The 137,372-nt window shown below is 62.0% G+C and overlaps 5 protein-coding genes and 1 long non-coding RNA gene across 13 annotated transcripts; 4 read left to right on the top strand and 2 right to left on the bottom strand.

Moving 5' to 3' along the window:
- Positions 1 to 7,092: 7,092 nt before the first annotated feature.
- Positions 7,093 to 12,001, top strand: MTHFS (methenyltetrahydrofolate synthetase). Its single transcript, XM_007522066.3, has 3 exons — positions 7,093 to 7,249; positions 10,429 to 10,690; positions 11,212 to 12,001. The coding sequence occupies exons 1-3, from the start codon at positions 7,136 to 7,138 to the stop codon at positions 11,487 to 11,489; spliced, it is 654 nt and encodes a 217-aa protein (XP_007522128.1). The 5' UTR covers positions 7,093 to 7,135; the 3' UTR covers positions 11,490 to 12,001.
- Positions 12,002 to 21,188: 9,187 nt separating this feature from the next.
- MINAR1 (membrane integral NOTCH2 associated receptor 1) lies at positions 21,189 to 26,033 on the bottom strand. Its single transcript, XM_060179564.1, has 3 exons — positions 24,434 to 26,033; positions 23,468 to 23,707; positions 21,189 to 22,294 (listed from the first exon to the last, which is right to left on the bottom strand). Exons 1-3 carry the CDS (start codon positions 25,865 to 25,867, stop codon positions 22,091 to 22,093), a joined length of 1,878 nt encoding a protein of 625 aa, XP_060035547.1. The 5' UTR covers positions 25,868 to 26,033; the 3' UTR covers positions 21,189 to 22,090.
- A 26,273-nt stretch (positions 26,034 to 52,306) lies between these two features.
- RASGRF1 (Ras protein specific guanine nucleotide releasing factor 1) lies at positions 52,307 to 90,594 on the top strand. 5 transcript variants are annotated; one of them, XM_060179560.1, is made up of 27 exons: positions 52,308 to 52,667; positions 63,335 to 63,441; positions 63,623 to 63,770; positions 66,412 to 66,507; positions 67,385 to 67,638; positions 68,877 to 68,956; positions 69,512 to 69,705; positions 69,849 to 69,958; positions 70,816 to 70,934; positions 71,707 to 71,867; positions 72,342 to 72,405; positions 72,656 to 72,792; positions 73,211 to 73,293; positions 75,356 to 75,604; positions 78,523 to 78,773; positions 79,464 to 79,586; positions 80,492 to 80,659; positions 80,759 to 80,865; positions 81,654 to 81,766; positions 81,867 to 81,927; positions 82,447 to 82,550; positions 82,967 to 83,051; positions 84,476 to 84,673; positions 85,475 to 85,554; positions 88,780 to 88,897; positions 89,311 to 89,379; positions 90,324 to 90,594. In XM_060179560.1, the coding sequence occupies exons 1-27, from the start codon at positions 52,395 to 52,397 to the stop codon at positions 90,414 to 90,416; spliced, it is 3,645 nt and encodes a 1,214-aa protein (XP_060035543.1). In that variant the 5' UTR covers positions 52,308 to 52,394; the 3' UTR covers positions 90,417 to 90,594. The 5 variants fall into 5 exon arrangements, with proteins under 5 accessions (XP_060035544.1, XP_060035545.1, XP_060035543.1 ...); XM_060179559.1 differs by having other exon boundaries at positions 78,412 to 78,773; XM_060179561.1 differs by lacking the exons at positions 89,311 to 89,379; positions 90,324 to 90,594 and adding an exon at positions 86,503 to 86,684 and having other exon boundaries at positions 52,307 to 52,667; positions 78,412 to 78,773.
- Positions 90,595 to 97,164: 6,570 nt separating this feature from the next.
- CTSH (cathepsin H) lies at positions 97,165 to 108,162 on the top strand. Its single transcript, XM_007517543.3, has 12 exons — positions 97,165 to 97,301; positions 99,990 to 100,021; positions 101,120 to 101,225; positions 101,507 to 101,577; positions 102,723 to 102,827; positions 103,137 to 103,223; positions 103,439 to 103,494; positions 104,150 to 104,231; positions 106,381 to 106,449; positions 106,674 to 106,780; positions 107,753 to 107,878; positions 107,996 to 108,162. The coding sequence occupies exons 1-12, from the start codon at positions 97,214 to 97,216 to the stop codon at positions 108,069 to 108,071; spliced, it is 1,005 nt and encodes a 334-aa protein (XP_007517605.1). The 5' UTR covers positions 97,165 to 97,213; the 3' UTR covers positions 108,072 to 108,162.
- A 1,443-nt stretch (positions 108,163 to 109,605) lies between these two features.
- On the top strand, positions 109,606 to 110,606 carry LOC132534889 (uncharacterized). Its single transcript, XR_009546653.1, has 2 exons — positions 109,606 to 109,929; positions 110,006 to 110,606. It is a non-coding gene; the product is annotated as an uncharacterized LOC132534889 (long non-coding RNA).
- Positions 110,129 to 131,686, bottom strand: MORF4L1 (mortality factor 4 like 1). Of its 4 annotated transcripts, none has more exons than XM_060179566.1 (13): positions 131,503 to 131,686; positions 130,515 to 130,561; positions 128,311 to 128,378; positions 127,414 to 127,530; positions 126,329 to 126,415; positions 122,871 to 122,951; positions 121,663 to 121,688; positions 121,207 to 121,295; positions 119,301 to 119,402; positions 114,885 to 114,973; positions 112,886 to 113,058; positions 112,514 to 112,598; positions 110,129 to 110,831 (listed from the first exon to the last, which is right to left on the bottom strand). In XM_060179566.1, the coding sequence occupies exons 1-13, from the start codon at positions 131,540 to 131,542 to the stop codon at positions 110,747 to 110,749; spliced, it is 1,089 nt and encodes a 362-aa protein (XP_060035549.1). In that variant the 5' UTR covers positions 131,543 to 131,686; the 3' UTR covers positions 110,129 to 110,746. The 4 variants fall into 4 exon arrangements, with proteins under 4 accessions (XP_060035549.1, XP_060035550.1, XP_060035551.1 ...); XM_060179567.1 differs by having other exon boundaries at positions 127,414 to 127,527; XM_060179568.1 differs by lacking the exon at positions 127,414 to 127,530 and having other exon boundaries at positions 131,503 to 131,683.
- Positions 131,687 to 137,372: the final 5,686 nt, after the last annotated feature.

Here is a 137,372-nt window from a genome sequence, read left to right as displayed (position 1 = left end):
GAGTCCCCATGTGCCTGACCTCCTGCCTGGGCTGTGCTATGGGTGGGGCGTCTTCCCATCACCCCCATGCCCTCTGACCTGTACCTCAGGTGCCTCTTGAGCCAGTGGACCAGCCTGTGGGGCTGCATCCCTGGGGCCTGTTCTCCTTCCTGCCCGCCCAGGGGCTCTGGTGGGGAGTCTGGGGAGCCCCACCCTGCACTGACGGGGCTTTCCTGCGGCCCGTTACCCCCATCCCCCACAATTCACACCCACGTGGGAGCAGTTCCTGGGGGCCAGCCTGGTGTCCACTCTGCTTCTGGAAGCAAACGGGGCCTTCTAGAAGCTGCCCATGCCGCCCTCTACCCCTGTGAAGGCCTGTGAGAGGCCTGGGGTGGAATACACCCCTTTGGGGGCCCACCACGGCTCACCCACACCCCTGCCCTGGGCCCACCCACACCCCTGGCCCCGGCAGGCCCTGAACTGCCTGGGAGGGGCCAACACCCTCAGGAGCCACTGCCCACTGTGGGGCCAGAAGACTCCCACCCTGCACTGACCTGACCTCCCTGCACCTGGGCGGAGCCCTGTGGTCCCAGGCTGGACTGCACTCCTCCCTCACTCAGCCCGGAGCGCGTCGCAGGCCAGGCTACCAGCACAGCCACACGGCTCTGGCCTGAGAGGGACGCGTGTGGGAGAGACACACACGTGCTAGGGACACAACCTCCGGAAGACAGCCCCCAGGGGCACAGCCCCCACCAGGCGCTCAGTCTTTCATCAGTTACACCGTCCACAGCTAGGGGCATGATCCTTGCGGCTGGACACTGTCCTCACGTATTGGAGACTCAGGGGAGGACTCAGCCCCCATCTCTGGACAGTTGCCTCTGCTGGACCAGGCCCGAAGCTCCCCATGAAACCCCAGCGGCAAGAGGAGCCCCGCCCGCCTCCTCGGCCCCCCTGACACCCCAAGTAGACCGAGACAGAGCTGACGACCGGTATGCAAGAGAAGTGGGAGAAGGTTCTAGAAGCCCCGGGCCCGACTTTCTGAAGCTGTTGAGCTGGGGCAGGGCAGAGGGGGAGCCCGGCACAGGGTAGGGGGTCCCGGAAGGCCAGGACTTGAGGGTCTTGCTGGCGTTGTCATCTTGCTCAGGGGCAGGGAGCACCCAGAGCCCCGTCGGCCAGGGGCTTGTCGTGAGGAGCTGAGGGGGAGCCCCGGTCTCCAGCCGCTCGCCGGTGGCAGCTTTCTGGAGGGCACCGGCCCCTCCTCGCCACGTCTGGGCCCCAGACAGACCTCCTCCCTCGGCAGGGAGTGTGGCTCAGCACCTCCTTCCCCAGGAGGAACCGGGTCCCCATGTGGACGCAGGTCTCACCCACTCTGCAAAGGGCGCAAAGGGCAGGGGGAGTCTCTGCGAGCCTTCGGCTTTCCAGGGGCTTTCTCTGACTGGGGTTCCGGCTGGGAGCTCACTCCAACCCCAGCAGGCCTCACCTGCACACTTTCCTCAGGAGGGCGGCTGGGAGCTGAGCGAGGTCCCTAGTTCGAGCCCCAGCACTGGGTGTGCCAGAGCCAGGCTGTGTCTCTCCTGCCTCCCCTTATGTGTGCAGCTGCCTTGTCTCCAGGGCCCCTGGGAGAGGCTGACCCGCCTGCTGGGCTCTGTTTCCCAAAGCACTTAGCCGCACCCCCAGCCCGGCCCCTCTCTGGAGGCTGCCACTTCCATGGAAGACATGGCCCAGAGACAAGCCACAGGGGCAGCTCCCTGCAGAAGCAGTGTGCTGTGTATGTGTGGGGGGCTCACGGTCCACCCTCCTCTCCTCACCAAGCAGGTGCTAAGGCCCACCCTCCCAGTCATGTGTGGGTGGGCGTCCTCTGGGGTGCAGGCTGGACATGGCTGGGGAGCCGCGCACGGCCGCTGACTCACTGGACCCTGTTGAGCCGCACAACACCGATGTCCTCCCAGCAGCCGCCCTGGCTAAGAGCATCCAGCAGAGGGTGGGGGGTACAGAGAGTACTGCTGGGGGGACGCTCTGGTCGCAGAGCCCAGCATTGTGGCTCAGCTGGCTCCCTGGGCTGTGCTCTGCCTGTGGCCAGGCGGCTCAGCAGTGGAGGCCCTGGGCTCAACCCCCAGCCCTGCCTAAGACAGAGGAGAACGGTGCTCTGATCTCTTTTCACTCTTACTCTCATTGAAAGGTTAAAGAAAGATTTCAGGGGATCGGGTGGTAGCACAGTGGGTTAAGCACACGTGGCACAAAGCACAAGGACCGGCGTAAGGATCCCGGTTCGAGCCCCCGGCTTCCCACCTGCAGGGGAGTTGCTTTACAGGTGGTAAAGCAGGTCTGCAGGTGTCTGTCTTTCTCTCCCCATCTTCCCCTCCTCTCTCCATTTCTCTCTGTCCTATCCAACAACGACGACATCAATAACAACAATAACTACTACAACAATAAAACGAGGGCAACAAAAGGGAAAATAAATAAAATTTTCAGTAAGGGGTAGGGATGGATAGATAGCATGATGGTTATGCAAAGAGTCTCTCGTGACTGAGGCTCCAGAGTCCAGGATTCAATCCCCCGCACCATCATAATCCAGAGCTGAGCAGTGCTCTCATAAAAAAAAAAAAAATTAGAAATATTTACTGTTGAATGTAAATTAATCCCCCTAATAAAAAATGTGAAAGTTAAAAATAAATAAAATTTAAAATGTACATATGTATATTAAAAAAATGAAGCCAGAGTGGTCTGAGAGGTGGCACAGTGTATAAGGTATTGGACTCTCAAGCATGAGGTCCTGAGTTCAATCCCTGGTAGCCATGTGCCAGAGAGATGTCGGTTCTTTCTCTGTCTCCTATCATTTCTCATGAATAAATAAATAAAATCTTAAAAAAGAAGAAGAAGAAGAAGGAGGAGGAGGAGGAGGAGGAGGAGAAGGTGGCGGCGGCCAAGGGAGCTATAATAGAAGCAGCCTCCAGCCATTTCCAACAGACTCTGATTCCAGGGCCAGAGCAGAGAGCAGCTAGCTCAGTAGCTACTCTACGTTGAGAACAGGGGCGCTGTCAACTGTTAGATGAATATCCAGACGTCTCCCATTCCTCCTCCTTCCCCGGCGTGCGGCTCTGGGGCAGCAACAGTGAGGAGGGACAGGTGACAACAGTGGCAGTGCAGACAGGACCAGGCTCGCCTCTGCTTTCTACCCCAGCAAACCTGGTTCTGCTGATCTTACCTTCAGGAGCTTGTCAGACCAGTGAAACCACATTGTGTCATGTTACATTGGGACCATCTTTAAAATAAAATGGGTGTCGGGCGGTATCGCAGTGGGTTAAGTGCATGTGCCGCAAAGCGCAAGGTCCGGTGTAAGAATCCCGGTTTGAGTCCCCGGCTCCCCACCTGCAGGGGAGTCGCTTCACAGGCGGTGAAGCAGGTCTGCAGGTGTCTGTCTTTCTCTCCCCATCTCTGTCTTTCCCTCCTCTCTCCATTTCCTCTGTCCTATCTAACAACGACGACAGCAACAACAACAATAATAAAAAAAAAAAAAAAGGGCAACAAAAGGGAAAGTAAATAAATATTTAAAAAATATATTTAAAAAATAATTTATTTATTGGGTAGAGACAGAAAAATCAAGAGGGGAGGGAGAGAGACAGAGAGACACCTGCAGCCCTGCTTCACCACTTGTGAAGCTTTCCCCCTGCAGGTGGGGACCAGGGGCTTGAACCTGGGTCTTTGCGCATGATAACGTGGGCACCCCCCACAGCTCTGCTGCTGTTAAAAGGCTGCCTTTATTCTCTCCCAGGATGCTTTAGTCATGAAGTTCGAATCCAAGCCCAGTGGCCGACTTTCCTGGAAGCTGCAGGAAGGGTGTGTGAGCTCTTCTCCGGGTGAAGAACAGTGTTGACCCTCCGGCCTCTAGCTTCCTGGCTGCCCACTCTAGAGAGTCCGGTGGTGTGGCCAACTCCCACCTCTGACAAAGGGCTGCGTGCTGGTCGTGAGTGAGTGGGGAGGCCAGGCTCAGCCCCCAGATGACCCCCGCTCGCTCTGGCCCCACCTGCCACTTGCCACCTGCATCCTGCCTGGGCGTGGCTGTGGCAGCCGGGTGAGGGCAGGGCCAATTCTGCTGCCCAGGGTTGAGCTGTGTCCACTCCAGCCCGCTCCCTGTGAGCCCAGTGGCACCGGGACCCTGCTGTCCCTCCCTCTTGGCTGCCCGCAAGCCTCGTGGTGCTGAAGCAGGATGCTGGGTCCCATGGACCCCACTGCACACTCCCTTGGGGTTGATGTCAGGACACCGGGGTGCTCTGAGCCCACAGTCAGCTCATCCCCCCACAGCCATGTTGGGGTTCAGCTTCCCATAAAAAAATTCCCTAGGAGTCGGGCAGTAGTGCAGTGGGTTAAGTGCACGTGGCGCAAAGCGCAGAACGGGCATTAAGGATCCTGGTTCGAGCCCCCAGCTCCCCACCTGCAGGGAGTCGCTTCACAGGCGGTGAAGCAGGTCTGCAGGTGTCTGTCTTCCCCTCCTCTCTCCATTTCTCTCTGTCCTTTCTAACAATGACGACATCAATAACAACAACAATAATAACTACAACAATAAAAAACAAGGGCAACAAAAGGGAAAATAAAGATATAAAAAAATTAAAAGGGGGCGGAGAGAGACAAGTTCCCCAATAGGACTGGAGGCAGCACAGGGCTGGGACGGGACCCAGTAAGACCCTCGGCACCACCACGTGCCAGAGCTGAGCACAGTCGTGGGAAACACAGACACAGAACAAAGAGAAAGGAAACAGGAAGCGAAGCAAACGTTCCTGGGGTCACCCTCACGACCGACCGACCGACCGACCGACCGTGTGAGGCCTGGAGGCCAGAGAGTACTGCCCGGCCCGGCCCCTCCCAGCCCCGTGTCCCTCCAGGCCCTGCGGGGCGAGTGGGCTGGCTCAGGAGCGTCTCTTGTCACCCCAGCTTCACACGAGGAGCATCACTCTCACCCCACCCTGGCTGCAGCGCCGTGGGAGGTGAGCAGGTGAGGGTCCGCTGGGGGAGTCCTGGGGGAGGGTGCCTGCTGGCCAGGCATCTCAGCAAAGCAACGCAGGCCCTGCCCTCCCGCAGTTCTGGGTCTCCTTGGGCACACGTGCGCCCATGGGTGCGCCGTGCATGAAGCCCTATCTCACGCCAAGTAGAGCAGACCTTGGGGGCCGGTTTGTCCATTGTATTGGATAGAGACAGACAGAAACTGAGGGCAGGGGAGACAGAGAGGGAAAGCGATACCTGCAGCCCTGCTTAGCCTGGCCCTCGCCCACATCCTTGCTAGTACTGTGGGTGCTTAACTGGGTGCTCCACTGCTCGGCCCCCTGAAGTACGTCTTTATATTTAACCCCCACAGCCAAGTTGGGGTTCAGCGTCCCATAAAAAATTCCCTGGGAGTCAGGTGGTAGCGCAGTGGGTTAAGCGCACGTGGTGCAAAGCACAGGACGGGGGGGGGGGGGGGGTAAGGATCCCGGTTCGAGACCCCGGCTCCCCACCTGCAGGGGAATCGCTTCACAGGCGGTGAAGCAGGTCTGCAGATGTCTGTCTTTCTCTCCCCCTCTCTGTCTTCCCCTCCTCTCTCCATTTCTCTCTGTCCTGTCCAACAATGACAACAACAATAATAACTACAACAATAAAACAACAAGGGCAACAAAAGGGAATAAATAAATAAACAAATAATAATAATAATAACAAAGCCTCCAGGAGCAGTGGATTCCTAGTGCAGGCACTGAGCCCCAGCGACCACCCTGGAGGCAAAAAAAAAAAAAAAGCCCAGCTTCCAGTGGGTTGGGGTGGGTTCCGAGTTCAATCCTTCCTTCAGGTCCTATGTGCCAAGGGGTGCTGTGTCTCTCTTCCCACCCCTCACTAGTAAATACAAACACCACCATCACCCCACACGACCTCCAGACGGAGAGGAGAAGCTTCGTAAACCTGTAGGCAGACCTCTGGGCTGCAGCCACAAAGCCTCGACCGGAAGAGGAAAGGCGCGGACCTGGCCATGCAGAGCTCACCTGGCTTACACACTCGTCTGCAGAAGACAGACGGCCTCTGCCCACGCGCGCACCCCGCCAACAACCCAGGTGCCGCTCTGCGCTGCCCACTGTACGCAGGGCTCCCCAGGCCTAGTCCACCTCCCGGGTCTGCGGGGGTCAGGCCCAGCTCTGTCCCTGCTGCAGACGCTCCCCATCCGGCACCCATGGTGCCCCCGCCCGCACTGGCAGATGAGAGATCTCCTAAGGCTTTTGCGGACTCTGCTGGAGTGCGGGGTTGGCACCGCCCCGAGCAGCCCCGCCCCGTCTCATGCACCACGCCCACCTCCCGGCCCCGCCCCGTCTCACGCACTACGCCCACCTCCCGGCCCCGCCCGTCACATGCACCACGCCCACCTCCCGGCCCCGCCCTGTCTCACGCACCACGCCCACCTCCCGGCCCCGCCCCGTCTCACGCACCACGCCCACCTCCCGGCCCCGCCCATCACATGCACCACGCCCACCTCCCGGCCCCGCCCATCACATGCACCACGCCCACCTCCCGGCCCCGCCCCGTCTCACGCACCACGCCCACCTCCCGGCCCCGCCCCGTCTCATGCACCACGCCCACCGCCCGGCCCCGCCCCGTCTCATGCACCACGCCCACCGCCCGGCCCCGCCCCGTCTCATGCACCACGCCCACCGCCCGGCCCCGCCCCGTCTCATGCACCACGCCCACCGCCCGGCCCCGCCCCGTCTCATGCACCACGCCCACCGCCCGGCCCCGCCCCGTCTCATGCACCACGCCCACCGCCCGGCCCCGCCCCGTCTCACGCACCACGCCCACCGCCCGGCCCCGCCCCGTCTCATGCACCACGCCCACCGCCCGGCCCCGCCCCGTCTCATGCACCACGCCCACCGCCCGGCCCCGCCCCGTCTCATGCACCACGCCCACCGCCCGGCCCCGCCCCGTCTCATGCACCACGCCCACCGCCCGGCCCCGCCCCGTCTCATGCACCACGCCCACCGCCCGGCCCCGCCCCGTCTCATGCACCACGCCCACCGCCCGGCCCCGCCCCGTCTCATGCACCACGCCCACCGCCCGGCCCCGCCCACCCAAAAACCCCACGCCCGGAAGGCCCCGCCCCGCCCGCCCCTCTCCAGGCCCAGCCCTGAACAGCAGGCGCACGGAAATGGCGGCGGCGGTGCGTGGGGCCAAGCGGAGCCTGCGAGCCGAGCTCAAACAGCGGCTGCGGGCATTGAGCGACGAAGAACGCCGGCGCCAGTCCCTCTTCGTGACGCAACAGGTGCGACGGCGGACGGCGCCGCCGGGGACCCTGAGGGAAATGCGCAGGCGCGGGCTGGGCGGGCGTGCCCCGTGTACATGACCCCCGGCGTGCTCCGTGCGTAACCCATCCGCGCACGTGATGCCACGCCCCATGCGTTCGGCCCCCACCGCCGTTCTCGACTCCTTACGTGCCTCGCGTACGTGACGTTACGCCCCTTGCGTGACCACACCGCGTACTTGACCCGGAGTACGTACCCAGGCGTCACCCCGCCGCCCCCCGCCCCCCGCCTACGTGACCCCGGGTCGCGCCCCTGCGTAACTAAGCGTTCCGGAGGGCGCGCGCACGTCCCTGGCGGCGCGCACGTCCCAAACTACTGACGTCAGGCCGCGCTCACGTCGGCGGGGTCGCCGGGGCGGGGCCGCCAGCTGGTCTAGGAGGCGACGCCCGTTGGGGGACTGAGCACCGCGCAGGCCGGTGCTGCACGAGGACCGGGCAGAGATCTGGGCAGCGACGCCGGTGCTCAGTGACCCCAGAGCTCAGTGACCCCGGTGCTCAGTGACCCCAGAGCTCAGTGACCCCGGTGCTCAGTGACCCCAGAGTTCAGTGACCCCAGAGCTCAGTGACCCCGGTGCTCAGTGACCCCAGAGCTCAGTGACCCCAGGACTCAGTGACCCCAGAGCTCAGTGACCCCAGAGCTCAGTGACCCCAGGACTCAGTGACCCCAGAGCTCAGTGACCCCGGTGCTCAGTGACCCCAGTGCTCAGTGACCCCAGAGCTCAGTGACCCCGGTGCTCAGTGACCCCAGAGTTCAGTGACCCCAGAGCTCAGTGACCCCAGAGCTCAGTGACCCCAGGACTCAGTGACCCCAGAGCTCAGTGACCCCGGTGCTCAGTGACCCCAGAGCTCAGTGACCCCAGGACTCAGTGACCCCAGAGCTCAGTGACCCCGGTGCTCAGTGACCCCAGAGCTCAGTGACCCCAGGACTCAGTGACCCCAGAGCTCAGTGACCCCAGAGCTCAGTGACCCCAGGACTCAGTGACCCCAGAGCTCAGTGACCCCGGTGCTCAGTGACCCCAGTGCTCAGTGACCCCAGAGCTCAGTGACCCCAGAGCTCAGTGACCCCGGTGCTCAGTGACCCCAGAGTTCAGTGACCCCAGAGCTCAGTGACCCCAGAGCTCAGTGACCCCAGGACTCAGTGACCCCAGAGCTCAGTGACCCCAGGACTCAGTGACCCCAGAGCTCAGTGACCCCAGAGCTCAGTGACCCCAGGACTCAGTGACCCCAGAGCTCAGTGACCCCGGTGCTCAGTGACCCCAGAGCTCAGTGACCCCAGGACTCAGTGACCCCAGAGCTCAGTGACCCCAGGACTCAGTGACCCCAGAGCTCAGTGACCCCGGTGCTCAGTGACCCCAGTGCTCAGTGACCCCAGAGCTCAGTGACCCCAGAGCTCAGTGACCCCGGTGCTCAGTGACCCCAGAGTTCAGTGACCCCAGAGCTCAGTGACCCCAGAGCTCAGTGACCCCAGGACTCAGTGACCCCAGAGCTCAGTGACCCCAGGACTCAGTGACCCCAGAGCTCAGTGACCCCAGAGCTCAGTGACCCCAGGACTCAGTGACCCCAGAGCTCAGTGACCCCGGTGCTCAGTGACCCCAGAGCTCAGTGACCCCAGGACTCAGTGACCCCAGAGCTCAGTGACCCCAGGACTCAGTGACCCCAGAGCTCAGTGACCCCAGGCCTAGTGACCCCAAGCTCAGTGACCCCAGAGCTCAGTGACCCCAGAGCTCAGTGACCCCAGAGCTCAGTGACCCCAGGACTCAGTTACCCCAGGACTCAGTGACCCCAGAGCTCAGTGACCCCAGAGCTCAGTGACCCCAGAGCTCAGTGACCCCGGTGCTCAGTGACCCCAGAGCTCAGTGACCCCAGGACTCAGTGACCCCAGAGCTCAGTGACCCCAGAGCTCAGTGACCCCAGGACTCAGTGACCCCAGAGCTCAGTGACCCCGGTGCTCAGTGACCCCAGTGCTCAGTGACCCCAGAGCTCAGTGACCCCAGAGCTCAGTGACCCCGGTGCTCAGTGACCCCAGAGTTCAGTGACCCCAGAGCTCAGTGACCCCAGAGCTCAGTGACCCCAGGACTCAGTGACCCCAGAGCTCAGTGACCCCAGGACTCAGTGACCCCAGAGCTCAGTGACCCCAGAGCTCAGTGACCCCAGGACTCAGTGACCCCAGAGCTCAGTGACCCCGGTGCTCAGTGACCCCAGAGCTCAGTGACCCCAGGACTCAGTGACCCCAGAGCTCAGTGACCCCGGTGCTCAGTGACCCCAGAGCTCAGTGACCCCAGGACTCAGTGACCCCAGAGCTCAGTGACCCCAGAGCTCAGTGACCCCAGGACTCAGTGACCCCAGAGCTCAGTGACCCCGGTGCTCAGTGACCCCAGTGCTCAGTGACCCCAGAGCTCAGTGACCCCGGAGCTCAGTGACCCCGGTGCTCAGTGACCCCAGAGTTCAGTGACCCCAGAGCTCAGTGACCCCAGAGCTCAGTGACCCCAGGACTCAGTGACCCCAGAGCTCAGTGACCCCAGGACTCAGTGACCCCAGAGCTCAGTGACCCCAGAGCTCAGTGACCCCAGGACTCAGTGACCCCAGAGCTCAGTGACCCCGGTGCTCAGTGACCCCAGAGCTCAGTGACCCCAGGACTCAGTGACCCCAGAGCTCAGTGACCCCAGGCCTAGTGACCCCAAGCTCAGTGACCCCAGAGCTCAGTGACCCCAGAGCTCAGTGACCCCAGAGCTCAGTGACCCCAGGACTCAGTTACCCCAGGACTCAGTGACCCCAGAGCTCAGTGACCCCAGAGCTCAGTGACCCCAGAGCTCAGTGACCCCGGTGCTCAGTGACCCCAGAGCTCAGTGACCCCAGAGCTCAGTGACCCCAGGCCTAGTGACCCCAAGCTCAGTGACCCCAGTGCTCAGTGACCCCAGAGCTCAGTGACCCCAGTGCTCAGTGACCCCAGTGCTCAGTGACCCCAGTGCTCAGTGACCCCGGAGCTCAGTGACCCCGGTGCTCAGTGACCCCAGAGCTCAGTTACCCCAGGCCTAGTGACCCCAAGTTCAGTGACCCCAGGACTCAGTGACCCCAAGTTCAGTGACCCCAGGCCTAGTGACCCGGGGACAGAGACCCTGCCCTCTCTCTGCCCCCCCCAGGTGCTGGCACACAGTCACTATCAGAAGGCCTCCAGGGTGGCCGTCTTCCTCAGCATGCCGGACGAGGTGCGGACGGAGGACATCGTCCTTGACGTGTTCCGGCGGGGCAAGGCCTGCTTCATCCCGCGCTACCGGCCGGGCAGCCGCCACATGGACATGGTGAGGCTGGCCTCGCCCCAGGAGCTCGCCGGGCTGCCCCGCACGGCCTGGAACATCCCGCAGCCCCCGGAGGACGACCCGCGGGAGGAGGCCTTGGCGGGCGGTGAGTGCTGTGCTCGGTGCCCCCAAGCTGAGTGAGGGAGGGTCACACCCAGCCGGCCCCCAGCCTCCGAGAAGGCCGTCGTCCCGGGGGTGCCCGTGTCACCCCTCCGTCTGCTGGGGAAGGGTGTCCTCTCTGGGCGAGGGGCGAGGGTGAGGGAGGACGCGCCTCGCCAGCCGGGCAGTGGGGGAGCGGGCGAAGTGCCGCCCAGCAGCCCCCCATCACGCACCCTGGCCAGCGGGGGTCGCTGTGGCTGGCCGTCCGCCTCTGCCCGCCCTCACCCCGCGTGGGGCGTGCGTGGGGCGTCCAGGTGCTGCCCTCCTGTAGGGCGGGTCGGGGCTCCTCGTGGGGAGGGGTGTCCCAGGCCCAGCGCCCCGCCCGGCCCGGAGGAAGCCCCCGGAGACCCCACGGCCTGGGCCGGACCCTGCTCTTCTCACGTGGAGGGGGCAGCCGTGCCCCACGACCCCGGTTTTGGGGTGCCGCCCCAGCCGCCCGCCCACCACCGCCGCCCCGTCTCTCCGCAGGAGGCCTGGACCTCATCTTCATGCCGGGGCTGGGCTTTGACGGTAGCGGCCGCCGGCTGGGCCGGGGCGGAGGCTACTACGACGCCTACCTGAGGCGCTGCCGGGAGCAGCAGGCCGCCCGGCCCTACACGCTGGCCCTGGCCTTCCGGGAGCAGCTGTGCCCGCAGGTCCCTGTGGACGAGGACGACGAGCCCGTGGACGAGGTCCTGTACGAAGGGTGCCGGGCGCCAGGCGCGGGGGCCGCCGCAGGGGCCCAGCCTGACACCGCGTCGGAGTGAGGTGGACCGTCCATGTTCCCGGCTCCTGCGAGTGGTCCTGCGAGGCTCGGGGTCTCGGGGTCTTGGGCGGAGTGTCCTGTGTTAGAAAGCGTCTCCCTCCCTCTCCCCCGTCCACCGTCTCCGTCTCCCCCTCTCTGGTCTCTCCCTTCTTCTCAAGTGGAGACAGTGAGAGGATGAAAGAGGCCACAGACCAAAGCCTCTTCCAGTGCAGGGGGCCGGGCTGGACCCGGGTCACGGCAAAGCAATGTCCAGGTGAGCCACCTTGCCGGGCCTGCGGCGGGAGACAGCGCGGTGGTTCTGCAAACAGACGCTCCTGCCTGCGCCTCTGAGGTTCCGGGTTCAGTTCCCAGCACCGCCATCAGCCACAGCTGAGCTGGTCTTTGGGGAAATGATGATGATGATGATGATGATGATGATGGAGCTAGGGAGACAGCATAATGGTTTTGCAAAAAAGACTAATAATACTGGGGCTGGGGAGATAGCATAACAGTTTTGCAAAAAAAAGACAATAATCAGCTGGGGAGACAGCATAGTGGTTCTACAAACAGACTCTCCTGCCTGAGGCTTTGAGATCCCAGGTTCAGTCCCCAGCACCACCATCAGCCAGAGCTGAGCAGGGCTCTGGTCTCTCTCTCTCTCTCTCTCTCTCTCTTCTCCTCCCTCTGTCTCTGATGAAAAGAAATGAATATGTTTAAAGGAAAGAACAGTGTCTGCGTGTGGTATTGGTGTGGTGGGAGCCACCTGAGTGGGCAGCGGGCACTGTGCTGGGAGCAGGGACCTGCGGGGAGCCTGGGAATGGGGCAGCTGCTCACGACCTCCTCACCCGAGTCAGCCCGTCACCGCCCCGAGTGCCTGCTCTCCTGTCCTCGGCTCTGCCCCTGTGGGCCCGGCCGGCTGTCCCTCTAGCGGCCTGTCCCGGCACCCGCCAGGCCCTCCCCCCTCCCGGGGCTGCTCTGCCCTCCGCAACAACACCCTCCCCTGCCTGGGTGCCTCCCAGCTCACCCTTCCGGTCTAGGGCTCCCTCCGTCCCTCCATCCATTGGCTGCTGTGCCTGGTCCTCTTGTCCCCTCTGCTGGCACTGCCCGGGGACGCTCACAGCCCGCTGTCACAGCCCCAGTCCCCCCAGAGTGGGCGCTTCCAGGGAGGTGTCGGGGGCGGCTCAGAAGTGTGCTGCCTGAGCCCAGGGACCCTGCTCCTTGCACAGTGACGTGCCAGTCAGAGCCTTGGCATCGGGCCACAACCGGACTTGGACCCGCCATTTCCCCTGAGCCGGGCCTCAAGTCTACGTGGAGTTCAAGTGGACTTGTGAGAGTCAGAGGGAGAGAACCACACACTCCTGCACACGGCACAGCGCTGGGACTCAGCCTCACGCAGGGGCTCCGCACTGATGGGCCTCCCACCCTCCCTTCAGGCTCCCTTGCTGATGGGGCCACCCACCTGGGGCTTCACGCTGATGGGCTCCCTCGGACTCCCTCCTGCCTGCTGAGGTGCCATGCTGAGGGGGGTTCCAGCCCACCCACCAGGGGCTGCATGCTGACAGTGGCCACCTGGGGTTCCCTGCTGCTTGCTGCCTTCCCCAGTGAGAGGCCTCCAGGGGTCTCTGTGTCACCCACACAGGCTGAGCACACAGCGGGCCCCTTGACTTGTGTGGCTGCTTCTGGGAGAGACAGAGGTTCCATTCAGGTGCAGGTCTGTCTTGTGGTGGCAGACGGGCTCCTTCTCCTGCCAGCACAGCCATACTTGGGGCAAGGAGCAGACAGAAAGGTGAGGTACTTGCCAATGGGTGAGCTTAGTTCTCCCAGGCCTGGTGGACATATGTGACAGCTCAACAGGTCTTGCAGAGGGTCAGGGGAGACGTGGAGGCTGGGGATCATCATTACTTCACCACCATCCACACCACCACTACCACCATCCACACCACCACTATTATCTCCATAATCACCACCACTATTATCACCACCACCATCACATCACCACCGTCACCGTCATCATCACCACCACCGTCACCACCATCATCACTATCACCGTCATCACCACCACCATCACCACCGTCACCATCACCATCATCATCACCACCATCACCATCACTGTCATCATCACCATCACCAACACCACCATTATCTCCATAATCACCATCACTATCATCACCACCATCACCATCATCACCACCACCACCATTATCTCCATAATCACCACCACTATTATCAGCACTACCATCACATCACCACCGTCATCATCACCACCATCACTGTCATCATCACCACCATCACCACCACCACCATTATCTCCATAATCACCATCACTATCATCACCACCACCACCATCACCATTATCACCATCACCATCATCACCACCACTACCACCACCATCACCACCACCATCACCATTATCACCACCACCACCATCACCATCATCACACCATCACCATTATCACCACCACCATTACCATTATCACCACCACCATCATCACCACCACCATCACCATCATCACCATCACCATTATCACCATCACCATCATCACCACCATCATCACCACCACCATCACCATTATCACCACCACCACCATCACCATCATCACACCATCACCATTATCACCACCACCATTACCATTATCACCACCACCATCATCATCATCATCACCACCATCACCACCACCACCACCATCATCACCATCACCACCACCACCACCATCATCACCATCACCATTATCACCATCACCATCATCACCACCATCACCACCACCACCACCACCACCACCACCACCATCACATCACCATCACTATCACTACCATCACCACCACCATCACCATCACCATTATCACCATCACCATCACCATCACTACCATCACCACCACCATCACATGGTTGTTACCGTCACCACCATCTGGCTGTTAGTGTTCTGTGGCTCTTAGTGTGTCCAGGCTGAGTCTGAGGCCAAGCTGAGGGCAGTAGGGCTGAGGGGCAGTCCTAGTGCTGCCAGCACTGAGCAGAGGGAGGCCAGTGTGCCACGGGCTCCGCTGAGCCACACTCATCCGGCTCATCCCAGCTGGGACACCTCAGGGAGCCTCAATGCCTCGCGTGCTCAGTCTGTTCCTCGTGATCTACTTTTCCTGTGCCGGAGCCCTGAAATCCATCTTCATCATGAGCTGATGAAACCGTGCTCATATTTTACAGTGCTGGCAGGTCAGCTGATGTCTGCGGCAGATGCCACCAGCTCCTCCGCTGAGGAACCAGCCTGGGCCGGGCAGGGGTGCCCAGGAGGCTGCGCTGTTCCTGTGCACAAGGCCCCAGCTTCAGGCCCCCGCAGGGGAGCTTCCTCGACTGGAAGCAGAGGCAGCCTGAGGTCACTCAGAGCCTGGCTCCTGGGGACCCAGAGACTTCTGGCATCCTCTGGGTGCTGCTGGAAGCTGGGGAGGAGGACAGGCAGGAGGAGGAGGGTGACAGTCTAGGGAAGAGGAGGATGGGGAGGAGGGAGGACGAGGATGGGGAAGAGAAGCAAGAGGGGGTCTCCCTGGGGTGGGGAAGGAGGGCCTGCTTCCTGAGGTCAAGCTGTACAGCCCATGGGTGTCTCCTTAGCCTGAGCCGTGGCGTCTGCGGGGGGCAGAAACGGAGGGAAAGGGGCCGAGGGCTGTGTCTGTCCCTCCTCATCGCCTGCCGCACCCTGTCACCACAGCTCCCCAGAGTGTGACAGCCCCGGGGCCGTGACCTCCTGCAGACGGGGCAGTGGGGCTGTCCGGGCCTCGGGCAAGGACTCAGCCGCCTCCTGCCGGCTGCTTCTCACGGCTACGCAGCCTGTTCCTCAGGCCAGGCATCCTCAGCCTTCGTGGCCGAGGCTGAGCAGTGCCGCCAAGTGGTCTCCCTCTCTGTCTCTGTTGTCTCTCAGAGAGTCCTGGCTGCTTGCCCTCCTCCGTGCTACCCGTGGAAGCGGCCCGGATTCTGCCTTCTCTTGGTACCCAGGTTCAAGCCCGGCCCCCACCCCGTTGAGGGAAGTCTAGGTGCTAGAGGAAGCGTCAGCACTCTTCTTTCTGTCTCTGTCAGAAAAAGTCGGCTCGGAGAGTGGCGTGGTGAAGTCCCATGATGATCAGGAGGGACTGGTGCACCTGGCTAAGTGCACGTTACCGTTTACAAGGACCCGGGTGTGAGCCCTCACCCCCCACCCGCTGGGGGAAGCATCATGAGCCGTGAAGCAGGTCTGCAGGCGTCTCTGTTTCTCTCCTTCTCCATCTCCCTTTCCCCTCTCAGTTTCTCTCTATCCTGTCAAAGAAAAAAAAAAAAGAGGTTGCCAGGAGCAGTGGGTTCGTCATGCAGGCACCAAACCCCAGTAATAACCTTGGTGGCAAAAATCAAACGAAAAGAAAGGAACAGAAATCTCCACCAAGCGGGTAGGAGTTTGGATAGAAAGCGAAGACACAGGGTGAAACTAGAGATTCTGACGGTATCGTATACGCTCTGCGGAGCTAGTACCCGTGTCTGAGGTCACGTATGGGGCAGGGAGGGGTGGGCTCTGGGGTGTAGCCAAGTGGAGGGGCAGAGCAGATGGGGGCTCAGGGGGGCTCCCCTCGCCTGCAGTCAGTGTTGAAAATAAGCTGCCTCCTCAGCTGCTGGTGCGATGAAGGCGTCAGGTGTGACTAAGAGTCTCGCCTACAATTAATTCAGTGCCGGCAGCTGGCAGCCGACCTCACCTCCCCAGGGTCCTGTAAGCCAGCCTTCCATTCTGCTACTGAGCCAGCCCCTCAGGAGACTGGGGGTGCCACCCTCCTGCCTCCTCACCCGAGATGAGGGTGGGTGGGTGGAGGTCACATGCGCCCTGGCTTCAGCCACCCTCCCCCTGCTTCCAGAACCTTCTGTGCTCCCGGGTGGAGGCCGCTGAGGAGATGGGCTCAGCGCCACTTCCGGCTCCCGGGGGGCACCGAGATGCCCCCTCGTTCATCCTCATCTCTGATTAATGATGGAAAGGCGGGAGGCGGCGGTGCTCCTTGCTGGAAGAGCGCTGGGCCAGGAGGGTGGGGACCTGAAGGAGGGCAGAGCCCGGGTGCCCGCAGAGCTATCTGCCCCTTCCTGGGGGAGGCCGCGGCTTCCTGAGGCTGCGAGTCCCGGGCAGACACATCAGGCAGCATCACCGCCTGGCTCCAGAGCCTGGTGCAGCCCCGTGCAGCCTGGCACAGCCCAGTGCAGCCTGGCACAGCCCAATGTAGCCTGGTGCAGCCCTGTGTAGCCCACTGCAGCCTGGCACAGCCCAGTGCAACCTGGCACAGCCCAGTATAGCCCACTGTAGCCTGGCGCAGCCCAATGCAGCCTGGCACAGCCCAATGCAGCCTGGTGCAGCCCAATGCAGCCTGGCACAGCTCAGTGCAGCCTGGCATAGTCCACTGCAGCCTGGCACAGCCCCCTGGACTCAAGCCGCACTGGCCTTACTCCTGCTCCCACTGCCACTCAGGACCCCTTTGCCCCCTGCCCACCCCGACTCCTGGCTCCGTCTGAGCTCTCTGCCTTCACTGCAGCCACACTCTTGGTTGTTTTATTTACTAGCTTCCTGGATTTCTGTCTGCACATTTCCTAGAGTGGGCGCTCCCAGGGGAGAGGGCTCAGCTTCAGAGCTCAGGACTTCTATGCCCGAGGCCCAGGTTTGAGCCCCTGCACAGCCACATGGCTGAGCCCGTCAGGCTCTGGTTTCTCATAATCAATAAGAAAATATCAAGAATCAACAAAGGCTTTAAAACAACGTGAAGATTCCCGTGCAAAGGGACGGGGACTTCACCGTTTCAGACCTGAGAGTTGCATGTATTCATAATCAACAGAAGTCACTACCCATCAGGTTGGAACTAGGCACTGGGGGTGCAAAAGGAGGAGCCACAGGCCGCCATCAGGTCAGGGTGGCTCACTGAGTGTGCCGTGGCTGGTCTGGGGCAGCGCCATCACTCCAGCCTCCGCCGCGAACCCAGCTTCCAAGAGCAGCGAGGGCCGGCTGAGGCTGGGGGGGGGGGGGGAGCACCCGTGCTGGTCTCTGGTCACCAGTCACTGGAGTCTGGTCCCTGGGGTGGTGTGAGCCAGCAGGGGCTCCGTGGCAGGGCAGGGCAGGGCAGGGCGGAGCAGGACCCGGGGGTCCCCCAGGCTGGCGCGCTGGGCCAGGCACAGTGCAGGCACGAGGTGGCTCCTTGTGGCCCTGGCAGTGCCTGGGCCGTGATTTCTGCAGAGCTCCCGGCAGATGGAGGGCAGCTGGATTTGCAGTCAACCAGGCTTCCACAGCTGGCTGCTCAGTTTATGTCCTGGACACAATCAATCTTTCAGGAATCTTCTGAGAGCCGGAGAGGCAGTCGGCCACGAGATGGGACAGACGGTGGAGCTGCAGTGCGGACACTGCAGGCAGGTGCCACCTCCAGATACAGCCCCCCCTCCACGGGCCCGTGTGCCCCTCCCCTCTCCCAGGGCGCCCTCCTCCTCCCCCTTCCCCCTTCCCCTTCCCCCTCCCCTCCTCCAGGGCTCCCTCCCCTCCCCCAGTCCCTTCCTCTCCCTCCCAGACTCCTTCCCTCCCCCCACCACTCCCCTCCCTCCCAGCCTCCTCCCCTCCCCTAGGACTCTCCCACCCCAGGGCTCCCCTCCCCCACCCTCCCATCCCCCCATCCCCCTCCTCTCCCCAGGGCTCCTCTCCCCAGGGCTCCTCTCCCCCCAGCCTGCTCCCCCACCCCAGCCACCTTCCCTCCCCAGGAATGAGGGAGGAGTTCTGGGTCCCTGAGGTGCAGCCTGGACAAAGCCGGTGGGAACTATGAGCCTGGATGGCTATGGCAGGTCCCTGGGAGGGAGGAAGCCTTCCCCGTGCCTGGGGGCAGAGCTGGGCAGACCCTCAGGAGGCCCCTTGCTGCTGCTGCTGGGCCTGACATCCTGAAGGTCACTCCTGTGCCACCCTGTAAACTCCCTTTTCAGACACGCAGCAGAGCTGAACCCCGGGCTGCACTGCTCTGTGTACAGTGTTGGGGTGTGAGGCAGTGTTTGGGGGCGTGGGCCAGTCTTAGGGGGCGGCGTAAGGAAAGACGCCCTAGAGATATCAGCATCTTCTCCTGCAGCCTGCAGAGCGGCCAAACGCCCCCATGTGTCCCCATCCTGCCTGCAGGTGTGAGTGTCTGGGGGCCCGGGGACGGAGGGCAGAGTGGGTCCCCTCAGCGTCCCGCATCCCTGAGGCCGATATAAAAGTGGAAGATCTGGCCGGGTGGTGGTCCACCGGGTTAAGCACACATGTACCCTGAGCAAGGACCCGGGTTCAAGCCCCTGGTCCCCACCTGCAGAAGGGAAAGCTTCATGAGTGATGAAGCAGGGCTGCAGGTGTCTCTCTGTCTCTCTTCATGTCTCTCTGTCCTATTAAATAAAATATATATATAACAGTTGGAGAGGGGGCCGGGTGGTGGCGCACCTGGTTGAGCGCACGTTACAGTGCACAGGGAACCTGGTTTGAGCCCCTGGTCCCCACCTGCAGAAGAGAAAGCTTCATGAGTGATGAGGGCTGCAGGTGTCTCTCTGTCTCTCTTCCTATATCCCCATTCCTCTCAATTTCTAGCTGTCTCTACCCAATAAAAATAAAGATAATTTTTTTTTTTTAGAAATTGGAAGACCAGGAATCTCGGCCCCACTCCTGTCTCTGTCTCTGGGATCTACACTAAAGCCCATATTTCCCTCTCTTCTGTCCCTGCTCTGTCTCCCTGGCACATGGGTGACTCTGTCTGACTCCTCACAGAGGCGTCCAGCTGGAACCTGCCAGCGTGGCTCAGAGGGGACCCTGTGCCCCTCTCCCTGATAAGCCACGCCTGTCTGCTCACCTCGCCCAAGCCGCACCCTCTCTGCAGGGATGCCCACCACACCCCTGAGCTGCTCTGAACTTGGGCTGAAGCCGCAGGGCTGTGAGGTCCCCATTGGGGGTGAAGGGGGCCGGGCTGAGGTCACTCACTGTTGGTCACCTTGGCAGAGGCAGATGTCACAGCGTGACCGCGACCTGCCCAAGCACCAGACAAACGCCACACCAGCCCCTTGGAGCAGGGCCTGCAGATGTGCTTAGTTATAGGTTTATTGGGCTCGTTCGAGCACTGGGACAGACAGGGTGTGGTCCCCAACACCCCATCACAAGGCATGAATAAGGAGGGTGCTTGCGCTGAGTACCCCTTCCTCGAATTCCACCCTATCAACACAGACTTCCACGGTCTCTGCACCAGTGTAGACTGGGTTGGAATTCACACAGCAGACAGCAGTGTTCTTGCAGGCTGGTTAGAATAAGAAGCAGTGGACGTCCACATTCACAGATGTGTGCCCCACACAGTCACTGGCTGCCGGCAGGGTGGTGTGTTTGTGTCATACGGCGCTGTGACTGCCCTGGCTCTACAAGCTGTCGGCACACGGCCCCGATTCTGAGGAGGGCAGACGACAGACCCTGGGCCTGGGCCCACCCAGCACCTGAGCTACCTAGTATCTCTGTCGGCCAGGGGCCGGGTGGAGCAGGGGTTTGCTGCTGTGTCTGCAGCTCAGGGAAGCTGCCATCAACCACCCACTCTGAGCTGGGGACCCGTCTGATGTTGGGGTTCAGCATTTGGTCAGATGCACCAGAGGGATTCAAAGACAGATGGGGGGCCTGGTAAAGCACACACATTACTGTGCGCAAGGACCCGGGTTCAAGCCCCTGGCCCCCACCTGCCGGGGGGAAGCTTCACGAGTGGTGAAGCAGGGCTGCGTGTGTCTCTCTGTCTCTCTCCCTCTCAGTCTCTCTCTCTATCTAATAAGTAAGTCAGTAAATAAATAAATACAATGAAAGACAGATGGACGGCCTGCTCGACTTTCAGGAACAGGAGGAATGAAGGGACGGGGGAGGGAGACAGCGGCTCAGGGTTCAGGCACAAGAATCCCCACTTGGTGTGCAAATGCCACGGGATGAGAGGGGCGGTGGCAGGAGGCACAGCTAGAGGCAGGTCCCTGGGAGGGTGTGCTCCCCCCAGGCGCAGACAGGCTGGGGGAACGACCACAGAGGCTGTAAGGAGGGTCTCAGCTTGGCGCCTCTGTCCTCCAGAGCCGGCGCCCCCACAGAGGGCCGTGGCCTTCACGCCGGACTCCATGCTCCCTGAACACCCGGCCTGGGTGTCGCTGTGGGGCTCCTGGGAGTCCGGCTGGGTCTGGGGGCTCAGCTTACAGAACGGGGCGTGGGTCCTTCCAAAGCTGTGAGCTGAGGAGTTGCTTGTTTGAGCCTTCAGCGACCTCAGGAGCTGCGCCTCAGAGCTGGATTTAGGGCAAGACCGACTCCCCTCCCCATCAGAGGAAGAGGACGGGCAGACTCCCCCACCCCCACAGCCAGCTCCCGTGAACGCAGGGGTCCCCTGAATCTGACAGGCCCTCTGTCCTCCCGGCTAAGGGCACAGCTGCTGCCCTGTGGACCCTGGAGCAGGCCGCTGGGCACCTTGCTCCCTGCTCCTGTGACGTCAGGGGTCCTCTTACACCGGCTGGACAGCGCCTCCCAAGGGTGACCTGACCACCTGTTCTCCCCTTTGGGGTAAAAGGAGTCTGTTGTGTGCTCAGCCCCAGAGAGTGGCCCCTCCTTCCTCACGGCCTTGGCGAGAGGCAGCTACAGCCAGTGTGGCGCAGGACGCAGCTCAAGGCCTGTGGACGTGATGACGTGTGACACCTGCCCGGCAGTGGCCAGTCCCCATCACCAGGACCCTGGAGGACGGCAGCCACCAGCACCCTCCCTCCCTCCGTCCCGGTGAAATGCACGGAACATTCCAGATCATCGTGCTGGACCCAGAGCCCGGCGGCAGCAGGTGAAGTTCAGACCCTGTTGAGAGGGTCTCGGGCTGGATGCTGGGCTCCCGCTGCTGTGAGGAAGTGGGGTGGGGCCCGGGCCTCACCGGGCCTCACCGTGCCACCCGTGTCCTCACTCCTGTGGGGGCTCCTCGGAGACTGAAGTGGCCGGTGCCCGCCAGCACTTGTCCTCGGCCTGCAGTGGACGGTGGGACCATGCAGAGAAGCCGCTGACCACGGCACCCGTCCCTGGCCGGGCCTCCCCGCCTCCAGTCACCTCACGGAGTAGACATCACGGAGCTGGACGTGTGGACAGACGGACGGCAGGCAGCTGCCCTGGGCTTTGGAGGAGCTGGGCGGTGGCTGTTCTCCAGAGGCTTGTCCTAGCAGCCACGGGGGCTGGGAGGCCGGGGCTTGCTCACCTCTCCTCCCTGGTCAAGGCATAGTCCGGATGGCTGGGGTCTCGGGGGTCGGGGAGTGGGACGCTGACCTGGGCTGGGGTGCGAGGGGCACAGCGAGAGTCTCGGAAGTTTCCGTGCGGGCCCTCGGGAAGGTCCTGACAGTGACATGGGCCTGCTGGCGTGAGGACAGTGGCCCCAGCGGCAGTGGAGACAGGCAGGCAGGCCCTTGCTGTCCCCAGAGGCGGGACCCTGCCTCCATCTGCACCTTGTTCCAGGAGCCTCACCCAAGAGGGACACACCGCTGACTCCCCAGCTTCTGGAGGAAGGGCTGTACATTGAGGGCTCCACCAGTCTGCAGCCAACTCCCTGGCCAGACCCCTCTGTCTCCCCCTGGGCCCCCATCCCCTTCCTGGCCCCCAGGCCCCCAGCAGCTCAGGACTTCATGGTGCAGATGGGGACCACGATGACCAGGACCACGGTGCAGGCGGCAGCGGCCACCAGTGCGGCCATCTTGCAGGCCTTGTGGGGCCGGGGCTTGGCCTCCTTGTGCCTGAGCAGCGAGCCGTAGCCCGGGGTGTAGAGGTCCTCCATCCAGTACTCCACGTTGTTGGGGTTCAGGGAGTCCTGGGTCTGCAGGTGGAGAGTGGGCTCAGACCAGGGTGGGGGCCACAGGGGCCTGGGTTCTGGCTGCCCCCTCCCCCAGTGATGGTCTGGGGGGGCAGCTGCCACAGACCACCCCCCTGCTCTCCATGCCTGCATCCTGGGACCTTCCAGGACCTTCCAGTGGCAAAAGGGTGCCCCCAGACCATGGCTCCTCTGGAGAAACTCCCTGGGACAGCCCAGCCCAGGCACCCGCCGTGCCTGGGGGCTTGTTTGGGAAACAGACACCAAGCTACTCTCTTAGACATCTGGCACTGGAGAGGTGGGGAAGTAGTGTAATAGTTATGCAAGCAGACTCCCATGCCCTAGGCTCTGGGAATGAAAAAGGAAAGAAAGAGAGAAAGAGGCAGCAGGTGGTGGCACACCTGGTTAAACTCTGACATCACAGTGCGCAAGGACCTGGGTTCAAGCCCCCGGTCCCCACCTGCAAGGGGAAAGCTTCATGAGTGGTGAGGCAGGTCTGCAGGCATCTCTGTCTCTCTTCCTCTCTATCATCCCTGGATGCCTCTATCCAATAAAGAAATAAAGATAAAAAAATAAAAATAAAGGAAGAAAGAAAGAAAAAGAGAAAGAGAATAAAAGAAAGTTTTGGGACCGGATGGTGGCGCACCTGGTTGAGCGCACATGTTACAGTGCTCAAAGACCCGGGTTCGAGCCCCCTGTCCCCACCTGCAGGAGGAAAGCTTTGCGAGTGGTGAAGCAGGGCTGCAGGTGTCTCCCTAACTCCCTCTCTATCTCCCCCTCCCCTCTCAATTTCTGACTGTTTCTATCCGATAAATAAAGACAATAATAATGATAATAATAATGATATCTGGCATTGGCAGGGGAGGGGAATCAAGCAGCCTCCTGCCTGAGGCTCTGAAAGCCCGGGTCCCTTCTCTGCACCGCAGTTAAACCAGAGGAGAGCAGGGCTCTGGGAAAGTAAGTGCAGAACAGTAAAGTGAGAAACGAGCCGAGCTTCCCGGTGGCCCAGACCTGCTCACGGAGTCAGTCCAGACCCCCATCATGGGCGCACCCACCACCTTGCACAGGGAGCTCCCGTGTGACCCCCATAGCCGTGCCCCGTGGGGGGCTGTCAGGCTGGGGGCACCCCCAGGTCAGTAGCAGTCCCCTGTCGCAGGGCCACCCCAGACACTCACTCACCTGCAGGTCCAGGGCCGCCAGCTTCATCTTGTCCCCGGAGTGGCGGGAGAGCTCTTCTGGGCTCCAGCAGGGCGGGCCCCGTGGCACCTGGGACAACTCTGTGAGCCGCATGTCTGTGTAGGCGGGGCTGCCCCTCAGCTGCACGGTGAGGGAGCTGGGCCGGGCGTTTGGGCTGAACACCTGCTCCACCAGGAAGGCCTCACGGGGCGGCAGGTGTCGGGGCGGTGTGTCGTACTGCCTGTCGGCCTGGGGCAGGGGGCAGTGGCCCACGGGGTGACCAGGGGCCACCAACATGCGCCTGAGCCCCCCATACCTGTCCTGATCCCAGAGCCCAGAAGCTCTAGGGCTACACCCTGGTCCCCGTCGCCAGCCCTGCAGTGGACAGGGGTCTACACAGTCCCCAGTGTCCCCAGCCCCTGGTGTCCCCGACCCATGGTACCCACTGTCCCCAGTTCCCAGTGTCCAGCTATCCTGGGGCCTTGAGCCCTCAGGTACCCTGGGCCCTGCAGTGACCTTACAGGTCAGTGTGAACGGGAAGCCCTGAAGACGCCCGGAGAGAGCAGAGTCTGAGCCTGTGTGTCACCCAGGACGCTTGGGGACACGTCACCTGGCATGCATTGACCCACAGGGGGGCAGCCAGGCGGCCACCTGAGCAAAAGGGGCCCAGGGGCTGCAAACAGGACTCCCTTTGCCTGCCTGGGGGTGCCCTGCCCAGCTACAGGTCCCCTCCCCTGGTGTCTCTGGGTCTCCTTCCCTGCCCACTTGTGGGTGCTCTGCCCTCTCACGGGTCCCCTGCCCATGGATACCCTGCCCTGCCCACCCGTGGGTCCCCTCCTCTGCCTGGCTGAGCCCAGGGGAGCCGAGCCTTGAGTGCAGGGGTGCAGAACTGACTGAAGCACCTGCTGATGGGAGGGGTGGAGGAGGCCCCTAGGACGCTGCCTGCCACCCCACCCGGGGCCCCATCTGCATTACCTCCTTCACCCTGTGGTGCCAATCCTTGCCGTCGCCGGGGCCCCAGGACTCTCGGGCGGCGTGGCTGGGGCATGTGATGGTGCGCCAGTCGCGGGGCGGGCTGCTCTGGCCGGGCTCGGTGGTCAGCGGGTGCAGGCATGACCTGACCGGCAGGCTCTTCCCGGGGGCGGGAGTGTGGGGCCGCCCGCAGTGGCTCCCGGTGTCAGGGTGGCACGAGGCCCCGCGTTCGACGTGTGCCGTGCAGCGGGGAGCGCCCACGTCGGAGGACAGCCGGCCGGCCTGGGGGCTGAGGGTGGGCGGCGGCCTCGCCACGTGGTCCAGCTGCTGCAGCCGGCCCAGCACCTGTGAGATTTCTCGGCGGACGCCGGCCAGCGCCTCAAGCCGGCGCTCCACCTCCCCGACCCTGCGCACCAGCTGGCCCACGCTGGCCCGCAGCTCATCCTCGGGGGCCTGGGGAGGCGAGGCCGGGCGCTCGGGGGAGCACCAGCCGCTGGAGCCGAGCGGCGGGCCCAGGGAGCCGAGGCTGGCGTGGCAGGAGGCCGGCGGCAGCCCGGTGGAGCCGCTGAGGCTGAGCTCGTCCAGGAAGCGGAAGATGTCACTGATGGCTTCGCTGGCGTCTTCCGAGTCAGCCGAGGGCCGGCGGCCGGGCCCATCGTGCGGTCTGGGGTGGCCTGGCTCCACGCCCCGCGGCGGGGGCTCTGTCTGCGTGCCCACACTGCTGGTGTCGGAGCTGAGCTGCGCGCCCAGGCAGCCGGTGCCCTGGTCCCGGAAAGCCTTCTGAGGCCGGGAGGCCACCTGGGCATCCTGGGGGGCCTCGGGAGGCCCGGGCCGCAGGGGGGCAACCAGGTAGCTGGGGGTCTGGGCACTGGGGCCCGGGCAGCGCGGCGGCTCCTCCTGGGAGGCCCCCCTGCGGCAGGCAGGGCGCTTGTGGTCCGGTGTCTCCTCGGCGTTGAGGCTCCAGCTCTTGGCCGGCCGGGCCGCGTGCCTGGGGGGCTGGCGGGGGCCGCGGGCGTCGGGGGGTCCGAAGTAGGTGGAGGCCTGCAGGTCATCCAGGCTCTCGTGCTTGGTGCGGCTGGGCCCCGGGGCCGGGCTGGGGGCGCAGCAGGGTAGCTCGAAGCTGTGGGTGACCGAGGGCACCCCGCGCAGGAGTAGGTGGCCAGGGGAAGGGGGCACTGGGCCGGGAAAGCCTCCCGAGGAGATGCCCCTCCTCTGCGGGCGGGCGGCCAGAGGGAAAGGCTCTTGGGGTCCTCGGGGCGGCGAGTCAGGGTCCGAGGGCGGCTCGCTGTCGGGGTGGGTGGGGAAGCGGGTGCGCTGCATCTCACAGGCCCGAGCTCCCCCCACGCCGTAGGGTGCCAGCGCCTGCAGCCGGTCCAGGGAGGATGCCCGCAGCTTGGCGCCCGGGCCCGGCAGGAAGTCGGGCTGCGAGGCAGGCATGAAGGCTGGGCCGGTGGACGGCGGGCGCGAGGGGCGGCCTTGGCCCCTGCAGGGCCGGTCTCGGTCCGGGTCCAGCCGCAGCTCTTTACAGCCTTCGGGTGGCCAGTCTCCGGCAGCGACCCGGCCCGGCTTCAGCAGGTTGAAGATGGTGACGACGTCCGCGGCGCCCACGGCCTTCCTGGAGCACTGGCCTGGCTCAGGGGCAGAGAGGCGTGTGGCGGGGAAGTTGGGGTCCGGGCCAGCCGAGTGCAGCAGGGAGCCTCGGAGCTGGGCCGGCTGGGCCACATCCAGCCCTGCGACCAGCCGCTTGCACAGGGCTTGGGGGGACGCCGTGCCCTGCCGGCTGTCCAGCTCCTCCAGAACCTTGGTCAGAAGCAGTGACGGCTCTGGGCCGGCCTCCATGCTCAGGCCTTCCCCGTGGGGACACCTTCAGCCCTAGGAGGAGAGAGGGAGCCAGAGGTGAGATGGAGGAGGGAGGTGAGAACAGGAGAAGGGAGAGGGAGGGGTGAGAGAGGAGGGAGGAGGAGGTGAGAGCAGCCTTGTATGTTAGACCCTCATACGGGGCATGGGCAAGATGTGGTGGGCTTCCCCTGTGCCTGCAGGGCTCTGGGGGTTGGGATCAGGGCCGGCTGCTGGAGGCTGTGTGCAGTGGCCTCCTGAGAGTCTGGAGACTCCAAGCCTGAGATGGAGCTGTGCTGACTCCCTGTGAGAACAGGCTGGACGTGGCCCCGGTGACGGGCCACAGAGTAAAGCGGCCAGTGACAACTCTCCCAGCTGGGCCTGGAACCTGGGTGGGGGGCTGGAGTGGGCATCTGGGGACGCTGAGCTGAGAGCCATGCAGTGTCCTGGGCCCGGTGGTCACCTGGAACTCCTAGGCAACCATGGCGGTGAGGGTGGCGTGTGAGGACAGGCGTGCAGGTAGTCAGCTGTCACACAGGGGCTGCCTCCCCAGGACCCCGTGTGGCCTCACCCACACACACCTGAATCCATGGATCTGCCCTTGCCTGCCTGCTGCGACAGTCTCCATCTCCTGTTCAGCTCAAAAACCTGCATCCCTGGCTGTGCACAGGCCAGGGGGCACCCATCTTCCCATGAAACAACCCCCCACCCTCCACATCCTGATGAGCCCTGCCCCATAGGTGACAGCATAGCCTCAGTCCCTGTCCCATGAGTCATAGCATGGCCTCAGTCCCTGCCCCATGAGTGACAGCATGGCCTCAGTCCCTGTCCCATGAGTCACAGCATGGCCTCAGTCCCTGCCCCATGAGTGACAGCATGGCCTCAGTCCCTGTCCCATGAGTCACAGCATGGCCTCAGTCCCTGCCCCATAGGTGACAGCATGGCCTCAGTCCCTGCCCCAGGAGTGACAGCATGGCCTCAGTCCCTGCCCCAGGAGTGACAGCATGGCCTCAGTCCCTGCCCCATGAGTGACAGCATGGTCTCAGTCCCTGCCCCATGAGTCACAGCATGGCCTCAGTCCCTGTCCCATGAGTGACAGCATGGCCTCAGTCCCTGCCCCATGAGTGACAGCATGGCCTCAGTCCCTGTCCCAGGAGTGACAGCATGGCCTCAGTCCCTGCCCCAGGAGTGACAGCATGGCCTCAGTCCCTGCCCCATGAGTCACAGCATGGCCTCAGTCCCTGCCCCATGAGTGACAGCATGGCCTCAGTCCCTGCCCCATGAGTGACAGCATGGCCTCAGTCCCTGCCCCATGAGTGACAGCATGGCCTCAGTCCCTGCCCCAGGAGTGACAGCATGGCCTCAGTCCCTGTCCCATGAGTGACAGCATGGCCTCAGTCCCTGCCCCATGAGTGACAGCATGGCCTCAGTCCCTGCCCCATGAGTGACAGCATGGCCTCAGTCCCTGCCCCAGGAGTGACAACATGGCCTCAGTCCCTGCCCCAGGAGTGACAGCATGGGCTCAGTCCCTGCCCCATGAGTGACAGCATGGCCTCAGTCCCTGCTCCTTAAGTGACAGAATGGCCTCAGTCACCAGTGCTCGCACACCCTGATGCTTAATTGGGGCAGCAGTGCACCCATTAACCCACTGAACAGACCATGGTTACACTGACAGTACAGACATGGTCACACTGGCAGAACGGGCATGGACACACTGACACACTGTGAGCATGCATGATCGCAGCACATTGTAACAGAACAAGGCAACTAGCAGGTTAGTGGGACAGCCAGCAGGGTGCCGTCATACCCTTCAGACTGTCAAACTGTGTTCCAGGGGCCACCCAGAGTCCCACGGGATGCTTGGGAAATTGAGAGCATCAGGTCCCACTCGGGACCGCTGCATATAAGATTTCTGTTCAGGGGTCTACCTTGGCAGGGCAGGGGCGTCTGGGGCCTGGCTGTCTGCATGTGACCCCACCGGTGTAGCCAGAACCCGGCAGGGCCTGGGCGGCCATCTGCCTGGCTGGCCTGAATGACACTCACATCCTCCCCTGGCTTTCTGCCCCCAGAAAGGTGAGGCCCCAATGTGGGCGGTGGGAGATGGTCACCTGGGCTGGGCGTGTGGCCGCTCTCCCTCTGGGCGTGGGGGTCCCTGTGGGGCATGGGACTGGGTGTAGCCCTGCCTGTGCTCTAGGTGCTGGGGACTCCCGTGGGAGCCCAGAGCAGGTGTGGGACGGGGCTCAGCCCAGCTGCTGTGGGGGCGGGAGCACGGCACAGAGGCTCTGGGGCTGCACACACATCCATGTGACCCTGAGGGTTTAGGGGAAGAGGACCTTGTTCGTGTAAGACTCCGAGGGGACGCACCACCCAGCCAGGAAGTGTTTGTTTCCAGAGGCTGCACACGCTCCCTCCAAGCTCCTCAGAAACTACATGCTTTGTGCTCTGCCCTCCAGGCCCCTGTCCCCGGCCAGGTCTGCACTGTCCCACACAGCAGGGCCAGCCCCACTGCTGTCTGCGGAGTGGGCTCCTGCAGACCTCCGCTCAGCGCCCCTGGCTCTGCCTCGCAGCCCACCCCTGCCCTCTCTCCAGTCAGGGGAGCCCGATCGGGTGGGGCTGAGGACTGGCCCTGTGCCCAGAGGCCTCCCTGTTGGGCAGCTCACTGGTGGCGCCCACATAGCCGGGAGCTAGGGCCCCTGTCCACCGTGTCCAGTCTGCTGGAGGGAGGGGCACAGAACTGACCCCAGAAGCTGCCCAGAAGCTGCGCTCTGCCCGGGGAAGCTGCTCCCTCTGCCCGCACGGCCTGGCTCCCACAGCCCCCACTCCTGTCTGCCCCTCACTTAAGCATGGCCACCCCTGCTGGCCTCACTCTACTCTAAGCCAGGGCAAGCCGTGCACAGAGTCCCCCCTCCCCAGCAGCTGCAGCCTAAACTGACTCGGGGGTGTCAGCAGGCAGTGGGGGCAGTGCCTCCACCTGTCCTGGGCAGGTGCTGCAAACTCCCAGCAGGGGTGGGGGCTGGGCAGCCAAGTGGGTGCTGCCCTCACCCGCCTCCCCCAACCCTGTGCCGGCCAGCCCTCGGCCCGACCCTCCCCCTCCCTCCTGCTGACTTGCACAGGAAACTTGCCCCAAACAACGGCCTGGGCCCTGCTCCCCGCAGGGCCCTCCCCCCCCCACAGCCCCAGCGAGCACCCCCATGGCTGTCAACGCCCCCCGTGTGGACCGCGCCCCCTTGCCTCCCTTCCCAAAGTTACCTGGTGGGTCCTCGGGTGCCAGGCAGGGCAGCACTCCCCCGGAGGGCTGCCCCCTGCCCTCGGCCGCGGGGCACTCAGGGTGCCGTGAACAGCGCCCCCCCGCCCCGCCTCCATGGCTGCCAGCCGGCTTTTGTGTGCGGCCACCATGGGCTGGGGGCACGGGGCAGCGGCCAGCAGGCCTGTCCCCCCGTGAGGGTAGGGGGGCAGGGGGGAGGGGAGCGGGGCCACCGCAGGCAGGTGGGGGCGAGGGTAGGCGCGGGGCCCAAGGTGGGCGGAGGCTGCGCTGAGGCCGCCTCTCCTGAAGGTGACTGCAGGGCCTCCAGCGGCCAGTGGGCTCCTCCTCCTGCTCGCGCCCGCTCCCCCTCCGCACCACCAGCAGCTCAGGACCCCCCCCCCACACCGGCCCACCAACGCATGGTGTCGCCGCCAAGCAGGGCTGGAGGAGGCCACAATGGTTCAGAAGTCCCTCTGGGCACTGACTGGACCCCGTAGCCTGGCCTCTGGCATGTCCTGCTCCTGGCACCCACCCCCGGGGGGACAGGGGATCAGGGTGCAGAGGACATGGCCAGCAGACCCGGAGACCCCCTCCCCCAGGTGGTTGCTCATGTGGATAGGGGATGCAGGAGACTCTGCAGCTGACTGGAGACCCGGGCCCAGGCACACCCCCACCCCCAGGAGGGCACACCCCACCCCCAGACAGGCACACCCCACCCCAGGCGGGCACCCCCACTCCCAGGCGGGCACACCCCACCCCCAGACAGGCACACCCCACCCCAGGCGGGCACACCCCATCCCAGGCGGACACACCCCACCCCAGGAGGGCACCCCCACCCCCAGGCAGGCACACCCCACCCCAGGAGGGCACCCCCACCCCCAGGCAGGCACACCCACCCCCAGGCAGGCACACCCCACCCCAGGAGGGCACCCCCACCCCCAGGCAGGCACACCCCACCCCAGGAGGGCACCCCCACCCCCAGGCAGGCACACCCACCCCCAGGCAGGCACACCCCACCCCAGGAGGGCACCCCCACCCCCAGGCAGGCACACCCCACTCCCAGGCAGGCACACCCACCCCAGGAGGGCACACCCACCCCCAGGCAGGCACACCCCACCCCAGGCAGGCACACCCACCCTCAGGCGGGCACATCCCACCCCCAGGCAGGCACCCCCACCCCTGGCGGGCACATCCCACCCCCAGGCAGGCACACCCCACCCCAGGAGGGCACCCCCACCCCCAGGCAGGCACACCCACCCCCAGGCAGGCACACCCCACCCCAGGAGGGCACCCCCACCCCCAGGCGGGCACATCCCACCCCCAGGCAGGCACCCCCACCCCCAGGCGGGCACCCCCACCCCCAGGCGGGCACATCCCACCCCCAGGCAGGCACACCCCACCCCAGGCGGGCGCACCCCCAAGGGCCTTACGGACCTGAGCGCAGCATCTGCTCTGGGCAGAACCAGCCTGTAGGGGGTGAGGGGGAGCCCTGTTCCCTGTGCAGCCGTCTCTGTGTGTAGAGTGACAGCAGGGACCACACCCCCTCTGTGGAGACCCGCTGCAGCCCGGGGTGCCAGGCTCACAGGCAGTTTGCAAACTCCCTCCAGAGCGTCTGGTAGGGAGCCCCCCACCCATGGGATCGATCCAGTGCTGGTGTCCCCGAGGGCTGTGTCCACGGGTCCCGCTGACAAGGCCCAGCACCTTTCCTCTTTCCATGACACAGGGTGCCGGGCAGAGGGTGATGGCGCCTCATGTGACCTGCCGTGTACACAGAGGGTCATTCATGCCACAGCAGAAGGACACACAGACAGGCTGTGGTGACAGGCCGAGTCCCCAGCGCCAGGTGGTTTCCGTTACGGATCCAGCAGCGTTGCAGTGGGGCTCCTTGTTGTTAAAAATTTTCGGAGGCTCTGGCCGGGCTGGCTTGCTTCACGGCGGGTAACAGAGACGCGGAGACAACGGCTGGGCAGGGAAGCTGTATTTCTTTATTCAGGAACAACGATTCACAAACTAAGACAAACTAATCACCAAACAGAACTCGGCTGTCTCTTTGCGGCGGCACAAGCACTCTCTCTTACTCTGGAACTCAGGAACCCTCTCCCTTACTCTCGAACTCAGGAACTCTCGAACTCTCATACTCGGGAACCCTCTGAAACTCTGGCACACTGGAACTCTCTCTTACTCTCTAACCCTGAAACTCTCTCACTCTCGAACTCAGGAACCCTCTCCCGGGGTTCCTTGGGGCGGGGCCAAGCAGGTTCCTTGGGGCGGGGCCAAACAGGCCCGAGAAATTAACAGGACTCATCCAATTCTCTTGGCGGGGGAGGGCTAGAACAAACCAATGTAAAGCATACGACGGCTCCTGGCTTGGGGGAGCAGTGTGGGGGCCGTCTCACTGTCTCCTGCTCTGTGTAGCTGGGGGTGGGGGCAGGGGAGGACAGGTGACACTGAGGGCCCCCAACTCACGCCACCCAGCCTCCTCCTGTGGCTTCTGGACAGGAGGCCTCTGCAGGGGGGCTGCTTGAGTGGGGTCTGCTGCATGGCCCGAGTCCCCGAGTCCTCCCCCAGATGGACAGGAGGTAGGGCTGGCGGGGCGGGCATGGTCACGGGCTCAGCTTTGTGAGGGTGGGACCCCTGCACCCGGGTCAGGAGGGGCAGTCGCCCACCTCGGGCTGACCATCTGCTTTGTGGAGATGTGAGGGCTGGTCCTGAGGCAGAACTGTGGGTGTGGCCACCTAGCACCAAGCTACGTGCTGCGTCACAGGCTCATAGCCCATAGTGCCCAGGGGTCATCCACATGGCTGCCCGTGCCACAGGGACCCTGTGATGACCTTCTGGAGAGCCCATCAGAACCAGCACAGGCCCTCTGCCCTGGACAGAAAGGTGGATGCTGGTCTCAGAAGCAGGTTGGGAACTAAAGATACTTCTAGAAGCTGGGCCCCTCTCTGCCCCCAGACCACATCTGGGCCCCTCTCTGCCCCCAGACTACACCTGGGACCCTCTCTGCCTCCAGACCACACCTAGGCCCCTCTCTGCCCCCAGACCACACCTGGGACCCTCTCTGCCCCCAGAAAATACTTGGGACCCTCTCTGCCCCCAGACAACACCTGGGCCCCTCTCTGCCCCCCAAACCACACCTGGGACCCTCTCTGCCCCCAGACAACACCTGGGCCCCTCTCTGCCCCCCCAGACCAAACCTGGGACCCTCTCTGCCCCCAGACAATACTTGGGACCCTCTCTACCCCCAGACCACACCTGGGCCTCTCTCTGCCCCCAGACCACACCGGGGACCCTCTCTGCCGCCCCAGACCACACCTGGGCCCCTCTATGCCCCCAGACCACACCTGGGCCCCTCTCTGCCCCCCCCAGACCACACCTGGGACCCTCTCTGCCCCCAGATCACACCTGGGACCCTCTCTGCTCCAGACAATACTTGGGACCCTCCCTGCCCCCACACCACACTTGGGCCCCTCTCTGCCCCCAGACCACACCTGGGACCCTCTCTGCCCCCAGACCACACCTGGGACCCTCTCTGCCCCCAGACCACACCTGGGACCCTCTCTGCCCCCAGACAATACTTGGGACCCTCTCTGCCCCCAGACCACACCGGGGCCCCTCTCTGCCCCCCCAGACCACACCTGGGACCCTCTCTGCCCCCAGACAATACTTGGGACCCTCTCTGCCCCCAGATCACACCTGGGCCCCTCTCTGCCCCCAGACCACACCTGGGCCCCTCTCTGCCCCCCAGACCACACCTGGGACCCTCTCTGCCCCCCCCCCAGACCACACCTGGACCTCTGTCTGCTCCCAGACCACACTTGGCCCTTCTCTGCCCCCAGGCCACACCTGGGACCCTCTCTGCCCCCAGACCACACCTGGGACCCTCTCTGCCCCCAGATCACACCTGGGACCCTCTCTGCCCCCAGATCACACCTGGGCCCCTCTCTGCCCCCCAGACCACACCTGGGACCCTCTCTGCCCCCAGATCACACCTGGGACCCTCTCTGCCCCCCAGACCACACCTGGGACCCTGTCTGCCCCCCAGACCACACCTGGGACCCTCTCTGCCCCCAGACCACACCTGGGACCCACTCTGCCCCCAGGCCACACCTGGGACCCTCTCTGCCCCCAGACCACACCTGGGACCCTCTCTGCCACCCTGACCACACCTGGACCCCTCTCTACCCCCCCCAGACCACACCTGGGACCCTCTCTGCCCCCCCCAGACCACACCTGGGACCCTTTCTGCCCCCAGACCACACCTGGGCCCCTCTCTGCCCCCCCAGAACACACCTGGGACCCTCTCTGCCCCCCCCAGACCACACCTGGGACCCTCTCTGCCCCCAGACCACACCTGGGACCCTCTCTGCCCCCAGGCCACACCTGGGCCCCTTTCTGACCCTAGACCACACCTGAACTCTTCTCTATCCCCCACCAGATGACAACTGGACCCCTCTCTACCCCCAGGCCATAGCGGGTCACAGCGAGGAGAGACCTCCCCCCAGCTGGCCTGGAGCTGCCTGGCCCTGATGCTCAGTGCTGTCCAAGGTGCTGACCCAGCTCGGTGTCCATTGATTCCCATCTGTGAGGTGGGCAGGCGGGGAGGGCCTTTGCCTTAGAGCGCCGGTCTCAGCTCTCTGGCAGCCTGTCCTCTGCCTGCCCCCAGCCCTGAGGGGCAGGCAGGCACCCAGCTGATTCCACCCACTCAGGATGGCTGGTCAACCTCCGTCCACAAACCAGTGGCTGGTTCTATGTGGCCAGCCTTCACTCCTGCTAGGCCCCTCTTCTAGGTGGGGAGCAGAGACCTGGATGCCCTGACCTGGATGGGTAGCAACCCTCCACCTCACCCCCAACCCGGAAGCCGAGGCTGAGCAGTGGAGGGGCTGCCCGTGGGCGCCAGGGGGACATCTTCAAGGAGAACGCAGAGCCCAGAGCTGTCCGTCCACCGTATGGTCTGCAGCGTGTCCCGGGCCAGCCGCTCTCGGGAGGGTCTGGGGATCCCAAGGCCATGGCGGGAAGAGGCCCCTGGGCCCCTGCCTGCCTCTGCCTGCCCCTGGGCTCACTGCCACCCAGCAGGGAGCAGGACTGGCTGTGCACCCATCCTGCTCCTCCTGCCCCTGCTCAGGTACCCCCAATGCAGGGGTGTTTCTCAGCTGGCCCTCAGGAGTCGGCTGCCCCCCCAGGTGGCCCTCACCACTCTGGCCCCCCTTTACGAGATGGTGTGCAGGACTTCAAGCTCAGGCACTGTGTGGGGGGGGGCTCCTCCACCCCTGGCCAGCAAGCTAGCTTACCGGGTCAGTGTGCTGCTTGGCCATGTGCGTGGTCCAGCTTCGAGCCTGGCCCCGCTGCACTTAGGGGCTTGGTGTCGGACCCTCTTTCCTCTGTCTTTCTCTGAAACAAGTCAGCCCTGGGCACTGAAGTCCAGGAGACACACAGAACAGAAGGAGGCCCACAGGCAGAAATGGGGACGCTGCCCTCAGCTCTGGCCCCGAGCCCCCAGGGCTGGCTCCTCCGTCCACACGCGGGATGCCACCCCGTGTCCAGGCCCTGCCCAGAGGCCCTCCCTCGGCTGCCTCGTGCTTAATGGTTGCTCACACCTCCACCCCAAACTCAGCTACTTGGCATAGACACTCGACTCCGCTCTCCCGAGGCCACCGTCCTGTTCGCTCCTAAGACTTGTTTGCTTCCTTCTTGTTTGTTTATTTATTCATTTATTTTCTGATGAACCGGAGAGGACTGTGGAACTCACTGAGCCTTTGCCCACCTGTGGATGACTGGGCCGGCCACCTGGAACCCTCCCTGAAGAGTGACTCGGTGGTCCTGCGGGGACACGTCTTCTCAAGATCCTTAGGGAAGGTCCCCCAGGTCCCCCCAGAGCTCAGGCAGAGCCCCTGGCCGCCCCCCTGTTCACTACCCCAGAGCCCTGGCCAAACCCCTCCACAACCCCAGGTCCTTGCCCCCCCAGCCCAGGCCGTACCCCCAGAGCCCTGGCTGACCCCCCCCAGAGCCCAGGTCAAACCCCTGCCCTCCCCACCTAGAACCCAGGTCCCTTGCCCCCCCCCTCAGCCCAGGCTGTAACCCCAGAGCTTGTGAGTGGATGAGGGGGGTGAAGGGACAGATGGCTGGCTGGATGGACGGACAGGTGGATGGATGGACCGGTGGGGGTGTGGACCAGCCACAGAAGGCCCTGTACCCAGAGCTGGGAGCTGCCCCTGCCATGAGGGGGCTGTGGCCAAGCCAGCAGAGGACCCTCTGAGGTCCAGGGGTGGGGGCCTCCTCTGTGGGCTCCACTCCCCTCCCCCTGGGGAGCAGTCAGAGGCCAGGGCTTGCCCTGAGGCAGCGGCTGTCCACCCAGGGGGAAGGGAATTTCCGGACCGGCTTTCCTGCCCCATGAAGATGACATTCCTCACCTCCCATCCCCCCAGCTGCAGACAGCTCCCCCCCCCAGCCGGCTCCCCTGGAATCCGCTGCCTCAGGCCCTGCGACCAGAAGCCAGCCTGCTTGTTGGGCCTGTCCAGCCCCTGCCTGACTCGAGGGCGGGTCCCAGAGGCTGACGTGCCCCAGACCCCACTGACCCTGGCTCCTGAGAGCCTGGCCTTAAAGGTCCCCCTCCCCCTTAATCAAAGTCTAACCCCTCCCTGCCCATGGCCCTGGGTTCCATTCTGACTGTGTGTAGCTGGTGTATGGAGCCTCCTGGACCCAGGGCTCTGGGCCATCAGCAGAAGAGGGCTCCCCGCAAGTCAGCACACAGCCAAAGGCAGGGCACCCCAGGGAGCTGGCCAGGCCAGCAGGGGTGGGGGTGCAGGGAGTGCTGGGCCTGGGGGACTGACTGCACCCCGCCCCCCTGCCCCCATACCCAGGGGCCCTGTCTGCACATCCAGGAGTCCTCTCAGGAGACACCAGGGTCCTGCCTGCAGCCCAGGGTCCTGCCCACACACCCAGGGGCCCTTGATGACACTAGTGTCCTGCACACAGGCCAGGGGCCCATGGGTGACACCAGGGTCCTGCCCACACACCCAGGGCCCCTTGGGTGACACTAATGTCCTACCCACAGGCCAGGGCCCTTGATGACACGAGTGTCCTGCCCACAGCCCAGGGGCCCTCCAGTGCATGCCTTGGGCAGAGGACGTGTGTGGCAGGTCGAGGAGACAGGACTGGAGGCCACTGTCCTCACATCCCTGAGCCTCCCAGGCGTCCATCACTCCCCTTCAACTGACGGGGAGACAGGAGAGCCGGACAGGGAGACCCCCACCCCGTTCAGGGTGCTCCCGCTGACAGAGAGACAGGAGAGCCGGACAGGGAGACACCCTCAGCCCCCCCCCGCCCCGTCCAGGCTGCTCCCATGGCACTGGGCTGCGAGCACCGGCCGCCCACCCTTATCAGTTCTCCGTCCAGCACTCACAAAGCTGGGCTGGAAAAGTGACAAGGACGGGGGACCGGCGGGTCACCGCGCCTGTGGGTCTCCGTGGGTGGGTGCCGGGGTCACCGTGCTGGCAGGTCTCTGTGGGTGCTGCCCGTCCCTGCGCCTGCCCTCGCCTCCCGGACCCCTCGGCCTCCCGGGCCCTGCCGCAGCTGCCCACGTCTACTCATGGGACAGCTGCCAGGGTGCCAGGTGGGGTGTCAGGGCCAGGCAGTCACCCTCCTCACCTCCTCGCCCTCCTCCTCACCCTGTCACCCTCCTCACTCTCACCCTCCTCACCTCACTCTCCTCACCTCTTTACCCTCCTCACCCATCTCACCTCCTCACCCTCACCCATCTCACCCCCATCACCTCCCTCACACTCCTCACCTCCTCACCCTGACTCTCCTCCTCACCCTCACTCTCCTCTTCACCCCATCACCTCCCTCACACTCCTCACCTCCTCACCCTCCTCACCCTCCTCCCTGCTAGGGGCATCTCTATGGGGTGCAGCTGCCTCTTGTAGGCGCCCCAGGTCCCGCCCCCATGCTGGGATTGGCCCGACCTCCCACGTGGGAGCAGGAGGGGTGCCGACCGTGGGCAGCCCGGCCACCGCCTTCTGTCCACCATCCAGGGTCTGCACCCAGCCGCAGCCCCACCCATCAGTGGCACCCCTGGGCCCCAGCACAGGTGCCTGGCCTGGACTCCGAGGGTCACCTGCCCCAGGGTTACCGTGACCCGGCCACCACGGGGTCTGGGGAGTGAGGGAGATACCCTAGGTGCTCCCCAGGGCCAATCCCACATCAGGGATGGTGGCCACGGCCTGGGGGCTGCAGCCAGGGTCGGCAGGGACGGCCCGGCACTACTGACTGGCTTGGGAGCGGGCAGGGGCTCCTCGGACCCAGACCCAGCCTGTACAGGGGGAGGCGCAGGGCCCAGTCTGTTCTGCCTGTCTGTCCAGAGTGCCTCTGCCTCCAGACACCCTCAGGCACTTGGAAGCCAGAAAGGATCTGGGACATTCCACCTGGGGCCTCCTTGTCCTGAGCTGGTAGGAAGTGCCATCTGGAAGGGCCCCCCCAGCTGGAATAAGCACTCCAAGGCACCTCCCCTCCCCACACTGCCTTCCCTGAGGTGCCTCTCCCCTCGGCCAGAGAGGGCGCACAGGGCAGCCCCCAGACACAGGAGCAGGGGCCTCAGAAGAGGGTGGGTTCTGGGGTCCACGGTAGGGGGTGGGGCCTGAGGTCCACACTGGGGGTAGGGTCTGGGGGTCCACAGCTGGGGTAGGGCCTGGGGGTCCAAGCTGGGGGTAGGGTCTGGGGTCCACGGTAGGGGTGGGGCCTGGGGTCCACACTGGGGGTGGGGTCTGGGGGGTCCACACTGGGGGTGGGGTCTGGGGGGTCCACAGCTGGGGTAGGGCCTGGGGGTCCAAACTGGGGGTAGGATCTGGGGTGTCCACACTGGGGTGGGGTCTGGGGTCCACACTGGGGTGGGTTCTGGGGGTCCACACTGGGGTGGGGTCTGGGGGGTCCACAGCTGGGGTAGGGCCTGGGGGTCCAAACTGGGGGTAGGATCTGGGGTGTCCACACTGGGGTGGGGTCTGGGGTCCACACTGGGGTGGGTTCTGGGGGTCCACACTGGGGTGGGGTCTGGGGTCCACACTGGGGTGGGGTCTGGGGTCCACACTGGGGTGGGGTCTGGGGTCCACTCTGGGGTGGGGTCTGGGGTCCACACTGGGATGGGATCTGGGGTCCACACTGGGGTGGGGTCTGGGGTCCACACTGGGATGGGGTCTGGGGTCCACACTGGGGTGGGATCTGGTGGTCCACACTGGGATGGGGTCTGGGGTCCACACTGGGGTGGGTTCTGGGGGTCCACACTGGGGTGGGGTCTGGGGTCCACACTGGGGTGGGGTCTGGGATCCACACTGGGGTGGGGTCTGGGGTCCACACTGGGGTGAGGTCTGGGGTCCACACTGGAGTGGGGTCTGGGGTCCAGACTGGGGCATGGGATCTGGGGTCCACACTGGGGTGGGTCTCGGATCCACACTGGGGTGGGGTCGGGGATCCACACTGGGGTGGGGTCTGGGGTCCGCACTGGAGTGGGTCTGGGGTCCATACTGGGGTGGGTCTGGGGTCCACCACTAGGGGCTCTGCAGACACTGCTCCCCACCCCTCTGACCAGACTTCTGCCCACAAAGTCCGGTGTCAACTGCTCCCTCATCCCAGAACAAAGCTCTCAGCCCTCCTCTTTGGAGTTTTCTACCCAGACAAGCTCGGAGGGGTCCAGTGTCCTGGCGCTGGACACAGCCCCCTCGCCCTGCTTCTGCCGTCTGTGTCGCCGTGGGTGTCCTGCCCGCCCCAGGGTCCTGCCTTCTGTGGGCCGGGTCAGCCCACTGCGGGTGGCGGCTGGACTCCACGAATGCCCAGCCTTGTGGCCCACGGGGACCACGGCCTCAAGAACCCCTCCTCTGGCCTCTTGCCGGGCTGGCTCACGGTTACGAAATGCCTCCCGCCCGCCCCGGGCGCCGTCACTTCCACTCTGCGTCTGCCTAATCCTGTGAGGCGGCTGACTGCCCCCGCACTGCCCCGCCCCACCGCCGCCCTGCCTTTCTCATGGCCCCCAGCAGGTGTGGACGTCCGGGTGCCCAGCTGGGTCTTGATGTGCAGTGGTGGGGGTGGGGGTGGGGGTGGGTGGGGAGGAGGCGGGGGACAGAGGCCTGTTTGCCCCGGGGCAGCCTGGACCATCTCCTGTCCTCGCCTCCTCGGCTCTGAGCTCAGGAATGTGCTGGGCTGAGATGCCGTATTTGCCTTGGCGCTCGGTAGCCCCACAGTCTCATAGTGCCCCGGACCAGGCACGCCATCTGGAGTCGGGGAACCTGGATCTCCTCTCAGAGCCCCATACCTGGCCGGCCCTGCTCCCTCTGATGCCCGCGGGCTGTGGGGGCTACTGGTCCCTGGGGACAAACAGCTGGCACGACGGGGCTGAGCCCACGGTGGGCACTTGCTCGCTCAACTACAGAGACCCCGGGGTAGCGGTTCAAGCAGCCCTGAAGGGGACGCCCTGTCCATTAACAGCCTCAGGCACAGGGCCTGTCCTGTCTGGGCCTGAGCTCCAGGGGGGCAGAGAGAGGACGAGGCGCAGGACAACACAGCCCGTTTAGCCCCGCGAGGGAGTGGAGGGGGGCCAGGCAGGGTCAGGCTGCTGGCCGGCAGGCAGGGAGGGAGGGGCGGCCGGGCGTGGGATAGGGCAGGCGTGAGCTTCTGCCTGGGTGACCCCAGAGCCTGCAGGGCAGGGCAGGGCGGGGCGGGCCTTCCCTCTTCTGACAGCTGGGATCCAAATGGCGGTCAGTGAGCAATGTCCTCCGGATGGGCTGGCAGGAAGGCTGCCAGGGACGGTGGTGCCTGCTCTTGCCAGGCCTGTCAGGGAGCCTGCTGCACATCTGGGAGCCGAAGCCTGACTGAGCTGGCGGAGGGCATGGCGCCACACACCGGGGTCAGGGCTGTAGCCCCACCTGAGACAGCCAGCCCGGGGTGGACAGCCCCACTGCCCGCCAGCCCGTGGCTCAGAGGAGCACTGAGTTGTGCTCCCACAGGCAGGTGCCAGGGCTCCCCGACTGCCAGTGGGAGAGGCCCACCGGGAAGGACCATCCAAGGGCGTCGGTCCCCAGCTGCAGGCCGGGAGGCCCCGTGCTGGCTGGGTCCTCGGAACCCAGGACTTCTCACTAGACAGGCGCATCTGCTACGTGGGTCTACTGGGTCCCGAAGCCCCCCCACACCCCTGCCAGTCCAGGGGCCCCGCATCTAACCCCCAGGGTTCCTAGCCCCTGCCCCGGCTCTCAGTGTCTCAGGCTCCGGGGCTCCAATACCCCGAGGGCGGAGGCGGCTCTGGAGTCTCCCCCACGATGCCCGGCAGTGCCCACCCCGCAGTCAGCCCTGGGCCGCTCGGCCTGACCTGGGCAGCCGCCATGCCCTTTCTCACCACCAGGTGGCGCCCACACTATTGGTTCTACTGCTCCCCAGACAAATTGGGTGGGGGTCGGGTCGGGGTGGGTGGGTCTTGGCCTGGGGAAACACACCTGGAGGTGTCCTGCTCCCCAGGCCTGACTGAGGCTCCCAGACACACGGCTGCAGGCTTGGGTCTCCTCCAGGTGCAGGTGGGCTCAGCTTCTCCCCAGGGGCTCTCCCACCAGGCAGGGCCCCAGTGGCCCTGGGAGACGGGGTGCCCATCACCAGGGCCCACCACCCAAAGAGGCAGTGGTCAGAGCAGCTGGGGCAGCGGGTGTGGCCAGGTGAGCTGGTCAGCCAGTGTGACCAGGTCAGCCAGTGTGGCCGGCCAGCCAGTGTGGCCAGGTCAGCCAGTGTGACCAGGTCAGCCAGTGTGGCCAGGTCAGCCAGTGTGGCCGGTCAGCCAGTGTGGCCAGGTCAGCCAGTGTGGCCAGGTCAGCCAGTGTGACCAGGTCAGCCAGTGTGGCCAGGTCAGCCAGTGTGACCAGGTCAGCCAGTGTGACCAGGTCAGCCAGTGTGGCCAGGTCAGCCAGTGTGGCCAGGTCAGCCAGTGTGGATGGGGAGGGCGTTGTGGCTGGGTCAGCCTGTGTGGATGGGGTGGCCAGTGTGGACGGGGTGGGCAGTGTGGCTGGGCTGGGCAGTGTGGCCGGGGTGGGTCAGCCCGAGCGACCGTGCCTCTGCAGGCGCTGACACCCGCCATGCCGAGCCCAGGCGGCCACGCCGTCCACTCTTGTCAGACACAGAAGACACAGAAGACACGACACGCGAGAGCCAATCCAGACCTCGCCTCTGCCGTCTCAGAGCGGCCACTGCACCAAGCTTCCTCGTCCTTCCTTGCAGCCTGACCCTTCCTGCGGCCCCTGCACCCCTGCCCCCTGCACAGCCCAGCCTGAGCCTCATTGCAGCCGCTCCCCAGCCCCACACCCTGCCCGCCGGCCGCCCCGCAGGAATCTGCGTGTGCGCACAGTGACCTGCTGCATCTCCCCCAGATCCCCCGCAGCCAGCAGCCTCTGTGGCGAGGCTCCCGTGTGGGTACCACAAGGACCTCCTCACCAACCAAGTCACGCTCCTGTCCACAGCTGGGACGGCCACAGGTGGGACTGGAGCACAGAGAAGCGTCTCCCGAATCAGCAGCCTGGCAGGCTCTGCTCTGCTCACTGAGCCGTCTGCGCCCACCTGCGTGTGGACTGGGCAGGGGACCTCGGAGCAAGCCCCTAGGGCACCGCACCAGCTCCCGGGAACTGGCGGCTCAGTGCCTGCCGGCTGATGAGTTCCGTCCTGCACCGCCAGCAGTGACCACCTAGTTCTCGAGAACGAGATGAGACGGTCGGGCCCTTCCTTCCTCCCTCCCCTCTCTTCGTTCTTCAAGTGCTGTGATTCCCTGTGACGCACAAAAGAGCCGAAGCAGCTGCTACTTGTCTCTGCCTCTTTAGTTCTCTGAGCAGCATCTACGCAGCTCCAGCATTTTGTCCTGAAGGACACAGTCTCTTCTTTCTCCTTCCTTCCTTCCTTCCTTCCTCCCTTCCTTCCTTCCTTCCTCCCTTCCTTTCTTTCTTTCTTCCTTCCTTTCTTTCTTTCCTTACCATCTGATACTTTGTTAATACTTCTTTATTTATTCCTTTTTGTGCCCTTGTTGTAGTTATTATTGTTGTCATCATTGTTGGCTAGGACAGAGAGACATGGAGAGAGGAGGGGAAGACAGAGAGGGGAGAGAAAGACAGACACCTGCAGACCTGCTTCACCACCTGTGAAGAGACTCCCCTGCAGGTGGGGAGCCTGGGGCTCGAACCGGGATCCTTACGCCGGTCCTCGCACCTTGCACCACGTGCGCTTAACCCGCTGTGCCACCGCCTGACCCCCTGTCTTTGCTTTTAAAAATATGTATATATAGTTTTTTAAATTTATTTATTTTTGGAGAGTGACGGACAAGGAGACCCCAGGCTCCTCCGCCCTCACCCAGCCAGGGACATGGACCTCCCCTGCACGGCCCGGCTGACCTCAGAGCATGTGGGGACGGGGCGGCCTGAGCTGTGGCACTCAACAGCCAGACACCAGAAGCCAGGCGGTCAGGCAGGTGGGCCCTGCCCAGACCACACCTCAGGGCCGGGGACTGGGTGTCAGGGGGATGCGTCAGGGGCTGGCTGCCAGGGAGGGTGTCAGGGGGTGAGGACTGGGTGACACAGGGAGGGTGTCAGGGGCTGGGTGTCAGGGGGTGACAGTGGGAGGGTGTCAGGGGCTGGGTGTCAGGGTGGGTGTCAGAGGGAGGGTGTCAGGGGCTGGGTGTCAGGGGGTGTCACAAAGAGGGTGTCAGGGGCTGGGTGTCAGTGTGGGTGACAGAGGGATGGTGTCAGGGGCTGGGTGTCAGGGTGAATGACAGAGGGAGGGTGATGGGGGCTGTGCTGGGGGCTGTGCTGGGGGCTGTGATGGGGGCTGTGATGGGGACTGTGATGGGGGCTGTGATGGGGGCTGTGATGGGGGCTGTGATGGAGGCTGTGATGGAGGCTGTGCTGGGGGCTGTGATGGGGGCTGTGATGGGGACTGTGATGGGGACTGTGATGGGGGCTGTGATGGGGGCTGTGATGGGGGCTGTGATGGGGGCTGTGATGGGGGCTGTGTTGGAGGCTGTGATGGGGGCTGTGATGGGGGCTGTGATGGGGGCTGTGATGGGGGCTGTGATGGGGGCTGTGATGGGGGCTGTGATGGAGGCTGTGATGGGGGCTGTGATGGAGGCTGTGATGGAGGCTGTGATGGGGCTGTGATGGGGGCTGTGATGGGGCTGTGATGGGGCTGTGATGGGGACTGTGATGGGGGCTGTGATGGGGGCTGTGATGGGGGCTGTGATGGCGGCTGTGATGGAGGCTGTGATGGGGGCTGTGATGGGGGCTGTGATGGAGGCTGTGCTGGGGGCTGTGATGGGGGCTGTGATGGGGACTGTGATGGGGACTGTGATGGGGGCTGTGATGGGGGCTGTGATGGGGGCTGTGATGGGGGCTGTGATGGAGGCTGTGATGGGGGCTGTGATGGGGGCTGTGATGGGGCTGTGATGGGGGCTGTGATGGGGGCTGTGATGGGGGCTGTGATGGGGGCTGTGATGGGGGCTGTGATGGGGCAGTGATGGGGACTGTGATGGGGACTGTGATGGGGGCTGTGATGGGGGCTGTGATGGGGGCTGTGATGGGGGCTCTGATGGGGGCTGTGATGGAGGCTGTGATGGGGCTGTGATGGGGGCTGTGATGGGGGCTGTGATGGAGGCTGTGATGAGGCTGTGATGGGGGCTGTGATGGGGACTGTGATGGGGGCTGTGATGGAGGCTGTGATGGGGGCTGTGATGGGGGCTGTGATGGAGGCTGTGATGGGGGCTGTGATGGAGGCTGTGATGGAGGCTGTGATGGGGCTGTGATGGGGGCTGTGATGGGACTGTGATGGGGGCTGTGATGGAGGCTGTGATGGAGGCTGTGATGGGGCTGTGATGGGGGCTGTGATGGAGGCTGTGATGGAGGCTCTGATGGGGCTGTGATGGAGGCTGTGATGGGGGCTGTGATGGAGGCTGTGATGGGGGCTGTGATGGGGACTGGGGTCTATGCTGGGGGCTGTGATGGGGGCTGTGATGGGGGCTGTGATGGAGGCTGTGATGGAGGCTGTGATGGAGGCTGTGATGGGGGCTGTGATGGGGGCTGTGATGGAGGCTGTGATGGGGCTGTGATGGAGGCTGTGATGGGGCAGTGATGGGGGCTGTGATGGGGGCTGTGATGGAGGCTGTGATGGGGGCTGTGATGGGGGCTGTGATGGGGGCTGTGATGGAGGCTGTGATGGAGGCTGTGATGGGGCTGTGATGGAGGCTGTGATGGGGGCTGTGATGGAGGCTGTGATGGGGGCTGTGATGGGGGCTATGATGGGGGCTGTGATGGGGACTGGGGTCTATGCTGGGGGCTGTTCTGGGGTCTGTGCTGGGGGCTGATGGTGGCGGGGTCTGTGCTGGGGGCTGGAGCCTGACTCCTGATCCATGAGCAGGATTTCCCTCTACACCACCACAGGGCTGTCTCCTCTGATGCACAATCAATCCCCTTCCTCTCATCCACTGAAAACAGACATTTTTTAAAATCTACAGGAGACAGGGGCCAACAATCTGATCTTGAGCCTTTGGAGAAGTCTGGTGGCTTCTGCGAGGTGGGAGCGTAGGGCCACACAGTCTGCTGGTGGCTGTCTGTGGAACTGGACCCTGAAATCCCACAATCTTGTAACAAAGTGCCAGTATCCAAGGCAAATTTTTAAAAAATTAATTAATTGGGTCACCTGGTTGAGCGCACATGTTACAGTGCGCAAGGACCGAGGTTTGAGCCCCCGGTCTCCATCTGCAGGGGGGAAAGCTTTGGAGTGGTGAAGCAGGGCTGCAGGTGTCTCTCTGTCTCTCTCCCTCTCTATCAGCCCCTTCCCTCTCAATTTCTGACTGTCTCTATCCAGCAAATAAATAAAGATAAAATTGTTTTAAAAAGTGGTAAAAAGTCAATTCATTAAACTGTTTTAGAGAGTTGGAGGAGTAGCTCAGTGGTTACGCAGTAAGACTTCCATGCCCAGGTTCCCAAGCCCCAGTTCAAACCCCCGCGCCAGCAGCAGCCACCGCCAGGCAGGGCTGTGCTCAGAGTGGTCGTGACCTGCAATTGAATTTGCATTTGAGATGTGAAGTAAAGTGCTGAAAGGCACAAGTGAAGTGCTCAGGACACAAGGAGCCTCCTTCTGAGCCCTGTGGACCAAGCACAGGTGCTGAGCGGAAGCCGGGTTCCAGCAGTCTCGCTCTGCATGGGGGCGTGGGGGTCCCGGCCCGGCTGGATGCCGCGAGGGCCAGGGCGAGGGCGGCTGGGCTGTGCCCAGAGGCAGGGTGCTCCGTTTGAGCTGAGGGTTTGCATGCCGCCAATACCATACTTGGCGGAGCAAGTCCGCGTGGAGGTGGTACATTGGGCAGCGAGGGTCCCGGCGGGTCAGCGGCTGGCGGCCTCCCCAAGGTGCCCTCTGGTGGACGCGCTGGGAGCTGCAGCGCCGCACTCACTATTGCCTCCCCGGTATCAATTTCTTGTCCCTTTTTCCTTCCCTTCCTTTTTCTTTTATTTTTTGCCTCCAGGGTTATCACTGGGGCTCAGTGCCAGCGCTACAAATCTACTGCTCCTGGCAACCATTTCCCCCATTATATTTGACAGGACAGAGGGAAATGGAGAGAGGAGGGGGAGATAGAGAGGGAGAGAGACAGACAGACACCTGCAGACCTGCTTCACCGCCTGTGAAGCGACCCCCTGCAGGTGGGGAGTGGGAGCTCGAGCCTGGACCCTTGAGCTTAGTACTGTGTGCGCTTAACCCGGTGCACCACCGCCCCATCCTGTCAATGTAATTTTTCTCAGAGCAGAGGACAAAATGTTTTTCTTTTTCTTTTTTTCTTTTTTTTGCCAACAGGGTATTGCCAGGGCTCGGTGCCGGCACCACGAATCCACTGCTCCTGGAGACCATTTTTTCCCCTGTTGTTGCCCTGTTGTCCTTGTTGTTTTATCATTGTTGTGGTTATTAATATTGTTGTTGTTGCTGTTGTTGGATAGGACAGAGAGAATTCGAGAGAGGAGGGGAGACAGAGAGGAGAGAAAGACAGACACCTGCAGACCTGCTTCACCGCCTGTGAAGCGACATCCCTGCAGGTGGGGATCCAGGGGCTCGAACCGGGATCTTTATGCCGGTCCTTGTGCTTTGCACCACATGCACTTAACCCGCTGCACTACCGCTGGACTCCCAGGACAAAACAGACTCACTCCTCCTTTACAAAAAGGTGAGTTGGGTGGGGGTAGACAGCATAATGGTTCTGCAAAGAGGCCTTCATGCCTGAAGCCCCAAAGTCCCAGGTTCAATCCCCCACACCACCATAAGCCAGAGCTGAACAGGAGTCTGGGAAAGAAAGAAAGGAAAGGAAACATAGATAAATGATAGGAAGAAAGAAAGAAAGAAAGAAAGAATAAAGAGTATTACGTATCAAAATATGGGGGGGCAGGTGGGGGGGCGCCTACTTGAGTACTCACTTTACAGTGCCCAAGGACCCTGGTTCAAGCCCCCAGCCCCTACTTGCTGGGGGAAAGCTTCAAAAGTGATGAAGCAGGGCTGCCAGTGTCTCTCTGTCTCTCTCCCCCTCCCTTCTCAATTTCTTTCTGTTTCTATCCACAATAAATAAACTAGTTAAAAATATTTAGTTAATTTTTAGTTAATTAAATTTTTTAGTTAAATTTTAGTTAATTTTTAAAAAGGTATCAGATTGCGGGTTCAAACAGTGCGTGCCGTAGGCTTTTATTCCAGCAGGCGTGGAAGCAAAGGCATCAGCAGGAATCCCTGGCTCGGTCAGTGACCACAGCCAACACCAACACCCCGTGCCCACGGGGCTGCCCGGCACCCGCAGGCAAGGCCCCTCCGAGGCCTACAGCTGGTCTCAGTGCCCGGCCGCCCCGGGGCCCCTCCAGCCACTGGCCCAGAGGAGGGCGCTGACACCATCAACCATTCCCTCTCTGTCACACCCCCACAAGCACCAGAATCCTTAGAACACGGCCCGAGACCGTCCCTAACTCAGGTGACGCGTGTGCCCCTGACTCAGGCTCTGGGCAAAGGAGACGCCGACGGGAACACGGGCTGCAGCCAGCAGGGTACACGCACACGCACACGCCAGCAGCCGCTGCGGGGGCAAAGCGACTGTGTGTGAGCTGTGGGCTGCCAAGTCATCAGATGATGGGCACTCTGTGCGCTGCTGCCCGGCCCTGGCTGCCGAGGGCTGGGGCTTGGCCTCGTGCCCCGGCACACACAGGAGCCGGCGTCTGGGCCCTGCTGGGGGGGGGGGGCACTGTGCAGACACACGTGTCCCTCGCCCGGCTGCTCACATGCAGCACCGTGGCCTCTCAGCCCGTCAGTCACGAGTGACACGAGGGCAGAGTGGGAGGCCCAGAGGGACTCAGCTCTGAGTCACGTCCCCATGCTGGGCACAGTGGACGCCAGCCTGATGGATAAAGACACAGTTCCGGGAAGAGCTAGTGACACCAGGCCCTAACTTGGTAGGTACTGTGTGGGGCTGAGTGTCAGGGCTGGTGTGAGGGGACTGAGTGGGGACTGGGTGTCAAGGGCTGGGTGTCAGGGGGCTGGGTGTCAGGGCTGGTATAAGGGGACTGAGACACTTCACAGAGGGATCCAGGAATCACCGGGACCACACAGACACACAGAGGGATCCAGGAGTCACCGGGGCCACACAGACACACAGAGGGATCCAGGAGTCACCGGGGCCACACAGACACACAGACACATAGAGGGATCCAGGGATCACTGGGGCCACACAGACACACAGAGGGATCCAGGAGTCACCGGGGCCACACAGACACACAGAGGGATCCAGGAGTCACCGGGGCCACACAGACACACAGACACATAGAGGGATCCAGGGATCACTGGGGCCACACAGACACACAGAGGGATCCAGGAGTCACCCAGGGGCCACACAGACACACAGAGGGATCCAGGGGTCACTGGGACCACACAGACACACAGACACACAGAGGGATCCAGGGGTCACCGGGACCACACAGACACACAGGGGGATTCAGGGGTCACTGGGACCACACAGACACACAGAGGGATCCAGGGGTCACCCAGGGGCCACACAGACACACAGTCACACAGAGGGATCCAGGGGTCACCGGGACCACACAGACACACAGAGGGATCCAGGGGTCACCGGGACCACACAGACACACAGACACACAGAGGGATCCAGGAGTCACCGGGACCACACAGACACACAGACACACAGAGGGATCCAGGGGTCACTGGGACCACACAGACACACAGACACACAGAGGGATCCAGGGGTCACTGGGACCACACAGACACACAAACACACAGAGGGATCCAGGAGTCACCCAGGGGCCACACAGACACACAGAGGGATCCAGGGGTCACCGGGACCACACAGACACACAGAGGGATCCAGGGGTCACTGGGACCACACAGACACACAGACACACAGAGGGATCCAGGGGTCACTGGGACCACACAGACACACAGACACACAGAGGGATCCAGGGGTCACTGGGACCACACAGACACACAGAGGGATCCAGGGGTCACCGGGACCACACAGACACACAGACACACAGTCACACAGAGGGATCCAGGGGTCACCCAGGGACCACACAGACACACAGAGGGATCCAGGGGTCACCCGGGGTCACACAGACACACAGACACACAGAGGGATCCAGGGGTCACCCGGGGTCACACAGACACACAGACACACAGAGGGATCCAGGGGTCACCGGGGCCACACAGACACACAGAGGGATCCAGGGGTCACCGGGGCCACACAGACACACAGACACACAGAGGGATCCAGGGGTCACCCGGGGTCACACAGACACAATCTACAGCAATATAAAGTAATATAATTATAAAATATACATACAAAGTAGCATAAAGTGTCCTGTATGTGGCGACGAGAAGATGCTGAAATCATAAAATAGCACACACTCCAGAATTCCAATTTGTAAATATATTGGCAGAAGAACACAACAAAAAGCAGCAAGAAACAACAACAATGGCAACAAAATGAAAAACAGCCTCCGGGAGCAGTGGAGGCGAGCTAGCGCCGAGCCCAGAGAGAACCCAGGTGGCAGAAAAAGGCAGCTAGCACCTGAAGGAGGCCGGCAGTGTTTTCCCGCCACCCTGACCGCTGGCAGCGGCCGGCAGTGCGTCGCGGTGCAGTAACACAGCACGTGCTCTGGCCGGAGACTCCCGGTGGAAACTCCAGCGCTGGGATGTTAAGCCACACTGCCCAAGGCTCTCTGCCCACTTAGGGGTTCCTTTCTAAGGCCAGGAGGGTGACAGTTCCTGTGTGCAGTGTGTGGACAGGACAGCAGAGGCTGCAGAGTGTGTGCACACGCCTGTCACACACAGCACACTGCTCAGACACACACACACACACACACACACACCACCCAGCAGGCTTTGCCCACGTCTGAATGCCGCTGGGCCCAGGCAGTAACCACGCTCCAGGCTGTGCTGACTGCTGGGCCCTGCGGAGTCGCAGGTCGGGGGAGGGCAGCCCCCATCACTGTGCTCTGTGGGGGCCTGGCCAGGAAGGAGGCTACTGTCTGCACACCTTCCCTCCAGGACGGGGCCAGCAGCTACTTCCAGGCATCAACCGGGCAGCCTGGTGATGGGGGTCTCCTCTGGCCGGCCTGGGGCCCTGACCAGGAGCACAAAGGCTCTTGGGGCTCCCAGCCAGAGTGTCGCAGGTGCCCAAGGCCAGGCAGGTAGGCAAGCCCAGAGCTGCCCCAACCCCACGGGGCCACCAGGTCTGCCCTGGGCCCCGGAACCGGCCAGAGTTCTGTGGCTCAACCAGGGGAAGGAGGGCCTGCCCGGCCTCAGGCTGAACCTGAGACCACGTTCTCTATCCTGGATCCCCAGAAGTAGCCCAGACGAGCCAGGGTGCAGCTGGGAGCACAGAAGTCTCCTCAACGGGAGCCTGAGGGGGGCAGAGCTGCTCCCCGCGGCCCAGGCCTGTAGGTCGACCTGGTGGGGAGGGGTGGGTGAGCCACCCAAATTAAGAGTGGGCCCCATCCCTCCCACCTACCAGGACCCCAGTCCTCCAGAGGGTTGTCTGCAGCCCCAGGTCCTCAGCACTGGAAGCTGGCGGAATGCAGATGCCTGGGCCCTGTCTCATGTTACCATCATGTCCTGCACACACACTCACCCTGAGAATGCCCGCACCCCAGGGCTCTTCATGTGGCTTAACCCAGGCCAGGGTGCAGCCACTGAGTCTCCCGCTCAGCTCCAGGGTGGCCCCGGCCCAGGGGTTGCCACCTTGCTCAGACAGTGCGGTGGGAAGCCCAGCCCTGCCTCAGTCCCCCCATCGGTGCAATGGCGGAGACCCTCAGGATCACAGTCATGAAGGAGCCCTCCTGGGATGAAGGGTCAGCCTCCAGCATCCCGGTCCAGGTGTCCAGGAGAGGGGAAGGGGGAGCGAGTTTCCAGCCAATGTGGGGTCCCCAGGGCTCCAGAACACTAGGGTGTCCGAAGGCTGACCCTGGCAGGCAGAATCTCTTCCCCACAGTGCCTGCAGAACCCTGGGCTCCAGCCCCACAATGACAAGCCCCCAGCCAGAAACCAAAGCCGGGGAGCCACTACCCCGTGCAGCACCCTATGAAGCCCCCACCCCGTGCAGCCCACCCCGTGCAGCCCCAACCCAATGACACCACCAACTGCACCACCACCCCGTGTGCACACCCATCCTGTGCAGCCCTCCACCCGGCACCTCACCCCAGGCAGCCCCAACACATGCAGCCCCCCATCCCGAGCAACCCCACCCCGTGCAGCCCGACTCCGTGCAACCCCCACCCCGTGCAGCCCCCCATCCCGTGCAGCCCCCACCCCATGCAGCCCCCACCCCATGCAGCCCCCACCCCATGCAGCCCCCACCCCATGCAGCCCCCACCCCAGTGCAGCCCCCCACCCAGTGCAGACCCGCACCCCGTGCAGCCCCCCACCCCGTGCAGCCCCCCACCCAGTGCAGACCCGCACCCCGTGCAGCCCCCCACCCCGTGCAGCCCCCCACCCATGCAGCCCCCCATCCTCGGGCGGCTGACCTCCGGTCTCGGGCCTGGGGATCATGAGGTCACCACCGGCCCCCCCCACCCCCCCACCCCCCAACCCCTCCCCACCCCCCGCCTGAGGCCTGAAGGTTCTCTGCAGAGGGGCGGCTGGGCAGGAGGGGGGGGGCTCCGGGCTGCCCCCTCCCCGCGACGACCCCAGGGTCCCCTGCACAGGCCGGGCTGCCCCCTCCCCGGGACACCTGTCGCTGCAGACAGCCCCCAGATCCCTGTCGCTGCAGGAGGGGTCTCCCTATCCCGACCCGCATGGCCCCCCGCCCCGTCCCGCAGGCTCCCCCCGCCCCGTCCCGCAGGCCCCCCCCGCCCCGTCCCGCAGGTCCCCCCCCCGCCCCGTCCCGCAGGTCCCCCCGCCCCGTCCCGCAGGCCCCCCCGCCCCGTCCCGCATGGCCCCCCCGCCCCGTCCCGCAGGTCCCCCCCCGCCCCGTCCCGCAGGTCCCCCCCGCCCCGTCCCGCAGGGCCTCCCCGCCCCGTCCCGCAGGCTCCCCCCCGCCCCGTCCCGCAGGTCCCCCCCCCGCCCCGTCCCGCAGGTCCCCCCCCCGCCCCGTCCCGCAGGTCCCCCCCGCCCCGTCCCGCAGGTCCCCCCCGCCCCGTCCCGCATGCCCCCCCCCGCCCCGTCCCGCAGGTCCCCCCCGCCCCGTCCCGCAGCCCCGGCTCCGCCTCCTGGTGCGCTGCGCGGCGCAGCGTTGCGCGGGGCGGGCAGGCGGGCTGCGTGCGCGGCGCCGGGAGTCTGTGCGGCTCCGCCCCGCTCGGTCCCCGGCCTGTCCCCGGCCTGTCCCCGGCCCCGCTCCATCGCCGCCCCGGCCCCGCCATGCAGAAGGGCATCCGGCTCAACGACGGCCACGCCGCGGCGCTGGGGCTGCTGGCCCGCAGGGACGGCACCCGGCGCGGGTACCTGGGCCGGCGCGGCGCGGACGCCAAGTGGCAGACCAAGTGGTTCGCGCTGCTGCAGAACCTTCTCTTCTACTTCGACAGCGACGCCAGCCCGCGGCCCGCCGGCCTCTACCTGCTGGAGGGCTGCGAGTGCGGACGCGCGCCCTCGCCCAAGCCCGCAACCTCGGCCCGAGAGCCGCCCGACAAGCAGGTGCGGGGGCAGGTGCTGGGGGCAGGTGCAGGGAGCAGGTGCAGGGGGCAGGTGTGGGGAGGGCAGGTGCAGGGGGCAGGTGTGGGGAGGGCAGGTGCGGGGGCAGGTGCTGGGGGCAGGTGCAGGGGGCAGGTGTGGATGGCAGGTGTGGGGAGGTCAGGTGCAGGGGGCAGGTGCGGGGGGGGCAGGTGCAGGGGACAGGTGTGGATGGCAGGTGTGGGGAGGTCAGGTGCGGGGGGCAGGTGCGGGGGGGCGGGTGTGGGGAGGGCAGGTGCGGGGGGGCAGGTGCAGGGGGCAGGTGCAGGGGGCAGGTGTGGGGAGGGCAGGTGCGGGGGGCTGGTGCAGGGGCAGGTGTGGATGGCAGGTGTGGGGGGGCAGGTGGGGGGCAGGTGCGGGGGGGCAGGTGCGGGGGCAGGTGGGGGGGGCAGGTGCGGGGGGGGGCAGGTGCGGAGGGGCAGGTGCGGGGGACAAGCAAGTGCGGGGAGGGCAGGTGCGGGGGGGACAGGTGCAGGGGCAGGTGCGGAGACAGGTGCTGGAGGACGAGCAGGGGCGGGGGCAGGCGTGTGGGGGACAGGTGCAGAGGGGGAGGTCGACAAGCAGGTGCGGGGAGGACAGGCCGGGGACGAGTAGGTGCAGGGGGCGGGGCCGACAAGCAGGTGTGGGGGGGGCGGGGGGCACCAGACTGGCAGATGCGGGGGGGGGGGGGGGGAAGGCGGGGGATGCGGTGCCAGGCCTGCCCTGCGGGGGGCGCCGGACAAGCAGGTGCGGAGGTGGGGCGCGGGTCCGGGGACCAGAGGGGCGGCTGGCACTCCGCCGACCCACCTACCGGCCCCCACCCCGCGGTCCTGGCCGGGCGCGTCAAGGGCTGGAAGCGGGGCGGGGGCGGCTAGTTTGGGGGCCGCGGGGGCGCAGGGAACCCTGGGCGCATGGTGCGGAGGCCGCAGGACCAGATGCCCCCCAAGCCGCAGTGGGCGCAGCGGGAGGAGGCAGGGCGGGGGCGGGGGCCTTTCGGGGGCCGGCAAGCAGGATTTGGGCACCTGCGAGGGCCTTTCTTGAGCTCTGTAGCTCTGCAGAACAGGGTGCCCTACCAGAGGTGGCATCACAGCTAGTGGCACCCAGAATGTCACCAGAGGGGGGTGCGAGAACCACAGGCCCGGTCACTTCCTAGAGGAAACGGCCTTTTTCCTAAGGCGGAGACAGTCCTGCTGCGCCTGTGACCAGGGAACAAAGGGCTGAGGGGAGGCCGAAAGCTGACTGCAGCTCTGTTGACTGCAAACAGGCTGGTGGTCCAGGGGGCGGGGACCAGGCCTGCAGCCCAGACCCCCTGCTCCCTCCAGCCCCCCAGGACCTGCAGCCCCCTCCCTCCAGCCCCACCGGCAGGCCCCAGCGAGCTCCAGGCAGCAGGAAGAGGACAGAGTGGAGCTGGAGCTGGGCTGACAGGCCTTGGAGCAGCCTGCACAGAGCTGGGTACCGGCTGCTGGGAGCTTCCTCACAGGACTCTGCTGCTTCAGGCTCCGGGTGCAGGGGGAAAAAAGCCCCGATGGCTCCGGGTTCTGAGAAGACAGGCAGTGCTGGGGAAAGTCTGCACAGCACCCTGAGGTGCATCTGGGCAGATCCAGGTGGCATCGCACCCACACCTGGCCAGGGAGGGCAGGGTCCAGAGCCTGACATGCCACGTTAGAGGTGAGGGGCCCTGAGAGCTGGCACGGCCTGCCCCCGCCCCACTCCCAGATGGAGAGAGCCAGGTGTCTTACAGCACGCAGGGGCAGGCTCAGACCCAGGGCTCGTGGCCAGGAGGAACCTCCGCCCCCAGCCCCGGGGCGTACGCGGCCGAGTGGGGCTAGGGCAGCCACGCAGAGCCCTCGTACCCCCAGCCAGGTGCTCTGGCCCCCCAGAGCAAGAGGCAGGCCCAGGCAGGGCAGCAGGTCTGGCTGCTGTGATCTCTCTCTGGAAGGGGTGGGCAAACCGGAGGTGCCATGGCCTCCACAGTGGAGCCCCAGTGGGGGCAGGGGGAGCCCGGCCCCAGCCCAGGGACTCCAGTGGTGTTTCCGGAGCCCATTTCTTACCAAGGTGGCCCCGCCCAGAAGGCAGGCTGGCCAGGACCCCACCAGCAGGGGCAGGGTGAGTAGGGCAGGTGCACCGCTGTGGACTCTGGGTTCCCTGACCCAGGTCTGCCAGCAGGGGGCGGCGTGTGTGTCTGCACCCTCCACCCGTGGGTGTCACGAGCACACGGTTCTGGCAGGGTCTCCCAGTGATCCCGGCAACTAAGCCCTTCCCACCGTGGGACCAGAAGGGCTCCACATTGCCACACCCTGTGCCCCCAAAGGGGGCTCTCTGGAACAGGCTCTCAGAGGCTGGGGGAACACCTTCAGGAGACAGGCAGCTCCAGACTGGTCCTAGAAGGAGCTCATGGTCTGCGGAGAGCCAGCGCCCCTCTCTGGGGGCCCGGCGTCCATCCCTGGATGGGACTGTGGCTAGAGAAATGGATCGGTGTCTGCAGGGCCCCTGCTGCCTGCTTGGTGCTGTGTGTGGTGAGTCCTAAACACACCTGGGCCGTCTAGCTCCCCGTTCTATCCCCCACACTGGCGTCTGCCCACAGGACGGTTTGGCCCAGTGGTTCAGGGGGGCATCCAGCACCATGGTGGCCATAGTGTATTTGAGAACACCTGTCCTGTGATCACTGGGCCCACTGGAGCTGCTGAGGAGCTGAGGGCCATGTCTGACTGTCCCTGGGAGCTGAGGGCAGTGTTTGACTGTCCCTGGGAGCTGAGGGCCGTGTCTGACTGTCCCTGGGAGCTGAGGGCCGTGTCTGACTGTCCCTGGGAGCTGAGGGCCGTGTCTGACTGTCCCTGGGAGCTGAGGGCCGTGTCTGACTGTCCCTGGGAGCTGAGGGCCGTGTCTGACTTTCCCTGGGATCCCTGGAAGCTGAGGGCAGTGTATGACTGTCTCTGGGAACTGAGGGCTGTGTGCAACTGTCCTTGGGAGCCCTGGAAGCTGAGGGCAGTGTCCGACTGTCCCTGGGAGCTGAAGGCCGTGTCTGACTGTCTCTGGGAGCTGAGGGCCGTGTCTGACTGTCCCTGGGAGCTGAGGGCTATGTCTGACTTTCCCTGGTATCTGAGGGCTGCGTCTGACTGTCCCTGGCAGCTGAGGGCCGTGTCTGACTGTTCCTGGGAGCTGAGGGCCGTGTCTGACTGTCCCTGGGAGCTGAGGGCCATGTCTGACTGTCCCTGGGAGCTGAGGGCCGTGTCTGACTGTCCCTGGGAGCTGAGGGCCGTGTCTGACTGTCCCTGGGAGCTGAGGGCCATGTCTGACTGTCCCTGGGAGCCCTGGAAGCTGAGGGCAGTGTATGACTATCTCTGGGAACTGAGGGCTGTGTGCAACTGTCCTTGGGAGCCCTGGAAGCTGAGGGCAGTGTCCGACTGTCCTTGGGAGCTGAGGGCCGTGTCTGACTGTCCCTGGGAGCCCTGGAAGCTGAGGGCAGTGTATGACTGTCTCTGGGAGCTGAGGGCCGTGTCTGACTGTCCCTGGGAGCTGAGGGCCGTGTCTGACTGTCCCTGGGAGCTGAGGGCAGTGTCTGACTGTCCCTGGGAGTTGAGGGCCGTGTCTGACTGTCCCTGATAGCTGAGGGCTGTGTCTGACTGTTCCTGGGAGCTGAGGGCCGTGTCTGACTGTCTCTGGGAGCTGAGGGCCGTGTCTGACTGTCCCTGGGAGCTGAGGGCCATGTCTGACTGTCCCTGGGAGCTGAGGGCCGTGTCTGACTGTCCCTGGGAGCTGAGGGCTGTGTCTGACTGTCCCTGGGAGCTGAGGGCCGTGTCTGACTGTCTCTGGGAGCTGAGGGCCGTGTCTGACTTTCCCTGGGAGCCCTGGAAGCTGAGGGCAGTGTATGACTGTCTCTGGGAGCTGAGGGCCGTGTCTGACTGTCCCTGGGAGCTGAGGGCCGTGTCTGACTGTCCCTGATAGCTGAGGGCTGTGTCTGACTGTCTCTGGGAACTGAGGGCAGTGTATGACTGTCCCTGGGAGCTGAGGGCCGTGTCTGACTGTCCCTGGGAGCTGAGGGCCGTGTCTGACTGTCCCTGGGAGTTGAGGGCTCTGTCTGGCTCTGCGTAGGATATGGGCATTTGGCTTTCGGGCTTTGAGCAAATACTCAGGATTACAGAAAAGAACTTGATCGGGGACCATGTTGTTTCCTGCTTGATGCCGCACACATGGTGGCGGGGCCCCAGTCACTGCCCACCTGCCCCATGGCCTCCTGCCTGTGGTGTCCCAGGACCCCATTCTGTGGTTGGCTGGACCGGTGAGCTCTCAGCCCAGGGTCTCAGGCTGTGCGGAGGCAGAGGGCTGCAGAGAACCCAGACAGACACAGGAATCTTTTCTCTTTTCTGTCGCTGCTGCTGCTTCTCTCTTCTCAGTTGTGTCCTCTGTCGTAAGAACAGCACCCTTCATGTTTCTCTGAACCTGCTAAGCTTGAGGAGCCTGGCTTTTCCACAGTAGATGTGGACAAGCCCTCCCATGGGCCAGGCCACCACTGTTTCACAGGGGCAGCTCCACAGAGGAAATCAAGCCCCCACCCCCACCCCCAGCTACAAATTTCAAGGGACGCTCTATGGGTAGAGAGAGGGGCCAGGCAGTGCTGAGAAACCAGCCCTCCCCCCGCCAGCCAGATTCACTCACGCCGCAGCCAGGGAACCCCCCCGGAAGAGGCTCGGTGACGTGCTCGTGCCCACGGTCAGTCCGGAATTCTGGGCCTGACCTTGGCATCTGGGGCTTTGGCAACAGCCGTTCAAGTGCTCGGAAACCCTCCCTCTGTGGCCGTCACCCTGTGCGGCGGGCCACCAACTGCGACAAGACATGTGCGCCCACAGTCTGGCTCCGGTGTGTGAAAGCGACTGTGAGCTCAGTGCTGCCGGGCCGGGCCGGGCCGGGAAGCCCTGCCGCACGCTGCCAGCACCTCTCGTGAGGCGGCACCAGCGGCCAGCCAGGGCCGCACAGCTATCCCCAGCCTGGCAGGGCAGGCCACAGAGCACACCCACTCTTCTGGTGGGAGGAGGGTGCTGGCAGTCAGGGGGAGGCAGGGCCAAGAAATGGAGACAGTGCAGGGGCACCTCGGAGAGGCCAGCGTGTCGGCAGACAAGCCACCGACTGGCAGGGCGATCGTTTCCTCCACGGAAACAGACAGACACATGGTGGCAGCCTTGGTGACAGAGATGTGGGCTGCCGTCCACGTGTCCACCAGCAGAGGACAAGCCCGAGATACAGGGTGTAGCAGGGAGAGAATAGTTTGCAGGCATGGAGAGCGTTAGAGGGCGTGACAGCGTCGTGTCCTTGGCGGTGGAGGTTTAAAAATAAAAGTAGGGAGTCGGGTGGCATTGCAGCGGGTTAAGCGCAGGTGGTGCAAAGCCCAAGGACCGGCGTAAGGATCCCGGTTCGAGCCCCCGGCTCCCCACCTGTAGGGGAGTCGCTTCACAGGCGGTGAAGCAGGTCTGCAGGTGTCTGTCTTTCTCTCCCCCTCTCTGTCTTCCCCTCCTCTCTCCATTTCTCTCTGTCCTATCCAACAACAATGACATCTGTAACAACAACAATAATAACCACAACAACAACACACACACACAAAAAAAAAAAAAAAAAAAACAGGGCAAAAAAAGGGAAAAAATAAATAAACGTGGTGTGACTGTGGTTTTAGAAGTTTATTAGAGGGGGCTAGAGGTAGCGCAGTGGGTTAAGCACACATGGCACAAAGCACAAGGATCCCATTTCGAGACCCCGGCTCCCCACCTGCAGGGGAGTCACTTCACAAGTGGTGAAGCAGGTCTGCAGGTGTCTGTCTTTCTCTTCCCCCATGTGTCTTTCCCTCCTCTCTCAATTTCTCTCTGTCCTATCCAGCAACAACAGCAATAACAACAATGACAATAAGGGCAACAAAAATGGGAAGAAAAAAAAGTTTACTACATCCCCACCTGCAGAGGGAAGCTTCATGAGTATGAAGCAGGGCTGCAGGTGTCTCTCTGTCTCTCTTCCTCTCTGTCTCCCCCTTCCCTCTTGATTTCTGGCTATCTCTACCCATAAGTAAAGATAATTTTAAAGACTTTTAAAAGGTTTTTTAAAAAAGAAAACACGCACACGGGGGGTAGCTGGGCAGTGGCACTGCGGGTTAAGCACATATAGTACTAAGCACAAGGATCCAGGTTCAAGTCCCCAGCTCCCCACATTCAGGAGGGAAGCTTCATGCATGGTGAAGCGGGTCTGTAGGTGTCTCTCTCCCTCTCTCTCTCTCTCTCTCTCTCTCTCCCTCTCTAGCTTCCCCTCCTCCTCTCTCAATTTCTCTCTGTGCTGTCTAATAACTTGGAAAAAATGGCCTCTAGGAGCAGCGGATTCATAGTACTGGCACTGAGCCCCAGAGAAAACCCTGGAGGAAAAACTAAAGGAGGGGCTGGGCGGTAGTGCAGAGGGTTAAGCGCACGTGGCACAAGCACAAGGACCCACACAAGGATCCCGGTTCGAACCCCCGGCTCCCCACCTGCAGGGGCGTCACTTCACAGGTGGTGAAGCAGGTCTGCAGGTGTCTGTCTTTCTCTCCCCCTCTCTGTCTTCCCCTCCTCTCTCCATTTCTCTCTGTCCTAACATCAACACCAATAGCAATAATAACAATGACAACAACAACAATAAACAACATGGGCAACAAAAGGGAAAAAAATAGCGTTCAGGAGCAGTGGATTCATAGTGCAGGCACTGAGCCCAGTGATAAAACCCTGGAGGCAAAAAAAAAGAAAAAAGAAAGGTGAAGGAGGACGTCACCACATAACAATCACTTGTTCCTGTGTGCAAACGATTCCCGTGTTAAAACGTACCCTCTCTCCTCTAGAGACTTGCTCCTGGGGCCTCGCCAGCCCCGCACTCCGGCCTGGGGGAGGCCTCCCTCACCCTGCGGCTCTCTGGCAGGTGGGAGCTGGCTGCAACGCTGCCTCCTACCTGAACCCAGAGGGAGAGGGAGAGCTTGGTCCTCACTCACCCGACGCCAGGCTCCCAGGGCTTCCCTACACGCTGCGGCACATGAGGCAGCGGCCACTCTGAGCACTGGTGCTAAGCGCAGAGCTCCCACAGCACAGCCCAGCACCCCGGGTGTCACACCTGCACGTTTCTGGCAACGTCTCGGGTCTGCGGGGGATCCGGGCTGTTGAGGTGCCTGCCGCCATCAGGGGCTTCTGGGGTGGTCAGGGCTGCAGGGCACGTGGACAGCGGACACGCCTGTCCCTGGGGCTGTGAGCCCCGCTGCTTGAGGGGCCACGTGGAGAACTGCAGTTGCTGTCCCCAAAGCTGGGGACACAAGTGCTGCTGGCAGGGCCCGGGTGAGAGACCCCTGTGTGCACCCCACTTCCAGAGACCCCTGTGTGCACCCCACTTCGAGACCCCTGTGTGCACCCCACTTCCAGAGACCCCTGTGTGCACCCCACTTCCAGAGACCCCTGTGTGCACCCCACTTCCAGAGACCCCTGTGTGCACCCCACTTCGAGACCCCTGTGTGCACTCCACTTCCAGAGACCCCTGTGTGCACCACACTTCCAGAGACTCCTGTGTGCACCCCACTTCCAGAGACCCCTGTGTGCACCCCACTTCGAGACCCCTGTGTGCACCCCACTTCCAGAGACCCCTGTGTGCACCCCACTTCCAGAGACCCCTGTGTGCACCCCACTTCCAGAGACCCCTGTGTGCACCCCACTTCCAGAGACCCCTGTGTGCACCCCACTTCGAGACCCCTGTGTGCACTCCACTTCCAGAGACCCCTGTGTGCACCACACTTCCAGAGACTCCTGTGTGCACCCCACTTCCAGAGACCCCTGTGTGCACCCCACTTCGAGACCCCTGTGTGCACCCCACTTCCAGAGACCCCTGTGTGCACCCCACTTCCAGAGACCCCTGTGTGCACCCCACTTCCAGAGACCCCTGTGTGCACCCCACTTCCAGAGACCCCTGTGTGCACCCCACTTCCAGAGACCCCTGTGTGCACCCCACTTCGAGACCCCTGTGTGCACTCCACTTCCAGAGACCCCTGTGTGCACCACACTTCCAGAGACTCCTGTGTGCACCCCACTTCCAGAGACCCCTGTGTGCACCCCACTTCGAGACCCCTGTGTGCACCCCACTTCGAGACCCGTGTGCACCCCACTTCCAGAGACCCCTGTGTGCACCCCACTTCCAGAGACCCCTGTGTGCACCCCACTTCCAGAGACCCCTGTGTGCACCCCACTTCCAGAGACCCCTGTGTGCACCCCACTTCCAGAGACCCCTGTGTGCACCCCACTTCCAGAGACCCGTGTGTACCCCACTTCGAGACCCCTGTGTGCACCCCACTTCAAGAGACCCCTGTGTGCACCCCACATCCAGAGACCCCTGTGTGCACCCCACTTCGAGACCCCTGTGTGCACCCCACTTCCAGAGACCCGTGTGTACCCCACTTCAAGACCCCTGTGTGCACCCCACTTCCAGAGACCCCTGTGTGCACCCCACTTCGAGACCCCTGTGTGCACCCCACTTCCAGAGACCCTGTGTGTACCCCTCACTTCCAGATGCTCCCTGGTGAGCAGCTGCGGGGTGAAGGGGGAAGGCACGTGGGAGGGGCTCTGTGCCTGTGCAGGGAGGACGGCTGTCTGTGGGTGCAGGGGTGCCCCTCACCTGCCATGAGGTTCCCGGGGGTGGTTGCTGAGATGGAACAGCCTGTGCCCCTCAGCCTGCACAGTGCCAGGTGGGGTCACTCATGGCTCTGAGGAGGCCCCACCCAGCCAGCAGGGGTCAGGGCCACTCCACCTGGGAGCTCAGCCACCTCACCGGTGGCCCACGAGTACAGGACACCTCTGGGTGCCAGCACCCCGAGAGCCCTTCTGAGTCTGAGCCTGCCTCCCCACCTGTGAGCTTCCAGGAGGGGTCCTGCCTGCATCATCGCCCCGCCTCAGGCACCCAGCCAGGCCTCACGAGGTGTCCGAGGTGCCCGTGCGGGTGGCCCTGGGCTGGCAGCAGTGTCCCCGGTCCTGGCAAGGGGGGCAGGAGAGGGGATCCATCCTCCTGAGACGGGCAGTGTCCACTGCCCCTCCTTACTGCTTCCCTCTCTGGGGCTGCATCCAGGATCCAGGGGCTGAGGCTTGGCTGACATTCCTGCTAGAGCCCAGCTCTCTGTCTCCTTGGAAACAGGAGACATGGACCCCGCACAGATGCGTGCACGCACACGCATGTGCGGATGGGTACACAGACACAGGCCTGCTGGGGCACGTCGGTTGAGGGGCACAGGGTAGCACAGGGCACACGAGCCTGTGTGAGCACACGCCCTGCCGGCAGCCACCAGGGCACGCGGGGCTCAAACTCTTCCCAGCCGCTCCTGGAGTGGGGAGGCACCCTGGGGAACAGGGCCAGCGGAGGAGAGAGCCTGCACACCCCAGCACCCCAGCTCCAGCAGTGCCTCACCAGGAGGCAGGAGGCCGCTCCGCAGCCCCTCAACCTGCATGAGGCCCAGGCCCTCCCAGCCAGAGCCCCAACTCACCCCCGTCACAAACAGAAGAGCTCTCTCTCTCCATCCCCCAGGCCTGCACACCACCCCTCTGAGCCGAGCAGCTTGCAAGTCCAGTGCTCTGGACACACACACACACACACACACACACACACACACACACACACTCTCACATACACTCACACACACACACTCACACATACACTCACTCTCACACACACACTCACACATACACACACACTCTCACACACACACACTCACACACACTCACACATACACACACTCACACACACATACACACTCACACACATTCATACACACTCACATACACACACTCACACACACACACACACATACACACTCTCACTCACACACACACACACTCACACACATTCATACACACACACACTCACATACACACACTCACACACACACACACATACACTCACACACACACACTCACTCACATACACACACACTCACACACACACTCACATACACACTTTCACACACATACACTCACACACACATACACTCACACACACACTCACTCACACACACACACTCACATACACTCACACACACACTCACATACACACACACTCACACACACACTCACTCACACACACACTCACTCACTCTCACTCACACACACACACACACTCACACACACATACACTCACACACACTCACACATACACACACACACTCACACACTCACTCACACTCACACACACACTCACACACACACACACACACACACACACCGTCCAGCTGAGTACAGCCTGGCCCAGTGCCCCCTCCTTCTGTCTGTCCAGAGCAGAGCCAGGGGCACCTCCTCCCCGTGCTCTGGGCACCTCCTCCCCGTGCAGGGCGGCACGGATCTCACCCTGCAGACAGCCCCGCAGGGCTCTGGGCACAGAGCTTCCCAAGGGCCCCTCCTTGAGCCATGGCTTGAGGCATCCCGGGGGGGGCTGTGCCCTGCTCCCACCTTGACTCTCAGTAGTGGGAGTCAGGTACTGGGCCCAGCTTCCAGGGGCCGCTGCCGGTGCCCCACTCCCTCCCTCCCGGGACTGTGTGCACAGGTGGGAGCGAGTGGCCCCAGCAGACACATGCCCCCCACATACCCCACCCCACCCCCGCCACCCTCCGCAGCACTGCCTCTCCCCTGCAGCACTACTTCACAGTCAACTTCAGCCATGAGAACCAGAAGGCCTTGGAACTGAGGACGGAAGACGCCAAGGACTGTGACGAGTGGGTGGCGGCCATTGCCCACGCCAGGTGGGGCGCCCGGGGGCCCACACGCCTGAGTGGGGCCCGACCCGGGGAGGGGGGTCGGGGAGGACACCGGCCCCCGGGGCCTGGGGCAGGGGCAGCTGCCGCGGTGGGTGCGACCGGCGCCCCCTCCCCCGTCCGCGTGGCCCCGTGACCCCTCACGGCCGCGTCCATCCGTCCGTCCCAGCTACCGGACGCTGGCCACGGAGCACGAGGCGCTGATGCAGAAGTACCTGCACCTGCTGCAGATTGTAGAGACGGAGAAGACGGTGGCCAAGCAGCTGCGGCAGCAGATTGAGGACGGTGAGACCGAGATCGAGCGGCTGAAGGCCGAGGTGAGCGGACCACACGGGCACGGGCCACAGTGACACGGGGCCCACGGGTGACATGGGGTCACACGGGCACGGGCCACGGGCGACACGGGGCCACACGGACACGGGGCCCACGCGTGACACCTGGCCCCACTTGTGCCACCTAGACTCTATGTGACACCCACTCTGTAGGGTCAGAGGGCAGCTGGGACGTGGAGGCAGGGGCCCAACACCTTTCACTCTGTCAGAAACTCCCTTCCTCCCTCACTGGGCACCTCAGGACCCACCCACACGCCCTCCTGACTACACATACAGACATGGTGTGGGGGGTCATCTGCACTCGGGGGGCAGCTTTGTCAGGCCCTGGCAGCCCGCCGGGGACCGTGAGGGGCTCACAGCACGTGCGTGCTGACCTCCTGGGGGCTGGGAGCAGAGGCCCCGTGGTGCTGGGGGGCTGGAAGGGTCAGTGGTGAGGGTGTGTGGGGTGCGTGTGTCACAGTGACAGCCTGCCAGCACTGAGAGCACCCCCTCGTGGAGAAATTTCACGTGGGATAGACAGTACATTCATTCTGCAAAGAGACTCTCATGCTACTTGAGGCTGCAAAGTCCCAGGTTCAATCCCCACACCACCAGAAGCCAGACCTGATCAGTGCTCTGGAACAGGAAAGAAGTTTCTAAAGACGGAAAAGGTTGCTGGGCAGCCCCCACAGGAGGGCTCAGGAAGGCAGCCAGCGGGGGGGTGAGGGGTGTCCATCTCCTCACAGCCATGGCAGCCCTCACTCGGCACTCTCCCTAGGGTGACTGTCTTTCTGGCTCCCTGTTCGTGGGGAGAGGACGCTGCCATGACAGGGCCTGAGTCTGGGCAGCTGGTCCACAGAGGCAGGTCCCTCCACCACAGCACCCAGAACTGGGGACGCAGGTCAGCAAAGGACACGCGGAAACCACGTGGCAGCTGCCCACCCTCTGTGAGGGAGTGTAGGCCTGTGGCCACATGGCCTCAGCAGACAGGAAGTGCATCAGCTGCATCCCAGGAGGCAGGAAATGCACCAGCTGTGTTCCAGAGGACAGGAAGTGCATCAGCTGTGTCCCAGGGAACAGGAAGTGCATCAGCTGTGTCCCAGGGGACAGGAAGTGCATCAGCTGTGTCCCAGGGGACAGGAAGTGCATCAGCTGTGTCCCAGGGGACAGGAAGTGCATCAGCTGTGTCCCAGGGAACAGGAAGTGCATCAGCTGTGTCCCAGGGGACAGGAAGTGCATCAGCTGTGTCCCAGAGGACAGGAAGTGCATCAGCTATGTCTCAGGGGACAGGAAATGCATACACCTTGCCCCAGGGGACAGAAGCTATGTCCAGATGTCCCAGGAAGACAGTGTCCAGAAGGGTCCTGGCAGTGAACTCCACACGCAGGCCCCTCTGAGAGCCCACCTTCCCCAAAGTGCCGAGTCCACCGGAGCCCAGCTGTGGGACTCCTGTGTCCTGGAAAGCCCTCCCACTGAAGTCTCCTGTGCCTGAGACCCACCTCAGCTGCGGTCCCGAGGGGCCGATCTGACTCCACCCGTCAGCTCTGTCCAGGGCCAGCATGGCACCTGCAGGGGCCCAGGAGGACATAGGGTGGCTGTCTAGTGAAGACTGAGGCGGGCCCTGCGAGCTAGGAGGGGCTGGCGGGATGGAGCAGGAAGAGAGAGTGGACCAGGTGGCATTGCTGGAGACATTCGAGGACATTAGAGTTTTCCCCAAACTTGGAAGCTCTGAGGAGGCCGGACTAGTCCCCTCACTTACACCCCTCATGGTTCTGCTTTCAAGAGTCTCTCCGTGGAAGGCAGAGTGCCCCACCCCACCACGGGATGCCCACAGGTTTGCCTCCTGTGACACGGCCAGTCTGCAGGGCCAGGGACAGCTGCCCAGGCATAGAGCCAGGCTGAGCAGAGTGGACTCTCCTGCCAGTTGGGGGGTTCTGGATGGTGCTGGGTGTCAGCCGGGGCCCAGGGCAGGAGTGTCCAGTCGGACCTGCCAAGCAGCAGGGGACCACAGCCCCAGGCCTCAGGGAGCAGCTCAGAGTTCTCCAGCCCTAAGTGAAAACCCCAGTCTTCAGGGCGCCGGCCCAGTGACGCCTGGTTCCCACCGTCTCCGCTGACGGCCACGTCTCCCTGGGACCCGCACCTTCAGTCCTGAAACACACCCACACACAGCCAGGTTCACACACCTGACCCCTGAGGGAGGGTACCGTGTGCCTGACCCCCCAAAAGGCCAGCAGACTGGCCCGAGGAACGTGGCAGGCTGGGACCCTGCAGCTAAGAAAGGCAGCCTTGCTTTCAAAGTGCAGGTGTTCTGAGGATCAAACGGGGGCTGGGGGGGAGCACAGCCAGCCTGGCTTTCCTCAGATATTTTCAGCCGGGTAATTTTAGCAGCCAGGAGCGGGGAGCAGGAGCGCCGTGTTCATCTTGCCATGCTTGTCTGAGAGCCCCATTCATTCCTGTTCAGCAAGTGGCCGTGAGGGCCTGCCTGCCTGCCTGCCTGCCTGCCAGGGCTGCTATCTTTACCCGAGGCTCCATTATTCACAGGGCGGGGTGCCCCTGCGCACACGGGGGCTGCAGATGGAGAAAGCCTCCCCAGACCCAGCCAGAGGGTGAGGGGCGTGCGCTCCGCTTAGAGCCCTGCCTCTTGCAGATTGCAGCCCTACTCAAGGACAATGAGCGTATCCAGGCCACGCAGACCCCAGCTACGGCCAGCGACGAGGACAGTGACATCAAGAAGATCAAGAAGGTCTGTGCTCCCTGCTGCCTCCTGCAGGGGCCCAGCCTCACACTGGGGAACTGACCCTGCAGGGACTCAGACTCAGCACTGGGAACTGACCCTGCAGGGACTAAGACTCAGCACTGGGAACTGACCCTGCAGGGGCCCTGCCTCACACTGGGGAACTGACCCTGCAGGGACTCAGACTAAGCACTGGGGAACTGACCCTGCAGGGACTCAGCCTCACAGTGGGAACTGACCCTGCAGGGACTAAGACTCAGCACTGGGGAACTGACCCTGCAGGGACTCAGCCTCAGTACTGGGGGGAACTGACCCTGCAGGGACTCAGATTCAGCACTGGGGAACTGACCCTGCAGGGACTCAGCCTCAGTACTGGGGGGAACTGACCCTGCAGGGACTCAGCCTCAGCACTGGGGAACTGACCCTGCAGGGACTCAGCCTCAGCACTGGGGAACTGACCCTGCAGGGACTCAGACTCAGCACCAGGGACCCCCACACCCTCTGAGCAGGGGCAGAAACCTGGAGGCATCTGGAGGGAACAGAGCTCAGTCCCTGGGCCAGGCAGGCTGTTGCTGGCAGCCAGCCCCGTGCCCCCCCCCTCACACCATTCCCTCCCCCTCACGCCCCTCCCTCCCCCTCAAACCCTCCCCTCCCCATAACTCCCCTCCCCTCCCCCTCATGCCCCATCCCCCTCACACCCCTCCCCTTCCCCTCACAACCCTCCCTCCCCCACACCCCTTCCCCTCACACCCCTTCCTTCCCTCTTCCTCACGCCCCTCCCCTCCCCTCAACCCCTCCCTCCTCTCCTCCTCACACCCCCCTCCCCCTCACGCCCCTCCCTCCCCCTCACACCCCTCCCCCTCACGCCCCTCCCCTCCCCCTGCAGGTGCAGAGCTTCCTGCGGGGCTGGCTGTGCCGCCGCAGGTGGAAAAGCATCATCCAGGACTACGTCCGCTCCCCGCATGCGGACAGCATGCGCAAGCGCAACCAGGTGGTGTTCAGCATGCTGGAGGCCGAGGCCGAGTACGTGCAGCAGCTGCACGTCCTGGTCCACAACTTCCTGCGGCCCCTGCGCATGGCCGCCAGCTCCAAGAAGCCGCCCGTCACCCACGACGACGTCAGCAGCATCTTCCTCAACAGGTGCCCGGCTGCCGCAGGACCCCGACCCCGGCAGGGACCCCAGACCCCGGCAGGGACCCCAGACTCCAGCAGGGACCCCAGACTCCGGCAGGGACCCCAGACCTGCAACAGGGACCCCAGACTCCGGGCAGGGACCCCAGACTCCGGGCAGGGACCCCAGACTCCGGCAGGGACCCCAGACCAGCGGCAGGGACCCCAGACCAGCAACAGGGACCCCAGACCCCCAGCAGGGACCCCAGACTCCGGGCAGGGACACCAGACCAGCAACAGGGACCCCAGACCCCCAGCAGGGACTCCAGACTCCGGCAGGGACCCCAGACCTGCAACAGGGACCCCAGACCCCCAGTAGGGACCCCAGACTCCGGGCAGGGACACCAGACCAGCAACAGGGACCCCAGACTCCGGGCAGGGACACCAGAGCCCCAGCAGGGACCCCAGACCCCCAGCAGGGACCCCAGACCCCCAGCAGGGACCCCAGACTCCGGCAGGGACCCCAGACTCTGGCAGGGACCCCAGACCCCCGGCAGGGATCCCAGACCAGCAACAGGGACCCCAGACTCCGGCAGGGACCCCAGACTCCGGCAGGGACCCCAGACCAGCAACAGGGACCCCAGACTCCGGCAGGGACCCCAGACCAGCAACAGGGACCCCAGACTCCGGGCAGGGACCCCAGACTCCGGCAGGGACCCCAGACCTGCAACAGGGACCCCAGACTCCGGGCAGGGACCCCAGACTCCAGCAGGGACCCCAGACCTGCAACAGGGACCCCAGACCCCCAGCAGGGACCCCAGACTCCGGACAGGGACACCAGACCAGCAACAGGGACCCCAGACACCCGGCAGGGACCCCAGACCCCCAGCAGGGACCCCAGACCCCCGTCAGGGACCCCAGACCCCCAGCAGGGACCCCAGACCCCCGGCAGGGACCCCAGACCCCCAGAGCAGGTCAGACCTGGCAGGGACCCCAGATGCCTGGGTGGGGACCCCAGACTGACTGGCAGGGTGACTGGAGCATCCTGAGCCCCCAAGTTTGGATGGAGAAGGAGCCATGGCCCAGGAGTCTGGGTGCCGCCACCCTGGAGGGCTGCAGCCCCTGGGGCACTTGGAGTTGTGGCTTTCAGGGTGGCCCTGCGCCAGGCCGGGGGTGGTGACTGTGGAGGGTGGGCCCCGCCACCCTGTGGAGGGTGGGCCCCGCCCCCCGCCCTCCCACCGCCTCAGCAGCGACCTCTCCCCTGCCAGTGAGACCATCATGTTCCTGCACCAGATCTTCTACCAGGGCCTAAAGGCCCGCATCTCCAGCTGGCCCACGCTGGTGCTGGGTGAGTGGGCGGCCCGGGCGCCCTGCCCGAGAGCCCAAAGCCCCCCGAGGTGGTGTCGGGCGGGGGGCGGACGCCAGGCTGCAGGGAGGAAGAGCAGATGCATGTCGACCTGGAGAGTCGAGGCTGAGCGGGGAGCCCTGGGGGCCGCGCCGTGCCCACCCTCCTCAGTGCACCGTGCGCCGGGGCTGCCCGCTCAGAGCTCCGGGCAGTGCCCAGGCCGTGACTGGGGAGGCGGGGTTCCAGCTCTGAGGTCCTCCCCGCTGCCCTGCATGCCCCTGGTGCTGCCCCCCAGCACCCAGGCCCACCGGCCCGCTGACCCCGATGGCCTCACTGACACCGCTGACCCCACTGACCCTGCTGACCCCGTTGACCCCACTGACCCCGCCTGCTGGCTGACCACACTGACCCCGCTGACCCCGCAGACCCCACTGACCCTGCTGACCCCAATGGCCCCACTGACACCGCTGACCCCGATGGCCCCACTGACCCCGATGGCCCCACTGACCCCGATGGCCCCGCTGACCCCGCTTACCCCGCTGACCCCCGTCCCTGCAGCCGACCTGTTCGACATCCTGCTGCCCATGCTCAACATCTACCAGGAGTTTGTGCGCAATCACCAGTACAGCCTGCAGATCCTGGCACACTGCAAGCAGAACCGCGACTTCGACAAGCTGCTCAAGCACTACGAGGCCAAGCCCGACTGCGAGGAGCGCACGCTGGAGACCTTCCTCACCTACCCCATGTTCCAGGTGCGGCTTCTGCCCCTGCAGCTCCCGTGTTCCCGGAGGGCCGGCGGGCAGTGGCGGGGCCTCGGCGGTGGGGGCCCATGAGGACCGGGGTGCGAGGGTCTCCCACCGCGTCCCCGTCCGCCGCCCGCCTGACGCCCCTCCAGATCCCCAGGTACATCCTGACGCTGCACGAGCTGCTGGCCCACACGCCTCACGAGCACGTCGAGCGCAACAGCCTGGACTATGCCAAGTCCAAGCTGGAGGAACTGTCCAGGTACGTGGGGGCCCGGGCGACCCCACGGTGCGCCCACCCCGGGGAGCAGGGAGGGGACCTGGGGACGGGCCTGCTGGTCTTTCCCTGGGCAGCACGTCCATGGCACTCGCTGGCTGTGGCACTGAGTCCTGGCAGGCCCTCAGCCCCAGACTCCAGCCCCCTCCAAGAAGGTGGCCAGGGAGCACCTGCTAAGACCACTCCACACAGTGCGGGTGGGTGGGAGCAAGCGGGATGGTCCCCGTGCCCACCGCCCGCCCCTGAGGTCAGCCCCGAGGCCAGTGCCCGTGCCCACCGCCCGCCCCTGAGATCAGCCCCGAGGACAGTCCCCGTGCCCACCGCCCACCCCGAGATCAACCCCGAGGCCAGTCCCCGTGCCCACCGCCCGCCCCCGAGATCAGCCCCGAGGCCAGTCCCCGTGCCCACCGCCCGCCCCCGAGATCAGCCCCGAGGCCAGTCCCCGTGCCCACCGCCCGCCCCCGAGATCAGCCCCGAGGCCAGTCCCCGTGCCCACCGCCCGCCCCCGAGATCAGCCCCGAGGACAGTCCCCGTGCCCACCGCCCGCCCCCGAGATCAGCCCCGAGGCCAGTCCCCGTGCCCACCGCCCGCCCCCGAGATCAGCCCCGAGGACAGTCCCCGTGCCCACTGCCCGCCCCCGAGATCAACCCTGAGGCCAGTCCCCGTGCCCACCGCCCGCCCCTGAGGTCAGCCCCGAGGACAGTCCCCGTGCCCACCGCCCCCAGGTCAGCCCTAGACGGAGGCCTGCCCACCATCCCACGCCCCTGCGAGGTCCTGCCCAGGCACCGGCCCCTGGCCCCCCCCCCGGGGGGAGTAGCAGCTGGTGCCCTTGGTACCCGCAGGGTGATGCACGATGAGGTGAGCGAGACGGAGAACATCCGCAAGAACCTGGCCATTGAGCGCATGATCACTGAGGGATGCGAGATCCTGCTGGACACCAGCCAGACCTTCGTGAGGCAGGGTGCGGGGGCAGGATGGGGGCGCGGGGGCAGGACGACAGGGGTGCGGGGCAGGACGGGGGTGCGGGTCCGGACCAGGACAGGGGGGGGTGCAGGGGCAGGACGGGGTGCGGGGCAGGACGGGGGGGTGCGGGGGCAGGACGGGGGGGCGCGGGGCAGGACAGGGGTGTGGGTCAGGACGGGGGGTGTGGGGGCAGGACGGGCAGGATGGGGGTGCGGGGCAGGACGACAGGGGTGCGGGGGCAGGACGGGGGGGTGCGGGGGCAGGACAGGGGTGCGGGGCAGGACGGGGGTGCGGGGCAGGACAGAGGTGCGGGGCAGGACAGGTGTGGGGCAGGCAGGGGGTGCAGGGGCAGGACGACTGCTGGGGGCAGGACGACAGGGGTGCGGAGCAGGACGGGGGTGCGGGGGCAGGACAGGGAGCCCCCGGAGGCAGAGTACATAGGACCCCAGACCAAGCCACGTGCCCGCGGGCCTGAGGAAAGTACACGGGGGTCCCACACTGCTCAGGTTGTCTCCCAGGCCTTGATCCCCCCACCCCCACTGTCCCGCTCACACACGGCCTCAGCTGCCCAGGCACCCCGTCCCCAGGTGCCCCGAGCCCCCAGGTGTGCCCCGTGTTCTGCGGGCAACCCTCCTCCTCTCCCGAGCCCCCAGCTGCGCCTCTCCCACCCAGAACCACCCACCGTGCCGCAGTGAGGCCACGCACCCCGGGGCTCTGGGGGGCAGGAAGACCCCGCCTAACCCCCGAATCCCGGCCGACCCGCCCGCCAGGCTCGCTGATCCAGGTGCCCATGTCCGAGAAGGGCAGGATCCCACGGGGCCGGCTGGGCTCACTGTCCCTGCGGAAGGAGGGGGAGCGCCAGTGTTTCCTGTTCTCCAAGCACCTCATCATCTGTACCAGGGGCTCAGGCGGCAAACTGCACCTCACCAAGGTAGCCGGCCTGTGGGGCGGGGCAGGAGGGGAGGGAGGGAAGGGGCAGGGCGGGAAGGGAGGGGAAGACAGGACAGGATGAGAGGATGAGAGGAGGGGGATGGGAGGGAAGGGACAGTTGGAACGGGATGTGATGGGAGGGACGGGAGGGACAAGAGGGGAGGAGAGGGACTAGAGGGAGGGACAGCCAGCGAGGGGTGTGTCCCAGCTGTGGAGAGTGAGGGCCCGGGGCCGGAGACTTCTGGAAGAAGCCAGGCAGGCGATGCCAGGCTGTTCCACAGCCAGGCTCCCCGACACCTGAGGCTGGAGGAGCCCTGGGGGCAGGTCCCTGAGTGTCAGCGCTGGCAGGGTGACAGACAGCTGCCCGGCAGGAAGGCCCAGGGCTCCCTGAACAGACTCACACACACACTGGATTCGGGAGAAAGCCGCCCATCCTGCAAACAGCGCACCCGGTGTGCGCCCGTCTCTCTTCTAGAACGGGGTCATCTCTCTCATTGACTGTACCCTGCTGGAGGAGCCGGAGAACGCCGAGGAGGAAGGTAGGGCAAGGGGCCGCCCACACCTGCACCCACTCCCGCTTCAACCCCTAGGGGTCTGGGGCCCACCGCCGGCTCCCCAGCCCTGCTCAGACCCCCTGGTGCTGGTCCTCAGCACCCAGACCCCGTCTCCCGCCTGCACGCGGGCGGCTCCTTTCTCGCCAACGGCTGGACAGGACGGGGCTGGCCGACCCCCGGGGTGTGGCCGAGGGGCCGGGGGGCCAGTGCTGACTGCACGTCTCCCGTCTGGAAGCCAAGAGCTGTGGCCAGGACGTGGACCACCTGGACTTCAAGATTGGGGTGGAGCCCAAGGACGCCCTGCCCTTCACCGTCATCCTCGTGGCCTCGTCCAGACAGGAGAAGGCGGCCTGGACCAGTGACATCAGCCAGGTGGGTGGCCCTACTCCTGGGGTGGCCTTGGCCCTACTCCCCAGCCTCCGACCCCAGGGTGGGTCTCAGCCTTTCCACAGCACCAGCTGCAGCAGACGTGGGCGGGGAGCTCACCAGCAGCCGGGGGAGGGGGTGGAGGGCAGCCCGACACCCACGGCTGGGCGTCCTCTTGCTGGCAGCAGGCAGAGGGGGTGTGGGGACTCTCAGGGGCGCCCTGGGGCACGTGGGGTGGCAGCCCTGCTGGTCCGGCCTCCGGGAGCCCACGAGGGCAGTGGGCACGGCCGGCGAGAGCCCCCACCCCTCGCCGGGAAGGACACTGATACCCATGCACGCCCAGCAGTCCCTGGCCGCCCCCCACCCAGGCAGCACCCCCGAGCGTGGGACGGGGGGCGGGCACTGACGGGCGCTCTGGCCTCAGTGTGTGGACAACATTCGCTGCAACGGGCTCATGATGAACGCATTCGAGGAGAACTCCAAGGTCACCGTGCCGCAGATGATCAAGTGAGAGCCCCTGACCACTGGACAGCAGGGCGGGCCTCGGGGGGCATGTGCTGGGGGCTCCCCAGACAGGAGGGGCCTGGGGGCTGTGGGCCGGGGGCTCCCCAGACAGCAGGGGCTCAGGAGTGTGGGCTGGGGGTTCCCCAGACAGGAGGGGCTTAGGGGGAGTGGGCCAGGGGCTCCCCAGACAGCGGGGGCTCAGGGGGTGTGGGCCTGGAGCTCCCCAAACAGTAGGGTTCAGGGGTGTGGGTTGGAGGCTTCCCAGACAGCGGGGGCTCGGGCTGGGGGTACCCTGGACTGTGGGACTCAGGGTGTGTGTGCAGGGGCCAGGCCCCCTGTGGGCCCACCATGTACAGACCCTGCCCTGAAGGGGAGGGGGCCAGTTACTGAGAGCAGAAAGTCCCTTCTGGGGTGTTGGGGTGATGAGGCCCTGGGTGCCTACCCCCTCCCCGTCCATGGACCCACCCTGTGCAGCCCAGGTGCAGGGTAGGCGAGGCTGGCTCGGCGCAGGGCCAGGATGCGGCAGGGAGGACTTTCTGTGGCGGTGGGGCTCCCCCTGGCGGCCACACTCCTGGCTAAACCAGGGCAGTGTGGACACAGGTCCCCACGTCAGGCGCGTGTTGGCCGCACACAGGCATCCATTCGAAGGTTGGTCGACCTCACCGGGCGGGTCTCCGAGGTGAAGAGTGGCCACTGGGTGGTCCTGGAGCCGAGGCCGTGCCCCCCCACATGGGCAGGGAAGGAGCTGGGCCCCCCCCACCCCGCCCCGCGGCCAGGTCCCCCTGTGACATGTCGGCAGGGCTGGGCAGAGACCACATCTCCGGAGCTCACCCTGCTCCCACATGGGGCCAGCACCCCCAGGCTCACCCTCAGGGCCCTGAGCGGGGGCCCACCTGTGTCTCCAGCCCCCAACTCAACCCTAGATGGACCCCAGCCCCCAGCTCCAACCTCAAACCCAGCTGCCCCTCAGCACTACTCCCAGCCCAACTGCCCCCTCCCCAGTTGCCCCTCCCCAGCTGCCCCCTCCCCAGCTGCCCCCTCCCCAGCTGACCCTCCCCAGCTGCCCCCTCCCCAGCTGCCCCCTCCCCAGCTGACCCTCCCCAGCTGACCCTCCCCAGCTGACCCTCCCCAGCTGACCCTCCCCAGCTGCCCCCTCCCCAGCTGCCCCTCCCCAGCTGACCCCTCCCCAGCTGACCCTCCACAGCTGCCCCCTCCCCAGCTGACCCTCCCCAGCTGCCCCCTCCCCAGCTGACCCTCCCCAGCTGCCCCCTCCCCAGCTGCCCCTCCACAGCTGGCCCCTCCACAGCTGCCCCTCCCCAGCTGTCCCCTCCCCAGCTGCCCCCTCCCCAGCTGCCCCCTCCCCAGCTGCCCCTCCCCAGCTGCACCCTCCCCAGCTGCCCCTCCCCAGCTGACCTCCCCAGCTACCCCCTCCCCAGTTGCCCCCTCCCCAGCTGCCCCTCCACAGCTGACCCTCCCCTGCTGCCCCCTCCCCAGCTGCCCCTCCACAGCTGGCGCCTCCACAGCTGCCCCCTCCCCAGCTGCCCCCTCCACAGCTGACCTCACCAGCTGACCTCCCCAGCTGTCCCCTCCCCAGCTGCCCCCTCCCCAGCTGCCCCTCCCCAGCTGCCCCCTCCCCAGCTGCCCCTCCCCAGCTGACCTCCCCAGCTGCCCCTCCCCAGCTGACCCTCCCCAGCTACCCCCTCCCCAGTTGCCCCCTCCCCAGCTGACCTCCCCAGCTGTCCCCTCCCCAGCTGCCCCCTCCCCAGCTGCCCCCTCCCCAGCTGCCCCCTCCCCAGCTGCCCCCTCCCCAGCTGCCCCTCCCCAGCTGCACCCTCCCCAGCTGACCTCCCCAGCTGCCCCTCCCCAGCTGCCCCTCCCCAGCTGACCTCCCCAGCTACCCCCTCCCCAGTTGCCCCCTCCCCAGCTGATCTCCCCAGCTGCCCCCTCCCCAGCTGACCTCCCCAGCTGCCCCCTCCCCAGCTACCCCCTCCCCAGCTGCCCCTCCCCAGCTGACCTCCCCAGCTGGCCACAGCAGCCCCAGCTGCTCCCTCGGCGCTGCCCCCAGGTCGGACGCCTCCCTGTACTGTGACGACGTGGACATCCGCTTCAGCAAGACCATGAACTCCTGCAAGGTTCTGCAGATCCGCTACGCCAGCGTGGGCCGGCTGCTGGAGCGCCTGACGGACCTGCGCTTCCTGAGCATTGACTTCCTCAACACCTTCCTGCACTCCTACCGCGTCTTCACCTCCGCCCTCGTGGTGCTGGACAAGCTCGTGGCCATCTACCGCCGGCCCCTCAGCGCCATCCCCGCCAGGTGGGGGCCCGCAACTGGGGTGGGAACCCGCTGGGCAGGGCCCTGCTGACAGTGACCCGTGTCCCCACGCAACCGAGGTCACCCCCGTCCGGTGTCCCCCGTCCAGCTTCCTCTCATCCAGTGTCCCCCATCCAGTGTCCCCCGTCCGGTGTCCTCCGTCCAGCTTCCTCTCATCCAGTGTCGTGTCCCCCGTCCAGCTTCCTCTCATCCAGTGTCTAGTGTCCCCCATCCAGCTTCCTCTCATCCAGTGTCCCCTGTCCAGTGTCCCCCGTCCAGCTTCCTCTCATCCAGTGTCCCCTGTCCAGTGTCCCCGTCCAGCTTCCTCTCATCCAGTGTCCCCTACCCAGTGTCCCCGTCCAGCTTCCTCTCATCCAGTGTCCCCCATCCAATGTCCCCCGTCCAATGTCCCCGTCCAGCTTCCTCTCATCCAGTGTCCCCCGTCCAGCTTCCTCTCATCCAGTGTCGTGTCCCCCGTCCAGCTTCCTCTCATCCAGTGTCTAGTGTCCCCCGTCCAGCTTCCTCTCATCCAGTGTCCCCTGTCCAGTGTCCCCCGTCCAGCTTCCTCTCATCCAGTGTCCCCTGTCCAGTGTCCCCCGTCCAGCTTCCTCTCATCCAGTGTCCCCTGTCCAGTGTCCCCCGTCCAGCTTCCTCTCATCCAGTGTCCCCTGTCCAGTGTCCCCGTCCAGCTTCCTCTCATCCAGTGTCCCCCATCCAGTGCCCCCCGTCCAATGTCCCCGTCCAGCTTCCTCTCATCCAGTGTCCCCCGTCCAGCTTCCTCTCATCCAGTGTCGTGTCCCCCGTCCAGCTTCCTCTCATCCAGTGTCTAGTGTCCCCCGTCCAGCTTCCTCTCATCCAGTGTCCCCTGTCCAGTGTCCCCCGTCCAGCTTCCTCTCATCCAGTGTCCCCTGCCCAGTGTCCCCGTCCAGCTTCCTCTCATCCAGTGTCCCCCATCCAGTGTCCCCCGTCCAATGTCCCCGTCCAGCTTCCTCTCATCCAGTGTCCCCCGTCCAGCTTCCTCTCATCCAGTGTCGTGTCCCCCGTCCAGCTTCCTCTCATCCAGTGTCCCCTGTCCAGTGTCCCCCGTCCAGCTTCCTCTCATCCAGTGTCCCCTGTCCAGTGTCCCCCGTCCAGCTTCCTCTCATCCAGTGTCCCCTGTCCAGTGTCCCCGTCCAGCTTCCTCTCATCCAGTGTCCCCTACCCAGTGTCCCCGTCCAGCTTCCTCTCATCCAGTGTCCCCCATCCAATGTCCCCCGTCCAATGTCCCCGTCCAGCTTCCTCTCATCCAGTGTCCCCCGTCCAGCTTCCTCTCATCCAGTGTCGTGTCCCCCGTCCAGCTTCCTCTCATCCAGTGTCTAGTGTCCCCCGTCCAGCTTCCTCTCATCCAGTGTCCCCTGTCCAGTGTCCCCCGTCCAGCTTCCTCTCATCCAGTGTCCCCTGTCCAGTGTCCCCCGTCCAGCTTCCTCTCATCCAGTGTCCCCTGTCCAGTGTCCCCCGTCCAGCTTCCTCTCATCCAGTGTCCCCTGTCCAGTGTCCCCGTCCAGCTTCCTCTCATCCAGTGTCCCCCATCCAGTGCCCCCCGTCCAATGTCCCCGTCCAGCTTCCTCTCATCCAGTGTCCCCCGTCCAGCTTCCTCTCATCCAGTGTCGTGTCCCCCGTCCAGCTTCCTCTCATCCAGTGTCTAGTGTCCCCCGTCCAGCTTCCTCTCATCCAGTGTCCCCTGTCCAGTGTCCCCCGTCCAGCTTCCTCTCATCCAGTGTCCCCTGCCCAGTGTCCCCGTCCAGCTTCCTCTCATCCAGTGTCCCCCATCCAGTGTCCCCCGTCCAATGTCCCCGTCCAGCTTCCTCTCATCCAGTGTCCCCCGTCCAGCTTCCTCTCATCCAGTGTCGTGTCCCCCGTCCAGCTTCCTCTCATCCAGTGTCCCCTGTCCAGTGTCCCCCGTCCAGCTTCCTCTCATCCAGTGTCCCCTGTCCAGTGTCCCCCGTCCAGCTTCCTCTCATCCAGTGTCCCCTGTCCAGTGTCCCCGTCCAGCTTCCTCTCATCCAGTGTCCCCTACCCAGTGTCCCCGTCCAGCTTCCTCTCATCCAGTGTCCCCCATCCAATGTCCCCCGTCCAATGTCCCCGTCCAGCTTCCTCTCATCCAGTGTCCCCCGTCCAGCTTCCTCTCATCCAGTGTCGTGTCCCCCGTCCAGCTTCCTCTCATCCAGTGTCTAGTGTCCCCCGTCCAGCTTCCTCTCATCCAGTGTCCCCTGCCCAGTGTCCCCGTCCAGCTTCCTCTCATCCAGTGTCCCCCATCCAGTGCCCCCCGTCCAATGTCCCCGTCCAGCTTCCTCTCATCCAGTGTCCCCCGTCCAGCTTCCTCTCATCCAGTGTCGTGTCCCCCGTCCAGCTTCCTCTCATCCAGTGTCTAGTGTCCCCCGTCCAGCTTCCTCTCATCCAGTGTCCCCTGTCCAGTGTCCCCCGTCCAGCTTCCTCTCATCCAGTGTCCCCTGTCCAGTGTCCCCGTCCAGCTTCCTCTCATCCAGTGTCCCCCATCCAGTGTCCCCCGTCCAATGTCCCCGTCCAGCTTCCTCTCATCCAGTGTCCCCCGTCCAGCATCCCCCATCCAGTGTCCCTCACCCAGCACCCCCATCCAGTGCCCCTAACCCAGTACCCCCCACCCATTCAGCAACCCCATCCAGTACCCCTGTCCAGCGTCCCCTGTCCAGTGCCCTCATCCAGTGCCCCCTGTCCAGTGCCCTCATCCAGTACCCCCATCCGGTACCCCCAATGCAGCGTCCCCCTGACCGGTGCCCCCACGTGCCCCCCAGGTCGCTGGAGCTCCTGTTTGCCAGCGGCCAGAACAAGCTGATATACGGTGAACCCCCCAAGTCCCCGCGCGCCACCCGCAAGTTCTCCTCACCACCGCCTCTGTCCCTCAGCAAGACGTCCTCTCCCAGCCGGCGCCGCAAGCTGTCCCTCAACGTCCCCATCATCACGGGCGGCAAGGCGCTGGACCTGGCAGCCCTGGGCTGCGGCCCCAACTCCAATGGCGGCAGCTACCCGGCCGCGCCCTTCAGCAAGGCCGCGCTCGACCCTGCCAAGCTCTACGTGGCCTGCGGCCTCGGCAAGCTGCCCGACGGGGTCGACCTGCCCGCAGACAGGCCCGAGGACACGGGCGCCAGCAGGCAGGGTGAGTGAGGGGCCTGTGGGAGCAAGCATCTGGGGGCCCAGGCCCCAGGTGACCCCTCCTGCACTGGGTCCACTCTCCGTGGATGTGCTCCGGGCAGTGGGGGGACAGGGGTCCTCTTGTCCGGCTGGGGGGCAGCTGGTACATCTCAGGGCAGGGGCGGGGGGCTGGCAGGAGAGTCGGGGTCCTACAGGCCTGCTGGTCTCGGCTGGGCAGAGGGGTGCAGGGAACAGGGGAGACTTTGCACAGCTGGAGCCCCTGCGCTCAGAGCCCTAGGCAGCTCGGGGCCAGAGCTGCGCTGACCGCTGACCATCCCAGAGCAGAGCCTTCTAGAAGGATCGTGCTTGGCTGGGCAAGGCCGTAGCCCACGCGCCAGCACACGCACCCTGAGGCACCCCAGGGTGCACGGGCAGCAGGGCGGCACAGTCCACAGAGACCTCTCCGGCCACTTCCCGAGCCCTCTGCCGCCGAGCAGGCGTGCACATGTGTGCAGGCGAGCGGGGACTTTGCTCAGTCATCCCAGGGCGCCTCTGGGTCCTTACCGCGGCAGACTTAACCCCACCCGCTCCAGCCGGGCACACTGAGGCCCAGGCGGGGTGGGCTTGCGCCAGACCTCGCCGGGGGCCGTCCGCACCATCCCCTCTCCCCGGTGGGGTGGGTCCCAGGGTCTGAGCCCCAGAGTGCCGCCCCCAGGCTCCGAGGTCTCCGTGCGGGAGGAGTCGGACGGAGAGCAGGACCAGAGTGACGACCCAGAAACTGACGGCTCGCCCACCAGGTCCCCCTCCAGCCCCAAGTCTGTCCGCAGCAAAACCTCAGGTACACCTCAACCCACAGCACACCTGGGCACTGGGGACCCACAGCCGCCCAGACCCCAACTCCAGCCCTAACCACTGAGTCCAACCCTGACCCCCAAGTCCAGACCTGACCTCAACCCAGCCTAGACCTCCAAGTCCAGCCTGGACCCCCGATCCAGCCCTGACCCCCGAGTCCAGCACTGACCCCCGAGTCCAGCCCTGACCCTCAAGTCCAGCACTGACCCCAGCAAGCCCTGACCCCCGACTCCTGCCCGGATCCCCGGTCCAACTCCCGACCCTAGAATCTGACTCTGACCCCCCCGAGTCCAGACCTGACCCAGAATCTGACCCCAACCCCCAAGCCCAGCACTGACCACAGCCTGCCCTGACCCCCAACTCCAGCCTGGACCCCCGGGTCCATCCCTGACCCCAGAATCTGACCCTGACTCCCAAATCCAGCCCTGACCCACAATCTGACCCTGACCCCCAAGTCCAGCCCTGACCCCAGCCAGCCCTGACTCCTGCCCAGACCCCCGGGGTCCAACCATGACCCCAGGATCTGACCCTGCCCCCAACTCCAGCCCTGACCCCCAATTTTGGCCCTTACCCCAGAATCGGACCCTGACCCCCAAGTCTAGCACTGACCCCAGCTAGCCCTAACCCCCGACTCTGGCCCTGACCCGAGTCCAGCGCTGGCCCAGCCTGCCCTGACCCCCAAGCACAGGCCTGACCAGCCCCTGCCCAGACCCCCGAGCCCAGCCCTGACCAGCCCCTGCCCAGACCCCCGAGCCCAGCCCTGACCAGCCCCTGCCCAGACCCCCGAGCCCAGCCCTGACCAGCCCCTGCCCTGACCCCCGAGCCCAGCCCTGACCAGCCCCTGCCCTGACCCCCGAGCCCAGCCCTGACCAGCCCCTGCCCCGCCCGCAGAATTCCCACTCTTCTCCTTCAATGGCGTGGTCATGCCCTCGTGCCGGGAGCTGGACGGCGCCCGCAGCGCCCTGTCCGCCACCTCAGCTTTCGCTATCGCCACTGCGGGCGCCAACGAGGGCGCCCCCGGCAAGGAGAAGTTCCGCAGGCTGTCCCTGGCCAGCGCAGGTGCGGGCCCAGCCCCGGAGGGAAGGCGCGTGGGGGGAGACCCCAGGAGCCATGCCGGGGCTGGGGTCCAGGCTGGAGACGTCCTGTTCTCATCCCCAGGGTTCCCCCCCGACCAGAGGAACGGGGACAAGGAGTTTGTGATCCGCAGGGCGGCCACCAACCGCGTGCTGAACGTGCTGCGGCACTGGGTGTCCAAGCACTCGCAGGTGGGGGCCGGGGACGCTGGGGGACAGTCAGGGTCACTCGGAGGCTTGGGTTTGGGTTACCTGGGGGCTGGGCACACACAGGAGTTGGGATCACTTGGGGGCCAAGGTCCACTGAGGGCAGAGTCCAGCACATGCAGGTAGACTGGGTGCCTGTCCCCTGTGCACACAGGTGGGGCCCCAACACCCACCCCCAGAGGACAGCTTGGAGCCACAAGAGCCCAGGCTCAGATGCTCAGCCCCGGGCAGGCAGTTGGGCACTGCAGGCGCTGGCCAGGGCTGTGGGTGCAGGGACAGGGTGCTCAGGCAGGCAGTGGGTGTAGGAACCGGGTGCCCGGGCAGGCAGGTGGGCACTGCAGGCGCCGGCCAGGGCTGTGGGTGCAGGGACAGGGTGCTCAGGCAGGCAGTGGGTGCAGGGACCGGGTGCCCAGGCAGGCAGGTGGGCACTGCAGGCGCCGGCCAGGGCTGTGGGTGCAGGGACAGGGTGCTCAGGCAGGCAGTGGGTGCAGGGACCGGGTGCCCAGGCAGGCAGGTGGGCACTGCAGGCGCTGGCCAGGGCTGTGGGTGCAGGGACAGGGTGCTCAGGCAGGCAGTGGGTGCAAGGACCGGGTGCCCGGGCAGGCAGGTGGGCACTGCAGGCGCTGGCCCTGGGCTTGGGCAGAGGCCCCACCCCGGCTCTTCCCAGGTTTCAGCCCCACTAGCCCGGGGCAGCCTCTGCACCCCCATGTTTGTGGCCGGAGGGCCAGGAGGCCGGGCAGCGTGGGCAGGGGAAGGCTACTCCATCCCTGCAGGACTTCGAGGCAAACGCGGAGCTGCGGAGCAAAGTGACCGGCTTCCTGGAGGAGGTGATGCGGGACCCAGAGCTGCTGACCCAGGAGCGCAAGGCAGCCGCCAACATCGTCAGGTGCTGCTAGGGGCCAGCGGGCAGGCGGCGGGGGAGGGGGAGGGGCGAGCGGCCCTGGAGGGGGCAGGAGCGGGCGCGGCTCACCGGCCTTCTGCCCCAGGACCCTGACCCAGGAGGACCCAGGTGACAACCAGATCACGCTGGAGGAGATCACGCAGATGGTGAGCCGAGCCGCCCGCCCTCATGGGCCCCGGCCTGGCAGGCTCCCCACGTGGTGCCCCGGGGCCCTGCACCAGGAGAGAGGGCAGGGCTCAGCCCCCGACCCCCACGGCTGCTTCAGGGTGTCTCTCTGGGGCCAAGGCTCAGGGGTCCTGAGAGACGGTCCCCTGTGGGGCGGGGGCCTGGCGCACTCCAGGACACCTCAGAGGAGGGGAGGGTGCCGTTCCTTCTGGCCCACTCTCTCCTCCTGGGCCTCTGGTGCTGATCCGCCGCCGCCGGCCCAGCTCACCCCAAGGCCAGGACCCCAGGGAGCACATGACCCCGCGGCCCACCTGGCTAGCGGAAACGGGCACCATAGCCTGCCCATGCCCCTGCCTTGAGGCGTGTGAAGCCCCCACCCACACTTCTCCTTCAGTGCATGGGGCGGGGGCTCCCTCACAGGGACGCAAATGGAAGAGGGGTCTGTGGGGCCGGGGCCACCCACCCTTCCCCCTCTGGAACCCTGACCACCGTCCCGACAGGCCGAGGGCGTGAAGGCCGAGCCCTTTGAGAACCACTCGGCCCTGGAGATCGCGGAGCAGCTGACCCTGCTGGACCACCTGGTGTTCCGCAAGATTCCCTACGAGTGAGCCGGGGCCTCTGGAGCTGGGGGAGGGGGACCGGGACTGACCCCGGCTTGGGAGGTCACGCAGAAAGACCACAAGTCCGGCCGAAGCTGCTCCCAAGGCCACGGGCCGGGCAGGACTGTGTCCTCTGGTCCTGAAGGCCCCACCTGGGAACGCTGCCAGCCTCAGTGAGGACCCTGGGTTTCTCTAGGCCTCCTGCGGGGAGCAGGGCCCAGCGGTCACACGTCACTGCCCACAACCACCCACACCCGCAGTCACCCTCCCTCGGCCCTGGTCACCCTCCTCGCCCCCCACACCCACAAGCCCTCTGCAGTGTGCCCACCGCCCCAGTGGTGGGGACACTGCAGGCCCAGTGGCCTGGGCTGGTGTCCCTGCCCCTGCCCCTGCCCAGCCAGCCACCCCCCCCCCCCCGCAGGGAATTCTTCGGGCAGGGCTGGATGAAAGTGGAGAAGAACGAGCGGACCCCCTATATCATGAAGACCACCAAGCACTTCAATGATGTGAGTGGGCTGGGGGCAGGGTGCCCATCTCCCCAGGACAGGCTGAGCTAGCCCAGGCTCCCTGCCCACAGCCACAGGGGCCGGCCTGGAGGCAACCCGGGGCGTCACCTCTGGCGGGGTCGGCACAAGGAGAGAAAGGAGGTGTCCTCGTCCCCTGGGCCTGGCCGGGGCCCCACTGCAGACACCCCAGCAGCCCCCCTGCCGACGGGCGCACAGCCCTGCTCTCACGGCCTCTCAGAAGCACCCTGGCTGCAGGCCCTAAAGCTGACGGCCACTTGCACTGTCCTCTTAGCAGTGTGACTTTTATAAGAAGTCACCACCAGGTGATCATCCTGGGGCTTGGTGCCAGCAACCACTCTCCACTCCCCCCTTTTTTTCTCTATTATTTGACAGGACAGAAAGAAATTGAAAGGGGAGGGGAGATAGGGAGAGAGGGGCCGGGCGGTGGTACACCTGGTTAAATGCACATAATATGAAGTACACAGATCCGGGTTCAAGCCCCCATCCCCACCTGCAGGGGGAAGGCTTCACAAGTGGTGAAGCAGGGCTGCAGGTGTGTCTCTCCCTCTCTGTCTCCCCTCCCCTCTCAATTTCTCTCTGTCCTAGCAAATAAAATAGAAAAAATAGCCTCTGGGAGCAGTGGATTCATGGTGCTGGCAAATAATAAATAATAATAATAATAATAGTGAAATTTAAAAAATAAAGGTGGGGGGTAAATAGCATAATGGTTATGCAAAGAGACTGTCATGCTTGAGGCTCTGAAGTCCCAGGTTCAGTCCCCCACAGCACCATAAGCCAGAGCTGAGCAGTGCTCTGGTAAAAAATAAATAAATAAATGGAAAAATAAAATAAATTTAAAATGACTCTCTGTCTCTCCCTGTCGCCCTCTGACTCTCCCTTCCTCCCTCTGACTCTCCCTGTCTCTCCGTCTCCCCTGACTCTCCCTGCCTCTCCCTGTCTCCCCCACTCTCCATATCTCTCCTTGTCTCCCCCACTCCATCTCCCCCGACTCTCCCTGCCTCTCCCCGACTCTCCCCAACTCTCCCTGTCTCTCTGTCTCCCCCGACTCTCCCTGCCTCTCCCCAACTCTCCCTGTCTCTCCCTGTCTCCCCCACTCCGTCTCCCCCAACTCTCCCTGTCTCCCCCACTCCGTCTCCCCCAACTCTCCCTGTCTCCCCCGACTCTCCCTGTCTCTCCCGACTCTCCATGTCTCTCCCTGTCTCTCCGTCTCTCCCCACTCTCCCTGTCTCTCCGTCTCTCCTGACTCTCCATGTCTCTCCTTGTCTCCCCCACTCCGTCTCCCGACTCTCCATGTCTCTCCCGACTCTCCCTGTCTCTCTGTCTCTCCTGACTCTCCCTGTCTCTCCCTGTCTCCCCCACTCCCTGTCTCCCCCCGACTCTCCCTGTCTCCCCCGGGGCTGCAGATCAGCAACCTGATCGCCTCCGAGATCATCCGCAACGAGGACGTGGTGGCGCGGGCCAGCACCATCGAGAAGTGGGTGGCGGTGGCGGACATCTGCCGCTGCCTGCACAACTACAACGCGGTGCTGGAGATCACGTCCTCCATGAACCGCAGCGCCATCTTCCGCCTCAAGAAGACCTGGCTCAAAGTCTCCAAGCAGGTGCGGCGGGTGGGCGGGGCCTTAGGTGCTGTGGGTGTGGCTTCAGGTCGTGTGGGCGGGGCTTCAGAGCAGCGGCCAGGCCTGAGGATTGGGTGAGTGTGGGCGGGGCTGGTGGCGGTGTGGGCGTGTCTGTGAGGCATGTGGGTGGGCGGGGCTGAGTGTGTGGGCGGGGTTTAGGGCGCTGTGGGCGGGGCAGCAGGCAGCCTAGCCATCCTGGTAGTTCTGCGCCCAGGGACCGGCCCTGGGAAAGTGGGCTGTCTGCATCCTCTGCGTACCTCATTCCCTGGGTGGGGGCTGAGCCACCTTGGTGGACACGTCTCCCGCAGCTGCAGGGACTGTGGCCCTGTGGGGTTGGCCCAGCTCTGCAGAGGCAGGGTGGCCGGCAGATGGCCTCACGGGCCCTCCCAGCACCAGCTCTCCCCACTGGACAGCTTGCTCTTGGCTCAGCACATGACTCTGGCTGGGGCCCACATCCCAGATGAGGGCTCCCCTGCCCTGCAGGAAAAGGGGCGCAGCAGCCCCGAGTTGGCTCCCAGCTCTGGGCTCCCATGGGGCCCATGGCCGGCCCCAGGCCAGCATCCTTGCCGGCCTCTCCTAGTCTGTGTGGGGGGAGAGCGCCTGTGGGCACAGGGCACAGCCAAGGCACAGCAGAGACGTGTCAGCCCCACTGCGTGTGGTGGGGGGACAGAGACCCTGACCACTGGCCTCCGGGCCTCGGCAGCCATCCAGGCCCCACCCACCTGCCTGCCCTGCCCGGCTGTGAGCGTGGGGGCTGAGTCCAGCCCATCTGGTTCTTTCCAGACCAAAGCTCTGATCGACAAGCTCCAGAAGCTTGTGTCCTCGGAAGGCAGGTTCAAGAACCTGAGAGAAGCCCTAAAAAAGTAAGTGCGTGCACACTTCTGACGCTCAGCAGCACAGCACGTCGCCCACACCCATCTGTCTGTCCGTCCGTCTGTCCACCCGCAAGGCATCAGAGCTGTCCCCGTCTGTCCAAGCATCTGGGGGGGGGTGTTTCCGGGAGGCGGTGGTGACCATGGTGGTGACGAGACCGGGCGCCACCCTTTTGGCCCCTGGGCGCACGCTGTGGTCACGCCAGGTGTGGGCACCAAACACTTTGCTTTGTGTGTTTCCTGTCTGCCTTTCGTCGCTGTTTTTGTTGTCTTCCGCCAGTGTGCTCACTGGGGCTCAGCGCCTGCATGGCTCCACCGCTCCCAGCTGCCTTTTCTCTTTTCTTGGGTAGAAAGTGAGAGACAGAGTAGAGAGAGTGAAGCAGAGAGGACAGCCCTGCACCACTGCCGGTGAAGCTTCCCGCCGCAGGTGGGGAGCAGGGGCTTGAACCCAAATCCTCACATATGGGAGGGAATGTGTGCGCTCTACTGGGTGTGCCAGCACTGGCGGTTTCTCTCCTCTCTCACTGGAGAACTGGCACCGCAGAGTCAGGGCAGCGGGCGCTCACCCTGGCCACCTACAGTGCCAAGCACACAGCTCCCCGGCTGGAGACAGGACACGGGGCGGGTGACCCTGCACCGTGTCCCCCAGCCACCAGAGGCCTGTCCCCCCCACCTCCTGAAACGTCCCTAGACTGCCAGTGTCCACGGCGGCCTCAGTGCCATCCCAGCATGCCTGCCCCGCCTGAGCTGGGCATGTGCCACAGCTGCTCACGTGGAGGGTGGGTTTGTGACCCTCCCACCTGCCCGCCCCTCCCCTAGGACCCCGTGGCCACAGGACATAAGGGCCGAGCTCCTGCATGCACACCGTCCCGGCTGCCTGTCCCCTCCGGGCCCTCTCTGTGCCATCGCCTGACCATCTGGCTCTGTTTGTGTCCTCAGACCGCTCCACCCATCCGTGCTGTCTGCCTGTCTGTGCCGGGCTCCCGGGCCCTGGACCGTGCTGGTGGGCGGGCCCCGGGCGGCTCCATCCGCTCCTCACACGGCTTCCTCGGCCACCGCACCGCAGCGCCCTGGCCCCCATTCTGTCTGAGTCCCCATCCTTTGGGGTCCCCGGGGGCCGTGTAAGTGCTTCTTCTCCACCCACACCCCGGCCAGAGGGGCGACGGTGGTCAGGCAGGCAGGCTGTGCTGTGACGCCAGGGCTGGAAGCTGGGCAGCTGTGGGCCCCGAGTGGCCCCTGATGGCCGTGGGCACTGCCCAGTGGGCCTGAGTCTGCAGTCACAAGCCCTCTCCCCCGGCCTGACCCTCCATCCTCATCATTGCCTACACAGATGGTCCCTCCTGCTGGCGAGTGTTCACTTAGACAGACAGACAACAGGAGAGGAGCTGGGGGAGCCAGGAGTTTACACAGTCATGGGCTCCAAAGTGGAGAAACAGGGAAGCGGGGCCTGTCCTGGGGTCGGGCCACAAGCGGGACTGACAGACAAATGGCCTCTCGTTTCTGTGGAAGCCCTAACTCTGGGAAAGACGCAGCCTTGAGTCCGCAGGCCTTCAAGTGACCTCGGCTCAAAGAATCCACATGCCCAGAGCCCATCCTCCCCCAAGTCACCCAGGGAGGAGCCCCGGGGCCGGACCCTCCTGTCCCGGCCCAGAGGGCACCCCTACACCCCCAGCCAGGCAGTGGACGCCCCTGGCTCTAAGAGCAGAGCACAGCCGCAGAGCTGCCCCTTGTCACCACTGGAAGGAAGTCCCAGTTCACAGGCCCGAGGAACAGGTAAGGGGCCGCAGTGAAACCGGCCCCTCTGAGCACAGGCCTCACACACCCCCAGATGGAGTGTGAGGGCCACGGTCAGGGCAGCCCAAGGGGCCATCTCATGGCCTCGGGGCAGCAGTGGGGCTCTGGGCCCTCCCCACCCCCACCTTGATGGCACGCCCCCCAAACTGGGCCCCGAGCTTCTCCCCAAGCCCTGCACCAGACACTGAAACTGGCCTCCGGAGGGCCCAGCCACACACCCCCACACAGGACAGCGCGGTCGCCCTGGGCTACAGAGGGTGGGCGGGGAGGATCTGGGAGCCCTGTGGGGTCTGAGGCCACCATCTGTCCTCTCCACATCACCTGGGGACTGCAGACCAGCTGGGTGTGGTCGCCACATCTGGGCGCCACCCAGGAACCAGGGTGACTTAGGACAAGGGGACAGTCAGTCACGTGAGCCCACCAGAGAGAGGGACCCACCCCACCTCCTCCCAGCTGTGAGGGCCAGGCACCCCAGTGCTGGACCCCCAAGAGGAAGGTAGGGCCTGGGGTATTGTGCTCACAGGAGCCTCAGGGCTCATAGGCTACCCCACCACTGCCTCTCGGGCCACAGCTGCCCCCACAGCCACCCACACCTGTGGGCCCTGGATCTGGAGTGTTTGTGGGTAGGTGGCACGCGTGTAACTGAGTGGGGGTGCACCCACGGCTCAGCCCCCACCCACGGTGGGCCCTGGCCCCCTGCGTGCCTGCTCCCAAGCCACATGCTGGCGGGAGGAGCCACCCGATCGCCCCTGCGACAGACACCGCCCCTCCCAGACTCAGGCCACCTCCTTCACAGCTTGGCATCTGCCATCTGGACAATGGCACTGGCATGAATGCCCTTCTTTAAGCTGTCTGCCAGCCCCCCAAAACCAGCCCAGCAGCAACCTAGTGGCCAAGCGGGTGGGGACAGCGGGGGTGCTGAGGCTGTGGCATGGACTGGTCAGCAGTGCCCTGGACGGCCAGGCAGGCGGGGGCAGAGCCCCCAGTGTCACCCGGAAGCACTGCTCCTCCCGGGGGCATAGGGCCCTTTTCAGAGTCCCTTCTCCCCTTGGCTGGCATGAGGACCAGAGGGAGAGCTCTGCCAGGTCCCTGGGGGCAGGACAGGACATCTGTCTGTCAGGGTACACAGTCCCCAAGGGTCCCCGAGCCGTGGATGTAGTTGGCCAGAATAAGGGGCTCTGGACACCAGGATATGCCCGGGGCCCCTCCCCAAAATGTCCCCAGGGGCCACCAACAGGGACGGCCACCACTCAGGTGGCTTCAGGAGGGGGAGTGGGCCGGGCCGGGGCCAGGCCGGGGCACCTGGGAGGCAGAGGCCGGCGGTGGGGGGCCTGCCGGTGGACCAGGCCTAGGATGGCCCCGCCTCGCCCGCTGCTCTGCCAGAGGACCCCCGCCCCTCACACCCTGCTCTTTGGTCCCCAGCTGCGACCCACCCTGCGTCCCCTACCTGGGCATGTACCTCACCGACCTGGCCTTCATCGAGGAGGGGACACCCAACTACACGGAGGACGGCCTGGTGAACTTCTCCAAGATGAGGATGGTGCGTCCCGGGCCGGGCCCCTACCCCCAGGCCTCAGCACCAGCTCCCCTGACCCCTCGGCCCCTGCCGGTCCCCAGCCCCGAGGGCCCAGCCACAGCCTCTGTCCAGGGGAGAGACGGCAAGACAGACTGGTACCCGTTTACTTCTGCTCCCTGACTTTGTGGAACCAGGGCCTCCCACACGAGTAATGTGACTGCCCTGGGTGACACAGCGCCGGGCTGAAGCTTCTCCCAGTACACAGCTCCTCCCTAGTGGTACCCCCCACTCGGGGCAGGATGGGGCGGGGATGGTAACGGCTCAGAGCTAACCTGCAGGGTCCCTGGCCAGGCCCGAGGTCTGGGGAGCCACTGTAGCCCCCCTGGTCCCAGTAGGAGGGCAGGGGCAGCCTGTGCACTAACCACCACCCTCCCCAGATCTCCCACATCATCCGCGAGATCCGCCAGTTCCAGCAAACAGCCTACAAGATCGAGCACCAGGCCAAGGTAGGAAGCTAGGGCCTCTGCTGTGCATCCCCCGAGGCCCAGCTACCCCAGGGGACAGGCCGGCACGGGCACCCGTCCAACCCAGCTGCCCGGACAGACAGGGAGACTCACAGGAGAGGTGTTGTGCCAGGTAGGCTTTCCAACAGACCAACAAGAGACAAGATTGGGTATGCAAGTTCAAAGGAGTTTTATTTCTAGCCGAGGCTAGGGTCGGGCCCCATCACAGACACACACTCAGCTGCTCCAGGTGACACCTAGGACCCCAGACACCCAGGACCCAGACACCCAGGACCCCAGACACCCAGGACCCCAGACACCAGGTGCCCCAGACAGCCAGGACCCCAGACACCTGGTACCCCAGACACCCTGACCCCAGACACCCAGGACCCCAGACACCCAGGACCCCAGACACCCGGTGCCCCAGACACCCAGGACCCCAGACACCTGGTACCCCAGACACCCAGGACCCCAGTCATCCGGTGCCCCAGACACCCAGGACCCCAGACACACAAGATCCCAGACACCAGGTGCCCCCAGGCACCCAGGACCCCAGACATCCGGTGCCCCAGACACCCAGGACCCCAGACACCCGGTGCCCCAGACACCCAGGACCCCAGACATCTGGACCTAGACACCCAGGACCCCAGACACCCAGGATCCCAGACATCCAGGATCCCAGACACCAGGTGCCCCAGACACCCAGCACCCCAGACACCTGGTACCCCAGACACCCTGACCCCAGACAACCGGTGCCCCAGACACACAAGATCCCAGACACCAGGTGCCCCCAGACACCCAGGACCCCAGACACCCAGGACCTAGACACCCAGGACCCCAGACACCCAGGACCCCAGATACCTGGTACCCCAGACACCCAGGACCCCAGACACCTGGGGGCCCCAGACGTGGCACTCCCTGCATCTGCGCCCTGCGCCCGTGTCCAGGTGACGCACTACCTGCTGGACCAGTCCTCTGTGATGGACGAGGAGAGCCTCTATGAGTCCTCGCTGCGCATAGAGCCCAAGCCGCCCACCTGACGGGCCGCCAGCCGCCGGCTGTACATACAGGCCGGGCTCCTCGGGCTCCTCCCTCGCCTCTGCTTCTCCAGTGCCCACTGCCCTCCCGGACCCCACAGCGCCCGCTGTCCTCACCGTCCCCATCTGCAGCCCCGCCCGGGACTCCGCCCACCTGCTCCCCCTCCCCGCATGCTCCACGTGGTCCGTCGTACGGGGGTGGGGGTGGGCATGGGGTGGGGGGAGGCGGGGGGGGGGGAACCGAGCCCTGAAGTCCGTCACCGGCACCCCTGCCCTCTGAGGGCAGTGCCACTCCCAAGCAGCTATTCAGCCCCTGGACCTGGAGGCAGGGCGTGCCCTTGGCGGGCCGATGCCCCAGAGCCACACGTGGCGTGGAGAGTGGCCAGTGGGGCGCCTGATGCCGCTCGCAGGGCCGCAACAGGCGCCTCCAGCGGGAGCTGCTTCTGTGACCCCGTTTCTGTGCCCGGCCCTGGGCGCTGGGTGACCCCAGGCATGGCCACACCGCAGACAGGCCGCCGGGCGGGCAGGGCCCTGCGTCCATGCCGCTTCTAGGATACTCCCACTGCAGCCCGTTTGGAAAAGAAGTCTCCGGTTTTTGTAAAAGTCCGTTTCCTGATTACCTCTTGCTAATAAATCTATCTCAGGGTGAAGGCGGCCTTGCATGGCTGTCATTCTCGGGCGAGGGGAAGCGTGGGGGCGGGCGTGTGCTCCTCAGCCAGGCTCAGGGCTGCCTGGGATGAGGTGACTCCGCTGTCCATGTCCCCGGGAGCAACACAGCCAGAGCATCCCTGGGGGCACGGGCCAGGAGGTCGGGACCTCCCCCTCACCCCCGCCTGTCGGGAGGTCTCACAGGCCAGGCTGCCCCCTCCCCCCAATCCGGCTCTAAGGTCCAGACAGGCCACTGCCCCTCCATGTGGTAAGTGTCTGAGGGCAAAGGGCCAAAGACAGAGGGACGAGAGCTGGGCAAAGGTGGCCTGGGCCCCAGACAGGACAGAGCCCTGCACGCCCCGCCACAGCCAGGAGCTGGCACCCCCAGTCACCCACAGCACTGTGCTCTGAGCCTCAGCACCCAGAGGGGAGGAGACCGACCGAGCGGGTGAGACCCTGCACAGGCCACATCTGGACAGAGCACTGTGCCGCCGCCGGGGGCTGGGAGCCTGCGGAGAGGCACTAATGAACATACTATTTATTCATGTATTTCCTGGATACTCACAGGCATAAATGGAGAAGGAGGGAGGGAGGGAGGGAGGGAGGGAGGGAGGCTTGCAGCACGGCTACGCCACTTTCCAAGCTCTCCCTTCCAGGTGTCTGTCTCCCCTCCCCCCAATTTCTCTCAGTCATATCAAGTCAAGTAAAAAAAAAAAAAAAAGTACAAGAAAGGAAAAATAACAGCCACTGGGAGTGGTGGATTCGTAGTGCCAGCACTGAGCCCTGCTGATAACCCTGGAGGGAATTAAAAAAAAAAAGTAAAGGTTTCTTTACCAGAACCCTGCTCAGCTCTGGCTAATGGTGGTGCTGGGGATTGAACCTGGGACCTGGGAGCCTTAGGCAGGAAAGTTTTTTTGGTATAATCATTATGCTACTCCCTGACCAAGAGTAAAACTTTTAAAAAATCACAGAAACAGGAAGTTGGGCTGTAGCGCAGTGGGTTAAGCATAGGTGGCACAAAGCACAATGACCAGCATAAGGATCCCGGTTTGAGCCCCTGGCCCCCCACTTGTAGGGGAGTCCATTCACGGGTGGTGAAGCAGGTCTGCAGGTGTCTGTCTTTCTCTCCCCCTCTGTCTTCCCCTCCTCTCTGCATTTCTCTCTGTCCTATCCAACAACGACAACATCAGTAACAACAATAATAACTACAACAATAAAACAAGGCAACAAAAGGGAATATTTTTTAATAATATATAAAAAAGGGCCTGGGCGGTGGCGCACCTGGTTGAGTGCACATGTTACAGTGTGCAAGGACCCGGGTTCAAGCCCCCAGTCCCCATCTGCAGGGGGAAAGCTTTGCAAGTGGTGAAGCAGTGCTGCAGGTGTCTCTCTGTCTCTCTCCCATCTCTACCACCCCCTTCCCTCTCAATTTCTGGCTGTCTCTATCCAATAAAGATATTAAAAAATGTAAATATATATATGGTATGAACCATAATTTAACAGAAACGGAGTCGGGTGGTAGCACAGCAGGTTAAGCACAACTGGCGCAAAGCACAAGAACTGGCGTAAGGATCCCAGTTCGAGCCCTGGCTCCCCAGGTGGTGAAGCAGGTCTGCAGGTGTCTGTCTTTCTCTCCCCCTCTGTCTTCCCCTCTTCTCTCCATTTCTCTGTATCCTATCCAACAATGACGATATCAATAACAATAAAAACTACAACAATAAAACAAGGCAACAAAAGGGAATAAATAAATATTTGTTCTTAAATCACAGAAACAAAAATAAAATGAATGTCTTCCCAGGGCGGGGCAGTGGTATATACCCTGCAGCCCTGCTTCACCCCTGCAGGAGAGCAGGGGCGTGCTGGCTCCCCGCACTTAGTAACATGTACAATCAACCAGGCACACCACTGCCCCCCATTCCTTTTTGAAAGACAGTGGGCTCCGGCAGGGATGTGGTCCGGCCCATCTCCTGTGTCCACCGCCCACAGGCCTGCCTTCAGGGGGATGTCTGCAGGTCCCAGCTGTGTCTGGGCATCTGGGCTGGGGCTGCACCCCCAGCTGTGAGGCTCCTCTCCAGGCCTGGCCAGTGGCCGGTGGGAGCCACAGGGAGGCCCCCACACTGGGCTGGGGTCCCAGCCTGGGCACAGGCCAACTGGGGCTGGGGGCGTACAGTACACCCAACACAAATGGGCCAGACTTGGCCCTGAGGGGGACATCTCTGACTCTCCAGTTAGCTAATGTGAAACCCGGGTGAAGCGCCCTCTGGATGGGGGCCCAGCCTAGCAGCGGGGCCTGCCGGGGCCTGGGTGTCGCCCGCCCCATGCCCTGTGGCGGCCCTCTGAGGGCTCCTAGGCCCTGAACCCCGGCTTCCCAGGCAGTGGAGCCCCGCGGAGGGTGTCACCCTGGGGGCCGTCCCCCGGGCAAGAATGCAGCGGAGGCGTTGGCCGGCCCAGAGCAGCTGCTACCTGGTGTGTCCGCACACCTGTCTGCCCGCCCCCAGGCACCGGCCATGCCCCCACCCTGTCCCACCTGGGCCAGCAGGCGAGGGGATGCCCACGACACTGGCTCGGCCTGTGCGTCTGCCCTTTTGGGTCACCGCCGCCCCCACCAGGCGCCCAGCACACGGCACCCGGTTGCGCAAGCCAGACGCTGAGGTCACCGCCTCCCACGCCAGAGCTGATCTGGCCCTCCCCAGCTGGGCCACCGCCCTGCTGCCGCCCCCAGACCAGCACTGCCGACAGCCAACCCCCTCTCCCAACGTGCTAGGGCCCCAGAACCCCCCAGTGGGCTGAGACTGACACTGCTGTTTCTGTCCACTATTAAAAAACAACTTGGAGAAACCGTTAGATGACTATTGATTTATTTAAAAACAGCAAGCAGTCTGGGGGCAGGGGAGGGCAGGTGTCAGTGCACCAGTTAAGTGCACATAGTACAAAGCACAAGCACCCATGAAAGGACCCAGGTTTGAGGCCCCACTCCCCACCTGCAGAGAGGAAGTTTCACAAGCAGTGAAGCAGGTCTGCGGGTGTCTCTCTGTCTCTCTCCTTCTCTATCTTCCCCTCCTCTCTCAATTCCTCTCTGTCCTATCCAATAAAACGGGGGGAAACGTCTGCCAGGAGCAGTGGATTCATAGTGCTGGCACCAAGCCCCAGAGATAACCCTGGGGGCAAAAAAAATGTGTGTGTGTGTGTGTGTGAGAGAGAGAGAGAGAGAGAAGAGAGAGAGAGAAAAAACATCGACCTGGACACAGGACTTGCAAGCCTGAGTCTCCCAAGTGGGCTCCCGGGGCTCACTCCCTCCCCTCTTGCCTTGGCCACGCGGCTTCCGGCAGTGACCCCAGCAGCCCTGTCTGCCTTGCAGTCAGAAAGCAACAGCCCCCAACTCCCCTTGTGGCCTTGGGGTTCAGCCGGGCCCTGTGCAAGGCAGGCACCCCACCCAGTGAGGGGCTCCTCTGGTTCCCCAAATGGGCCTTTCTGTAAGCAGCCTGGAGGCGCTCTGCATCCAGTTTCTCTAAAGGGCCTGAGAGTGGCCAGAGATCAGAGGCCCAGGATGGGGGTGGACCTGGAGGAGCAGCCTTGAGGGACGCGGAGGCGAGTGGGCCTGGTGGGTGGTGCAGGTGGGACCCCAGGTCTGCAGGGAGGGACCCCAGGTGCCCGGAGGGCTGCAGCTGGAACCTACAGAGCCTGACTGCCCTCTTCCTTCTCAGGCGGGGCAGGAATGTGCGAGTGCCCAAGTGTGTACTGAGCAATTAGCACCCTGGCCAGGTGCCCTGTGAGCCATGGGCCTGCCAGGAAGGGGAGGGGGGCAGGCGGCCTCAGCCTTTTCCCCTTCCCCCCCATAGTGGGACTGTCAGCCTCCAGATCTCAGAGGGTGGGCCCCACAGGCCACTGGGACCCTGGAGTCAGGGCCTGGATGGTGAGGCTGGCCCCACTAGCCTAAGCTCCCTCCCCCCATCACCCAACCAGCCTTGGGGTCGGGTCACAGCTCCCTACCCCCGTCAAGGACTGCCAGCCCCCTGGCCCAGGTCAGGGCTTTTGGAGGGCTCAGCACTGTTGCTTGCTGGAGTCACCCTCAGACCCCACAGGTCCCCCCACTGTGCCTGGTCCTGAGTCAGGCCCCCTGGCTCCCTCCTGCTCCCCAACCTCATCCTGACTCTGCCATGAAGGGTCCACTGGGCCTGGGGGGACAGCCTGTTGACCCTACATGAGACCCCACCCTCTCTGTAAGGGCCCTGCACCTCGAAGGTGACTGACATCAAGATGGGTCCCCAAGAGTCCAACAGGTCAAGAGTCCAGACAGGCCCCCAGTGTCCAGACAGGCCTCCAGTGTCCAGACAGGCTTCCAGTGTCCAGACAGGCCCTAATGTCCAGACAGGCCCCCAGTATCCAGACAGGCCCCCAATGTCCAGACAGGCCTCCAGTGTCCAGACAGGCCCCCAGTATCCAGACAGGCCCCCAATGTCCACACAGGCCCCCAGTGTCCCGACAGGCCCCCAGTGTCCAGACAGGCCCCCAATGTCCAGACAGGCCTCCAGTGTCCAGACAGGCCTACAGTGTCCCGACAGGCCCCCAGTAACCAGACAGGCCCCCAATGTCCAGACAGGCCCCCAGTGTCCAGACAGGCCTCCAGTGTCCAGACAGGCCTCCAGTGTCCAGACAGGCCTCCAGTGTCCAGACAGGCTTCCAGTGTCCAGACAGGCCTCCAGTGTCCAGACAGGCCTCCAGTGTCCAGACAGGCTTCCAGTGTCCAGACAGGCCCTAATGTCCAGACAGGCCCCCAGTGTCCCGACAGGCCCCCAGTGTCCAGACAGGCCTCCAGTGTCCAGACAGGCCTCCAGTGTCCAGACAGGCCCCCAGTGTCCAGACAGGCCTCCAGTGTCCAGACAGGCCTCCAGTGTCCAGACAGGCCCCCAGTATCCAGACAGGCCCCCAATGTCCAGACAGGCCTCCAGTGTCCCGACAGGCCCCCAGTATCCAGACAGGCCCCCAATGTCCAGACAGGCCTCCAGTGTCCAGACAGGCCCCCTATGTCCAGACAGGCCTCCAGTGTCCAGACAGGCCTCCAGTGTCCAGACAGGCCCCCAGTGTCCAGACAGGCCCCTATGTCCAGACAGACCCCCAGGATGCCAGGCCCCCTCCCCCAGATCAAGCATGTGAATTATTTCCGAGGGACTCTGGGGACACTGACCACCTGCAGAGTGGGGGGGCCTTCATCAGAATCTCCACAGAAACAGCCCCCAAGGACACCCCCCCAGCAGGGAGACACTGTCACCAGCGCCCTCCTCATCCATCCTGGGGACCCAGGCCCTGTCCCATCCTCAGCTCAGGATCCGAGCCTCAGTTTCCCTTTCTGTACTCGGACCCTGAGTCTGCCAGGAAAATGACAGCATCTGGGAGGCCCAGTCCAGGGCGCCATGTCCACAGGCGGCACCCTCAGCTCCCCCTCCCAAGGCCTGAAGCACCCCACTTCATTTTAATAAGATTCCTGATAGACTCACACATGATTAATTGATCAAGTTCACTTTTCTATATTTATTTACTTATTCCCTTTTGTTGCCCTTGTTGTTTTATTGCTGTAGTTATTATTGTTGTTATTGATGTCGTTGTTGGATAGGACAGAGAGAAAAGGAGAGAGGAGGGGAAGACAGAGAGGGGGAGGAGAGAAAGACAGACACCTGCAGACCTGCTTCAACGCCTGTGAAGTGACTCCCCTGCAGGTGGGGAGCCGGGGGCTCGAACCGGGATCCTTACGCCGGTCCTTGTGCTTTGCGCCATGTTCATTTGACCCACTGCGCTACCGCCCGACCCCCTGAATTACTACTTTAATTGAACTGTTACAGCCAGCTCCCTCTGCCTCCTCCTGCCTAGCGAAAAGGGGCCACAGACTGCTCAGGGGAGACGTAGGAGTGGGGTGGGGTCTCAGGAGGAACTGGAGCCTGGTGAGGAGACAGCAGTGAGAGGGGCACACTGGAAGGGCAGGGAAGGAGGTTCCATCCTCTCATCCACAGACCTCAGCCCAGGAACGGCAGGGGGAAGGGGGCACCCTCCATGGGCTGGCAGGAGGGGCGGGGGACAGAGACGGCCCCGCCCCCGGGCCATCCAGCCCGCCCTTCCCCCTTCCCCTGGGCCTCAGCAGTGCCGCGGCCAACGCCGGGATGTGGGCCTCGCTGTGGCTTCTCTGCGTGGGGGCTCTGCTGCCGGGACCTCCAGCCTGCCATGCCTCCACGCCCGCGAGCACACGAGGTACTGGGGGGCCAGACCAGGCTGGGGGTACAGACCCAGGCTCTCGCTGGGCTCTCTGAGGTCCCGAGTGCTGGGGGTCTTGGATGGGGAGGCGGAGGCAGTGGGCACAGGTGCTGGGGGACTGGGATGGGGAGGCGGTGGGCACAGGTGCTGGGGGTCTGGGATGGGGAGGCGGTGGGCACAGGTGCTGGGGGTCTGGGATGGGGAGGCGGTGGGCACAGGTGCTGGGGGTCTGGGATGGGGAGGCGGTGGGCACAGGTGCTGGGGGTCTGGGATGGGGAGGCGGTGGGCACAGGTGCTGGGGGACTGGGATGGGGAGGTGGTGGGGAGCCTCAGGGCACAGTCCCCATATGCCAGAGGGAGAGCAAGGGGGTAGAGTCCAGGGTCCCTACGAAGCCACGGCACTGGCCCCCGCCGCCCCACCTGGGGACAGAGGACTTTGCCCGGAAAACCAGGCTTTCCGGCACTTTCTGGGGGGAGCCCTGGGCACCCATAGGTGGCTGTTCAGGGAGGGAAAATCAGGTGGGGAAGTCCCACCCAGGAACCATCCCGGCCAGGTGGGCTGACCCACCTGGGCCCAGAGCCCCTCCAGACCCAAGGCCCCCACACCCTACCGGCTCAGAGCCCCCAAGACCGCCACCTGACCCCCTGCGGTGGGGGTGGGAGGCAGGGTGCCTCTGGCCTGCAGAAGCCAGGAGGGGCCTGTGCAGGAAAGTCCCCACAGCAGAGCAGGATGGGGAAGTGTGTGGCCACAGGCGGCAGGCTGTCCACGCCAGAGTGCGCCCTCCTGCCCCAAGGGATCTACCAGGTGCCACTCTCCTCCCCTAGGAGAGCCCTGGGCCCCTCCAGGGTGCCCCTCTGCAGAGCAGAGCACCCCTGGTTGCTGGGGAAAGGGCCCTGGGATGAATGAGGAGCCCGCCACATCCTGCCTCAGAGCTGGTCCTGGCAGAGCCTGCACCCCCTCCCCAGGTGGGATGCCCTGAACCCTACGCAGGGATCCTCTGAGCCCTCTCTCCCCTCTCCCTGAGGTGGAACACCCTGAACCCCTACTCAGGGCTGCTCTGAGCCCCCTCCCCAAGTGGGACGCCCTGAACCCCTACTCAGGGCTGCTCTGAGCCCCCTCCCCAAGTGGGACGCCCTGAACCCCTACTCAGGGCTACTCTGAGCCCCCTCCCCAAGTGGGACGCCCTGAACCCCTACTCAGGGCTGCTCTGAGCCCCCTCCCCATAAGGGTTCCAAATCTTCAAGCTAGGAGCGTGCAGCTGGGCACAGAGAAGCTGTGAGTGAGCCCCCAGACTCCTGTGGGCAGAGCTGATCTAGGGGCCCATCTCAGCCTGAGTGGGGGGCAGGCAGAGGGGCTTCAGGGCCCAGAGGTGTCAGCCAAGGGGTCCCCACCGCATGACCGGCGCACGTTCCAGAAGCTGCTGTCACGCCCGGGGGCCAGGAGGCAGCTGGCTGAGCAGGGGCCGGCCTGGGTAGCCTCCGGGGTGGTGGGTGGCGCCTTGGGCTCCCGTGAGCAGCAGCACAGCCCACTCACCGGCTGTTCCGGATTGCACAACCCACACCTGAGGCGGCTGACCGACCCCGCCTGGGTCATTACTCAACCCTGAGTGGGTTCTCGTGACGCTCAGAGGAAATGAAACTAGTGTGTGTGCACACTTCTGTTCTCACTGTTGCATGAAAAGGTTGGGAAGGGGCATGCCGGGGCAGGGCGGCACCCGCTGAACCCAGCCCTCAGAGCAGAGCAGAGCAGAGCAGAGCAGAGCGCGAGGACCCGTGTTCAAGCCGTCGATTCCCTACTGGGGGGAAGGGGCTTCACAAGTGGCAAAGCAGGGCTGCAACTGCCTCTCTTTCTCTCCCTATCTCCCTTCCCCTCTTGATTTCTGAGCGTATCAGATAAATAATTAAAATTATTTTTAATGCTTTTTTAATGAGAGAGACAGACAGACCATGAGGAAGCCCAGAGTCCTGCTGAGTCCTGGCTGGTGGTGCCAGGGACAGAAACTGGGAGCCCGGAGCCTCGGGCAGGCGGGTCTTGTGCAGAAGTACTACGCGGTCTTCCCCGCCCTGTGAGCAATTCTTCTGAGGAGCTTGGGGAGTCGGGGATAAGCTTTTGCTCCTGAGGATAAAGCTCCCTGAGTAGGGCCAGAGCCTGAGGAGGAGGAAGACGGTCTGAGGGGAGAGGAGAGGGGCCTCCAGGCAGCCCTGAGTAGGGGTTCAGGGTGTCCCACCTGGGGAGGGGGCTCAGACAGCTCCTGAACCCTAACAGATCAGGACCCCCGAGTCTTGCCTGGCTGAGCAAGGCCCCGTGTGGAGTCCTGCACCCTCCCCCTCATGTGTGGCCTCAGTGCCTGGCCCTGCAGCGAAAGTGGGGGAGCTGCCCCACCCAGTCCACCCTGGAGGCTGCAGTTTGACCTTCCCTCTGCCCGTCCCGGGTGGGTGCTGACCTGGGGGCACTCCTCAGGGGGCACCTCACTCCCCAGGGTGCCAGCAGCCCACGTCGCGGCCCCCAGCAGCAGCCCCACTGACAGCTGCTTCTCAGAGCTCACTGGGGTGCAGGAGCAGTGAGGGCCAGGCTCTTCACGGCGCCTGCGTTCAGGACGCCGTCTCGGGGGCTTCAGACTCGGTCAAGTCCCTGAAGGCGCAAACCAGCTCTGAACAACCCGCTTTCCCCTGTCTTTCCGGCAGAGACGCTTCACTTCAAGTCATGGCTGTCACAGGTCAGTACCTGACTTCTTTCTTTTTTAAAAAAATAGACTGATTGATTGATTTTCCCTTTTGTTGCCCTTGTTTATTGTTGTAGTTATTATTATTGTTGTTATTGATGTCATCGTTGTTGGATAGAACAGAGAGAAATGGAGAGAGGAGGGGAAGACAGAGACGGGGAAAGACAGACACCTGCAGACCTGCTTCACCGCCTGTGAAGCGACTCACTCCCCTGCAGGTGGGGAGCTGGGGGCTCAAACCCGGATCCTTACGCCGGTCCCTGCGCTTTGCGCCACGTGTGCTTAACCCGCTGCGCTACTGCCCGACCCCCAACTTTTTTTCTGGGGCACTTCCTGCTTCTTGCTTTGTCAGACCAAAGGGGGCCAGACTGAAAGAGGCCGGAGCCTTGCAGAGACGGGTTCCTGGGGCCGGCCAGGCAGAGGCGCACCTGGCTAACCACACACAGTATAAGCACAGGGACCTGTGCAAGGAATTGGGTTTGAGTCCCTGCTCCCCACATGCAGGGGAAGACACTTTCCAAGCAGTGACTGTCTGTCTGCAGGTGTCTCTCTTTATCTCTCTCTCCTCTCTTGATCTCTCTCCTATCCAATAAAAATACAGAGAAAATAAAATAAAGGAAAACTGGCCAGGAACAGTGGATTTATAGTGCTGGCACCGAGCCCCACAGAAAACCCTGGAGGCAATAAAATAAATAAAAAGATAGAAAGAACTAGATGGGGGGGCGGGGCAGCAGCATAACTGGTCAAGCACACAGTACGAAGCATAAGGCCCAGGTTCAAGCCCCCACTCCCCATCTGCAGTGCTGGGAGAGACACTTCACAAGCTGTGAAGCAGGGCTGCAGGCATCTCTCTCAATTTCTCTCTGTCCCATCCAATAAAATGGGAAAAATGGCCTCTGGGAGCAGTGGATTCATAGTGCCGGCACCAAGCCCCAGTGATAACCCTGGAGGCAGAGAGAGAGACAGAGAGCAGGAAGCCCTCCCCTGAGGAACCTGAGGTTCACGGCACGGAGAGTGAGGATCACTGGGAAGGGCCGGGCGCAGGGGCCGAGTCTAGCCGCGTGACAAGCCGCCGCCCTGCCGTCGTTCCAGCACCAGAAGCAGTACAGCGCTGAGGAGTACCCACAACGGCTGCACAACTTCCTCCGGGCGCGCAGGACCATCAGCCGGCACAACTCGGGGAACCACACCTTCCAAAGTAGCCGGGCCGGGGGACTGGAGACCTGGGGGGCGGGGGTGTGGGCCCCTGGCCAAGCCCCGGCCTCCGTACACCGGGGAGTCCTCTCATGGGCTGGTGCCGGGCCGGCCAGTAGAGCTGGCATCTTGGGGGTGGCGGCGGGGGGCCGGGCGGCCCCCACCGGGGACATTGCCCCACAGACACCCAGGCGTGGAGGATGGGTGCCAGCACGCACGAGGCCAGGGTGGCACTTCCGGGACTCCTGTCCTGCTCTCCCAGCATCTGTCTCCCCCCCTTCCCAGTGGGGCTGAACCAGTTTTCAGACATGACCTTCGATGAGATCAGACGCATGTACCTGTGGACACAGCCTCAGGTGGGTGGAGCCCAGGCCCAGGGCAGGCAGATCTTGCAGGGCGGGGCGGGCGGGGTGAGCCCTCAGCCCAGCTGCACTGCTGGGGGACACCCCGGCACCCAGGGAATCATGAAGGCAAGCTCTGGGGGGGGTCGTGGAAGTGAGGAGCCCCGCTATCAGAAAGGCCTTTCTAAAACAAGCAGCACACCTAACTGACGAGGTCAACAGCTAACAGAGGACTGCCTGAGTGGGAGACCGTGAATTTTCTTTCAGTCACCCAGACTGATTAGCTTTTGATTCTCTCCAGTAACATCCAGGAGACCAGAAACATATGAAGGTTTTGATGCCAGGGTACTTGAGGTTAGAAATGTTTTCAACATGACAGCAAAGGAGGGAAGCAAGAGATGAGTTCGTGTCCTGCTTGCTGTGGGGAATGGCACAGGAGCTGCAGGTTTTGCCACTGGGAAGGCCACTGATGGGCTGGACACTTTCAGGAAAGCAAAGAACAGGGCAAGTCACTATTTGCACTATGGGACGATACGGAGACCTTAGGATTTTTCACGACATTCCATTAGCGTTCTAAGAGAACACATATCAAAATGAAGAGACAACCCAAAGGTCACGGTCTCCACTGCCACCGAGCAATCACCACCTGTAGGCTCACTGGCATCAGACATGTTGCCAGGGTTCCTGGCTCTGTAAACATGCTCAGCCTCACTCCAGGTTTCCTCCATGGGCTCTCGCACCAGGAAACCCATCAGAAACTTGGCTGATAAGAAGAGTCTCCATGTTGTAGAATTCCAGGGGGCATGTAGGCCTCTGCCCACTGCGGTTGCCTTGTCCCAGGGGGTCTTGAGAAAGGACCCAGAGCCAGAAGGTGAGATTCTAGACGTCAAACTGGACTGGGATGAAGTCAAGGGCCAACAGGGAATGAAGTGCTCTGTGTGGTCAGGTGGAAAGGCAGCTGCCACCTAGCTTCCATTTGGTGCACTGTCTACTTCTGTTCAGCATCTAAAAGAGACTCAAATCCTTTTGAGAAGATGGCTAATCTTAGCCTCTTTATTTACAAATAATAAAGAATCATAGCTTAAGAAAGGAAGGAAGGAAGGAAGGAAGGAAGGAAGGAAGGCCTGTCCCCTGAAATCCCGCCCATCTGGTCCTTGCAGAACTGCTCGGCCACCAGAGGGAACTATGTCCGGGGCACTGGCCCCTACCCGCCCTCGATGGACTGGCGTAAGAAGGGCAAGTTCGTGTCCCCAGTGAAGAACCAGGTTTGGTGCCACCAGCCCCTCCCCAAAGGCCACCTTCTCTGCTTCCTGCAGGAGGGCCACAGCACGGGACCCCGAGCTCTCTCCTCAGGGTGCCCGCCTGGAGGCTGGCGAGGCCCTTCTGGGCCTGAATCAGGGCCGCAGCTTCCTGACAGTTGGAGGTGGGAGGGCAAGAGGCGCCCTGCCGGGAAGGGGGGCCGGAGACGGGTTCAGGGCAGAGGGCCCGGTCCCCAGCACCCGGGGAGCAGCTTGGGTCCCGTTGTAGCCCAGAGGGCACGCGTGGCCAGGACTGAGCCCCACGCATGACCCTAGGGCAGCTGCGGGAGCTGCTGGACTTTTTCCACCACGGGGGCCCTGGAGTCCGCCGTCGCCATCGCCGGCGGGAAGCTGCTGTCCCTGGTGAGCACCAGTCCCGGCTGGTGGGCCTTGGGCCGGGCGGCCCTGACCATGAGCACAGGCCAGCAAGGGAAACGCCCAGCTCCGGGTGGCCAGCAGCAGGGTGCAAGACCGGGGCAGGGAGGGACAACGGAGGTGGTCGGCTGGGGCAGGGTCTCCCACCGGGCCCCAGCCCCCTGGAGGATGCCGCCAAGCTGAGCCCTGTGGCCCCCCTGCAGGCCGAGCAGCAGCTGGTGGACTGCGCCCAGGCCTTCAACAACCATGGCTGCCAAGGGTACGTGCCCACCCACCCCACCAGGGGGTGCCATGGCCACTGCGTAACAGAGACAGACAGATGCATGCCAATAGTCCATCCTGTCCCTTCCCTGCACCCCCACCCCAGCCAGCCTTTCTCCCCTCACGAGTGGCCATGGCTGGGAAGGTTAAGAGAATCTGAAGATTGAGAGCAGCACTCAAACCGAGGCCCACGGCTGTGCGGCACCCTTCTCCCACCTCCCTCAGGACCGGGCTCCCCCACCCAGTCCCTAGAAGGGCTTCTGCTGCAGCCCCCCTCAACCCCCCTCAGACCCTGAGGCCCGGCCCCCCAGCTCCTCCACCTGGGAAGACCAGCACATGGGAGGGAAGGCTGCTGGCCCACCCGCCAGCTCTGGGGCGCCTCGTTCTGACTCACTGACTCAGCTCAAATATGGCCAGAACGCAGGCAGCCTCTGGCAGGGCCAGACGGACATGGCAGTTGGGGTGGGGACAGGGGAACAAGCAACAAGTGTGTGTGTGGGGGATCCTGAGCCAGAGTCCCCAAGGGCCATGTGGCACAGCCTCTGCCCCAGCACAACTGGCCTGGCGCTCCTGCAGTGTAGGCTTTGGCCCCACCTCCTGGGGCCCGCAGCCCCTCCAGAGCTGCACCTGACCGATCGCTGTGCTACTTACAGGGGGCTGCCTAGCCAGGCCTTTGAGTACATCCACTATAACAAGGGCATCATGGGAGAGGACGCCTACCCCTACCGCGGACAGGTAACCAGCTCCCGCCCAGCCACAAGCAGGCCCGCTCCTCAAATTCCTTCCTTTACAGCCTCTGCGTGTTGACCAGCCCCTTCGGACATGCACCACCCAGACCCATGCGAGAAGAGACCTACACAGCCCACAACCCACACGGTAACAGGCCCATGAGGCAACAGGCCCATAAGGCCACAGGCCCACAGAACCACAGACCCACACAGCCACAGACCCACACAGCCACAGACCCACACAGCCACAGGCGCACACAGCCACAGGCGCACACAGAACCACAGACCCACACAGCCACAGGCGCACACAGAACCACAGACCCACACAGCCACAGACCCACACAGCCACAGATCCACACAGCCACAGGCCCACACAGCCACAGGCGCACACAGACACAGGCGCACACAGCCACAGGCGCACACAGCCAAAGACCCACACAGCCACAGACCCACACAGCCACAGGCCCACACAACCACAGGCCCACACAGCCACAGACCCACACAGCCACAGACCACACAGCCCACGGACCCACACAGCCACAGGCCCACACGGCCACAGACCCACACGGCCACAGGCCACAGACCAACACGGCCAAAGACCCACACGCCCACAGACCCACACAGCCACAGATCCACACAGCCACAGGCCCACACAGCCACAGGCGCACACAGACACAGGCGCACACAGCCACAGGCCCACACAGCCACAGACCCACACAGCCACAGACCACACAGCCCACAGACCCACACAGCCACAGGCCCACACGGCCACAGACCCACACGGCCACAGGACACAGGCCCACACGGCCAAAGACCCACACGCCCACAGGCCCACACGGCCAAAGACCCACACGCCCACAGACCAACACGGCCACAGTCCCACACGGCCACAGACCCACACGGCCACAGACCCACACGCCCACAGTCCCACACAGCCCACAGTCCCACACGGCCACAGGCCCACACGGCCACACGCCCACACGGCCACACGCCCACACGGCCACAGACCCACACGGCCACAGACCCACACGGCCACAGTCCCACACGCCCACAGTCCCACACAGCCCAAAGGCCCACACAGCCCACACAGCCCACAGACCCACACAGCCACAGACCCACACGGCCACAGACCCACACGCCCACAGACCCACACAGACCCACAGACCCACACAGCCACAGACCCACACAGCCACAGACCCACACAGCCCACAGGCCCACACGGCCACAGACCCACACGGCCACAGACCCACACGGCCACAGACCCACACGGCCACAGACCACACAGCCCACAGACCAACACGGCCACAGACCCACACGGCCACTGGCCCACACAGCCACTGGCCCACACGGCCACAGGCCCACACGGCCACAGACCACACGGCCACAGGCCCACACGGCCACAGACCCACACAGCCACAGGCCCACACGGCCACAGACCCACACGGCCACTGGCCCACACGGCCACTGGCCCACACGGCCACAGACCACACGGCCACAGGCCCACACGGCCACAGACCACACGGCCACAGGCCCACACGGCCACAGGCCCACACGGCCACAGGCCCACACGGCCACAGACCCACACGGCCACAGACCCACACGGCCACAGTCCCACACGGCCACAGGCTCACACAGCCACAGGCTCACACAGCCCACAGGCCCACACAGCCCACAGACCCACACAGCCACAGGCCCACACAGCCCATATGCCCACAGACCCACACGGCCACAGGCCCACACGGCCACAGACCCACACGGCCACAGACCCACATGGCCACAGACCACACAGCCCACAGACCAACACGGCCACAGACCCACAGCCCACAGACCCACACAGCCCACAGTCCCACATGCCCACAGGCCCACACGGCCACAGACCCACACAGCCACAGTCCCACACAGCCCACAGTCCCACACAGCCACAGGCCCACACAGCCCACAGGCCCACACAGCCCATATGCCCACAGACCCACACGGCCACAGACCAGTCCCTGTCCCCAGGCAGGTGTCCCGGGCTGAGGCAGGTTCCTGGGCCCCAGGCCAGACCCAGACCACAGCCACTAGAATGAAGGGAACATACCCTCAGTGCCCTGAGGAAGCCCCCGCCCAGACACCTGCAGACATGGGCGGCACCTCCTCCCTCTGCCCCCTAACAGGACGGGCGCTGCAAGTTCCAGCCTGAGAAGGCCATTGCCTTCGTGAACGACGTGGTCAACATCACGCTGGTGAGCAGGGTGATCAACCCAGCCTGTGGGGAGGACCGTGTCCCAGGACCCCCTCCCGCGGACCCCTGGCCCAGGCCACTGGGGGCACCAGGTGGGAGCTGCTCCGACAGCCTCTCCTCTCCTCCCTGCTGCCCTGGCCCTCCTCACTCCCGGGGACTCAGGTCTCTTGGCAGCTGGGCAAGGAGGCATTATTGTCCTAGTTGCTCAGCCCCATGTGTCCACAGAATGACGAGGAGGCCATGGTGGAGGCGGTGGCCTTCCACAACCCTGTGAGCTTTGCCTTCGAGGTGACCGATGACTTCATGATGTACAGAAAAGGCATCTACTCCAGGTGAACCGGCCAGCTGGCCACCCCACACCTAGCCCCAGCCACGGGCAGCCAGCCCCACACCCAGACACAGCCACGGAGCGGCCACCCCCACACAGATGCAGCCACAGGGCAGCCACCACACAGACACCAGTCGGCCACCCCCACACCCGGACACAGCCACAGGGCGGCCCCCCTACACAGACACAGCCACAGGGCAGCCACCACCACACAGACACAGCCACGGGGCGGCCACCCCCACACAGACACAGCCACGGGGCGGCCACCCCCCCACACAGACACAGCCACAGGGCGGCCACCCCCCCACACAGACACAGCCACTGGGCGGCCACCCCCACACACAGACATAGCCACGGGGCGGCCACCCCCACACACAGACACAGCCACGAGGCGGCCACCCCCACACAGACACAGCCATGGGGCAGCCACCCCCACACAGACACTGCCACGGGCAGCCACCCACACACACAGACACTGCCACGGGGCGGCCACCCCCACACAGACGCAGCCACGGGGCGGCCACCCCCACACCCAGACACAGCCACGGGGCGGCCACCCCCACACAGACACAACCACAGGGCGGCCACCCCCACACCCAGACACAGCCATGGGGCAGCCAGCCCAGTAGCTCCCTCCTCTCCAAAGAGCCTCGGTGGAAAATGCTGGGTGTGGGGCAGTAGGATCAGCACACCCACACACCCCTCTGCCCCCAAGCTGCTGTCCCTCCCCTGCCCTCCTGCCACATGTCAACTCTGCTAGTCTGTCCTTGTCAAGTTTCTGTTTCCCCTCACGGGAGCAGGTTTTCTGATGTATTTCCCCCTCCCCCAGTGCCCTGTCCCCCTGGGGAATACCCAAGGGCCACAGGAGGGCCACGGCAGGCCGGGACAGGAGAGCTCAGCGGGCAGCCCAGGGGAGGCGAGGTCTTGGGGCACCCCTTCACATCTATTCCAGACCCTCTTTCTCTCCCCTCTGCAGTACTTCCTGTCATAAGACCCCAGACAAAGTGAACCACGCGGTGTTGGCCGTGGGGTACGGAGAGAAAGATGGGGTGCCCTACTGGATTGTGAAGAACTCTTGGGGGCCCTACTGGGGCATGAACGGGTAGGCAGGCCCTGGCGTCTGCGGCCCTTGGGTGGGGCGCGGGGAGGCGGAGGGGTGGGCAGTGGGCGCCATGTGGAGGCCGGCCGGCAGCTGCAGAGCTCGCATCCTCTCCCCCAGGTACTTCCTCATCGAGCGCGGGAAGAATATGTGCGGGCTGGCGGCCTGCGCCTCCTACCCCATCCCCCAGGTGTGAGCGTCCCGGGCCGGCACGGCTGCACGCGGAGGACACCCCCAGCGATGGGCCCAGAGGGCCACAGGCCCCAATAAACAGCCACTTCCGAGAAGCTCCCTGCTCCTGCGTGCTGCTGTGCACTCGCTCCTGGGGGTGGGCCAAGCACTGTCCCCCAGGGAGGAAGGACAGACAGACGTGGGGTCCCGGGTCAGGGTCAGAGACATCACCGCCGGGTATCTGCCTTGACATGCACCCAGCCCGGGGTTCTAGGCCCGGTACCACACGGCAGGCCATGCAGCAGTGGGGGAAGCTGTGGTGTCATCAGAGCAGCGTGTGGGACCTACTTCCATCTACAGAAGGGGGGCGAGGCCGACACTTCTTCCTGCAGAGCCGGGGGTGCACTAAGGACCATGGGGCCCCAACACTCAGGCTCCAGCACCTACCTGCCCTGGGCAGCGGGGCTTTCTGTGACGGGCGCAGCTAGACCCTGTAGTCGGCTCCGTGGGCGGCCGGGACACTGACAGTCTCAGGGCAGGGGGTGGGGGGGCGCTGGACCGAGCCACTGCGCCCCCTCCCTCCACAAGGCTGGCCAGCCTGTTCGGAGCCCCCCCACCCCCGCCAGCTCCCACTCCTCTAGACGTCCTTGCTAGTCTGAACGTTGAGCTGTAAAACAGGCAAAACTTCTGACTTCACCTTTGCACCCCTCAAGAGCACCAGAGCCAGTCAGCTCAGCACCCATAGACTGATAGGCCGCAGGCAACGTGGGGTGCTGCCCCTGCAGGGCCTGCGAAGGCCTCCCCAGGGCCAGCCCCGAAGCTCCTGTGAGTGGGACACTGTTAGGACACCCTGGGGAAAAGGCAGGCAGGAAAGCGGGAGGGGCCTTGGAAGCTGCGCAAACCTTGGGTTTGCCTTGGAGGCCGGCAAACCCTGGCAAACCCTATCCCGAGCCCGCACCCTTGACCTCCTGCCCCCCAGACGCCCTGCAGCCAAACCGGGCCCAAGACACGTCAGCACACAAGGGGCGCGCAGGGTGACAGTCGGGGGTGACACTCGCCACGCACCGCACACCACACGAGGGGCCTCAGTGCCCACCCACCACACACTCAGACGCGCCGGTGTCACGTGGAAGTGCCCCTGGCACCGGGACACTGGCCGGCGGACACAGCACCTCATCTCCACCCATCAGGTCCGACCGTGACTGAGCCTAAGGAACCCAGCGCTTGTCAGCTTACCGGAAGTGCTGGAGGTTTTCAGAATGGTGTCACTCTTCAGTCTGGCTGAGGAGACACCTGCCGACAGGAGCCTGGTTCCAGCACAGCGAGGCCCACGCTCATCTGGATGATTTAGTGGCCCCAGGGCCACGGCTGAGACTCGTATCTGGACACGAGGATCTATGTGTCAAAAAAGGTCAAGATCAAATGGTTTTCACATTGACATCTGGGGCCAGGGGTGGCGCACCTGGTTGAGCACACGCAGCATAGTGCGCAAGGACCCAGGTTCGAGCCCCCACTGGCCACCTGCAGGGGAAGCTGCTTCACAGGCAGTAGAGCAGGAGCAGGTTACAGGTGTCTTTCTTCCCCACCCCTCCTGTTTCTGTCTCTGTCGTAGTAAAAACTTGAAATCAGAACAGCTGCCTGCTGGGAGCAACAGAATCACAGGCCGGGCTCCGAGGCCTAGCAGTAACCTGGGGGCAGAAACACTTGAGCCGATGTCATCTTTCGGGACAGACACCGGGAGGCCCCTGCTCAGGGTCATCCTCTTGCAAGGGCCTGTAGTGACAGCAGAGCTTAGCGCCTCCAGAGTTAGCGTCTCCAGGCGCCTGTCTCTTCTCCAGCACCAGGCCATCCGACACTCGACTCTCCTTAGCCGGAGACACCGGGTCAGGCAGACACGGTGACTCTTAGCCGGAGACACCAGGTCAGGCAGACACGGTGACTCTTAGCCGGAGACACCAGGTCAGGCAGACACGGTGACGTGCGCCAGGTCAGGCGGCCCTGCTCCCTCCCTCACAGCCAGACAAGGGCCTCGCACACCAGCCCACCGCAAGATGCAGAACAAAATGCAGCCACACAAGCATACTGCCTTTCTGAAACTTAAAGAAAAATTTATTGAAGATCTGAAAAACAATTCCTAAAAGATTGACTTTTCCAGAAAACCGTAGCTACACAATGCATTGCGTCTATTATGTTAAAACGTGCATTCGACACAAATACAAAACCATGGAAACAAGCCACCGATCTCCCACAGCGTGAGCAGGGCAGGTAAGGTGTCTAAGACACAGCGGGGACAGCTGCAGGGCGGGCTCTTCACGTGAAGCACCAGGGAAGAGGAGCACGAACGGCGCGTGTTCGGTTCACACACTCCAGTGGGCCTTTGGCACTAGCAGTCAGCGTTTGTCAGAGAGCGTCAACACGTACTAGGAAAGTGCGCAGTGTCAAAGGGAAGAGCTGCCAGCTCTGGGGAGCAGCTTCGTCAACTAGGCAAGGACACACTGCCGCACGTCTCTCCGTCGTCTGGCACTGAACACACTGGCAGCGACCTTGAAATGAAGAGAAAGGAGCTCCGACTCCTCAGGAAACAAACAGCAAATCTGTTACACACTAACATGTCCAGAGTACGTCGTTTGTACAAGAGAAGACTGGGAACGGGACGCACGGACGGGGATCCCACACGCCGCGCCGCCTGCACCGCGCCGCCTACACCGCCTTCCGGTGGTATTCGGGAGGGGCCACTTCGTAGTCGCTGGCGCTGAACAGCGTCGCCGAGTTCTTCGCCAGGTACCTGGGAACAGAACGGCACCCGTTACCACAGGCGCGGCAGCCCGGCCGGAAGCGCGCTCTCCTCGCCACACACGCCACAGGAGGCAGGCGCTTTCTCAGGAGAGGCTGAAGGAACGGCGGGCACCCTCACGGCAGCACCCTGCTCGCTCCAGCAAACCGGGTATTCACCAAGCAACACGGTGCATGGGAGCGACGGATGGCCAGACTCACAAGGACCCACGGGCTCGGGTGCCAGCAACAGAGGGCACTGGCGCAGAAAGCCCAGGGTTCCTTCAAACTCTTAAGAAACTTGTCAAGTCGGATGACCTAGGCCGCTGCCGCTGGGCAGTGGTGCGCCTGGCCGCGAGCACACGTCTTAATGCGCAAGGACCTGGGCTCAAGCCCCCGGTCCCCACCTACAGGGTCCAAGTTTCCTGAGCGGTGAAGCAGGGCTGCGAGTCTGTCTTGCCCTCTAAATTTCCCTCTGCCCTACCAAGTTAAAACAAAAGGAATGGTTCAGAAGTTGAGATCCCCGGATCCAGGCGGGGGCACACCTGGCTGAGCGCACACACCGCAGTGCACAAGGACTCGGGGTCAAGACTCCCCTGCTGTCCCTACCTGCAAGGCCCGTCTCCATCTCCAATAAATACATGTAGAGTCTGAGATGCTTCGACCTGCCGGGTCCAGCAGCCACAGTAGACTCACCCCCACCGGCAGAGCAAAGATGAGACGGCAAGACCCCATGCCCCAAGTTTCAAATTTCTCATTAGAAAACAAGCGGTTTCAACAAAATTCAAATACTGAAATACAGAAAGATGACAACTCCGACCTTCCCTCCCAAGAACACCGCAAGAAACTATCTGCTTCAGAGCGGCCCCCAGCCCCACATACCGAAGGGGTTTCTGTCTTTACAAGAACCCACCACCTCAGTCTGCCATCTCCACGGACACGGCGCGAACAGGGCCTCGCGCAGGAGGTTCTGACCTGCCTCCAACCCTCCCGTGACTGCGTGGGAACTGGAGACTCACTGCCTCAATATGGCAGGGGCTTGCTCGGCAAGCGCGGGGAAAGCCTCCCTCACCACCTTTCCTTTCCTGAACTGCACCAGGGTCACCACTGGGCTCGCTGCCTGGACTGTGGCTCTACTGCTCCCGGCAGGCGGCCATCTTCAGGGTTTTATTATGAGGCACAGAAACAGGAGGCGCAGGAGGAGACACTGCAGCCTGCCCCACGGCTCGTGGAGCAATGACACTCCCTATGGGTGGGGAGTGGGGCTCAAACCCAGGCTCCTGTTTTAGTTGGAGTTTAACTTTTACTTTCCCTTTTGTCCCCTTTACCGGACTGATAGAAACTGGGGAGGGAAGGGTCAGAAGGGAGGGCTCCACCCTGATGCTTCCTTCCCCTCTGCAGGCAGGGCTGGGGGCTTGAACACGCCTGCCCAGCTGTGGCGACTGGAAGCTGCGAACACATCACCTCACCGCTGCTGCAGAGCTCCACATGCCGACTCACCCAGGAGGTGTGGCCTATCACGTGTCCTTCCAGAGACACAGCTAGGCTGCACTCACTCCGCACGGCTTCCCATCCCTCGACACCTGTGGCGGGGCCGGCTCGCGCCCCTGACGCACCTCCCCGACCCGGAACACGTTTCACGTTTCGTACACTTGTTGACTTGGGAGACTAACGTGCAGCAGACTCAAGACTTACTTTAGAAAATCGTGGAGATAATTCAGTAACAATGCCAGGCTTTTCTCATCGAGGGGTGTGTAGGCCAACATCGCTCCGATGCGCACTATTCAAACACAAGAATCTCAAGTCAGCCATCTGAGTCATGTGAGGAAACACCCACACCCCCACACATCTTGCAGCCTCGCTGCTCACACCACCCCGGCCACGACCACACTGAGAGAGGCCCCTTAGTCCCAAACCCATGCTGGCAATAAGCAGCTGAGGAAACCCCAGCCAGCCACACAGTCACGCTTCAGCTTGGCAGCCCGCTGCTTTCGCGTCTATCAGGGAGATGGAGGCGTCTCTGGCCACTCGGGGAAGCCCAGGGCTGCCCCCAGAAGGGCTCCTCACCGAACAGTCTCAGCAGGTGCGGTGCTCCGTACACCTGGGACATGGGCGCGTCAGGGTGATCCGCCAGGATCTCGGCGTACTGCGGCCTCTCAAACTTGTAGAGCAGCTGCGTGCCCAGCATCACGTTGAAGTATTCTTTGATGCCGGCCACGACCTCATTGACGGCGTACTCTCTGCCAAGCAAAGCAGAGGCACTCACTCAATTGGACGGCACAGCATTTGGTCAGAAGCTGGACGAACAGCCGTGAACTTCCTTACTGTCCAGTTCTAAAAACCGGATTTAACAAAGGCACAGAAGGGGGCTGAGCAGTAGTGCAGAGTGCATGTGTCACCGTGGGCGATGGCCCGGGTTCAAGCCCCAGTGCACACCGAGAGGGGAACAGTACTGCATGTGTCTCCCCGCCCCTCCCCCAACCTCTTTCTCTATAAAAACTAAGAGGGAGTCGGGCGGTAGCGCAGCGGGTTAAGCGCACGTGGTGCAAAGCGCAAGGGCCGGCATAAGAATCCCAGTTTGAGCCCCCAGCTCCCCACCTGCAGGGGAGTCGCTTCACAGGCAGTGAAGTAGGTCTGCAAGTGTCTTATCTTTCTCTCTCCCCCCACCCCGTCTTCCACTTCTCTCTCCCATTTCTGTCTTATCCAACAATATCAATAACTACAACAATAAAACAAGGGCAACAAAAGGGAATAAATATTAAAAACAAATAAACAGGAAGAAATCCAGTCTAAAAATGATAGCGATTGCCTAATCACAGCACTCAAGCTACATCAATGTCGGTTTCCATGGTGGCATTCTCACCCCTGGCTGACCCTGGAGGAGTCTAAGCCAGACTCCATCCTGTTGTTAAAATTCGGAAGGCTCTTGCCGGGCTGGCTTGCTTCAAGGCGGGTAACAGAGACGCGGAGGCAACGGTCTGGCCCGCTTGGCCCCGCCCCAAGGAACCCCAGGAGAGGGTTCCTGAGTTCCTGAGTTCCCGAGTGCGAGAGTGCGAGAGTTCCTGAGTTCGAGAGTAAGGGAGAGGGTTCCTGAGTTCGAGAGTGCCAGAGTTTCAGAGGGTTCCCCAGTACGAGAGTTCCAGAGTTCCAGAGTTGGAGAGTTTCAGAGTTACAGAGTAAGAGAGAGTTCCAGTGTGCCAGAGTTTCAGAGGGTTCCCCAGTACGAGAGTTCCAGAGTTCCAGAGTTGGAGAGTTCCCGAGTTACAGAGTAAGAGGGAGTGCTTGTGCCTCCGCAAAGAGACAGCCGAGTTCTGTTTGGTGATTAGTTTGTCTTAGTTTGTGAATCGTTGTTCCTGAATAAAGAAATACAGCTTCCCAGCCCAGCCGTTGTCTCCGCGTCTCTGTTAACTGCCGTGAAGCAAGCCAGCCCGGCAAGAGCCTCCGAAATTTTAACAACACCATCACAAGTGTTAATTCTTTTTTTAAACATTCTACTATCTACATTCACTATTGGATAGACAGCCAGAAACTGAGACGCAAGGGAGATTGAGAGAGAGACAGAGAGACCCTTGCAGGTGGGGACCAGGGGCTTGAACCTGATCCTTTGTGCACTCTAATGTGTGTGCTCCGCCAGGGGCACCCCCACCCGACCACTCCCCAGTGTTAACTGTTCTGCTACTTTCTGGCGGTCTAGGCTTCTGAGGAAGAACTTGGCGCCATTTATTTAGAAACAACAATCTTCTGGGGAGTCAGGCAGTAGCGCAGCGGGTTAAGCACATGTGGCACAAGCACAAGGCGTAAGGATCCCAGTTCGAGCCCCCGGCTCCCCACCTGCAGGGGAGTCGCTTCACAGGCGGTGAAGCAGGTCTGCGGCTGTCTTTCTCTCCCCCTCTGTCTTCCCCTCCTCTCTCCATTTCTCTCTGTCCTATCCAACAATGACGACATCATCAACAACAACAACAATAACTACAACAATAAAACAAGAGCAACAAAAAGGGAATAAATAAAAATTAAAAAAAAAAAAAACAATCTTCTGGCGAACGGGGCCGTGTGTGTCCTTCCTTACTTATTGTCTGTGTTCCCTCGAGACTTCTTGTAGTTGGCATAGTCTTCCAGAATGGAGTCCACGTTCTTCTTGGCAGGAAGATAGAAAAGCTGCAACACAAAACACAGTGGGACACCAGTGTTCCTTCTCAAAGCACAGCTACACAGCAGAGTACGACAGTCAACCACTAGCATCGGCCAGTGGGAACACGCACAGCAGGGCTGGGAGGTAGCACAGCAAGTTAAGCGCACATGGTGCAAAGCACAAGGACCGGCAGAAGGATCCCAGGTTCGAGCCCCAGCTCCCCACTTGCGGGGGGGGGGGGGGTCGCTTCATAGAAAGTGAAGCAGGTCTGCAATATCTGTCTTTCTCTCCTCCTCTCTCAGTTTCTCTGTCCTATCCAACAACAGGAGCAGCAAACGGAACAAACAGCCTCCAGGAACAGCGGCTTCATCACCAAGCCCCAGTGATAATCCTGGCGGCAAAAAGAACAAGGAGCACACTGCACTGAACACAGCCAGCACGGTTCCTCTAGAAACTGTGACAAAGCCCTTGCAGTGCCTCGAGCATGTGAGTGTGCTCACAAGACAGCACACATCCTGTCAGAAAGACACCCTGCTATGACAACCTCCAAAAACCTTTCTACCTTTTTGTCGTCATAAACCTAAAAATTAAAAATAGGGGCTGCTTGGTTCTTCGAAAGAGTAAACAAAATCGACAAACCTTTAGCCAGACTCACAAAACAAAAAAGGGAGAAGACCCAAATAAATCGGATAGTAAATAAAAGAGGAGATATCACAACAGACACTGCAGAAATTCAACATATCATGCGAGGCTTCTATGAACAACTATATGCCACCAAGTTAGAGAACCTGGAAGAAATGAATGATTTCCTAGATACCTACCAACTTCCAAAACTAAGTAAAGAGGAAGTGGATAACATGAACAGGCCCATCACAGCTAATGAAATTGAAACAGTTATCAAAAATCTTCCCAAAAATAAAAGTCCTGGACCAGATGGTTTTACAAATGAATTCTACAAAACCTTCAAAGAAGAACTAATACCTCTACTTTTAAAAGTCTTCCAGAAGATTGAAGACACTGGAATACTCCCTGCCAGCTTCTATGAAGCCAACATCACCCTGATACCAAAAGCAGACAGGGACACAACCAAAAAAGAAAACTACAGACCAATATCTCTGATGAACATAGATGCAAAAATATTGGAACAAAATTCTAGCCAACCGGATACAGCAGTATATCAAAAAAATTGTTCATCATGACCAAGTGGGGTTTATCCCAGGCATGCAAGGTTGGTTTAATATACGTAAATCAATCAATGTGATCCACCACATCAACAAAAGCAAGACCAAAAACCACATGGTCGTATCAATAGATGCAGAGAAAGCCTTTGACAAAATACAACATCCCTTTATGATCAAAACACTACAAAAAATAGGAATAGATGGAAAATTCCTGAAGATAGTGGAGTCTCTATATAGCAAACCTACAGCCAACATCATACTCAATGGTGAAAAACTGGAAGCATTTCCCCTCAGATCAGGTACTAGACAGGGCTGCCCACTATCACCATTACTATTCAACATAGTGTTGGAAGTTCTTGCCATAGCAATCAGGCAGGAGCAAGGAATTAAAGGCATACAGATTGGAAGAGAAGAAGTCAAACTCTCCTTATTTGCAGATGACATCATAGTATACATGGAAAAACCTAAGGAATCCAGCAAGAAGCTTTTGGAAATCATCAGGCAATACAGTAAAGTGTCAGGCTACAAAATTAACATTCAAAAGTCAGTGGCATTCCTCTATGCAAACACTAAGTTAGAAGAAATTGAAATCCAGAAATCAGTTCCTTTTTCTATAGCAACAAAAACAATAAAATATCTAGGAATAAACCTAACCAAAGAAGTGAAAGACTTGTATACTGAAAATTATGAGTCACTACTCAAAGAAATTGAAAAAGACACAAAGAAGTGGAAAGATATTCCATGCTCATGGGTTGGAAGAATTAACATCATCAAAATGAATATATTACCCAGAGCCATCTACAAATTTAATGCTATCCCCATCAAGGTCCCAAGCACATTTTTTAGGAGAATAGAACAAATGCTACAAATGTTTATCTGGAACCAGAAAAGACCTAGAATTGCCAAAACAATCTTGAGAAAAAAGAACAGAACCGGAGGCATCACACTCCCAGATCTCAAACTGTATTATAGGGCCACTGTCATCAAAACTGCTTGGTACTGGAACATGAACAGACACACTGACCAGTGGAATAGAATTGAGAGCCCAGAAATGAGGCCCCACACGTATGGACATCTAATCTTTGACAAAGGGGCCCAGACTATTACATGGGGGAAGCAGAGTCTCTTCAACAAATGGTGTTGGAAACAATGGGTTGAAACATGCAGAAGAATGAAGCTGAATCACTGTATTTCACCAAATACAAAAGTAAATTCCAAGTGGTTCAAGGACTTGGATGTTAGACCACAAACTATCAGATACTTAAAGGAAAATATTGGCAGAACTTTTTTCCGCATAAATTTTAAAGACATTTTCAATGAAACGAATCCAATTACAAGGAAGACTAAGGCAAGTATAAACCTATGGGACTACATCAAATTAAAAAGCTTCTTCACAGCAAAAGAAACCACTACCCAAACCAAGAGACCCCTCACAGAATGGGAGAAGATCTTTACATGCCATACATCAGACAAGAGTTTAATAACCAACATATATAAAGAGCTTGCCAGACTCAACAACAAGACAACAAATAACCCCATCCAAAAATGGGGAGAGGAATTGGACAGAATATTCACCACAGAAGAGATCCAAAAGGCCGAGAAACACATGAAAAAATGCTCCAAGTCTCTGATTGTCAGAGAAATGCAAATCAAGACAACAATGAGATATCACTTCACTCCTGTGAGAATGTCACACATCAGAAAAGGTAACAGCAGCAAATGCTGGAGAGGGTGTGGGGTCAAAGGAACCCTCCTGCACTGCTGGTGGGAATGTCAATGGGTCCAACCTCTGTGGAGAACAGTTTGGAGAACTCTCAGAAGGCTAGAAATGGACCTACCCTATGACCCTGCAATTCCTCTCCTGGGGATGTATCCTAAGGAACCCAACACATCCATCCAAAAAGATCTGTGTACACATATGTTCTTGGCAGCACAATTTGTAATAGCCAAAACCTGGAAGCAACCCAGGTGTCCAACAACAGATGAGTGGCTGAGCAAGTTGTGGTCTATATACACAATGGAATACTACTCAGCTGTAAAAAAATGGTGACTTCACCGTTTTTCAGCCGATCTTGGATGGACCTTGAAAAAATCATGTTGAGTGAAATAAGTCAGAAACAGAAGGATGAATATGGGATGATCTCACTCTCAGGCCGAAGTTGAAAAACAAGATTAGAAAAGAAAACACAAGTCGAACCTGAAATGGAATTGGAGTATTACACCAAAGTAAAAGACTCTGGGGTGGGTGGGTGGATGGGGAGAATACAGGTCCATGAAAAATGATGAATGAAATAGTGGGGGTTGTATTGCTAAATGGGAATCTGGGGAATGTTATGCATGTAAAAAAAAAAAAAAAAAAAAGAAGTAGAAACGCAAAGCAGAAATTGACTGAGTTTGGAGTATAAAAAAAAAAAAAAAAAAAAGGGGCTGGGCGGTAGCGCCTCGGGTTAAGTGCACATGGCAAAGCGCAAGGGCCGGCAATAAGGATCCAGGTTTGAGCCCCCTGCTCCCCACCTGCAGGGGAGTCACATCACAAGCAATGAAGCAGGTCTGTAGGTGTCAATCTTTCTCTCCTCTGTCTCCCTCTCTTCATTTCTCTGTCCTATCTAACAACAGCTATAACAATAACAACTACTACAACAAGCGCCAATGACAACAAAATGGGAAAAATAGCCTCCAGGAGCAGTGGATTTGTAATGTAGGCACCGAGCCCCAGCAATAACCCTGGAGTCACAAAAATAAATAAAAATAAAAACACATATATGGACATCACTTTTTTCGTTAATTTTATTATTTTCCCTTTTGTTGCCCTTGTTGTTTTATTGTGGTTATTATTGTTACTGTTACTGATGTCGTCGTAGGATAGGACAGAGAGAAATGGAGAGAGGAGGGGAAGACAGAGACGGGGAGAGAAAGACAGACACCCGCAGACCTGCTTCACCGCCTGGGAAGCGACTCCCCTGCAGATGGAGAGCCCGGATCCTTACGCCGGTCCTTGCACTTTGCGCCACGTGCGCTTAACCTGCTGCGCTACTGCCCGACCCCCCAACGTCACTCGTTCTGATGATCACAATGGTCTCTGAATTCAAATGGCAGTCGAGAGTGCGACCGTCAAAATGCTCCAGCACAGGAGAACACTAGAGAGGCCACAGCCTGCGAGGCCTGAGGTTACCTGTTTTTGTCGAGTAATCAAGTCCCAGTCGTCAACCAGCCAAGGTTTGAGCTCTTCGGGAATCTTCACTTTCACTTCCACTCTGCTCATGAAGGTCTCCTCCTAGGGAAGGCGCGCAACGTGAAGCCAGCCCGCAGGCGGCACGGACAGCCTGGACTGCTGTGTCAAAAGCTTTCAGTGGGGAGTCGGGCGGTAGCGCAGCGGGTGAAGCGCAAAGACCGGCATAAGGATCCCGGTTCAAGCCCCCGGCTCCCCACCTGCAGGGAGTCGCTTCCCAGGTGGCCAAGCAGGTCTGCAGGTGCCTGTCTTTCTCTCCCCGTCTTCTCCATCTCTCTCCATTCCTTTCCTCTCTGTCCTATCCAACAACAGCAGCGACAATAGAACCCTGCCATTTCTCGCAAAGGAGAAACCTGCTTCAGCGACTTCTTGTTGCTGCAACGTGCGAGCAGCTGCAACGTGCGAGGGAGCAGCGGTTTCAGCTCTAAACACCGCCCCTGGACACAAAAGCAAACGTGCTGATTCTCATGAGGGTTCAGTAACTAGGATGAGATGCGTCAAGTTTCCAGAACATTCTGGTTTGTCACGACAGCACTGCTTCATGCATTTAGTCAGTCAGCAATTAAAAGCCTATTTCCAAACTCCTAACTTTGGAAGCTGTCATTACAATAAAACAAATGACGCCTTATCAATTACTTAAGAATTCAAAACTATTTCGCATCCACACGAGACTGAGAGTCTTTCCTAGTCTTTAAGTTGCTTCAAAACATGCAAAAATCCACTTAGCACAACCTGCCGGGACGGTTATTTTGTCCCTACTTGGCAACACCAGGATTACTTCTGGGGTTCAGTGCAGCCAGCACTCCAAGTCTACCATGCCCAGCAGACAGCAACTTCTTCCCTTTTCTTTTTTTTTTTCCTTTTTATAGGACAGAGAGAAACTGAGAGCAGAAGGGTAGTAGGGAGGGAGAGAGAGACACCTGCAGGCCTGCTTCAGCACTCATGAGGCTTCCTCCCTGTGTGTGGGGAGCCGGGGCTTGAACCCATGCCTGGCCCGAGACCATCTTAACACCAAAGAAATTAGTCTCAGATTTTTTTAATATTTATTCATTTATTTTGGATAGACAGAAAATTGAGAGGAGCGGGAAACAGAGACAGAGAGACACCTGCAGCCCTGCTTCACCACTCGTGAAGCTTTCCTCCTGTAGCTGGGGATCTGGGGCTTGAACCCAGGTCCTTGTGCACTGTAATATGTGCACTCAACCAAGACATGAAAAGATCTTACAAACAGGCATCTGACAGTGAGTTAGGAGCTGGTGGGAGTTGTTTAGAAAGGGCAAATACAAAGCTTCAAGTGAGAATAAGACTTATACAGACATATCCTTTATTTAAAACCAGTCAACACCTGGTTGAATGTATACACATTGCCAAGCTTGAGGACCTGGGTTCAAGCCCCTGACCCCCACTTGCAGAGGGAAGCTTCAGGCGGGATGAAAAGCAGGGCTGCAGGTGTCTGACTCCCCATCTCTCACCCCTTCCCTCTGTTTCCCCGTCTTTGTCAAGTATATAGAGTGCTAGAATGTAAACTGGGGGACAATTTTCACTCTAGCCATGAGTCATGTTGACAATGTGTCACAGTTCCACAGTTACGTCACTGAGCTGTTGCATGAAGCAAACTAGAAACTTAAAAACCCGTGGTCCAGGAGGTGGTGCAGTGGATAAAATTTTGGATTCTCAAGTATGAGGTCCTGAGTTCAATCCCTGGCATCACATGTACCAGAGTGATGTCTGGTTCTTTGTCTCCCTCTCCTCTATCTTTCTCATGAAAGAAAGAAAGAAAGAAAGAAAGAAAGAAAGAAAGAAAGAAAGAAAGGAAGAAAGAAAGAAAGAAACTAACTTAAAAACTCACATTTTCAACAGTAGGGTCCACCCGAGCCCTTTTCTTCCGGGGAGGCTGAGGCATCTCACTGGTACTGCCACCATCTCCGTTTCCTGGAGCTGCAAAGGATGGTGGTGGAATGCAACCTTATGAAACGCTCAAGGAAAATGACTCCTCACCTCACTTCTCACTGTTCTGTCCAAGTCACATTTCGTTTCCATAAAGCTTCATAAACAGCTCCACAGAACCTCCGCTTTAAAGGCTTATCTAGTAACATCAGTCTCACGTGTACTTTGAAGCCCGCTGACAATGACATGCTTCTGGTGGTCAAGGAACAAGGTCTCCTCCACCCCCCGCCTCACTCTGCCTCTGCCGTGGCAGACACTGAGCAGAAGCTATGCACTCAGTGACTCCTCGCTTTAGCATCTAACAGTGAGTTTAAAGTGGGGATACAGTGGCAAAATGACTTGAATGACATTAACTTACTTTTCTGTTTGTTCTTTTTTGTTTTCCTAGGAGGAAGAAAGAAAGACAATTACTACTGGTAAAACCAAACAATTTCAACGCTCTTCCCTCAGGATCACATGCCAATGAATTCCATGCTCTGGTCAAACACGAAAACTGGTGTTACTACTCTGCCAAATCTCCACGGAAGGAAAGCAAAGCGAGGATATGCCAGGAACACACAACACGGGAATCCTGATACTGTAGGGCTGGTGGGGCTACACTGCTTAAATGCATGCAGTACTGTGCTCAAAGACCCACACGAAGACCAGGCTTTGAGCCCTGGCTCCCCACCTGCAGGAGAGCCCTTTATGAGCAGTGAAGCAGGCATACAGGTGTCTCCCTTTCTCCCCTGCCTCCTCAAATTTTATCCTGTAAAATGTGTTGTTTGTGGGGTCGGGCAGTAGTGCAGTGGGCTAAGTGTACATGGCACGAAGTGCAAGGACCAGCGGAAGGAGCCGCTGGCTCCCCACCTGCAGGGGAGTCGCTTCACAGGCGGTGAAGCAGGTCTGCAGGTGTCTGTCTTTCTCTCCCCCTCTGTCTTCCCCTCCTCTCTCCATTTCTCTCTGTCCTATCCAAGAATGACATCAATAACAATAACTACAACAACAATAAAACAAGGGGCAACAACAGCAAATTGAGAAAACTAAAAAAAAAATGCTGTTTGTGTTGTGGTTATTTTACTGAATAGAGACAGAGAGAGATGAGAGGGAGGAGAGAGGGCGAGAGGCAGAGACACCCTACTTCACTACTTGTGAAACTTTCCCCCTGCAGGTGGGGAGCCAGGGCTCCAACCTGGGTCCTCAAACACTGAGTGTTTAACCAAGTGCACCACCACCTGGCCCCCAAAGTGTTAAAAGTGGTCAATGTGGTTACATGTATTTTGAAGGGGGGGGGGGAGGTCAGGAAAAGTGGGCAGGCAGAGGGGACCTGTTACAAAAATTAAGAAGAGGTATCTTCAATAAGCCAACACTTGAATCAGGCTTCCCTGTAAAGGTCTCCAAGTGCCAGCAGGGCTCCTGGGGCCTCCCACTTGGTTCTGCCACGACACCCACACTTTCCCTGGTGCCAGGGTACCCAAAGGGCCACATGTGTGGCAGTGAGCTGGCTCTCGGGCCCCAGCGTCCACGCCAGAAACCCAGCCAGGCAACATTTTTTCTGTGAACTGAGACAAGCGTGGGGCTTCTTACACTTCCACATTCTTCTGCTGTAGACCAGACGTCTTCTTTCCGGGGGCTGCCCCTCTCATCTTCCCCTCCGCATACTGCTCCCTTCAAAGCAATTCCGACAGTTACCAGTTTGAAGCATACACTCAAATTCAAGCCTCAAACCTCTTATCAAGCGGCACAGAAATCTGTTAAGACTGTAGACAAATAATCTATCACCACAACTCTAGCAACTCAAGAATGGAAAAGGCAAAGATAAGGCGGAGGGTAGACAGCATAATGGTTATGCAGAGACTCCCATGCCTCAGGCTCCAAAGTCCCAGGTTCAAGCCCCTGCACCACCATAAGCCATAGCTGAGCAGTGCTCTGGTTAAAAACGAGAAGAAAAAAACTTAAATTATGTGATCCAGGTGGTGGTGCAATGAGTAAAACACTCTCAAACATGCCAGGGTTTGACCCCTGGCAGCACATGTACCAGGGTGATGTCTGGTTCTTTCTCTCTCCTCCTACCTTTCTCATTAATAAATAAAATGAAGTGAAATAAAAAAAATTTTTTTTTAAAAAGGCAAAGATTTTGTTCTGTGATAACTACCAAAATTAAAATATCACAAAAGCCTCCTGTATTTAAAAACTTAACTTGCTTAACTTGCTGGGCAGGGGCAGATAGCATAATGGTTATGCAAACAGACTGTCATGCCTGAGGCTTCAAAGTCCCAAGTTCAATCCCCTGCACCACCATAAACCAGAGCTGATCAGAGCTGTTAAAAAAATAAATAAATAAAAACTTCATTTGCTTTACAACTCACCAATTCCGGGTGGTCCGAGAGGTGACGCAGTGGATAAGTTATCGGACTCTCAAGCATGAGGTCCTGAGTTCAATCCCCGGCAGCACATGTACCAGAGTGACATCTGGTTCTTTCTCTCTCTCCTCCTATCTTTCTCATTAATAAATAAAGTCTTTAAAAAAATTAAATAAACTTCACTTGCTTTAGAACTCACCAATTCCAATTTAAAAAAAAAATGTTCTTAGAAAGACAGGAGAGAGAAAGAACCAGACATCACTCCAGCACAGGTGCTGCCGGGGACTGAACTCAAGACTTCATGCTTGAGAGTCCAATGCTCTATCCACTGTACCACCTCCTGGGGTAGGTCTTTTTCAAGACTGTTATTTATTTAAGGGAAAGGGCAGGAAAGAGACCTGCAGCCCTGCTTCACCACCTGAGAAGCTTTCCCTTTGCAGGTGGAGACCAGGGGCTTGAACCCGGGTCCTTGAGCATTCAAGCCCAACGTATTTCAACTTTCCTGTTACACATTTCAGCTTTAAACTGAGAAGAAAACGTGTGCTGCGAAGACTACAGACTTGGAGCCAAGTGGCGGCACCCCACACTGGGCCTGGATGAGCACACGCGCCACCATGCCCCGGTTCCCACCTGCAGGAGGGAAAAACCTCACTAAGTGGTAAAGCAGTGCTGCAGGGCTCTCTCTCTCTTTTATTCATTCGTTTACTGGTTACTGGACAAAGACGGAGAGAAACTGAGAGTGAGGGGAGAGGCAGAGACGCCCCCACTTAGCCACTTGTGTAGCCCCTGCAGGTGGGGAGCCGGGCCTGAGCCTGCTCCCTGCGCCCTGCATTGTGTGCACTCAGCCTGCAGGTGGGGAGCCGGGCCTGAGCCTGCTCCCTGCGCCCCGCATTGTGTGCACTCAGCCTGCAGGTGGGGAGCCGGGCCTGAGCCTGCTCCCTGCGCCCTGCATTGTGTGCACTCAGCCTGCAGGTGGGGAGCCGGGCCTGAGCCTGCTCCCTGCGCCCCGCATTGTGTGCACTCAGCCTGCAGGTGGGGAGCCGGGCCTGAGCCTGCTCCCTGCACCCTGCATTGTGTGCACTCAGCCTGCAGGTGGGGAGCCGGGCCTGAGCCTGCTCCCTGCGCCCCGCATTGTGTGCACTCAGCCTGCAGGTGGGGAGCCGGGCCTGAGCCTGCTCCCTGCACCCTGCATTGTGTGCACTCAGGCTGCAGGTGGGGAGCCGGGCCTGAGCCTGCTCCCTGCGCCCTGCATTGTGTGCACTCAGCCAGGTGAGCCGCCATCGGGCCCCTCCTCTTTTCCTTCCTCCTCGCCCACTTCAGTTCCTCTCTAGCCGATACACGATACACGCGTGCACTCGAGAGACGAGGGGTGAGGCTGGGCAGCCCCGCCTGCCGCCTGCCCCACAAGCCAGGACAGGGTGAGTGTGCGACACATGACTCCTCAGCAGCCTGTGGCCTTCCAGCTGCCAATGCCTGAAAGCAAGTCGGTATCAGGAGACAGCGTCACGGTGACGCAAAAAGTCTTCCATGCCCGAGTCGCCAAAGGACCCAGGTTTAATCCCCAGCACGACCCTATGCCAGAAATAAGTAGTGCTCTGGTTAAAATAATAATCAAGGATCTGGGTGGTGGCGCAGTGGGTTAAGCGCACATGGAGCAAAGTGCAAGGACTGGCGTAAGGATCCCGGTTCAAACCCCTGGCTCCCCACCTGCAGGGGGGCTGCCTCCCAAGTGCTGAAGCAGGTCTGCAGGTGTCTGTCTTTCTCTCCCCCTCTCTCCATCTCTCTATCCTATCCAGCAATAACAACAAGGGTAACAAAATGGGAAACATGGCCTCCAGAAGGAGTGGACTTATAGTGTAGGCACCTGAGCCCTAGTGGTAACCCTGGAGGCAAATCATCATCATCAAGTTGTTTTTTTTTTTTTTTTTAATTCCCTTTTGTTGCCCTTGTTGTTTTATTGTTGTAGTTATTATTGTTGTTGTCATTGTTGGATAGGACAGAGAGAAATGGAGAGAGATGGGGAAGACAGAGAGGAGGAGAGAAAGACAGACACCTGCAGACCTGCTTCACCGCCTGTGAAGCGACTCCCCTGCAGGTGGGGAGCCGGGGTTCGAACCGGGATCCTTATGCCGGTCCTTGTGCTTTGCGCCACCTGCGCTTAACCCGCTGCGCTACAGCCCAACTTTGTTTTTTTTTTTAATTTATTTATTTTTTAAATATTTATTTTATTCATTCCCTTTTGTTGCCCTTGTTGTTTTATTGTTGTAGTTATTATTGTTGTTGTCGTTGTTGGATAGGACAGAGAGAAATGGAGAGAGGAGGGGAAGACAGAGAGGGGGAGAGAAAGACAGACACCTGCAGACCTGCTTCACCGCCTGTGAAGCGACTCCCCTGCAGGTGGGGAGCCGGGGGCCGAACCAGGACCCTTCTGCCGGTCCTTGTGCTTCCTGCCACGTGCGCTTTAGGACATTTCTAATGCTGACTCGGGGCGGGCAGAGGTGCAGCTGGTAAAGCGCTCACGTTACAGTGCACGGGGACCCAGGTTCAAGCCTCCGGCCCCCACCCGCGGGGGGAGCTCCAAGGGCAGTGAAGGAGGGCTGCAGGTGTCTCTATCTCCACCCCCTCCCTCCAGATCTGTGTCTACTCAAGAGTGAACAGCAGTTGGGTGGCAGGACGACTTACTGGTTGGCTTTCTGGAGCTCCCGCTGCTTCTGCAGGTTGGTGTCCACATACTTGAGCACTCTGCTTTCCGGCACCCACTCGTCCCAGCTGAAGGAGCAAAGGCCAGTTCAGAAAACAGATGCATTCACAACCGTTTCCACCGCGACTTGGGTTCTGTCCTCTGATTATCTTGGGGGGGGGGGGGGGGCGGGAGAGCAAGTCGCTTCTCCTGAAACGACCTCACACCCGGTGCCGTGCCCAGGGCATCACACATGCAGAACACGTGGCGGCCCGATGCTCAGAGGGACACGGCTCAGTGACACCTTCCCAGCGGGGGGAGGGGTCTGTGCCGTCGGGGGCCCAGAAGCAGTTTCTCAAGAAGCCCCTCAAAGCGGCCAGAGTGCAGCACGTGCAACTAACTCCCAGGGCCGAGCCCCAAGCCCCCGCTACAGGGCGCTTCACAAGCTGTGACGCAGAGCTGCAGGTGTCTGCCCCTCCCCCAGTGTCTCTGGCCCATCAAACAAAGAGATCATCTAAACTAACTTACATACTGAGATTGCAAAGTACAAAAGCCTCTCTACGCCTCAGTTTACCACCTGTGAAGTGAGGCTAGGAGCACTTGCCTTACCAGATCATCACGAGAATCAGACACACACAGCAAGAGAGGATCTGACACAAAACGACAACAGGGCGTCTACCATCTCGGCACGTTGAGACCAACTCAGCTAAGAGGAAGTGTTCCAGGGGCCTCTCAGACCACACCACCCTCAACTGGCACTCCCTGGTGGATCAATACACAAACTTGCAAGGTACAGTCAGGAAGAGGCTTCCTATGTATCAAATGCTAGCAGCAGCACCAGGAAGGGGGCAGTTACTAAGGCACTCTGAGTCAGAAGTGCTCATTCCGCGTGCGTGCGTGCGTGCGTGCGTGTGCGTGCGTGCGTGGGGGGTGGGGGGCAGGGACGTCTGTCTGTCTGTCTGTCTGTCTGGACTGTGCAAAGTGCTGCTTTCTTCCTGCTGACGGAGCTCCGTTAGCGGCTCCCACCTCTGACCTCCACGGGCGGACTCAACAGATGCCTAGAGAGAACTTGAAAGCATGCATTTACCTAGAGGTCAGGAGGGGGTGGTGTACTGAGGGAGCTCCTTCAGGAACAGGAAAAAGGACTACAATATCGCCACGTGTCTTCAGAGTGTGTTCAGAGCGCCTGCGCCTCACAGCACTTCTGATACAGACAGCACAGCACAAAGCCATCTCAGTCACTGGTGACGACTTCGCTCAAGCTCATCAAGACCCATTCACAAAGGGGCGGAAACCGCAGTGCCTGTGTGGACGACTAGCGGCTCCTTAGCTCTCCACACGCCTCTCGTCACCTATCTATCGTGCCGTGTTCGCACAGGGAGGTAGGTACAAGGGGTTCACATTCGGGGGCGGGGCTTTGGCTGTACGGCCCTCACTGCCCGGCTTCCTCAGACCACTTTCGCCAGGAGCACCGTGCCCCCGCCTGCTCCTCTTCTCTCACCAGGAGCCTGGAAAAACCCTTCCCTCAACACCAATGCGCCTCGAGCTAAAAACCAGGTTAGTGCGGAGTTTTCTCTGTACATCAGGAGCAGAAACCCTGCCACCTCCAAAGCTGGGAAACCATGAGGTGGCTGCTTCCGACTGAGGCTGATTATTCTCTTCCTCCTAGAGAAACCCACCTGCCTTGAGAGTCACTGGGTGTCGCCCAGGCTTTAAAGAGCCCAAGCTGTCCTCACACGCACCAAATGCAGAGGGAAGGGAAAAGGCTGGTCTGCGGCTAGTGGATTTTAGACATTCCACTTAACATGGGACACACCTGCTGGGAAGCGGCTGCTTGCCGCCCGGCCGCCCGCCCGCCCGCCCGCCCGCGAGCTAACTAGGGAAAGCTAACTAGGCCGTGAGGAACACGCCTTTGCACTCTCTACCAGACAGGCCACCTTGTTAATTGCAAATAACAGACCGTTTTTCAAAATCTAATACTCACTTTTTATTCCAACCACTGTAATGTATAAAGTATTTCACTTGTTTGTCCTTTATGGCAACCTTTACACACTGAAACACAGAAGAAGAAAAAAATTCATTTAAACATTTTAGAAAGGAAATGAAATTATGCAAGTCCTCAAAGCCACTCTGACACAAACTCTTTGGTAGCCAAAATGTGGCCGTCTAAATGTGACTTAAGCATGAAGACCACAGAGGCTTTAAGTTATGAAAGTGCTTTAACTGTGACGGAATAAAGAGAAAGTGAGGGAGGGAGAGCTAGAGAGGGACAGAGACAGACACCTGCAGCCCCGCTTCACCACTCGTGAAGCTTGCTTTCCCCTTGCCGGTGGCAGTCGGGGACTTGAACCCAGGTCCTCGTGTTCGGTGACACGTGCATTTAACTAGGTGCGCCACGGCTCCCCTTAAAACTGCCGTCTCATCAATCGTTGCTGGAGCCAGTCCGAGAGCCAAGGAACCAAGGCACAGCCTCAAATCAACGGGCCAGGCGGCCAAAGACCAGCAATGAAGACGAGAAACCCAACCAGACAGGAGTTGGTGCTTATTTCAAGAGAATCTCAGCTGAAAAGATACGTGACCTAACTTGTTAAAAAGTCACTAGCAGGGGAGTCCGGCGGCAGCGCAGCGGGTTAAGCGCACGTGGCGCAATGCGCAAGGACTGGTTTAAAGATCCTGGTTCGAGCCTCCTGCATCCCACCTGCAGGAGGGTCGCTTCCCAAGCGGTGAAGCAGGTCTGCAGGTGTCTGTCTTTCTCTCCCCGTCTTCCCCTCCCCTCTCTCCATTTCTCTCTGCCCTAACAACGATGACATCAATATCAATAATAACTATGACAATGAAAAACAAGGGCAACAAAAAGGAAAATAAATATTAAAAAAGTCACTAACAGAAGAAAGGCAACGAACTGTCTACTGCAGGATGCCAGCAGCTGGCGGTGATGGATGCGGAAGCATTTGGCTTTCTGGGGAAAACAAGAATGGATCCCACAGGGAAGTCGTGAGCTCCGACAGTCACGGCCACCTGGTTCTGCAGGCAGATGTCTTTGTCAGTCAGGACAGCTCAGGGGTCTTGCTGTCAGCAGAAGCCACGGCAAGTGTTAAGACTGGGGCAGAGGAGCTCGGTGCGCATCACCAGTCACACGCGAACGGTATCGCCACACCAAGACGATGGCAGAGCTCTTGCCCATCGGAAAACGTATGATCCTGTAGTCGCTGGCACTGGGCAGCTCTCAAACAAGTTAACAGCAACGCACACAGGGAGGCCGCCCACCCGGGCACGCTATGCCCACTTCTCTAAGCACTACACACGCGGAGAGCAGGCTCACAGGCTTGTCCCGACCACCCGCTGGCATCAAAGGCACCCGAGTGCCACTCTGGCTCTCCTCGGACCCACGGGGACGAACCTCTACCTCAACTATCTGTTCAAAAACAAGAATACTGTGGTCCAGGAAGTGGTGCAGTGGATAAAGCGTTGGGTTCTCAACCATGAGGTCCCAAGTTCAATCTCTGGCAGCACTTGTACCAGAGTGACGTCTGGTTATTTCTCATGAATACATAAATTAAAAAAAAAAAGAGAGAATACCAGTAACAAAATAGCGAAAGGATTTCTCCCCCTTTTCCCTTTTGCCTCCAGTGTTATCACTAGGGCTCAGTGCCTGCACCACAAATCCACTGCTCCTGGAGGCCTTTTCCCCCCATTTTGCTGCCCTTGTTATTATCATTGCTATCGTTGTTGGCTAGGACAGAGAGACGTGGAGAGAGGAGGGGGAGACAGACAGAGAGGGGGAGAGAAAGACAGACACCCGCAGACCTGCTTCACCGCCTGGGAAGCGACTCCCCTGCAGGTGGGGAGCCGGGGGCTCGAACCGGGATCCTTGTGCTCGGCGCCACCTGCGCTTAACCCGCGGATGCCGCGCCGCGAGCTTTGGAGCGGGTCAGTCCGCTCCTCCGCCGGCTGCTGACCCCGGGGGCCACCGCTCTGCGGGAGGCGAGGCAGACAAACAGACAAACGGTGAAGTGGCTGCGGGCGGGGCACGGAGAGCAGCCCAGCCGCGCTCATGCCCGAGTGAGCTTCTGGTCCCCTCTCCCTGCGTCCCCGCAGGAGCTGAGACCCGAAAACAAAACCTCTCTCTAACTGCGGCGGCCGCAGCCGTCACCTGCCCCCGCTCCCGGCCAGCAGCCGGTCTCCTACCTTTGCTTCGTAAAGGAGAGGCCCGTGGAAGCACAGCACTCGCTCCCCTGGGGAGGCAAAAGCGGCAGGTTAGCGTGCCCGGAGGCCGGGGACCCACAGGCCCGGGCCGCCGCCCTCGCCTGCTGCCCCTTCCGTCTGCCGGTATCGTCATCATTGTCTTTCTCTGCCTCCGGGGTTGCGGCTCGGCGCCTGCACCGTGACTCCACGGCTGCTGGCGGCCACGTCTGCCCTCCTGCTGCCTTGGCCGCTCACTGTCGCCGTTAGCTACTGCCGTCGCTGTCGGACAGGACAGACAGAGGACAGAGAGCCGTGGAGAGAGGAGGGAGCGACAGAGAGGGGGAGAGACAGACAGACCCACACCCGCAGCCCCGCTTCACCGCCTGGGAAGCGACTCCCCCGCAGGTGGGGGGCCGGGGCTCCCACCGCGATGCTCACGCCGGCCGCCCGCTCTGTTAGAGACGGAGGGAGAGAGGTCGAGACGGGGAGGCCCTCTGCGGGCAGGCAGCGGGGCTCGAGCCTGGGTCGCCGGCGCCGCGCCGTGGGCCCCGCTGCAGGCGCCGGGTGAGAAGCCGCCAGGAGAGCCGGCAGACACGGGCGCCCACCGCCCCGCCCCCCCCGAGCCTCCCCCGGGCGTCGGCGCTGCGACCGTCGGGGCGGCCGGACCCTCGGGAACCCCGGCTCGGCGCTCGGGGGGGACCACCGGAAGGAGACCCCGCGCCCACCGGAAGCAGCCCCCCCGGCCGCACAAAGCGCCGCCGCCATGTTGCGGCGCCATGTTGCGGCGTCTCGGCGCGGCGGGGGGCTGGGCCGGGGCGAGGGGCGAGAGTCGGGGTCGGGGGTCGGGGGTCGGAGGCCGCTCCCGCCGCCACGCGCGCCAGGCCGCCCCGCCCCGCCCCCCCGCCCCGCCGGGCCCGGCCCTCCGCAGCGACGCCCCCGCGACCCCGCCGCCCATGGCCTCACTCGCCGCCCCACCGCCCCACCGACTCACCCTCCTGGAACTTGGGCTTCGGGTCCTGCTTGGGCGCCATGGGTGCACGATCTGCCGCCGCTGCCGCCCCCCGCTCGCCGCCGCCCGTTCGCGTCAGCCGCGCCGTCAGCCCCGCCGCTCTACATCCCGGGCGCGACTCGCCAGCGCCGACACCGCGCCTGCGCGCTCCGGCCCGCGCCCGCCCGCCCGCACTGCGCCTGCGCGCCCTCCGCCCCGCCCCGCCCACCACGCGCGCGCGAGTCTGCGCCGCGCCGCCCGGGGCATGCCGGGAAGGGGGGCTGCGTCCGCGCTGCGCTCGGCCTCGTGGGGGCTTCTGCGGCCAGGCTAAAGCAGCCCGCCCTGCCGTGGCCACCCCTGACGACCCCACACGTGCCCCAGGCTGACACCCGCCTGTGGCCCCCAGCTGACCCCCCCCCCGCACGTGGCCCCCCAGCTGACCCCCCCGCACGTGGCCCCCAGCTGACCCCCCCCCCCGCACGTGGCCCCCCAGCTGACCCCCCCGCACGTGGCCCCCAGCTGACCCCCCCCCCCGCACGTAGCCCCCCAGTTGACCCCCACACGTGGTCCCCTGCTGACCCCCCCCCGCACGTGGCCCTCAGCTGACCCCCCCCCCGCAAGTGGCCCCAGCTGACCCCACCCCCGCACGTGGCCCCCATTTGACCCCCCCCCCGCACGTGGCCCCAGCTGACCCCTGCACGTGGCCCCAGCTGACCCCTGCACGTGGCCCCAGCTGACCCCCCGCACGTGGCCCCCCAGTTGACCCCCGCACATGGTCCCAGCTGACCCCCCCCCCCCCGCAAGTGGCCCCAGCTGACCCCCCCCCCCCGCACGTAGCCCCCCAGTTGACCCCGCACATGGTCCCAGTTGACCCTCCCCCCCCCCGCGCGTGGCCCCCCAGTTGACCCCCACACGTGGCCCCCTGCTGACCCCCCCCCCCGCACGTGGCCCCCCAGTTGACCCCCCGCACGTGGCCCCAGCTGACCCCGCACATGACCTCCACATGTGTCCCCCCTCAGACTTTAACATAACTCAGATTTGGGGTCGGGGTAGTGGCTCCCCAGTAGAATACACCCCTTATCAGATCCCAGAACACACACACAGGAAGGAGCTTTGGGGTCTCCATGTCTCTTCCTCTCAATTTCTGTCACTCAATCTCTATCAAAAAAAAAATAAGGAGGGGTGCAGGGGCGGTGGCACACCGGTTAAGCACAACAGTACTAAGCACAAGGGTCTAGGTTCAAGCCCCCACTCCCCACCTGTGTGTGTGTGTGGGGGGGGACACTTCACACGCAGTGAAGCAGGTCTACAGGTTTCTCTTTCCCTGTCTCCCCTCTCCTCACAATTCCTCTCTGTCCTATCCAGTAAAATGGAGGGGAAAAAGGCCACTGGAGCGGTGGCTTCCTAGTGCTGGCACTAAGCCCCTACTGACAGTCCAGATGGTACACACACACACACACACACACACACACACACACTTTTGGGGGAGCGAGGGAGACAGCATTTCTCCTTCTAGCGTTCGCCCTTCTTCCGTAGCCAGTCAACAGCGTCAGGTGGAGCCTGATGTCAAGTTTCGAGACCTCCTTTGAATCTGGAGAGGTGGCAGTCGTTGACTATGTGGGTCATAGTCTGTCTGGAGCCGCAGGGGCAGTTCGGGTCGTCTCTGGCTCCCCAGCGATGATGGAACATAGCGGCGCACCGGCCATGGCCTGTTCGATAGCGATGGAGGAGGGCCCAGTCATAACGTGCTAGGTCAAAGCCGGGTTGACGCTCGCAGGGGTCTGTGAGGAGGTGTTTGTTCTTGACCTCAGCTGACTGCCAACTCTGTTTCCAAGAGACAGCATAATAATTATGAAAGCAGGCTCTCCTGCCTGAGGCTCCAAAGTACCAGGCTCAATTCCCTGCGCCACCATCCGCCAGAGCTCACAGGGCTCTGGTAAGATAAATAAATAAATATTTTTATGGGAGAGAGAGAGCTACAGAGAGAAACCAGAGCCCTGGGCCGGGTGGTGGCGCACCTGGCTGAGTGCACGTTACAGTGTGTATGGACCCAGGTTCAAGCCCCTGGTCCCCACCTGCAGGGGGAAAGCTTTGCGAGTGGTGAAGCAGAGCTGCAGGTGTCTCTCCATCTCTCTCCCTCCTCATCATCACTTTCCCTCACAATTTCTGGCTGTCTTTATCCAACAAATAAATACAGATAATAAAAAGAAATTGGAGGGGGGTGCGTGAGAGCACCCAGAGTCCTGCTCGGCTCTGGCTGATGGTGCTGGGGATTGAATCTGGGAGCTTGGAGCCTCAGGCAGGAGAGTCTTTTGCAGAACCATCATGCTGTCTCCTGAGCCTGAAAACTTTTTTTTTTTTTTGATGAATAAAACATGTTGTTAAAATTTCGGATGGCTCCAGCTGGGCTGGCTTGCTTCACAGGCGGGTAACAGAGACGCGGAGACAATGGCTGGACAGGGAAGCTGTATTTCTTTATTCAGGAACAACGATTCATAAACTAAGACAAACTAATCACCAAACAGAACTCGGCTGTCTCTTTGCGGCGGCACAAGCACTCTCTCTTACTCTCGAACTCAGGAACCCTCTCCCTTACTCTGTAACCCTGAAACTCGAACTCAGGAACTCTGTCACTCTCGAACTCAGGAACCCAGGAACTCTGTCACTCTGGCACTCTCTCTTACTCTGTAACCCTGAAACTCTCCAACTCTGGAACTCTCTGGCCCTCTCTCTCTTCCTCTCGAACTCAGAAACTCTCGCACTCTCGAACTCAGGAACTCTCGGACTCAGGAACCCTCTCTCGGGGTTCCTTGGGGCGGGGCCAAGCAGGCCCGCGAAATCAACTGGACTGATCCAATTCTCTTGGCGGGGGAAGGCTAGAACCAATGTAAAGCATACGACAAAAACACTTAATGGAGAGGCAGCCTGGGAGTCCCTGGCATGTGGGGTGAGGTCAAGGACAGGCCACAGCCCCCGCTCTCTGGCCAGGATGCTGTCCTCAGAGACGGGAGCCCACAGCCTGGGAGAAGAGAGTTGTCCTCAGCGCCCGCAGGAAGTGGGAAGCAGCCTCTGGCCCTCTGCCTGCGGGCTGGCCAGGGAGAGCAGGAAGCTGGGCCCGCGGGCGCACGGCGGCATGGCATGTGGCTTGGAGCCCGGAATCACAGCCCACACGCTGCTGCCGGGCCCTGTGTGCGTTGCGGCACCAGCAGCAGAGGTGGCCCCAGGGGGAGCTTAGGACTTGCAGATGCGGGTGGGTGTGCCTGCCTGAGTCCCTGTGTGCCAGCAGCCTGTCTCCAGGGTGGGTCCTGTAAGAATGGAGGCCACCCTCCAAAGCCAGGGAGGGGCCAGAGTCTAGTCTGAAGCCATGCCCGCCCACCCCCCACCCCCGTGGCTCTGTGTGCTTGATGGGAGCGGCTTCCCGTGGAGGAGGCGACCGGGACATCTAGAAGACGCTCTGGGGATATCAGACCTGGGGCAGCTCCCGGGCGCCCGGGGCTCCGGCTCCAGCCCTGGGTTTGCTCTGCAGCTCCAGGCAGAGCCCTGTCCCACTCTGAGCCCTGGTAGGTGGTGACAGTGGGGGCTGGAGCAATGGGACCTTGGACACATGCAACTCCGGGACGCCTGGAGCTACTTAGCTCTGGCTGATGGTGGTGCAGGCGATTGAACCTGGGACCTCAGAGCCTCAGGCAGGAGAGTCTGTTTGCAAAAACATTATACTGTCTCCTTCACCCTCATTTTTTTTTTTTTATTAATTTTATTTTTGAGAGAGATGAACACACACACACACCAGAACACTGCTCAGTTCTGGCTTATGATGGGGCGGGGGGGACTGAACCTGGGACTTAGGAGCCTCAGGCATGAGAGTCTATTTGCATAACCATTATGCTGTCTCCCCCGCCCACCCTCTTTTTTTTTTTCTTTTTCCTCCTCCAGGGTTATTGCTGGGCTCGGTGCCTGCACCATGAATCCACCTCTCCTGGAGGCCATTTTTTCCCCCTTTTGTTGCCCTTGTTGTAGCTTCGTTGTGGTTATTATTATTGCCCTTGTTGACGCAATTCGTTGTTGGATAGGACAGAGAGAAATGGAGAGAGGAGGGGAAGACAGAGAGGGGGAGAGAAAGACAGACACCTGCAGACCTGCTTCACCGCCTGTGAAGCGACTCCCCTGCAGGTGGGGAGCCGGGGGCTCGAACCGGGATCCTCACACCGGTCCCTGCGCTTTGCGCCACCTGCGCTTAACCCGCTGCGCCCCCGCCCGACCCCCTCAATTTTTTTTAAAAAAAGATTGATGTGTCAATAAGAGGTGAAAGAGGGTCAGGGCCTCAGTCTGGCACCTGTGACATGAGGGTCACACTCATCTGATGATTTGTCTGCTGCACCGCCTCCAAGGCCACTTTTGTTGTTAAGACCCTGGTAGTTAATATTTGTTTTAATGAGAAAGATCCAGAGAGAGAGAGAGAGAGGACGAGAACGAGAGAGAGAACCAGCCCAGAGCCCTGCTGAGCTCTGGCTGATGGTGGTGTGGGGGATTGAACCTAGGACCTTAGAATGTCAGACAGGAGAGTCTTTTGCAGAATGACTGTACTGTTTGCTCAGCTCCCAGGATACTTTTTCATTCTTTGTATCTCAGACATGCACACACAGAGAGAGAGACAGACAGACAGAGGGAGAGAGAGGAGTGTGAGAGTGAGGGGCACCATGGAACTGCCCCAGAGGTGCCCTGATGCTGCCGTGTGGTACCAGAGCGTGTGCCCAGGTCCTCGCCCATGGTGAGATGTGCCCACCAGGGAGCCTTAGGCATGAGAGTCTCGGCATAACCATTATGCTATCTCCCCCGGCCCCAGACCTTGCCAATCTTGAGATTAAACTGCTCTTCTCTTACTCTCGCTGTGCAGCCAGAGAACCTACCTCGGCCTCGGCCTCAGCTCAGCCTCAGCCTCTCCCCACTGTGGGAGGCCCTGCAGCCGCTCCCTGTTGGGTGCTGGCTACTGGTCTCCCTCTTCAAAGCCTGGACGCATCTTCTTCCTGCCTGAGCCCTGTCCTGTGGGATGGGCTGTGTGTCTCAGTAGCTGTGTACTGGGCCCCGGGAAGGAGGCCTGGCATCGGGTGCACCCTGCCCTGGAGCAGTCAGACCCAGAGGAGCAGCAGTGCTTCCCCTGGCCCTCACCTGTCCCCTCCCTAAGAGCTGCTGCGGAGCCTCTCCCCAGCCCTGCCAGCCTGAGCCCCCACTAACTGAAGCAGGAGAGGAAAAGGCCCAGGGAATCTCACTGCCCACGGGGACTCCGGTCCTGGGCACTGAGATGAAACTCAGGGGCTGGGCAGCGGCGCACCCAGTTAAGTGCAAGGACCTGGACAAGGATCTGGGTTCAAGCCCCTGGCTCCCCACCTGCACCGGTGAAGCAAGGCTGCAGGTGTCTATCTGTCTCTCTCCCTCTCTGTCTTTTTTTTTTTTTTTTCCCCCTCCAGGGTTATTGCTGGGCTCGGTGCCTGCACCATGAATCCACCACTCCTGGAGGCCATTTTTTCCCCTTTTTGTTGCCCTTGTTGTTGTAGCCTCATTGTGGTTATTATTATTGCCATTGTTGATGTTGTTCGTTGTTGGATAGGACAGAGAGAAATGGAGAGAGGAGGGGAAGACAGAGGGGGGAGAGAAAGACAGACACCTGCAGACCTGCTTCACCGCCTGTGAAGCGACTCCCCTGCAGGTGGGGAGCCGGGGGCTCGAACCGGGATTCTTACGCTTTGCACCACATGTGCTTAACCTGCTGCGCCACTGCCCAACCCCCTCTCCCTCTCTGTCTTTCCCCCTCCTTTTTCAATTGCTCTCTGTCCTATCCAATAAAATGAGGGGGGGATGGCCTCCAGGAGCAGTGG

Source organism: Erinaceus europaeus, chromosome 20 (assembly GCF_950295315.1).
Source record: "Erinaceus europaeus chromosome 20, mEriEur2.1, whole genome shotgun sequence".
Taxonomy (NCBI): domain Eukaryota; kingdom Metazoa; phylum Chordata; class Mammalia; order Eulipotyphla; family Erinaceidae; genus Erinaceus; species Erinaceus europaeus.
Note: the sequence above shows the minus strand (reverse complement) of the source record. Positions and strands in the feature narration are given on the sequence as shown.

Bases quoted from the DNA above. Each gene is read 5' to 3' on its own strand.
- MTHFS (XM_007522066.3), top strand. From the start codon at position 7,136: ATGGCGGCGGCGGTGCGTGGGGCCAAGCGGAGCCTGCGAGCCGAGCTC. The intron at 7,250-10,428 runs GTGCGACGGCGG...TGCCCCCCCCAG, and splicing joins CCCTCTTCGTGACGCAACAG to GTGCTGGCACACAGTCACTA. The intron at 10,691-11,211 runs GTGAGTGCTGTG...GTCTCTCCGCAG, and splicing joins GGAGGAGGCCTTGGCGGGCG to GAGGCCTGGACCTCATCTTC.
- MINAR1 (XM_060179564.1), bottom strand. From the start codon at position 25,867: ATGCCTGCCTCGCAGCCCGACTTCCTGCCGGGCCCGGGCGCCAAGCTG. The intron at 23,708-24,433 runs GTAATGCAGATG...CCCCTGCCCCAG, and splicing joins GGCACCACAGGGTGAAGGAG to GCCGACAGGCAGTACGACAC. The intron at 22,295-23,467 runs CTGCAGGTGAGT...CCCACTCTCCAC, and splicing joins TGAAGCTGGCGGCCCTGGAC to CTGCAGACCCAGGACTCCCT.
- MORF4L1 (XM_060179566.1), bottom strand. From the start codon at position 131,542: ATGGCGCCCAAGCAGGACCCGAAGCCCAAGTTCCAGGAGG. The intron at 113,059-114,884 runs GTAAGGAAGGAC...TTTGCTTGGCAG, and splicing joins CGAGGGAACACAGACAATAA to AGAGTACGCCGTCAATGAGG. The intron at 112,599-112,885 runs GTGAGGAGCCCT...GTGTTTGAATAG, and splicing joins GCACCTGCTGAGACTGTTCG to TGCGCATCGGAGCGATGTTG.
- RASGRF1 (XM_060179559.1), top strand. From the start codon at position 52,395: ATGCAGAAGGGCATCCGGCTCAACGACGGCCACGCCGCGGCGCTGGGG. The intron at 72,793-73,210 runs GTGGGTGGCCCT...CTCTGGCCTCAG, and splicing joins GGACCAGTGACATCAGCCAG to TGTGTGGACAACATTCGCTG. The intron at 80,866-81,653 runs GTGGGGGCCGGG...CCATCCCTGCAG, and splicing joins GGGTGTCCAAGCACTCGCAG to GACTTCGAGGCAAACGCGGA.
- CTSH (XM_007517543.3), top strand. From the start codon at position 97,214: ATGTGGGCCTCGCTGTGGCTTCTCTGCGTGGGGGCTCTGCTGCCGGGA. The intron at 97,302-99,989 runs GTACTGGGGGGC...TCTTTCCGGCAG, and splicing joins CACGCCCGCGAGCACACGAG to AGACGCTTCACTTCAAGTCA. The intron at 103,224-103,438 runs GTGAGCACCAGT...GCCCCCCTGCAG, and splicing joins GCGGGAAGCTGCTGTCCCTG to GCCGAGCAGCAGCTGGTGGA.